The sequence below is a fragment of the Mustela lutreola genome, chromosome 5, assembly GCF_030435805.1.
Source record: "Mustela lutreola isolate mMusLut2 chromosome 5, mMusLut2.pri, whole genome shotgun sequence".
NCBI lineage: Eukaryota > Metazoa > Chordata > Mammalia > Carnivora > Mustelidae > Mustela > Mustela lutreola.
In genome coordinates, this window is record NC_081294.1 from 148,018,847 (window position 1) to 148,163,025 (window position 144,179).

Sequence of the window (144,179 nt, forward strand, 5' to 3'; positions counted from 1 at the left end):
TTGTTTTTCTTACTAGAATACAATGGGAGATGAAATCCTTTTGATTATTTCCTGAGGTAAAACTAGTAGCTGGCCCAGAAGTTTACCTAATTTTACCTAATTTTGGCACATCCTAATCAAGCCTGAACTTAATCTTCTCACAATTTTTCCCCCAAAACAAAGGGAAAAGAAAAAGGGTGGGGGGAGATCCTGCTAGGCACTATGTGGGGTATTGTTTATAGCTCCCTGAGAGATGGCACAGTAGGCATTTAAAACATATTTATCAAATGATCGAAGACCAGATCAAATTATAAATTCAGGTTGACCACCTGAATGTTCTGCTTTGCAGAACTTTCACCCATCTCTGAACTGATAGGAATCCTAAACAATCGCAGACTGAATATCGATGGCCTCAACAGAAACTCAGCATTAGATAAATATTATTTAGAAAAAATAAAGTGACTTCTTACATCCCAGAGCTCATGAAGTAAAATTCATACATGTCACAAATCTAAGGAAATGTGCCAAATAGAACACGTGGGGAGGACTAAAGCTGTAAAACAACAATAACAAAATACCACCTTGGTCTAACTGGAAGAGGAACTCCATTCATGGTTCAGAAGATAAGACCAAATAAGAAAATGTGGGACAATAATGGGAAATCAGAATAGGAGAGTGTTAAAACTTAAGAAAATGCTTTAGCTTCAATTTTGGGATAGAATAGTCAGGTGGAGCCCCATAGGGTTTTGTGTTCAAAAGTAACTAGGTATTTGCCAAAATTATTCTTCATCAACTCAGCAAGAAGGGACCAGATGAAAAATTTACACCTATCTGTATAAGTAGGTTTTGTGATTTCTCAATATGGATTTTAGAAAAAGATTTGTCATCTCCCACCTCACATCCGTACACAACGTATTACCCCATACATACCTCTTGACTTGTGAAATAACGGATTTTTAGAATAATTAGTGAGTTTTTGAATATTAAAAAAGTATGAATTAAATAAATCAACACCAACAGCTGTTTAACAGTGATAAAATATACTTTTATTTACTTTGTTGAGTTAGAGGGTTGTAAAAAATTATTGCTAAAGTAGATATCAGGCAAACAGAAAGGTGCTTTAGAAGTCCAGTTACCTTGGAGTTTATTTAAACTAAGAGGAAAAGGTCATAATGTTTTCATGCAATACATACTTGGTTCTTTAAATAACCATTGTGACAAATAACAGAAAGAATTATGGAATGATGCACTTGTGATCCATACAAAACACCAACATTTTGGATTGTACATAATTTAAAGAAACGTCTCAAACACTTTTTGAAATACTGTAGTAGCCGATACACAGAGGCATGCCGTAGGTGGGCACAGGAATGCAGTTTATAAAAGAAAGAGAAACATCACACTGGAACTACTCAATTTCTTCAAAATCACTGAGCAAGAAAAGCAACATTGAACTTCCATACCGATTTTACACAACTTTTATACAGTACCTTGACTTAAATCCAAGAGCAAAAGTTAAGACTCTCCTCCTCTATTTTTTGGTAAACAACTGCATGGTAAACTTAGATGACTTTTCCCCCTGGATTTTACCTGGGAGTGGCCTTTTTAATTTTTTATTTAAAAGAGGGCAGGTTTGGCACTTTTATACTGATGTCACCAATGTTAATATTTCTTGGGATCTCAGGAAGATTCATATTCTTTACAGCTGATACAGCACGGGCTGGAGCTCCCGCTAAGCCAGCCTGTATACAGAAGCAAATAAAAGAAAAAGAAAATGTACAACTCAGGTGTAGCTCATCAAAAAACACTAAAAATGGAGGACAATGATAAAAGATTCATATAACAAGCTTAGAGACCAGATGGTAGTTTGAATTGGTATGGGATGGTTACTTTGAAACTCTAATCTATAAAGAGAAAACAGTTGACACATTAAAAAATACAGTGAATACATGCAATGATAAGAACGTAAAAATTTCGATACAAATTAGCCTGCACTACTTAGACATCACATCCACTATTCAAATGACAAAAACCAGGTCTTCCCCTGCACCGTGCCTTACTGACTTATGATATAAGCATGAAGCATATTTTACATCAGTTTCCTTTTAAACATCTCTTGCAATAATCATGATAGATTTGGGGTTTGTTTTGTTTTGCTTTTAAAACAGCATTTATCATCAAAATGTGGTATAAAATAAAAACTTTAACAGATCATACTTGTCTAGTTTCTTTACTTAGGGCTAAACCCTTGAAGCATTTCAAAAGAACAAATTTTTTTAAAAAATTATTTTAATTGCGGAGGCTCTTCTCAATTTTTCTATGGAAGTTCTAGAACACTGAAGAAAAAAAAAATCAGGCTTTTAAAGTAAAGCCTCAGTCTAAAGAGAACAGTTCTGCCTAAAAATGAAACTGCAACAGGAGGACTTTTCCAACCTTTGATGAGTTAGAAAAAAATATAATGATTAAAAATACTTTGTCACATAAAGTAGATCCAACAACATGGGTTCAGTTTACAATATACAAATTTGGAGAAAGAACAGCATAAATGCAAAAGGTATTATTTATGTAAATAAATGAATTTTAAAACATCTAGTAGCATTAGTGTACAGTATTTCACTTTTACCTTAGGGAAATTTATAATTTGTGAAATAATTTTGAAAGAAAATATGCTTAGAAGAAAAATGCATATATATCATCTTTTTCAAATAGCTTCAACAGTCTTGATACTTTTATGGTTTAAGTTAGATTTAGATTTCATCAATTTTTATTCAGGTGACACAATCAAGGCAACATACATCTGAATTCAGTGGCATACATCATCTTGACAAAAGCAGACAATTAGGTAACAAAAACAAATCTTCCATATATGAGACAACGTCTGTGTAATTAGAATTACTAGTTTTAATGTCCCTTTTGAAATTTTAGGGTTTTTTTCTCTTATGTAATCCTACCTCTTTTGTTAATCAAAATAATAATAATAATAAAGCTGTTACCTGAGAAAAATCTTGACTGATACAAAATAGGCCAGTGTAAACTATTTGCTGAATAAAGGATACAAACATTGTTAAGCAATGAAATAAAAGCCACGGATTATCAACTCAGAATCGGAAATAATAGAAAAAATCAGTAAAATAGTATTAATAATAGCTATGGTCCACACAGGCAATGATATAAATGAAACACTCCATATCCAATTAAAGAATGAGTAGGGCTGGAGCATTCAATTTTTGTGATTTAATGGAAGTAAGTTGTTTTTGACTGACCCCTACATTTATACCTACCTGAAGCAACGCAGTTGTTTTTATACCCCCCAAAGATGTTGGAGATACGAATAAATATTGTTTAGAGTAACATGACTCATAATGAAAAGGGTCTTTAATCTGATTATTTCAAGTTCAATGTAGTCCAGCTACCAAAATTTGGAATGGTTTAGGATCAAAGAAGGATCCAGTTCAAAGAAGTTTACTATCTTGTCAAGGCTCTCTTCCTTTTACCCAAAAGTATGTTGTTGGCCAAAGAATAAATTATTTTACAAACTTATAGATATTCTGGAGCTAGTATCAGTTTTCCAGGTAAAAGGATTTTGTAATTTTTCTAATTAAAAAACCAATTTGCCACTATTTTTATTTGGGTGTGTCTCTATAGGGCACAAATGATGAGTAGACTATTTAAAAAAACTACTAATAAGACAAATATTTTAACAGGCATGAATGATCAGAGGATTTTTATTATTGAGATAGAGACAGAGAGAGAAGGTAGATAGGTGTGTATGTTTTACTGGATGCTATGATTTTACTTTTATAAACAGTAAAAATAATTTTTTAAGTATTAAATGTCATTGACAAGCTTTCTTTTCCATAAGACCCTGTACCATGAACAGCTAACTTAACTTGAGCAAAGAAAATGAAAACAAAAATGCATCCTGTAAAATTTCTTTAGATTAAGCCGTTTCTTTGTGACCAAAGATGGTGTCGACTGTTGGCTGCTAATGAGAATACATAAAGTCAATATAGCAATTGATTTAAATAGCATATATGTGCCAAGTTCTTATAATGTAAAACAAAAAGAAGTTTCTAAGTACAACAAACTACAATTCCTCTAAACATAAGCAGCAAGCCATACACATGCAAAGGATGGCAACTATTCAGAACACGCAAATGAATTAAGAGAATCAAATTATTTCTCAAGCATGTTCAATACTTTTGTATAATATGTCATGAATTTAAATGGTAGGGAATAAAAAAATTGTAATGTGCAACTTCAATTTTTAATTAAACTAACATTTTAAGAAATCAGATTTTGCAGACTATAAAATATAAAAAATATAAAAAGTAAGTAGATGCTAAACTGAGCTATCTATATATAAAAACTTATGGGTTAAAAATAAAAGATGTCTCAAGTAGTCAACACCAGAACTGCTATAAAACAAATTTCATTTTTAGACTTCCATGAAAATGAAGTCTGAAACATTTTTATGAAAGAATAAAATGTAAAAGAGGTAATTTGCCATTAGGAGGTCAGTGTGCCAAGAGAGAAGTATAAAGTAATTTTTGTCTTAGTTATGATTTTTTTCAGTAAGATATATTCAAAGCAACAAGATAACTTTTACTAATTCATTTTTTTGAACACTAAAATTTCCAGAAATTAAGCTTACCTGACTTGTTAGTCGTATGTACAATTTAAAATGTAAAATTAAGATATTTCTGACAGTACAACAAAGCTCTTAAAGATTTAAGATTACACAGTTGACACAAAGCAGAAATAAAAAGAATGAAACCCTACTGGAGAAATAACTTGTTTCCATCTATGTTATTATACTCGAGCACCACCAAACTGCAGCAACTCCACTAACAAAAATAAATATATGAATCCAAAGCAGTTAAGAGTATGAATTGGATGAAAGAATGAAGTACAGTATATAAAAGAATGGCCATGTTTTCTCTCCCATGAAATTAAATAAATTAACAGAATTAAGAGAAAGAAAACAAAATGAAGTCTGCAAGTATACCAAAATGAGGCCAAACAGATAGAAGACTTATACAGACATACTCTCGGAAATTTCAAGCACTTGAATCACAAAGATAGTAATGGATGGATATGATTTGTTTTTGATTTTGTTTTTAAATTGCCAGACCCAAAAATAAACAAAATATGTGCAAGCAAAAGTGAAAAAGCAGCACTACTAAAATATATTACGAAGAATCGGAAGGCTCCCTTTTCCTCATACAATAAGCAATTAACTTTCTTGAAGGAAAAAGGAAAGAATCTAGATATTTATTTCATCTAAGACATAAAATACCATCCTACCATCTTAAAATATTTTTTCAAGCTTGAAATACAGAGTAAGATGGTAGTGGGAATGGTCTGTACATACTAAAACCTCTACCCACCCCTCCTGCTGGAAGTTGCTATGCACATTCATAATCTTGACCTAACAGCAAAGTGAAAGAACATCAACATTAATAAACACAGTATTAAATGGTTTCAGACTCAAAATCATTAACAAAATAATGGCAGTTTCTGAATGCATGTTTTGAGCAAAACAGTAAATTCAATTATTTTAACTTCTGAATGCAAAGCAGAATAACTTTTAATCTCGGAATCTGTAATAGGCTTGCTCTTTAAGGGCAGTGCTTTAATACTCCAATTATAAACAAACGGGTTAGAAATGCTCATGACAACCCTCTAGGAAGAACTGTAACATTTTATATAAATTTTTATCAAAATTAGAATATTTAAAAATTTAAAAACCTTCCAAATTATACAATCCAGTTAATATAATCTTCAGTTATAGTTTTAATTTCCAGTACAGCACTTGCCTGTGCAAAATAAATATAGCAGACTAATAATGCCCAATTCATGGATTTAACGTAACTAATTCCAATCATTACACATGAATGCAGGGGTCCTCACCATAATTCTGGAGAAGAACAGAGTGAACTGAATGTCAAGGTAAAAAAGCTGAACCAATTCACAAGCTGACTGGCCAGCATCATTGTATTAGGGCCACTTTTCTTGTTCTCTAAGCTCTTTGAAAATAGATATTGATTAAAAAAAAAAAAGAAAGAAAGCTAATTACTAGTTCTAGTGATGGAAGTTAAAGACCCAAGTGGTTCTTTGCTAAAAAATGACAATTTAACATAAACTAAAGACCAGAACACAGAAATTGGCAGTGATTTGGGTCAGTGGAATAAAGGAGACAATTATGTATTTTCTATTCTGGGGATAAAGTTACAGAGATCTAAGGACCAAAAGTGGTATTCCCAGCTTCACGACAGTGCCTACCATCTTGGGATAAGAAATTAAAAAGCCACCTGTATGTTGCCACTTCTCAAACACATCCAGAAAGTAATACTTAAGTGGCTAAAAAAGCAATGCCAAATTCTCAGTGGCACTTTTCTAATTAGTAAAGTGGATAATCTAACTTGTTGAATTTACAGATTTTTTTTCCCCTCTTTGGGACTCAATATTTTCATTTTGAAATTTTTAAATGGAGGCCTATAAACTTTTTCATTTTTCATCTTTGTATGGCTTTCAACAACAACAACAAAAGCTGTTCGTTAGCATTTAGATTGAAATTAAAAAAAAAAAAACAATTTACACAGTTAACTTAGGGTGTGAAAAAAATGCATAGGAAATGCCAGAGAAAATTTAGTTTTATAAAGCTATGAGTCTATTAAAAACATTTTCAATATGAGGCAATACGCTTTGTAAAAATATCCAATAACAATATTAGTTACTGAGTCTTACTTATTACAGTGTTTAGATGTCAGAAGGTTGCTTCCCTGGAAATCCATTTTATTTTGGTCAAAATATTTAATTCCCATTTTTAGAACATTTAATTTTTAGAAGCTTTAATTCAATTTTGGAAGATTTGTTATCTTATACTTTTTCTTGGCCACTTTTAATACGGAACTGAAAACCATTATGTTAAGACTTTGGGTCTTATGTTTTGGTCATTATGTTAAGACTTTTCCCCATTATGTGGGGAAAAGTACTATTTAAAAGTCACTATTCTAAACCTTCATTGCTTTTCACTTTGTATGCAAAACTCTAAAGGTTCAGCTTTTGGTTTTCAAATTCACAGCTTCCAAACCCCAGCAGGCAATTTTATGTTAGAATCCTAATTTAGAAAGATTGGGGGGGGGGGATCCTCTCTGTGAGAGTTAAATTAATTCCACCATATTATTTTTGAAATACACTCTACATCTTTATATACAAAGTAAACTATCATTTCTACAAATGTAATATGTCAATTAAATGACAATGTTTTAAAAAAAAGAACAAAAAAACTTTCCTTTTACAATGCAGGCAGACAAAACAGAACAAATATGACATCAATGAAACACTAGTAAAATACAGTAAGTCCAATAAAAGATGAAGAAACTACAAGGAGAAACTAGAATGAAAAATAGGCTACAGGGACTACATGGGTTCATTAACACAAAGAATTTTTGAGTCTGGCCTAAATAATTAATTGCCTTTGACATCATTTTGCTTTCCCTTTGTTAAAGTACAGTTTTCTCAAAGTCAGCAATACCTTGTCTACCTGTCCTGTCTGGGAGATTGAAAGATAAAGGTCTGTAAGAGAGAAGAATGGAAAGAGCTAGAAAGATCAGGATGTTCGGAAAAAAAGAAGACTGACTTTAAAAAAGTAGTGACTATATTCAGACCCATTTATTCATAACATGAAATACATAAAACCTAACAAGTCTCCCCAACCCCACCCCTCTACCTCCACCCCCAGGGAGTCCTTTTATTCCTAGGAAGATTCCTGAGTGCCTCTTAAACTTCCCCCAAATCCCACCAACCCCCCAGCTTAAACCCTCCTTTTCCCAGACCCCAGTGTCATAGTAAACCATTTTTCTGTCAAATCAGGATAGATGAAAATACATTCAGAGCATATCTTAGTTTCTCCTCTCTTTAAAGATCTGGGAGATCTTTGCTTCTACCTGTCTAGGTTATTAGGAATTAAACTGGTCCACTTTCCACTGTCACCAGAAATATACTACCTTTAAACCAAAATAATAAAATCTTTAATTTCTGACAAAGTAAAGTCACCTAGGTATATCCATGTTGTATCTTTAAAGTTGTATCTTAATTATACTCAGGCTGATTTTTAAAAAATAAATGCTATTCTCAATACCATTTAAATTAATCTTAAAAGAATGATAACCAGGTCTTTTCATCAACCATGATATTCTAAATTTTAACTATTTCTTGACAAGTTTTTGCTTGCATAATAAAGTTTAACTAAAGTTTAAGGAAGACTCAGATTAATTAAAGCTTATAGTGTGTTCTCAAATAATTTTGGATTATTCTGCAGTTATATATTTGGTATATATATATCTAGTTTAAGTAAAAGGGAAATGGGATCCATACTGAAAACTCTTAACATTCCAATGTATCTGGAAAAAGGGTGGCAGTCTTCCAAACATATTACAAAAATTACTGAAGAATAGCACAAAGCCAACATTATTTTTGGCATAATTTTTTAAAATAGTGATCACGACTAAATGGCCTCACTTTGACTCAAAATTCTATTTTATAACTAAAATAGTAGCAGACATCACATATAGAGAAGCACCTGATTAAAAAAAAACATAATGTTGTGGTCTATTCCCAGACTTAAAATATATTTCCTAGTAGAGGAGAAAAATTAATTTGTAGTAGGTAACAGCTAACTATACAAATTAAAAGATCAGTGAATGAAAAATATCAGTACCTTTTCCACCAGTATTAAAACCATTTTAAACATAATTGTTTCTGTGAGGAGATTTTTTTAAGTTACAGTATTCTTAAAACTATTTCCATTGAAAATGTAAAATTTCGTATTTTACTGCTCTATTTTACAGATAAGGAAAAATTGTCTCATTTGCCAAGTGTTACTGGACAATCAGAAAGCAAATATCTATTATGCAATTATTATAGGTCCTTCATGACTTTTGTCAGTATGTTAATAGCAAACCAAGGACAAAAAAAATAAAAAAATAAAAAAGAGGACACCACCAATGAAAAGAAGTTAAAAACCTGGAATATGAACATTCCAGACAAAAGGTCAATATATTTTTTACAGATGATTACACAGAAGTCACAAATTCCCACATATCCATTCATTTCTGACTGATTATTAAAGGATTGTGTCACTGTCTGTCTCTTGGCATTTAGAATCTATATCCATAGGTTTTTGTAAAGCAAGTTTGCACAAATTACATAAAACTTCGAGTTATCACTTATGACTTTAATAGCTGAGAGGTTATAGTAAATCTTTTATTATACTAAATAAGATGCAACAAACCAACTATACTAAATAATATTGTGAGTTCTTTTCCTTGTCCTAAAACAAAACTTTCTGTATTAATCTCATTTGTTTTCCCTTTTCAAAACCCAGTATTTTAAAAATTGGCTGTAGGACACACCAAATATTAGTAGTTATTTAAGAGTCATCATTATAAGTGTCTCCTTTAGGCAACTCACAGGGATGGTAAATTGAGTTATAGAGAAATGCAGGACTATTTCACTTTAGAAGAGAACACTGGAAAATGTTTTTCTACAAAGCTTCAACTGTTTCTAACCCTTAGGTTTTGCATTTAGCCATCTTCCTGTGTTTCATTCAATTCCAATGAAGATAGCATTATGTTAAACTGATTCTTTAAAATGCCAACAAGATAAAAATTCTTTAGAACTCACCTGCTATAAATTAATACTAGCATATTTTTAATACCTTGCTGCTTTTATAGTAATAATCACTGTAAATCAACCAAGCACCTGAGCTGGTATTAATCATTATAAATAAAATTTATTTTTCTAGTCTTATTTATGACTATAACTATGAAAGGTAACAAGTATAGTGCTGAATGACATGTCAAAACCATTCATCTTTCTAAACTTCTGCTAGAGTAATAAGAACTACAGTGGCTCAATTACAATACTTGTTATTGATACTCAGCCTAATACTGAGGAAAGAGTCACGAAAATTCTAAAGTAGGGTTTTACACAATGCTCAGGTGCTGGTTGATCCTCACACACCTCATCTAACAGCACAAAGCTAAGCACGTGTAACTAACCAAATCTTCCTCCTATAAAATACAGAAAAAGCCATGAACACATGTATCATTGTATAAAATATGTGATACGTAGCCAGCTTGTCAGTGACCTCTGGAAGGATCCAGAATTAAAAGATTAAAGCAATGAATTTCTTTTTTCAGTGTTCACTCAGGCTTGCAAAGCACGAGGTAGAACACTACTTCCTCATGAGAATTCCATTTCCTCTCCTTTCCTTTTCCAGAAATAGTTCTGTGACACCAAAATTATATATCTTTAAAATATCAGGTCTAAGATTTCCTTGATGATTACTAAGGTTTTGTAGAGCAAATACTGATTTCATTATTCAAACACATAGTTTCTTTTTTAAGCTATTAAGAATCTGGAATTGTGTTTATTACCCAAGGCAGTTATAACCGTGGTTAAAAAAAGAGAACATGAAACTATCAGGTAGTTAGTAGTCACAGAACATTTAACATACTAAGATACATATATTCAATTTTTTAAAAAACTGAATAAGCCTATCAGCTGTATTTAAGGGTGATACTGAAGGACAAACAGTGAAAGCTACACATCATGCATAATTTATGATCATGCTTACTACCTCCATCAACTAGAGAGCTTTCCATTCTTACCTCAGATTTCTCCAGCTTATTTTGTGCATCAATTTGAGTAACAATCTCATTCATGTTGGTCTCCAGTACCATTCCCCCCATCACCATTTCTGCAAGAATATTGTGAACCTAAAGGGAAAAATAACATACTATAAAGAAAATTCAGTACAAAAATGTTTCATCATTCCAGCAGCTTTTGTTTCAAACACTGCTGTGACTACTTCATAAGTATGAAGTGTAAAATAAAAATAGTTTGGAGGGCTTACAATCCATGTTTGCTACTACTATGCAGCCTGAGACAGTTACAGAACCTCTTTAAGTCTTAGTTTAATGGGTTCTAAAACAGATATTAATAGTGTCTCCCTCCTAGACTGTTGAAAGGATTAAATGAGGTCATCCCTGGAAGTGCTAAAAACAAAGTAAATGAGTAATAAACACCAACTATTACTGTAACCAGTTTAACGTTAAAAAAGTATCTACAATGGCCTTTTATGCCAGATTCTTGGCCAATAATTATTAAGTTGTTCTATACTCAAGGCATTTAATGAAGCTATGTGACACTGTAACAAGCTCCTGATTGAAATAAAGCAAAATTTCTTATTATTGTGGGTATTTTAATAATGTTTTTGTCCCAAATACCTCCATATATGTAATACTTAGATTTTTTTATCATCAAATATACAATCTTACAGTGACTAAAAATAGCATCTTCCACTGGGGAGAAGAAATATAATCCAGGTGTTTTTTCACAGGTAGTTACTGAATCAAAAATCACCAACTCAAAGGTGAACTAGGGTATCACAGAATAGCATACTTTGTTTTAATTTTTAAAAAACAACGTGGTGGTATAAAGAATGGAGACTCTGAAATTAGGTATGAATACTGACTCTACCACGCGTTAGTTGTATGCCCTTCAGCACCCATACAACTGTTACCTTATCTGTGAAATAGAGATAAAAGTAGTATAGACACCTCATCCAGTCATCATAAGGATTAAAAAAATTGATGCAGGGACGCCTGGGTGGCTCAGTCGGTTAAGCAGCTGCCTTTGGCTCAGGTCATGATCCCAGCGTCCTGGGATCAAGTCCCATATCCGGCTCCTTGCTCGGCAGGGAGCCTGCTTCTCCCTCTGCCTCTGCCTGCCTCTCTGTCTGCCTGTGCTCGCTCACTCTCTCCCTCTATCTCTGACAAATAAATAAAATCTTAAAAAGAAAAATTGATGCAAAGTATGTAGCATTGAGCCTAAAAGAAACTATGAAGTAATTTTATTTTAAGATTTATTTGTTTTAGAGAGAGAGGGTGCGCACGAACATGGGGTTAGGAGCAGATGAGAGAAAGAATTCCAAGGAGACTCCTTCCTGAGGGCAGAGCCAGACACAGGGCTCCATCCCAGGACCCTGAGATCATGACCTGAGTCAAAATCAAGAGTGGGCTGCTTAACCTACTGAGCCACCCAGGCGCCCCCAGTAATTTTATTTTAAGCAAAAACTGTTTTTGGCTAAATAGGTAATTACCAAATTCGATTTCCATTCCTTTATAAGACTGCATGCAAATGTATACATGATTTTTAAATCCTAACATCATTTACTAATTTTCATTTTGGAAAGATGGGACACCTCACATACAACTCTTGAAGAAAGAATTATAGAAATTACTCTTCCTAGCAAACAAAACCAGAAACCACAATTGTTTTAAAAACTAGTGCTAGTCCACAATAGCCAAACTATGGAAAGAACCTAGATGTCCATCAACAAATGAATGGATAAAGAATACTATGCAGCCATCAAAAGAAATGAAATCTTGCCATTTGCGACGACGTGGTTGGAACTAGAGGATATTATGCTTAGTGAAATAAGTCAATCGGAGAAAGACAACTTTCATATGATCTCCCTGATATGAGGAAGTGGAGAGGCAATGTGGGGGGCTTGGAGAGTAGGAAAGAAAAAATGAAAGAAGATGGGATCGGGAGGGAGACAAACCATAAAAGACTCAATCTAAAAAAACAGACTGAGGGTTGCTGGGGGGAGGGGGGATGAGAGAGGATGGTGGGATATGGACATTGGGGAGGGTATGTGCTATGATGAGTGCTGTGAAATGTGTAAACATGGCGATTCACAGACCTGTACCCCTGGGGATAAAAACACATTATATGTTTATTAAAAAATTTAAAAATTAAATTTAAAAAATCTTAAAAAAAAAAACTAGTGCTAAAAAAAAAAAAAAACTAGTGCTGAATATCATCACTCCTAACTGATATCCCTTTTGTGACTAAATACCACTTTTATTTAATTCTCACATTAACCTTTGTAACAGTTAAGAAAATAAACCAGCTTACTCAAGACACAAACAAATATGTAGCAAACGAACAATTAAAACCTAAGTCTGAGTGACCCAAGTCTCATTCTTTGCTTTCTTCTGTTAAACTAATACATCAAATCGATACAGTAAATTAATTTTTAGTCATAATCTATGAAGATTCAATTAAAGGTCAAGAAAGTGATTGGATGATAAAATATAAATACCCTACAACAGCTAACAGGTTTCAACCATATGGAGGAAAAGTGTTCAGAAAGAAAGCCCACAGCCAGCGACATTAAGACTTCTGTTTTATCAGAACTTTCCCTCTTTTTCTTTTTTTAAGATTTTATTTATTTATCTGACAGAGATCACAAGTAGGCAGAGAAACAGGCAGAGAGAGGGGGGGAAGCAGGCTCCCCACTGAGCAGAGAGCCTGTTGTGGGGCTTGATCCAGGATGCTGGGATCATGACCTGAGCCAAAGGCAGAGGCTTAACCCATTGAGCCACCCAGGCGCCCCTACCCTCTTCTTTTTAAAACAAATTCTCACGAGAAAGCACAATTTGTAATGCTGATAAAAGTACAGCAACTCCAGTGAATCTTGGAGCACTGCATCAAAAACTAATGATGTATTTTAGGGTGACTAACATAACACAATAAAAATTAAAACAAACAAACAAAAAGTACAGCAACTCCACCAACCCCACCTTGTTCAGGCTTATACATTTACTACTGCCTTTCCAGAAATCTCAGAAACACATGTTTAGTGTTTTAGTGGAAGCCACAGATTTCAGTATTATAGAAATGTTTACAAAGGTTAAAGGTATTAAAATATGAGTAGCCTGCAAATGTGGGTCATACTCAAGAAATACTAAGAACATATGTCAACTTAATAAGGACTAAGATGTAATTTTTTCCTCAAAGTAAAAATAACTCCTATGAAAGCAAATTCAGAAATCTCAAGAAAATAAAAAATACAAATCTCATTTGTATTTAGCCTATGAGCTAAATCCTTAAGCATAACCTCATTTATTAGAAATATAATATATATTTATTAAAAATAAAATATATAATAAATGCCAAAAGGATATATTCTAGGTGACGAGGTAGAAATTCCAGAGATTAACAATATAGGAATGAGAATTATCAATTGGGAGATGAATCCAACATTATTAAGGTCATGGTATTCAAATAAGGTATGGAGGGATCATTTAGAAGCTATCTAGTGAAAGAAAACTTCATATTCTAATAACTGGGAGGAATTTTTAGCAGACTTAGTAAGAGAAAGAAGATGATAAAAGCTTTGCTTTTAGCTTAGCCCTAACACATAGGCTGACATATTCTAGCATTTTGTTTTATAAATTTTACCTAAAACAGATTTTTTTTTTCTTTTTTAAAGAGAGAGAGTGCAGGGGCACCTGGGTGGCTCAGTGGGTTAAGGCCTCTACCTTCAGCTCAGGTCATGATCCCAGCGTCCTGGGACCAAGCCCCGAGTCGGGCTCTCTGCTCAGCGGGGAGCATGCTTCCCTTCCTCTCTCTCTGCCTGCCTCTCTGCCTACTTGTGATCCCTGTCTGTCAGATAAATAAATAAAATCTTTAAAAAAAAAGAGAGAGAGAGAGAAAGAGTGCACAAGAGAGGGATGGGCAAAGGGAAAGGGAGAGAGAGAATCTCAAGCAGGCTCCACACCCAGCAAGGAGCCCGACGTGGGGCTGGATCTCACAACTCTGAGATCAGGACCTGAGCTGAAATCAGAAATCGGACGCTTAACCAACTGAGCCACTCAAGCATCTCTTACTTAAAGCAGATTTTAATGGAAATAAAAGGGTAACATTATGCTTAAAATATAATTCATCTAATAAATTGCTTTGATGTTCACCTAAGATAAAGGTTGAATGGGCTTTTTCTTGAATTTTCATAGGTATTTAATTTTTTTAAAAAAACTAGCAAATAGCACATTATTAATGTATTTTTGCTTTTTTGTTTGTTTTTAACTATATATGTCCGATCTACGCAACTCCATACTTCTTCTAGGTCTCTCTATTCAAAGATAATCACAGTTCATTCTATCTTGAACAGGTTTCCCCCACTTTCCCAAAGTTCCCCGTACACCCTTCACTTTTTAAAAAGGCCTACATTCATACCTGCTTTTGCTAACTGAAAGAAATCCAAAGAGAATTTTCCCTTCTGTGACCACTTTGGCTTACGAAATGTTTCAAAGGAACACTCTACGTTTTAGACAACAAGGGAAACCTGCATATCGTTCACAAAAACTTCTTAGGCATATACTTGTTATGTGTGTGTAAAGGTATGTCTAATTTATACAAATGAGATCATGTAACATACACATAAAGTCACAGTTCTGCAAGAGAATAAAGAATGGACTGAAAGAGGTAGTAGAAAATAAGGGTGTGAATTAAGAAAATAATAAAGGATACTGGTGCCTGGTCTATGTACAAGAATGATCAATGAAACTTTGTTGGTAAGAGTAAAGAAACAAAACCACAGAACTGTAAAATGGTGAATCCACACTATTTGTTTTATGTTTCTACTCAAATTCCAGTTAGTATATGGTATAATATTAGTTTCAGGTATACAGTATGGTGATTCAACATTTACTTAAAACAGCTGGTGCTCATCACAAGTGTACTCCTCAATCCCTATCACCTGTTTCACCTCTCCCTCCCACCCACCCCTGCTTTGGGGACCATCAGCTTGTTCTTCATAGTCAAGACTCTAGGGCACCTTGCTCAGCATTCAGCGGGGAGTCTGCTTCTCTCCCTCTCTCTCGCTCCCTCTGCCCCCACCCCAAATAAATAAATCTTTAAAAAAAGAAAAAGTGTGTTTCTTAGTATGTACACTCTTAATTACCACACACTTAAAAACGAGACATCTAGGGGCACCTGGGTGGCTTGGTGGGTTAAAGCCTCTGCCTTTGGCTCGGGTCATGATCCCAGGGTCCTGGGATCGAGCCCTGCATCGGGCTCTCTGCTCCTCGGGGAGCCTGCCTCCCCCACCACACCCGTCTACCTGTGATCTCTGTCAAATAAATAAATAAAATCTTTTTTAAAAAATGAGACATCTAGAGATTCCTCAGTCATATAGATTATTAGATGAAAAGTGAATGGGACAGAATAATATCTATAATATGGTCCCACTGAGGTTTACAAAAAAAAAAAAATACATATACGTACACACTCAGATATACCCAGAAAGTTCCTGGAAAGACAAATACTTTTTAGTCATTTACCTACTGAAGGACATCTTGTTTGTCTCCAAGTATGTCCAATTATGGAAAAGGCTGCTATAAACATCTGTGTGCAGGTTTTTTTGGTAGACTTATTTTCAACTCCTTTGGATAAACACCAAAGAGCATGATTGCTGGCTTATATCATAAGAACATGTTTAGTTTTGTCAGAAACCACCACAATGTCTTCCAAAGTGGCTGCGCCATTTTGCATTCCCACCAGCAACGAATCAGAGTTCCTTGCCAGCACTAGGTGTTGTCAAGTGTTCCAGATTTTGGCTATTCTAACTGGAGGACTGAGGGAGAACAAAGATGGGTCTTTCACTTTATCATTTTTATGTTTTGAAAACTTTTAGCATGTGTATATATTAAAAAAAAAAAAAAAACCCTTGGTAAAAATAAAAGAGTGACCATGCAGTAATTCAGAGGAATAGTTTAAAGGCTATAGTCATGCATATACTGAAGCTGTTTAAGAGGCAGCACAAAGGTGTTTAATATTTGTTAATGATAAGACAAGCATGCCATTTTTTCCATGCATTTTTTTTCCTAAAGATTTTATTTATTTGAGAGAGAGAGAGAGAGAGACCACATGTGCACAAGCAGGAGGGGCAGAAAGAGAGGGAGAAGGAGACTCCCTGCTGAGCAGGGAGCCCAACATGGGACTCCATGCCAGGACCCTGAGATCATGACCTGAGCTGAAGGGAGCTGAAGGCCGACGCTTAACTGACTGAGTCACCCAGGCTCCCTCCATACATTTATTTTTTTTGTTATTATTTTATTTAAATTTTTTTATTTAAAATATTTTAAAAATTTTTTAAATTAAAGTTTTTATTTAAATTCTAGTTAGTTAACATAAAGCGTAATACTTGTTTTGGGAGCAGAATTTTGTAATTCAACACTTAAATATAACACCCAATGCTTATCACAAGTGTCCCCCTTAATGCCAATCAGCCACCTAGCCCATCCCCCACCCACCTCCCATTCCAGCCACTGTCTGTTCTCTACAGTCAAGAGTCTCTTACGGTTTGCCTCCCTTTTTCCTTCCCCTATGTCCACCGGTTTGTTTCTTAAATTCTATATGTTAAGTGAAATCATATGGTATGTTTCTTTCTCTGACTTACTTCGATGAACATAATACTTCCTAGCTGTATCCACACTGTTGCAAGTGGCAAGCTTTCATTCTCTTTGATGGCTGAGCAGTATTCCATTATATCTACACCACATCTTCTTTATCCATTCATCAGTCGATGGACACGGACTCTTTACATAATTTGGCTATTGCTGATAATGAACAGTGGGGTGCATGTGCCCCTCTGAATCAGTATTTTTGTATCCTTTGGGTAAATACCTAGTGGTGCAATTGCTGTATCGTAAGGTAGTCCTTTTTTAATGTTTTGAGGAATATCCATACTGTATTCCAAAGTGCTGCACTTTCATGCATTTAAATAGTAAAAATTCTGGGATGCCTGGGTGGCTCAGTGGGTTAGGCGGCTGCCTTCGGCTCAGGTCATGATCCTAACATCCTGGGATTGAGTCCCACATCAGGCTCCTTGCTCAAGAGGAGCCTGCTTCTCCCTCTGCCTCTGCCTGCCACTCTGCCTGCCTGTGTTCTCTCTCTCTCTCTGACAAATAAATAAATAAAATCTTTAAGAAATAAAAATAAATAGTAAAAATTCTATCTCAAAGATGTGTCAGTGCAGAACTTGGAGACTTTTGCTTAATGCTACTCTAACTTATTTAAGATTAAATGGCCTATTATTATTATTTTTTAAAGATTTTATTTTTATTTAACAGACAGAAATCACAAGTAGGCAGAGAAGCAGGCAGAGAGAGAGGAGGAAGCAGGCTCCCCGCTGAGCAGAGAGCCCGATGCGGAGCTCGATCCCAAGACCGTGGGATCATGACCTGAGCCGGAGGCAGAGGCTTTAACCCACTGAGCCACCCAGGCACCTGGTCTCTATATTATTATTATTTATAAAATATATTGTACATTGTGGGTATCTAATAAATATTATATACAATTTTTTCTTCAAAATTATTTATCTCAATTATCTCAAAATTCAAAAGTTAAAGAACAAACCATATGGGTTTTTTTAAAGCAATTTTTAGTATTCCATTTGTAAAACATGTTTATTAAATTTTTTAAAAAGCTTTTATTTAAATTCCCATTAGTTAACATACAGTGTAGTATTAGTTTCAGGTGTGCAATATAGTGATTCAAACCTTCCAGACATTACCCAGTGCTCATCACACATGTTTGTTAAATACTTACTTAAAGGGCTTACTGGACAGCAGCAGCCTTGTTTGAGTAAAGCATACGTAACCATTGGAAAGTAAAATGAAGACTAAATCAAACACATTTCACTTTTTAACAATAACAAGCAGCTAGATAACAATAACTAGACTGAAGCAAATATAAAAAGGGACAAAGAAAGGAAAAAAGGTCAAATTATACAGATTCCTTTCTACCGTCACTTGTTTGCAGAGCATAAAAGTTAACTTTGCTATAACTTATGTTAGAAATGAAATCCTCTGCACCAAGTATTCTTACTTTCACTATCTTAATATCTGACTATGGGGTGGTCAAGTAATATGTGGCATATCATTCTGTTTAATTCTCCACCTAAGAATAAAGCTGATATGCATGTATTGATATGGTTCACCTAAAGACAGATGAAGTTAACAAAGCCAGGCATAGCACACTGTACAAAATAAAAACAAATAAAAAACTGGGGCACCCCGTGGTTCAATCATTAAGCATCTGCCTTCTGCTCAGGTCAGGATTCCTGGGTTCGAGCCCCGCATTGGGAGCCTGCTTCTCCCTGTCCCACTCCACCTGCTTGTGTTCCCTCTCTCATTCTCTCAAATAAATTTTAAAAAATCTTTAAAAACAAACAAAACTCTATCAATCACTAAACCAAGAGAACTATGTATATCTTTGAAAATATATAGGAAAATAGTCTAGAAGCCTACCTAGCCAAATTATTAAAAGAAATTACTTCAGGGAAACAGTATAGGATGGGGCTGAGTGTATATAAGGAGGGGGACAAGGTAAGAAGAACTTCAATGTTTAATCATATAGTCTTTAGTATTGTTTGACTTCTTTGTTTCTACAAAAAGATAAATATTATTATTGTAATTTAAAAATAATAAAATATTTTACTATGGATAACAGTACAATGTTCTTTAATGGTTGTATGTCTGTCAGAGACATAAACAGACAGTCAGATATCACATATCCTCCTAAAATAACTACAAACTACTTGAGAATTGGGATAAGGGCATATTCTTCATATAACCCTGCAGAGTGTTAAGCACTAAGTATTTTGTAAAATGTGTTTTGGAAGGAACACCTCCTTTACCTCTCCTTGCAGAAAGATACCATAAGACATGATTTTTTAAAAAGATTTATTTATCTATCTTAGGGATAGAGTGAGTGTGTGTGTGTGTGAGTACATGCAGGAACGGGAGAGGGGGAGGAAGAGAAATCCCAAGCAGACTCCGTGCTGACTGCAGGGCCCCAGGCAGGGCTTGATCCCACAACCCTGAGATCACTATCCCAGGAGAAACCAAGAGTGAGACGCTCAATTGACTGTACCACCCAAGCGCCCAAGATACCATTTTTAAATTATTAACAATAGCCATTTATAATGAAGTGATCAATTATTTTATTTTTTTCAACACAGGTTCTTGCTGGCTGTTTTTCTGTGTGCATGTTTTTTAGATTTATTTGAGAGAGAAAGCAAGTGAGCGAGAGTGAGGGGAGAGATAGAGGGAGATGGAGAGAATCTCAAGCAGATTCCCTGCTGAGCATGGCTCCCCATGTGGGGCTCCATCTCATGACCCTGAGATCATGAGCTCAGCTGAAATCAAGAGTTGGACACTTCAAGTGACTGAGCCATCCAGTTCCCCCAATGATCAACTATTTTAAATTATGTTAGAGAAGTTCAATTTATATACTTCTGTTGGTCGTGCTGTTGTTACTAATTTGATAATAAAATTTTAATATATATATATTTGCTAATAAAAATTTTAAACAATGTACCTCAAGTAATCTATTAATACCTGTAGTTATAATTCTAATTGCTGTAAAAAGAACTTTCTTCACATTTTGGTATTATACTCTTCAAGTCTAAGCTACAACTGATTATTTAAGAAACTATTATTTTGGGGCACCTGGGTGGCTCAGAGGGTTAAGCCTCTGCCTTCAGCTCAGGTCATGATCTCAGGGTCCTAGGATGGAGCCCTGCATCAGGCTCTCTGCTGAACAGGGAGCCTGCTTACCCCTCTCTCTCTGCCTGCCTCTCTGCCTACTTGTAATGTGTCTGTCTCTTTCTCTCTCTGTCAAATAAATAAAATCTTTAAATTTTAAAAAAAGAAACTATTATTTTACATACTACTAAAAAGGAAAAATACTGCCAATCAAATTATGACAAGCTATAGAATGTAACATGAATCCCAATTTCAAAAGTGTTATAATGTGAGAGAAAGCTGTAATCTTAAGAGTCTGTGACATACGGTATTTTCTCATCATTTTAAGCCCCACACAGGTTGCTAAATAAAATAAAAGCTATAATGAAGAAACTTAAGTAAAAAAATGACTGGGGGGTTTACTGGTGTCAGTCCTAACAACATTAAAGAGAAAAAAGCTTAGCTTCAGAAATAGATCCTCTCAAAAGATACAATTTCATTAAATCTAAAAATGTTTTTAAATTTTGTTATAATTATTCTCCAAAAGGATATCTGACATATTAAAGTGTCGCACAAATCAAAACTTTGAGTTGATAATATTATTCATCTTAAAGTGTTTGCTAAGAAAATAATCAGTTTTAGAGTCTTCTGGTTAATATTATCTTAAGACTGAGTCAGTTGAGCAGGTTCTGCTGCTAAAGAGTACTATCCCTCCCAAATTACTGGTTTCTTTCCTAGTATGTTATCAAAATCATGCCATTATAATATATCTATATATCAATAATATATATATATATCATGAAAGAAAATCCTAAAGTATAACAATTTTGAAAATAATTCTGAAAGGAATTGGGAGTATATTTTGTTAGTTTATCAAAATTTTGATATAATTTTTAAGACAAAAATAGAAAGGGAAAGTATATAACATATTAATAATAATGAAGACATTTGCTAATTGCTGACCAATGAAAAGCAACAGGGATAAAGTAATTCAAAGCATTAAGTAAGAGTATATCTATTTTGGCACACAATGCATTTTATAAGAGCACTGAATAAGAGTGTCTCAAAACCTGAAAATTCAAAATAGTCAAGTCTGATTTAAAAACTAGAAAGCTGTTCTACTTTCTATTCTATAATCTGGGCTGAGTATCAAGAAATTTTTTTTTAAAGCTGCTTATTATAAAAGTCAGAGTTGCTCATTAAAAGATCTGATTTTTCCGTTCCTGCTTTATGTGTTACTGGTGACCTGTATTTTAATGCTACAAATTCTTTTCATATTAATCCCACAGGTGCTTTAACAGTCAATGTTCTTTCATCCTTACCCACTAATTTACATCTTTCTTTGTTCTCCCTTCTTTAACTCATCACTTCTTATATCTCACATTTCCTTCTGTATAATGTACCTTCTTTTAGAATTTCCTTTAGTAAAGGCTTGCTGGTAGCAAATTCTCCCATTATTTTTCTCTGACAATTGTTGTAATGTACTTTTTTTGACTTGAGAATTACAGTTGGACAGTTATTTTCTTTCAAAACTAGGTCTTCTAATTTCTGTGGTTGCTGTTGAGAAATCATTTCCCAATTTTATCACTGCTCTTGCGAAGGTAATGTTTCTTTTATTTCTGCATCCAGAAATAAAACTGGCATATCAAAAATGGTATTTTGGGGTGCCTGGGTGGCTCAGTGGGTTAAGCCTCTGCCTTCGGCTCAGGTCATGGTCCCAGGGTCCTAGGATCGAGCTCCGCATCGGGCTCTCTGCTCAGCGGGGAGCCTGCTTCCCCCCTCTCTGCCTGCCTTTCTGCCTACTTGTGATCTCTGTCTGTTAAATAAATTTAAAAAAAAATTTTTTTAATGGTATTTTAAGAGCTCTTTCTCTGCTCTTCAATTGTACTATCATGAGTCTAAATGTAGATTTATTTTTATTTATTCTGCTTATGATTCTTGTATCTGTATATTAGTATCTTTCTTTAATTCTGGCAAATTCCCAGCTATTAGATACCCAGATATTATAAATAAGCCTTGTTCTTTCTCTCTTCTTCTGAAACTAAGAATAAATGTTTATTAGGCCTTTCTTGCTGTATCTTTCCTGACCTGTAAACCATCTTCCATATTTTCAATCTTGCTTGTCTTTTTTTTTTTAATTTTTAAAAGATTTTATTTATTTATTTGACAAACAGGGAGATCACAAGTAGGCAGAGAGGCAGGCAGAGGGAGCGGAGGGGAAGCAGGCTCTCCAATGAGCAGAGAGCCTGATGCGGGTCTCAAACCCAGGACCCTGATATCAGGACCTGAGCCGAAGGCAGAGGCTTAACCCACTGAGCCACCCAGGTGCCCCTTGCTTGTCTTTTTATGCTCCATTATGGACAACAGGTTCTATCTTTCCTTCTATTCAGATATGTGTAACCTATATTTTTATATATATTCATAAACTGGAATTTTCCATTTTGACATTTTTTTTGTCTTTGAGAAATCCTACTGAGTTGTTTTTCAAATCATCTGTAATGGTTTTTGTTTAATATTTTACTCATTGTAAATTTTGATCAGAATTGACTTTCTAACAACTTGCTCAGTAAATGGGGACAGGGTATGGTGTGTCTGGGGCCAAGCTTTTGGCTGGTGCTGGCATGTCTGGAATTAAGCTTTCCAGTGGCCCAACTAGGAGTCTGGTTAAAGAAAGGACGAACTGAGCAAATAAATAAATGCATCAGGAATAATAAAAACAAAAAGAGTGAGAATAATCAGAATAATCATTTACTGTCAGAGTAGCAAGTTGCAAATATAGAAAAGGAGAAGGCTAGAATACATTCTGTAGTGTTGCACTACACTCCAAGGTACTATGCAGAACTCAATGATTTTTGAAATATATACAAGATATAGAAAGAGATTAGGGGGTGCATGCGTGCACGCACACACACACACACACACACCCCTACATCTATTTCCCAGCTTGGCTCAGGGAACCAGGAATACTACTACCCTGGTAGCAATGAGTAAATATGGTAATGAGATTGTCATTTCTAAACATCATTGTCCACTAGAAAGAACCAGGGTTCCTTAAACAAATAGCTGACTCAGGGCACCTGGGTGGCTCAGTGGATTAAAGCCTCTGCCTTCGGCTCAGGTCATGATCCCAGGGTTCTGGGATCGAGCCCTGCATCGGGCTCTTTGCTCAGCAGGGAGCTTGCTTCTTCCTCTCTCTCTCTCTGCCTGCTTCTCTGCCTACCTGTGATCTCTGCCTGTGAAATTAAAAAAAAAAAAAAAAGAAGAAGAAAAAAGAAAAGAAAAGAAATACCTGTCTCAGGGCTGGAAAGGAAACATGGAAGATGTTCTGTCCATAGAAAACGCCTAGGAAAAAATGACCAGCCTCATAACTATGAGCACCTCCATACTATGGTTTCCATATACCATTTCCAACTAAAAGGAATCAGGGCTCCTAGAAGGAACAGCTGATAACATGCCTAGAGTAGGAAATGAAGACAGGGGTTCTGCAACATCTAGTTGTACCAGAACAGGAAAAGCTATCAAGTCCATGCAGGTGAGGGAATGGCAGAAGGACTCAGAAGACAATGTATAGGGGCTCTCCCTTGAATAAACACAGGAAAATGTGAACATCCAAAAGAATAATATCTTCAGTGGACTAAAATAAATCAAGTATGTTAAAATTCCTATGTCACAGGGAACTCAAACAAGACAAAATCAAAAAGAACAATAATCATTTTTGGTGGGTATTAGGGAACTGAATGATCTGTTAGGAAAACTGACAGTAAAGAGAAATAATCTAGAATTGATACTGTCTTTCCTATGTAAACTGTATCTTTTAAATCCATGATTTCTGTCTTAAATTAGATCGCTTCATTCAATTCATACTTAGGGCCCTGAATAATAACAGATATAACTGAAATTGGTACTTTCACTTTACCATGAGGTTGATCAAATTTTATTTATATATCCACCATCTTTTAAGTCAGATGTTTTACTCTTTATAATTTTATTAATGACTATGATCTCTTTCCTTGCTCTCTTAATCAAATAAATATGACTTTACTACTACTTATGAAACCTTGTTATGTGAGTGAGAAACCCTTCATGTCAGCTTTTCTCAGTGTATGTGCAGTCTCCACATCCAAACTCATTTTACACAGGGAGACTGTCCCACTACTTCAGGGTGACTTTTGGATTAATCAAGTCCTAAAGCAGGCTGAGGGTTGTTGGCAAAATTCTGCAGCAGACCCTAAGGAAAAATGAGCTGAGCCAGTAATGATTCCTGACTGTTGTAAGATCCAGAGCTGCTTAAGAGTTGAAAATAATCCTACTTTTCTAGAAGGGCTTAAAATAAGACTAGAGTTGTTCTGGACAGACCATGTAGGCATAGGAAAGGTCTATTTGACTGGTCTCTGACTCCTGCTATCCTAAAGCTTTTTGTCTCATTGCACTGGGGAAAAAAAAAAAAAAAACAAAAAACAAGTACTTTGCCCACAAAGAAGAGATATGGTTAGTTTTTGCAGGTTTTAAAACAGACACTATTGTGTGAAAGGAACATACTATACGTACTACATACTATATGGTCCCATTTCTCTTGAAGACTTGTTTCTGCACGTACTTGTACAAAAAAATCTAGAAATACACATACTCTAAAATGTTAACACTAGTGTTATTTAAACAATTAGACTGCGGTGGTTCTAACACCCCAGCACCCTAAGTAAGCAAACCAAAACATATGCCTATAAAGGACTCAAGGGTAGAAGTCAAAACCTAAAGACAACCAATCATAGTCAATTCAGTTCTCCCAAATAATATAACTGCTTGAGTTATAATCAATCAGATAATCCCTTTCTTTGCTTCTGCCTCTTTTCTATAAAAGCCTCTCCCCAGCTCCTGTTGGGAAGGATTCCTAACTGTCCATGGTTTTGCGTTGCCCAATATGAATCAATTTTTGTTCAAATAAACTTAGAAATTTTTAATATGCCTCAGTTTTTCCACTAACATTAGGCAATCTTACAATTGAGATTACTTTCATTTATTTTCCACTTATGTGCATTTTTTTATTTTTCTAAAATGAAGTTTTCTAAAAGGAAGTTTTAAAAACACTGTGTCATGTATGAAAGCTGTAGATGAGTGGAGCTTAATTTCTCTACTGAGGAAATCTTTTATTCTCTAGGAAAAATGTGAAAACTTCACTCTTACTACAACATTTACCAGTGATTCCTCAATCTTCTTAAGAAATTGCTTGATTGCATAAGCTAATGATCTCTAACGATCATTTCATTTCTCTTAAAGATTTTATTTATTTGAGAGAGAGAGAGCAAGTACAAGCTGGGGAGACAGAGGGGCAGAGGGAAAGCCAGGCTCCCTGCAAGGGACTTGATCCCAGGACCCCGAGATCATGACCTGACCCGAAAGCAGATGCTTAACTGACTGAGCCACCCGGGTACCCTGAACAGTCGTTTTATTTTTTTATTTATTTTGTTTTATCTTTAAGATTTTATTTATTTGAGAGAGAGTGCAAGCAATCACAAGCAGGGGAAGAGGCAGAGGGAGAACGGGAAGGGAGAAGCAGACTCCCCATTGAGCAGGGAGCTGGACGTGGGGCTCCATCCCAGGACCTAGAGATCATGACGTGGGCAGAAGACAGATGCTCAACTGACTGAGCCACCCAGGTGCCCATGAACAGTCATTCTAAAAAGACCTTTTTAAAGTATTTTAATCCTGTACCAAAACCTAACTTTGAATACTGCAAACCCTAATGCCTAAAAATAACAGTGTGAAAAAGTGTAAGACACGATAATGTGAGAAAAGCAGTAGAAAACTCAAAATCGATTCTTAAAAATATCAAATTTAAGTTCTCTGTCCAAAATGAGTTGACACAAAATCAAATCATTTAGTAAATGAGAACTATGATCGAGAGGATTGGCTAATAATAAAGATATTGTTTTGATGGTTCACAAATAATAAAATGCATTCCTTCCTTGCACTGCATCTTGACCGTGTTAGCAGTTACATCAACTCTATGCATCTGCCAAGACTTAGTTATAACGGTATGCTCACAACTGCTGAATTCTAACGTGTGTAAATTATACTTATGTATATTTACATATATAATTAACATGTGTAAATTAAAGCTGATTTTTAAAAATCACATTTTCTGCTAAAATTTTCAGCATATTATTTGACTACTTTATTCAATGGCTTAATCATTCCAAAACAATCCATTACATTACATAAACTTAATACACAAAAAAAATCTGCATATGTGGACCCTCTTCTTCCAAAATTTCTTTTCACCAGTACCCAGTAATACTGGCTAGAAAGTTCAGTCACCCTTCCCTCCTCTCACCTCCAGCTTTCAGTAGACCACTACATCCTGTCAAGTCACTTTTTTTTATCACTACTATAATGCTTTAGTTCACTTCTTTCTGGACTACTGCAAAAGACTTCTAATTGATACCCTTGTCTTTAATCTCCTACCTACCAATCCAATCTTCATAATGTAGGAAAAAAAAACCTATCTGGCAAAAAACAAAAACAAACAAACAAACAAACACCCCACCGATGTTCAACAAAGCAACAATAAATGCCAATAAAGACCTGATTTAAAATATTAAAGTGCTTCAGAACAAAGCCCCAAATTCATGGTGCTGGGTGCCTGGGTGACTTGGTTGGTTGAGGGTCTGACTCTTGTTTTCAGTTCAGGTGATGATCTCAGGGTCTTGAGATCGAGCCTTGCGTCAGGCTCCACACTCAGTGTGGAGTCTGCTTGTCCCTCTCCCTCCCCAAGACAGTGTGCATCTGCTCACTGCTCGCTCACACATGTGTTCTCTTTCCCCCTCTAAAATAAATAAATAAAATCTAAACAAAACAAAACAAAACATAACCTGTCCCACTAAAGGCACTTTAAAACTAAGCCACCTGATCAATACCAATTCCCCCTCTAAAACCTGTATTTTCTTTCATTGCCTCTAGAGTCATCCTCCATTTCTGACAGTGAAATAGCTACAATCCTTACAAATTCCAACCTCAATGTAATTTCCTCCATTCACACTCTCCCAGGCAAAGGCAGGTAGGTCAGCTCTGTTCCCAGGAACACTGAACACACTGCTCCTTATTAATGCCACTGTTTCATCCTCGAGATGTGGCTCTTCTGGGCAGGGTCTGAATCTTCACCAGGCACAGTGCCTGGCTCATAGCAAAAATAATTTATGACTTATACTAAATAAATAAAGGAATAAAAATAGCATTATTTGCTAAATCCATTTTTACCTTGAGAAATATAAATTACCATTTTTTTCTCAGATAAAAAGGTTAGAAGATTTGACAATATAGAAAGTACCTTGTCTACATGGAAAATTAAATCCAGTTCACAGACATTTTCAAAACACTTGTCTAATGTTTCCACAAATACCTGAAGAAAAAGAAAAGAAAAAAAAAGGTTAAATGCTCTTGAGAACTATATAAATTCATTCAAACCTATCATCTAGAAAGGAAACAATTCTTAACTGTGAACTAACACTTTTCTAATCTATTATCATATTTCTGTTTTTTTTATTTTTTCCACAATATTTTGATATTATGAAAACCATTCTTTTTTTTCCTATTTCTGTTTTAAATCAGATATTGTATTAAGTATAACAGGAGTAATTATTCTTCATGATAATTACATTTCGGTACATTAACACACAAAACAAAATAAACTTTGCTGAAAGTAACTAAGAACTAGAAATTCTTAGCACCATTACTTTAAAAAACACTGAAAAATACTCAAACAGGCTCCTTATCTTCATGTGAGGAGGAAAAAAAAGCTTATTGGAAATATTTATCAGTATAGATGCATGCAGTCCAAGTATCTACCACATCTAATGCTTTTAATTAGCAATTCAGCATAAAAGATCACTCAAAATTATTTACGGAAAGAGCAAAGATTTTGGAATCAGCCTTATCTGGGTTCAAACTCTGGCTTCAATACCATGCAGGGCCTTATGTGGGAACGGGTTAACTCAGCAGGCACAGGATGCTCAAAACCTACACCTTCCCCCTAGATGGCCTGTTCATAGATGAGCCCTGGGCTCGCTCCTGAGAACCAAGCTCCTGGGAATTGAGCTTGGAACCCTTGCAAAGTTCTGTATGATAAGAGTGTTTGGCATGCCTGAGTCCTTGGGCGGCACCAAATACTAGTCTGAGCAGAGAGTTTATGCTAACAGTGTGATTTAGGATGAACATCTCCTTTTCTCTGAGATTCTAAAGCTGAAGTAAGCAAGCAAGGTCAGTCACAATGGTGACATACACCACTGCCTATATGACTGACCACCAATAAAAATCCTGGGGACACAGGCTGGGGGAGGGTCCCTGATTGTGAGCACACTGTACACCTTACCACATGTCATTTCTGGGGGAATTAAACACATCTTGTGTGACTCCACTGGGCAGGGACACCTTGAAGCCTGCCTTTGGTTTTCTCCAGACAACCCCTCATGGGCTTTTGATTATCTTACCGTTTATTATCACTGTAATAAACCCAAACTATGAGCACAGCAACTTCTGAGCCCTGTGAATCCTAATGGCTCAGTGAGATCATCTTGAAGACCCCTGACATAAGCTTTCAAAACTTAATCTCTTAAATTCTACCTTGCATAGGTTGTCACTATCTCTTCTATGCCCACTGCCCTTCTCAAATTTAACTGTCACAGACAGAATGACCACACAATTTATCAGACAAACTGGGGCATGAAGAGTAAAAGGGAGCAGCTAAGATTGTGTAATTATCATAATAGTATGCAATGGTATCATAATTTCATAACAGCCTGGAACAAAAGATGCAAAGCAGGGCTTTTCCTAGCAAACTGAAGTGTATGCTTACTCTATTCACAGGTGACCCCAAAGGACCAAGAGTAAAATGGAAACAGCAGGCTTCTTGCTAAACTGGTCCTACCACAGGCCAATTTATACAGACCCCCCCAGACCAAGGTTCCTTCCACCAGTGCAGAAGTGTAAGACGGGTGAAACAACATCAACACTATATAGCCATTGTCTATAGCCATTGTCAGTATTGTCTTAGACCAGGGGTTGGCAAGTTTCCTCTGCAAAGGGTCAGATAGTAAATATGTTATTTTGAGGGCAACAAAAAGCAGATAGATACATAATAAACAAGGTGCATATCTCTGCTCCAATAAAACTTAACAAAAAGGTGTAGCAGGCTGGATTTGACCTGCTGTCATCTGCTCCCTGGCTTAGAGCAAAGTCACTAGGAGAAATAAAAGGTCTGTAAGTAACCAAAAATATACAGTTTTACTCAGTGATTTCATTCAAGAGAAGGCAATTCTTCAGATGACCAACTGTGGAGCACACACAAGTCAGCCTCAAGGGAGTTTCTAGTTTAGTTCAATTCTGAGGTAGGTGGAAAGTAAATAACAGCTATTCAAATTCCCAACTTTATCTATTTCTCCTCAAGGCCTTGATGACGTGTGCACACTGGAATGATTCCACTCAGTCTACTTGAAACTAATTCAGATCATTTCCTTCTTGTTAAAACAGACTCTTGTTATAAGCACTGAATGGGATAATACTGTTTGAGCACAGAGTTGAACAAGCTTAACAAATGTTAACTTCTGAGGGAAAGTAAGAATGTGAGAAGAAAAAACCTTTTGCACTGAAAACGAACAAAATACTTGTTTAAGTTGGACATGGTCTGATTTCCAATTTGTAACATCACAGTTAAATAACATATGGGAAGAAAAGCCATTTAAGTTCTGCCCCCCCTTCAGAAAATTTTTACTGAAGTATAACCTACATACAGAGAAGTACACAAATCACAACAAAGTATAATCTGATGAATTCACAAAGTAAGTACATCTGTGTAACCAACACCCAAATCAAGTGTCAGAATAGCACCAGCACACGAGAAGCCCCTCGTACTCCACCAGCCACCATCACCATCACAGGTAACCACTACCCTGCTCTCCAACACTATAAGCATGTTCTACCTATTTCTGAACTATATTAAATGAAATCACATAGAATATAATCTTTTGTGAGTTGCATCTTTTAGTCATCATTATTTTTGTGAGATTCATTTATTACAAAATATGAAAGCTGATTCATTCTCATTTACAGTATGCAATTGTTATGAATATACCACAATGTATTTACTTGTCGAGTTTGGGTTGTTTCCAGCACAAGGTCATTAGCACTGCTAAGCATACTTGCATCCATGTCTATTACTGAATGTATGCACACATACCTACCCAATGCATGCAGAGGAGAACTGTGGGGTGACAGAGGAGCAAATATTCAGCTTCAGCAGATAGCACCAAACAGATATTCTTTTCTTTTTTTTTAAAGATTTATTTATTTACCTTAGAGAGAGAGCAAGCAAGTTGGGAGAGGGGCAGAGGAAGAGAGTCCTCAAGCAGACTCCCCACTGAGCAGGGAGCTGGAGGACAGAGGGCTCGATCCCAGGATCCTACGACCCTGAGATCATGAGCTGAGCCAAAACCAAGAGTCAGACACCCAACCAACTGAGCCACCCAGGTGCCCTACCAACAGATTTTCAAAGTAATTATAAAACTTCATACTCCAGGGATGCTTGGGTGGCTCAGTCAGTTAAGCCGCTGCCTTCAGCTCAGGTCGAGATCCCAGAGTCCTGGGATTGAGTCCTGCATCCGGCTCCTTGCTCAGCAGGGAGCCTGCTTCTCTCTTAGCCTCTGCCTACGACTCTGCCAGCTTGCACGCACGCACTCCCTCGCGCGTTCTCTCCCTCTCTGACAAATAAATAATTAATTTAAAAAAAAAAGACTTCATACTCCAAACAGCAGTATATGAGAATTCCAAAAATTATGCATCTTTGTTAGCACTTTATGTTGTCAATCTTTTCATTTTAACCATTCTTATGTGTGTGTGGTAGTATGTCATTATAATATCAATCTGATTGTCCCTGATGGCTAATAAAACTGAGCACTGTTTCAAGTTTATCAGCTATTTGGATAGCTTTCTTCAGGATGTCCATTCAAGACTTCTGTTCATTTTTGGACCAGTCTGTCCCTTCCTTCTTGTATCTAGAACTTCTTTACATACTCTAGACATCTACATGTATTACACCTATCTTCTCCTGTTTTGTGGCGTACCTTTTTATTCTCCTGGCAATATTCTTGGAAGTTTTAATTTTCAGTATTTTCCAATTAACACCACTTTTCTTTAAGGTTAATATTTTTTTTAATGTTCAATTTAAGAAATCTTTGCCTACAGCAATGCTAGGAAGATATTCTCCTAGAAAAAAACAAAAGCTTTGTTTTATTTCTCATGTTTGAACTGAATCTAGTAGAAATATGGCGTGAGTTGGTCTTCTTTAATTTAAAATCATGATTAGGGGGGCGCCTGGGTGGCTCAGTGGGTAAAGCCGCTGCCTTCGGCTCAGGTCATGATCTCAGGGTCCTGGGATCGAGTCCCGCATCGGGCTCTCTGCTCAGCAGGGAGCCTGCTTCCTTCTCTCTCTCTCTGCCTGCCTCTCAGTGTACTTGTAATTTCTCTCTGTCAAATAAATAAATAAAATCTTAAAAAAAAAAAAATAAAATCATGATTAGGGGTGCTTGGCTGGCTCAGTTGGTATGGCATGTGACTCTTAACCTCAGGGTCATGAGTTCAAGCCCCACGTGGGCATGGAGCCTATTTAAAATAAAAAAAAAATAAATAATTAGACTTACTCATCAGAATAAAGTTTCTAGTATGCCTGTACTTTTCCACGGTTACTTCTTCCAAACCCACTGGTTTGATTATCCATGTATGATAGTTACACATTCTTTTTAACCATCAGAAGATGACTATCTTGGTGAAAATGCTGTCTAAATAATTTCCTGTCATTTATGAATAGTTATAAAAGATCAGTGGAATCCAGTGAATCAATGTGCACATGATGCTGGGCAAAGTGAAAAAGAAATTCCCTCCGTAGCTTTAAGCATACCACTGGTGAACCATGGAGTGGCAAAAAAAAAAAAAAAAAAAAAAAAAAGGACTGCCAAAGAGAAAGTATGGTCTAGTAGTGAGGAAACCAGAAAGACCTAGCTTCGAATTCCTACTCTGCTGCTACCTAGCTACATGAGCTTGAGCATCATTAACTCCTCTAGATCTCAGAACTATAAAATAGTGATAAAAATACGTACCTTTCTGGATTATCTTAGAGATTTAGTTTAATAATTTAGGGGTGCCTGAGTGGCATCAGTTAAGCATCTGCCTTCAGCTCAGGTCATGATCTCAGGGTTCTGGGATAGGCGCCAGGGATAAAGTCCTGGGATTGAACCCCAAGTTGAGTCCCTCAGCTCATTTGTGTGTGCACCTACATGCTTCTCTCTCTCAAAATTTAAAAAAAAAAAATTAGATAAAGCGCCCAAAACACATCTAATAAAAGGGAACCGTACTGTTCATTTGGCTGTTCAAAAACATGCAAGTATTGGGCACCTGAGTGGCTCAGTTGGTTAAGCATCTGCCTTTGGTTCAGGTCATGATCCCAGGGTCCTGGGATCAAGCCCTGTGTTGGGCTCCCTGCTCAGTGGGAAGCCTGCTTCTCCCTCTCCCTCTCCCACTCCCCCTGCCTGTGTTCCCTCTCTCGCTGTGTCTTCCTCTGTCAAATAAATAAATATTTTTTTTAATGCAAGGATTACAAAATTAAAATAGAAATAGAAAATTCTAATTCTTCTGATAAACACTGAAAAGCAAGGTAACCTGCCGAAGTTGCCGGGCCCTCATGATGTGCTCATTAATACAGAAAGGGGGGCACCTGGGTGGCTCAGTTGGTTAAGTGTCCAACTCCTGGTTTCAGCTCAGGGCATGATCTCATGGGTCCTGGGATGAAGCCCTGTAGGGCTTCATGCTCAGTAGGTAGTTTGATTCAAAGATTCTCTCCCTCTGCCCCTCACCTACTAACACACCCACATGGGCATACCCTCTCTTTAAAATAAAGAAATCTTCAAATAGAAATTAAATTCTAAAACGAATATATTAATCTAAATCTACATATAGGGGCACCTGGGTGGCTCAGTGGGTTAAAGCCTCTGCCTTTGACTCAGGTCATGATCTCAGGGTCCTGGGATCGAGCCCTGAATCGGGCTCTCTGCTCAGCGGGGAGCCTGCTTCCCCCTTTCTCTCTGCTTCCCTCTCTGCCTACTTGTGATCTCTGTCTGTCAAATAAATAAATAAAACCTTTAAAAAAATAATAAATCTACATATATATCTATATACCTATAGATATATAGATATAGATATATATGAATTCAAATGTTGCCTATATTTAAACCAGAACAATATCACCTTTGGAAAATGTAAATACTTAAAAAAGGGGGGGGGGAGTTCTGCAGCAAAATGTCATAATTACATGTTCTTAATTAAGGAAAAGAATTCCTAAGATTTTTTTTTTTAAAGCACAAGCAGGGGGAGTTGTAGGTAGAAAGAAAAGCAGGCTCCCCACCAAGCAAGGAGCCTGATACGGGACTTGATCCCAGAACTCTGGGATCATGACCTGAGCCGAAGGCAGATGCTTAACTGAGCCACCCAGGAATCCCTTCAATTGACATATTTTAAGACAGAAAAAATTATAAGCCCAAAAATAGAAGGCATAAATTTAAAAATGTTAGTAGTACACCAAGAGATCTTTTAAAAAAAAAAAAGTTGTTTTTAGTCAGCAGCAAGATGTCCTAGAGAGATGCTGGTTTAGCTCATGCCAAGACTCAAAAAATACCACTAAAAATGTACTAGAAGAGCTAGGGAAGGCAGACTAAACTTAAAATCAGATCAGCTACCTTTGAAGATGATCAGAGTATGACTGGGTTCCAAATTTCCACAAAACCTGACCTGGAAACTAATAACTCAATGGTAACAGTCTTGGGAAAAACAAACAGGTACATTACACACATTAAACTTTCAACTTCAGCATGAAGAAACTAAGAGTTGATGAAAGGACAATCTGTCTTCTACTACATGTCAAAATGATTCAGAAAGAGCTCACATCAATAATTATTTTTATGTGATTTCTTTCTTTCTTTTTTTTTTTTTTAAAGATTAATGATGGGGGCGCCTGGGTGGCTCAGTGGGTTAAGCTTCTGCCTTCAGCTCAGGTCATGATCTTAGGGTTCTGGGATCGAGCCCCACATCGGGCTCTCTGCTCATCAGAGAGCCTGCTTCCCCCCGCCCTCTGCCTGCCTCTCTGCCTACTTGTAATCTCTGTCTGTCAAATAAATAAAATCTTAGAATAAATAAATAGTTAATGATACCAGAATCTATTGAGTATATATTATTATAGCACTGCTATTGTTCCAAGTGCTTTAAATATATTATGTTATTTTATTTATTTATTTTTTAAAAAATTTTATTTATTTATTTGACAGAGATCACAAGGAGCGGAGAAGCAGACAGAGGAAGAGGAGGAAGCAGGCTCCCTGCCGAGCAGAGAGCCCAATGCAGGGCTCGATCCCAGGACCCTGGGATCGTAACCTGAGCCAAAGGCAGAGGCTTTAACCCACTGAGCCACCCAGGTGCCCCATTAAATATATTATTTTATTTAATCCTTCATGATAATCTCACAAGACAGGTACTTTTATTATCAACCACTTGCAGAAGGGTGATGAAAGGCAAAAAGTCAACTAACTACTAAAACAGTGAGGTAGGACAAAGTCTCTCTGCAGAACCCAAATTCTTATTCACTAGGCATACTGCCTCCAACAAAAGAATAGTGCTTGATTTTTAATGTAGTAAGAAGTGGGTATTTAGAAACTTGGGAAAATACAGAATAATATAAAGCAAAAATTTTAACTTTCCATACTTCTACCACCCACATGAAAATCGTAATTGTGCAAAGCAGAAACTACTTGTACTATAGGAAATTTAATTACTTTGGAGACAATCCACTAAACGGACTTAGTATTTTTTATATGTTGAATTTAGAAGTCTAAGGAAGAACCAGGATTTTGAATGTACAAGGCTGCTACATCAAATATGAATTTTGAAAATGAAAGTAGCCTCCAAATTATTTTTGTGCACAAAAGCTACATGTGAGATTTTTAAAAACTTGTATTGACACAAATTGTTAAAAATTATATTTCAAGTATCTTCTTCAATGTATATGGTACAATTAATATTTTGAGCACTGTTAAAACAAAAGAAAATTAAGTGCAAAACGTACAAAGATTTTCCTTACATAATTTCAGCCAATCAATACAGAGAGTGTAATGGAAAAATCACCATTTGGCAAACACCACAATAGTCATTCCTTCAGGCAAGAATCATCGAGAGATGCAAAAATTAATGACCAAAGCTATGACTAGAAAAAAACACACTTACATGGCCTCAAAATTATTCCCCATGAGATACTTTAAAGTAAAAACAGACCATGGAAGTTTAGAGTACAGAAACCTGGTAGGCACTGTCTTACACAAAGGATCAGAATAAACATCACAAGTAACAAGACAAAATGAGATCCCTGATATGATGCCCTGTGAAGGTCATAAAATCACTTCTGTGGTACACCCAAACAGAGAAAAGTTCTACAAAATAACCTGCTAGTACTCTTCAAAGTATCACAATTTGAAGGACATGGAAAGCATGAAAGACAAAGATGAACTATTAGAGAGTAAAGGAGACTCAGGAGACATGAAAACTAAATGCAATATGTAATCAGAATTAAACCCTAAACAAGAAAAATGACATCAATGGACCACTGGCAAATTTTGAGTAAGATCTGTAGATTAGATAATAATATTCTATCAATGCTGATTTCCTGATTTTAATCACGTGTACTGTGGCTACATAAGTTAAATTTAGGGAATGCGGGAGAAGGCATGAAATGCAAGAATCCTTTGTATTGTATTTGCTGCTCTTTTTTAAGTCTGAAATAATTTCCATATAAGTTTTAAACAATTTTAAGGAAAAAGAAAACCTGAAAAAACAAGCTAAAAGGCCCCTCTCCTCCTTTATACCCAATTCCTACCTAAAAACTTATCATTCCATTATGGGAAATAAGGAATTCACCTTAAATCAAAGAAAAACACCAATATAAGTTGAGTTTTTCCTCTCAAACCTGCTTTAGAAGAAGAAACAATAGAGGCACGTGGGTGGCTCAGGTGCATCTGTTTCTTGGTTTCAGCTCAGGTCATGATCTCAGGGTTGTGGGATGGGGATCCCCATTGGGCTCCACACTCAGCATGGAGTCTGCTTAAGATTTTCTTTCTCCCTCCGCCCATTCCCTCCAATTCTCACAAGCATGTGCACTGCATGCTCTAAAAATAAATAAATAAAATCTTTTTAAAAAGGGGGGGGAATAAATTTTAAGTTACTTCCCCCTCCAAAATTCTGACTTTAAGTATCTGAGTTCCAAAATACTTCCTTCACTTCACCTCTCTGAATTAAATACTATGTCTACTATATTCTAGGCCCTATGCTAACTATATACATTAGCTCTAATTCTTAAGACAACGTTGATAGAGTAGCTATGTGTATTGGTACCTACAGACAAGAGAATTGGGAATGGATATGAGTAAGTAATGTGCTCAAAGTAACTATCAGATGACAGAGCCAGTATTCAAACCCATGCCATCTGACTCCAAACACAAACTTGGCTCTGTGATGCCTCCCAAGAGGGCAGCTGAGATGTGAACAAACATGTAAATTAGAATAGGCTCATCGAATTCAATACCAGGATTTATCAAGAAGTAGAAATGTAATCAAGAGAAAAGTGAATACTACATTTTCACTTACTGGAAAAAAGACTTCTCAACAAAAATAAAACAGGAAAAGAGTTTCAGGAATGATGAATCACTCTTAAGTGTCTGACTCAAATTGTTTGTAGAAATATTTTTTGGTTTCCCACATATATATAAGAAGTGAATCTTTTTTTTTTTTGTTTAAGTGAATCTTACTAAAAAAAGAAAGTTTTAATACTCTGGTAACAGTATGGTATAGCAGGTAAAATCTTCCTAAAATGATGCTGAGCATTGCCTGGAAAATAAGCCAACTGGGCCAGGGCACCTTCTTTCTCCAGCAAGAGGAACTGCACCAGAACTCACCCTCCCCTGGGACTAGGGGTTTATTCCCCATGGTTCCCAAGTGCCAGTCTGTTGGTCTTCCCAGATAATTCTTAAAAATAACATCAATGAGGGACGCCTGGGTAGCTCAGTTGGGTAAGTGGCTGCCTTTGGCTCAGGTCATGATCCCAGCATCCTGGGATCAAGTCCCACATCTAGCTCCTTGCTCATCAGGGAGCCTGCTTCTCCCTCTGCCTCTGCCTGCCACTCTGTCTGCCTGTGCTCACTCTCTCTGACAAATAAATATATAAAATCTTAAAAAAAAAAAAATCAATAAGGGTGCCTGGGTGGCTCAGTGGATTAAGCCTCTGCCTTCGGCTCAGGTCATGATCTCAGGGTCCTGGGATCGAGTCATGCATCAGGATCTCTGCTTGGAGGGTAACCTGCTTCCTCCTCTCTCTCTCTCTGGCTGCCTCTCTGCCCACTTCTGATCTCTCTCTGTCAAATAAATAAAATCTTAAAAAAAATAACATCAATGAAACTAGAAGCTGGTTCTTTGAAAGAATTAATAAGATAAGATAAACCACTGGCCAAACTAATCCAAAAGAAAAGAGAAAGGACCCAAATCAATAAAATTATGAGTGAAAGGGGAGAGATCACAACCAACACCAAGGAAATAGAAACAATCATCAGAAATTATGATCAACAGATATATGCCAATAAGTTAAGCAACCTAGATGAAACGGATACATTCCTAGAAACCTATATACTTCCAAGACTGAAACAGGAAGAAATTGACAACTTGAATAGACCAATATCTAGTAATGAGATTGAAGCAGTGATCAAAAGCCTCCCTCCCCCCCGCAAAAAAACAAGAGCCCTGATGGATTTCCTGGGCAATTCTACCAAACATTCAAAGAAGAAATACTACCTATTCTCCTGAAGCTGTTTCAAAAAATAGAAACAGAAGGAAAACTTCCAGACTCTATGAATCCAGCACTAACCCTGATCCCCAAACCAGGCAAAGACCACATTAAAAAGAATTTCAGACCAGTATCCCTGATGAATATGGATGCCAAGATTCTCAACAAATTCCTAGCTAATAGGATCCAACGGTACATTAAAAGTATTATCCAGAGCGCCTGGGTGGCTCAGTGGGTTAAATCCTCTGGCTCAGGTCATGATCCGAGGGACCTGGAATTGAGTCCTGCATCAGGCTCTCTGCTCAGCAGGGAGGCTACGTCCCTTCCTCTCTCTAGGACTGCCTCTCTGCCTACTTGTGATCACTGTCTGTCAAATAAATAAATAAAACCTTAAAAAAAAAGTATTATCCACCACGATCAGGTGAGATTTATCCTTGGGATGCAAGGGTGGTTCAACATATACAAATCAACTTGACAGAACAAATCAGTAAGAGAAGAGAGAAGAACCACACAATCCTCTCAAATGATGCAGAAAAAGCATTTGACAAAACATAGCATTCATTCCTGATTTAAACTCTTCAAAGTATAGGGATAGAGGGAACATTCCTCAACTTCATAAAATCTATGAAAAGCCCACAGCAAATATCATTCTCAATGGGGAAAACTGACAGCCTTCCCTTTGAGATTGGGAACACAACAAGGATGTCCACTCTCACCACTATTGTTCAACATAGTACCAGAATTCCAAGCAACAACACTCAGACAACAAAAAGAAATAAAAGATATTCAAACTGGCAAAGAAGAAGTCAAACTCTCTCCCTTTGCAGATGACATGATACTTTATATGGAAAACCCAAAAGACTCCACCCCCAAACTACTAGAACTCCTACAGCAATTCAGTAATGTGGCAGGATACAAAGTCAATGCACAGAAATCAGTTGCTTTCTTATACACTAACAATGAAAATAGTGAAAGGTAAATTAGAGAATCAATTCCATTTACTATAGCACCAAGAACCGTAAGATACCTTGGAATAAACCTAACCAAAGAGGAAAAGGATCTGTACTCAAGAAACTACAGAACATTCATGAAAGAAATTGAAAAAGACACAAAAAGATGGAAAAGCATTCCATGCTCATGGATCAGAAAAATAAACATTGTTAAAATGTCTATACTGCCCAGAGCAATCTATACTTTCAATGCCATCCTGATAAAAATTCCCCTGGCATTTTTCAAAGAGCTGGAACGCTTAAACAACCCTAAATTTTGTATGGAACCAGAAAAGACTCCAAATTGCTGAGGAAATGTTGAAAAAGAAAAATAAAGCTGGGGGCATCACGTTGCCTGATTTCCAGCTTTACTACAAAGCTGTGATCACCAAGATAGCATGGTACTGGCACAAAAAAGACCCACAGACCAGTGGAACAGAGTAGAGAGCCCAGATATGGACCTGCGACTCGATGGTCAAATAATCTTCGACAAAATAGGAAAAAATATCCAGTGGAAAAAAGACAGTCTCTTCAATAAATGGTCCTGGAAAAATTGAACAGCTATGTGTAGAAGAGTGAAACTCAACCATTCTCTTACACCATACACAAAGATAAACTTGAAATGGATAAAAGACCTCAACGTGTGGCAGGAATCCATCAAAATCCTAGAGGAGAACATAGGCAGTAACCTCTTCAACATCGGCCACAGCAACTTCAATACATGTCTCCGAAGGCAAAGGAAACAAAAGCAAAAATGAACTTTTGGGACTTAAGATAAAAAGCTTCTGCACAGCAAAGGAAACAGACAACAAAACAAAGAGGCAACCCTTTGTTTGGGAGGGAATGGGAGAAGATATTCGCAAATGACACTACAGACAAAGGGCTGATATCCAAGACCTATAAAGAACTCCTCAAACTCAACAACCCAAAAAACCAGATAATCACAACAAAAAATGGGCAGAAGACATGAACAGACACTTCTTCAAAGAAGACATAAAAATGGCTAACATGCACAAGAAAAAAATGTTCATCATCATCAACCATCAGGGAAATTCAAATCAAAACCACATATACCAGTTAGAATGGCCAAAATTAACAACAAAAGAAAGAACAAGTGTTGGAGAGGATGTGGAGAAAAGGCAACCCTCTTACACTGTTGGTGGGAATGCAAGTTGGTGCAGCCACTTTGTAAAACAGTGGAGATTCCTTAAGAAATTAAAAATAGAGCTTCCCTATGACCCTGCAATTGCACTACTGGGTATTTACCCCAAAGATACAGATGTAGTGAAAAGAAGGGCCATATGTACCCCAGTGTTCATAGCAGCAATGGCCACAGTCGCCAAACTGTGGAAGGAGCCAAGGTGTCCTTCAATGGATGAATGGATAAAGATGTGATCCATATATACAATGTAATATTATGCCTCCATCAAAAAGGATGACTACCCAACTTCTGTATCAACCTGGACAGGAATGGAGGAGATTATGCTGACTGAAATAAACCAAGCAGAGAAAGTCAATTATCATATGGTTTCACTTACTTGTGGAGCATAAGAAATAACACGGAGGACACTGGGAGATAGGAAGAAGTGAGTTGGGGGAAATTGGAGGGGGAAACAAACCACGAGAGACTGTGAATTCTCTCAGGGGGTGGAAGGGAGGGGGTGGGGGGGTTGGGTGAGCATGGAAGGGAGGGGGTGGGGGGGTTGGGTGAGCATGGTGGTGGGTACTAAGGAGGGCACGGATTGCATAGAGCACTGGGTGTGGTGCACAATGAATCTTGGAACACTGAAAAAATAAAATAAAATTATAAATAAATAAATAAAACCTATATAGCCCAAAGTTTAAGCAGTGTACTACTTAACAAGGCACTTTCAAGCCTACCCTTATAACAAAAGAGAACAATGACATATGGTGGAAGGCAGTGAGGCCTTCACCAGCACACCATTCCCTGTCCAGTAGCACCCACCCAGCATCATTTCCTATGCAATAAACGGAATCACAGGATCTTTTGTCAGTTAAGAATTCTTGGCTTACAAGGTCCTCCAATCAGGTCAGCTTCTTAGCAGATAACTCTATCACCATATAAAATTCATCCCAAGCTATTACACAACACAGAGGATAAAAAGATTAACAAATTCTCATAAAAATGAAAAAAAAAAAAGATAAAAGGACTTCTTTATCCTATTCAATTTGCATACTAATGAAATAATACTTTATATGCCTTCCTTATAAATATATTATTTAGTGATAATGTTAACTAAAAACCACTGACTGACAACTACATGTCAGTCATTTAGCCATGAGCTCTATGTACAGTATGCTTGCACCTACTCTAGGAACTGGTATTATTACCGACACTCCCATTTTACAAGTGAGGAAAATGAGAGACAAAGACATAAAATAACTTGCCCAAAGTTACACAGCCAGTACGAAGCAGAGGCTGAATGGCTTTAACCACGACTAGCTTGCTTGATTCACTGATCTTTCGAACAACCCCATGAGGTTTTATAGGCAGCATATTAAAATAGGCATACTTTATTCAGGTGAAAAAAAAAGGTCTATTGAGATTAAATGAGATGCTCAATATCATACTAAATTGGCATTCACAACCATTAAGTAAAATAATTTCATAAAAACCAGTCTAAGGCTCAGGACTGTGGTAACAACAGATGCTATACATGGAGCTCTAGTTTAACTCCATATGGTAAGACCATGGTCAAACATCTTTTTAAACCTAAAGAGAAGTTCAGTTGTTAGTTCTCCATTTTGTTCCTGACCACAACTGAACAAGACTCATGCTGATGTAATTGTTACATGTGGTACAGAAAACTGTAACAGAATTTGGAATTACCTAGTGAACTTCTAAGCCTCTCTTTATTATTAGCTTGGCATAATAAATTAATTGAGGACAATATGACTCCTTATAAATAACTCAAACAACCAACGTTAATATTTAATGAACTTCTCATTCTCACTCTGTAAATATTTTAACACTTCCAATGAAGACATGCTACAACAGAAAGACTAAAAAAAGCCAGCCTCCAGCTCTGAAAATGCACTTACATGGTTGTTGATACCACACTAAAATAGTACATATCAGAAACAAAAAAGATCACCTTTTTTCCAACTTACTTACAAAGAACTAAAAAAAGAAACAAAAGAAAACAGAAGCTGATTACTCACTTTGGTGACAGAGGGGTATAAATTTCACATGGAATTTACTAATGATGCCTTCTCTCAGACTTCACACAAGAGATAAAGTCAAATCTGGGACAACATATGCATACCTCAGAAACACAAAACCTTTGCATATAAACACATAAACACATAAAATCATGTTTCCAATGATCATTTGAACGGCACCATTTCAACATTTAAAAAAAAGCAAAACTTCACATATGTTTATTATTTATATATTGATGTTTAAGTTTTCTTGATCCATTCTTGGAAGAAATGCAAGACCAAGAGGTTTTGATCTAAACTCTCTTGCTTTATAATTTTCTGTTTCTACTTTTTACATTATACTTGTCTTCCGCAAAGCTAAAAAGATGGACAAAGCAAGAAAATCAATTCTAAATTAGCTCTGATTAGCTATTTCATGAAACCAAAGCAGAAACAGTGAGCTAGTCCCTTCCATCTTTCTTCATTTGACCAATATTTTTAGAGTGACTGACTCACACATGCTCAGCACTCCCTTGTAATGATTTAATGATCCATGGTGATCACAGGGAAAGAGAGCAACTACAGAACTTCCAACCTGTTTGTGGTAGTGATAGAATTAGTCCCTGTAAGGTAAATTACATAACTTGTTTTAAAGACATCATCTATCAACATATGATAACTCAACTGCATCCTGTTATAAAAATAGTTCTGGCCTACATCAGTAATGGAAGATGACACAATTCTCCCAAAACCCTCTTTTCTGTGTCTTACCTAATATCAAGACTAATGATCAACATTTGAACAGCAACGGCTAAAATATTTTACAAAACACAAGACCTATTTTCCACTTTCCACAAACACATGATAAAATTTACTTCAGATACAATGTAGGATATTTGTTCTCTAACAACTACCCACACAATTCTCTTCTGAGATATAACAATCATGCTATTGCAACAATTAAGATGACCCACAGCATCAAAAAATAATAAAGGACGATGGCTTAAATCCCAGGATACAAGCATAAGATACAGCCAATTAGTCTCTAGGAAAATTCACATTTGTTTTAGTCTTTCTTCAATGAAATTTTTCTCTTAGATACAGATAGGGCATTTTAAACAGATTGTTTTTCTTTTTTTCCTCCTGTAACATTAGCAGCTAGCTCAGAAAAATTCAGTGTTTTGGAATGTAGTGTGAATGCCCACCACTCCCTTCAGCTGTGGATAACTGAGAGAGAAACTGAAAGCAGTTTCATATTAAAAATCATTTTCTAAAAAACACATAGCTTCTATGAAATAATACTGCAGTGAATTAACTACTTCTTTATAGGATAAACCAAGAAGTGTGTTAATGAACAAAGATAAATGGATACTATATAGGGTTCTGATAAACCCTATCACTAATCCATACTTAAAGGTTTGCTTTTCTTTTTTCATTAGAAAAGCCTTTGGGAAAACGAAGCACAACTTAGCAGTGGTTCTCAAGGAGGCCCCAGGAAGAGAGTATCTATCCAAGGGATCGTGAGGCATATTCATCTCAAACTTGAAATTTCTTTGATGTCTGCCTTTACAGGTTTAAACAGTATAAAAATTTCTCTTCTACCATATAATACACACATTTATCTTTTTACATATACACACACATACACATACATATATATTTATCTTAATGGTATTATTTTCTCACCACCAATTAAACAATGGAAAACAGTAAGAATGTCTGCTATGACTTTGTGGTTTCTTTTTTTTTTTTTTTTTTAATTTTTAAAAATTTATTCATGGGGTTCGTGTATGTAGATATCTAGTCATGTGACTCTCTTTTAGGACTGTTTTAATAATTAAGGACTCAGAAGTACCTGAATAAAGATCCAGCTTTTTGTAAAGAATTTCTCCCTTTTTTATTTTTTTTTCCATTTGTTCTTTAAATTTAAATTCATCAATTAATGAAGACTGTTATTACTAGTTTCAGAGGTAGAGGTCAGTGATTCATTGGTCTTATATAACACCCATTGCTCATTACATCACGTGCCCTCCTTAATGGGTATCACCCAGTGACCCTATCCCCCCACCTTCCTCTCCTCCAGCAACTCTGTTTCCTATGATTAAGAGTCTCTTATGGTTTGTCTCCCTCTCTGGTTTTGTCTTGTTTTATTTTTCCCTTCTTTTCCCTATGATACTCTGTTTTGTTTCTTAAATTCCACATGTCAGTGAGATCATATGATAATTGTCCTTCTCTGACTGACTTATTTCACTTAGCCTAATACCTTCTAGTTCCATCCACATCATTGCAAATGGCCAGATTTCATTTTTGATGGCTGAGTAAAATTCATGTGTGTCTGTGAGTGTGTGTGTGTATACTATATCTTCTTTATCTAGTTATACTCTGTGGTTTCAGGTAGCTCAGATACCTACCTCTTTCTCAAAACCTAGGTTAAGAATTATAGATTGAGAGTATTCTGGCATATTAATAGTTCCATTTATCACTTGTCATCTTTTTTCATTGTCTTTTTTTTTTTTTTTTTTTTTTTTTCATTTCTAGCCACTTTTACTATTTCTATGCTTTGGTACTCAGAATTACTACCAAAGTTTTGTGCTTTGGTTAATTCCTCATTTACTCCATCACACTACATCTCAAGGCATGCCCCCTTCTTGCTGATTTCAAAACCATGAAACTTGTTTGGCACAAAAAATTTCCTTTTTATGTGCAGCTTTCTCCAATCTGCTACAATGTGCCTACACCATATACCTGTTTTTGCCCTGTCTGGGGTCAAGAAAGAGAAAAAAAACAAGCACACAGCATTCCCTCATGATAATCTTAACCCAATACAATCACTTGTAGCAGTTACATTTGCTTATTGTGTCAGAATTAAATGTGTTAATTTCTTATGGAAATACCACAAACAGAAATCACAGAAATCTCAACTATATACAGAGCTTCCAGATTTTCACCAATGTAACTAGTGCTCAGATAAAAACACAAAACAAAATATTACTAGCATGTAGCAACTGTATTTTATTTTTCTAACTGACTCTCCTACTTCTACTCAGTCTTTGGGTTTTGTTGTCAGTTGTTTACATAGAACGCTAAATATCAGGCACTAAATACATTCATTCAACAACTGTATGTTGAGGACCTACTACGTGCCAGTTGCCATTCTATGCCCTGGGGATAAACCAGTGAACAAAATAAAAAAAAAACCTGGCCCTCACTGAGCTTACATTCTTGTTAAGGGAAAATGACAATGAACAAGACAAATTAAATCAAATATATAATATGTTAGATGGTGATATGTACTCAGGAAAAGTACTAAAGTACTAAAAAGCAAGAGAGGAGTTAGAAAATGTGAGAGAGGGAAAATTTTTAGAAAGGACCAAAGAAAACCATATTGAAAGGTGACATCTGGGTCAAAACCTGAAAGAACGATGGAGCTAGAGAACGATGGGAATAGCAAATCGAAGAACGATCTAGATACAAAGACCAACAAATACAATACATTCTTCTCTGAGGGAGAAGAATGCCTGGTGTATTTGAGAAACAGCAGGGGATTCAGAGCTTTGTGGGGCCTCATGGGTCATGTGTAAGGAAGCTGGCTTTTCCTTTGAGTGAGAGCAGAAGCCACTGATGAATTCAGAAAGTGAGCTATGACCTATTTCATCACTATCGCTGGCTTTTTTACTAGGCAGAGATGAGAGGGGAAAAAGGTAGTGGAAGGAGGGAGAACAGTCAGGAAACTGCTGTAATAATAGTCCAGGGGAAAGCTGGTGGTGGCTTGGACTAACATGGTTACGGCCATGCAGAGAGTAGTATGAGGTCAGATCCTCTGTCTCCTCTAGGCTGCTGAAGAAGAGATAAGAGAGACCATGACACTGGGCGCCTGGGTGGCTCAGTGGGTTAAGCCGCTGCCTTCGGCTCAGGTCGTGATCTCGGGGTCCTGGGATCGAGTCCCGCATCGGGCTCTCTGCTCAGTGGGGAGCCTGCTTCCTCCTCTCTCTCTCTCTCTGCCTGCCTCTCTGCCTACTTGTGATCTCTCTCTGTCAAATAAATAAATAAAATCTTAAAAAAAAAAAAAAAAAAAAAAAAAAGAGAGACCATGACACTGAAATTAAGCAACTGAAGAGGTCCACAAAAACCTGGCAAGTACGACATCCTAGAAGCCAGAAGAAAAAAGTATTTTCATGAAGAGATGAATAAAAAGTCTTAAAAAAAAAAGACTGATGAGAATCTTTGGATTCAGCAACAACAGAGCAGAAAACCTCAATCGAGTGTGTTTAAGAGCAAAGGGGAGAAGAAATATTTGAGACAAGTGTGCACAGACAACTTTTTTAAGGCATTTTAACATAAAAGATGGGAAAGAAATGAGCCACAGGCTGGAGAGGGAAGTAAGGACAGGACTTCTCCTTTTAATGGGAGAACATAGAGCAGCTAGAGGAATGACGGGAAAAAGGATATAGAAGAAAGAGGGAGAAGTGTCAGAGCCATGAGGAAAAGACTAGCATATAAATGGGTGATGTTCTCTTCTGCCGGCTTCTATTCTCCCATCGAAGAAGGAAGCAAGATGCTAGAAGCACCAGAGGTTTGAGAAAGGAGAACATATCTCAGCTGTTGTCTAGGAGTCTGGGACGGAGATGGACCAGGGAAATAGGATTACTGGGTAGCACTAAGGACTCACCAAGTTTAGAGATCATAAATACAAGGTGAGACCTATAGCATGGTTACTTTTTTTATTCTTTAACTACATTTAGAAGTATGGGTACAAGGAAAGTGCTGAATATATACAAGACTATGATTACCATGACTGATGATGGGATTTAGACTGGGTAAGGAAAGTAAGACATCAGGAGGACAAGGGAGAGTGGAAAAATGCTTTATTTAGAAGACTGAAGGTCCCAACAGGCCCAGGAAATTAGCGGAGTAACAGAAATTGTGATACAAAAAGATAAGAGGTGGTAGACAGAAAGGAAACTGCAACTGAGACAATGGAGGGATGGCACTTTGGATAAAAACAAGGTCTGGAAATGAGTAGCAAGGTGGGGCAGAGGGCAAAAATTCAATGAAGAGGAATTCCGGGTCTGAAGACACCAAAGTACTGGAAGAATTATCCCCAGGAAAATTGAATAGTCAAATCACCACGAATTAGAACCCAAGCAGTACTGGAGTGAATGCCAGTGAACTAAGACCACAATCTGACAGGAGACAATTCTTCATCACTCTGACATTTCTGCACATAAGTGAGCACAGGTACAATGACTGCCATCATTGCAGACTTTCTCTGCAAGCAAGCTTATATAAATAAGCAAACAGCCCTGAAAAATAGAGAGTATCTCTCTTCAAAGCAAATGGCAGGTTTATCTACACCCATGGAAGATACACTCCTCCTCTAGGACATGAGCAGACATGATTTGTGTCCAATATAAAAGACTGTAGTTCTTCTCCTATAACTCAATTCACTGTGGGTACAGGTATCTCCTGGTCCTCTTCAAGTCACACCCTTTGGTGACTGTGGGAATTGGGACCTGGGGAACCAGTGAAGTAAGCAAATGCTGTTACCGTGTCTGCTGCTTGTGCTATTCAGAATAAGTCCTTTGATTCCGACCCAGAAGTCTCCTGTCTTCTGCCAGCATCCATGACATAACACTGTGGTAGTTAATGTACAAGTAACTTGCAAGAAAGGTAAATCTCAGACCTTTGAAAGTTTTTGATAAAATCCCCAATGAATATGAGGTGGGGATGAAAGATTACTGAAACAGGGTGGGTAGAAGGTGTATAAGTTTAAACACAAGAAATAAAGTTTGGAGGCATTTTTGAAGAGAGAATGGTCTGGAAAAAGCAACAAGAAGTGAAGAAAACACCTCATGGGCTCAGCACTACAAAGAAAGCAGGATAACCGCTACTACTTGAGACAGTTACAGATAGTGTCAGTAGGGAAGCCCAATTCAATTTAAAGCAAAAAAGTGAAGGCAAAATAAATAAAGAGGCTGAATATTAAGAGGAATTTGATTATGACTGACCCTGAGTTCCAGGGACATAATGGTAGATTTTCAGGAGGCAGGGAGGGGTGGGTTTGGGGATCAGATCTGGACACACATGGTAAGAGATCCATCAATCTGAGACTTCTTGCGTGACTTACATGAACAGGAAGAAAGGGCATGATGAAATTTGCTGTGATTAGTCTTAATCAGATTAAAATTGCCAATGTGTTTCAGCATCCCTAGACCTTGTTTTACTCATCCAATCTCTACTACGGAACAAATTCTTTCTTACCAAACAGAACATCGTTTTAGAAAGTTAAGAACATACAAGTTTTAAAATATATAAATGCCACAACTGTTATTAAGAGAGTGTTAACTTACTTGAATTAGATCTAAAATGCCAAGTTCACTTTCTGAAGAATCCACACAGAAGACAAAATATAATGTTGCATAATGTCTATAAATCAGTTTGTTATCAGATCCTCCAATTAACCTAAACGACAAAACAAAAATTGGAATGTTATAGGAATAAAATAAAACACATTTTCATTAGCTCAAACTGGCAATTTGTTTAAAACCTTTTATAAGATGCCTGAACATAGCATGTAAAGCTGTAACATTCAAGTGAACTTAGAGACTTAAGTGAATTAACATGGCTGTTTTCTTCAGAGATAACAAAAGAAGCTGGTGCTTAATATTAGTTCATCCGTTCATTAAACCATCCACTGAGTACCTACCATCTGCCAGCTACTGACAGTGGATAAAGGAACAGTAACAAATAAATAAGAAAAAATGGTCAGAGTAGAAGGCACTACATGGTGATTCCAAACAGGATGATTCTGTACTGTCGGATCTGCCACCTAAGATGAAATCTTAGGAGTGACATTTAGACTGAGAGCTAATGATAAGGGATTAGCCATTAAAAAAATTTAGAGAAAAGCATTTCAGGCAAAGGTGATAGCTAATAAAAAGGCCAGGTCATCAAGAAAAAAATATATATGTTCAAGGAAGAGAAAGAGGGTGCACGGAAAAGAAAAGATTAGTAAACAAACAGAAGTAGGCAGGAACCAGGTCACAGGGCATTTTAAAATGCTTATTAGATTTAACTCTGTAAGTCACAGTAAGTTATACAGCTTACAGCTGACTATTAACTGGGGAGGAAAAAAAATAATATTACTTAAGTTTTAGAGAAATTTACCTTCAAAATCTCCTCCAAAAATACATTTTATTTTGAAATATAAATGCAAAAAACTTAGGTAAGAAATATTCAATTCTTTCATCAAACATTTTTATTTACACTGACTGGAATGTCAGCATTTTAAAAATAGTAATTTAGGACTCATTCCAAACACCTTATGTTTTTCTAGTTTAGCTATTTCATAGTTACATTTACAGTAATTAGTTTACCTTCTCAAAAGACCTTTAAACCTAATATAAAATAAAATGAAGGCCAAATGTAATCAAAGCTAAGGGAAGACTTAAACAAGACACAGGAAAATAGCACCTATTTCTTAACTCTGTAAAACTAACACTGAAGGGGCACTTGGGTGGCTCAGGTCATGATCCCAGGGTCCTGAGATTGAGACCCACATCGGGCTCTCTCCTTGGAGGGGAGCCTCCTTTCTCCTCTCTCTCTCTACCTGCCTCTCTGCCTACTTGTGGTCTCCCTCTGTCGAATAAATAAATAAAATCTTAAAAAAAAAAAAATAACTAACACTGAATTCACAAGGCCAAAGAAACAACTTCTATAAGTACCCACTTCTTTCATGGCTTCTTATAGCAAAAGTGGAAGTGATTTTTGACAAGAATTAAGAATGACTACTATGCTAGACAAATTTCTAGAAAAGATATTCGATTAAAAATATGTATGTGCAATTTAAAGAATCTCTGAGATGATTTTTATAGACTATGATGGCAACTGTTCCTGAGAAGACACAAAAAGAACACTCACAGGATTATAGTTCGTCCTGAATCAGCAATTTAGTGATTATCTTAAACTTTTGTTCAGCTCTACCATAAAAGAAGAGCAAACTATTGAGAACTGTAAGTTTCAAAATGACAACCCATGCCATTAAAAGAAAGCAAAGACTTAATACATAGCACAAGTACATACTTTACCTTTTAAAATGTTATTTTATCTTCAAACTAGAGTGCAACACTGATAAATACTGATTCAAATTCTTGTATGGAAGGCAACATACCATATAAAACCACAGAATTTTAAAACCTGCCCTTACTTTAAATATCTCATATTACGGGGGGGAACCGAGGTACAAGAAGTGACCTGATCAAGAAAACCAGATTTGTTAGTCACAAAACTAGGCCTGAATCAGCTGTATAGCCTCATCTCTGATGTAATGTTTGCCTCCGACATTTTGTAAGCCTGGAAAAGAAGGATCACAGACTTGAGCCCTGATTTCTAGATCGCACAGTGCCCTGCCTGGGAAGAGCCAGGTTCTTTCATGCCCATCACCTTCGGTGCCCTGTGCTGGGTGACAAGTCCCTGCAAGAGAATAAAATGCTGAGATGAAGAAAAGTGGTAATGGCAGAGACCACTCAACTCCTGCAGAAGTGTGGCAGACATAAAGCACAATTAAAATACAAAAAACACAAAGCAGGTACACCTGTCTCAACGATTAAACTGGGAGGTCTGGAGGCAATAGCAAAATTTATAAATTTTAAGTGTGTATGTGTAGATTGAACCACAGCACGATCTAACCCTTTAAGAAATGCAAGTAAACTTTCTAAGTGATAAACAGTGATGTATGGTCAAGTAAGAATGGATTTTCTATTATCCAACCTACTTTTCAAAATAAATATCATACACATTAAAATATAGAAAAGTATAGGTCTCTCTAATATATAATTTTTCATAATGGGGCTCAGCTAAAGTTTAGTTCTTGACTTGTCAATGAAGAAATATCTTATTAAGAAATTGATTATAGGAGCACCTGAGTGGCTCAGTGGGTTAAAGCCTCTGCCTTCGGCTCAGGTCATGATCCCGGAGTGCTGGGATGGAGCACTGCATCAGGATCTCTGCTCGGCAGGGAGCCTGCTTCTTCCTCTCTCTCTGCCTGCCTCTCTGCCTACTTGTGAGCTCTGTCTGTCAAATAAATAAATAAAATCTTTAAAAAAAAAAAAGAAATTAATTATATTAACATGAGCAGGAACATTTATAAAACTGCTTTCATGGAACCCACTAATTTAAAAGTATTTATTTATAATAGCTGGCAAGCTAATTATAACTGATTTTTATTTATTCATTTTAAAAATAGTAAACTCTTTAGCTGAATTCTACCTATATGCAGATATACCTATATATATATACATGCACACAGGTATTTATTTGAAAAGCAGATTTCAGTCTGCTTATAATAAAAGAATTTGTAAGTTGTTATGAACAGGTCTATTCACTCCAAGGAATACCCTCTAGTCATTAAAAAGAATGACGTAGCTTTAAATGTGTTTATATGCAAAACTTCTAAAAATATTAAGTGAAAATGAGCAACATGCAAAGCAGCATACTTAGTGTGATCCTGTAAATAAAATTTTTTTAAGGTTGTATCTTTATATGTTGGTCAATGAAAAATTAATTTTCTAGAAGGATACACAAGAAAGTGAGAAAGATTAAAGTTAGGAAAGGGAGACTTGGTTTATGATTAATTTTACATGTCTCTGTAACGATTGAATTTTTGCCACATGAATATAGTACATTTAACATTTACTGTAACATGTACTGTAACATTTTTAAGGAAAAAAAAGGACTACATATCTTTAAAAAATTCTTTAAGTTAGACTTATAGCTAACAAGGTGATAATTAATCTCTTTATCCAATTAATCAAAATTAGGAAATTTTTACCGTAACCAATAACTAAACAGTATATATTTTAATCATATAGTCAAAGATTAGAAATGTCCATGAAATGCTTTACTTACAATCCTCCTTCTAGGAAATTACAAACATTTTCATCTCTCTTAGATACCAAATGGAATGTCTCCCTGATGATTTGCTGTTGTGTATCTTCACTCTGAGAAAGAATAATTTATATATGTTAGGATTAAATTTCTAGGTTTAACAGCATTTTAAGAATTTTAAAAGTAGAAGGCAGTATTAACTATCAGGGAAATTAATCTATGAGGGAGGTCCTTGGAGAGCTAACATACTACATCTCACAGAAACAAAACCCAACACTTTTCAATATAAAAAAAAAAAGCAAAAACAAAACAAAACCAACATTTTAGTTTGCTACTAAAATAAAACTAACACTTCCCAATTTCAAAATCCAGGAAGAAAAATATTAGATGAATTAAAGACTACTAGTAAAAGGGACACTAGATAGTAACAACTCAAAGGTGACTGTTTTATAAATGAGTAACCTGAAACAGAGAGGTAAAGTTATAAATAATTCATGTAGCTAATCTGTATTTTATTAGAAGGAATATATAGAAGTTTAGAGCTTCCAATTAAGTTTAAATGCAAACTGAGATAAGTCCATCCATATTAGTCATATAAGCATAGCGTAAAACCAAAAGTTTGCTCAGTAAGTATTAAATTCCCCAAGCAATTCACATGCTAGTAAAAAAGAGTCAGCTTCTCAAACACTTCAATAGGAAACTGGGCAAAATCACAAATAGGAATTTCACAGGAAAGGAAATATGATGGTCCATAAACAAATGAAAAGACATGGAAGGCCTGGGGTGGCTCAGTTAGTTAAGCCTCTGAGTCGGTTTTGGCTCAGGTTATGATCTCAGGGTCATGAGATAGAGCCCCACTTCAGGGTCCATACTGAGCCTGGAGCCTGCTTAAGATTCTTTCACTTCTGCTGTTCCTCCCAGCTTTTAAAAAAAAAAAAAAATATGTTATCCCTCACTGGCAATGAAATGAAATACAAATTAAAGTCACAATGAAATAACACCACATGCATCACATTAGCAAAGTGTAAGTCTTACAATACCACATTGTAGACAAAGATGTGGAGCCCAACTCATCCCACCAAGTGGGAGAGCAAATGGTATCATCACCTGAGAAAACACCTAAATATCTTCCAAAGTCCCAATACCAAATGCCATCAAACTGGGGGTTAGGGTTTCAACATATGAATGGGGGGGGATAGGAAGACACTGCAGTCTATAGCAGGGGGAAAAAAGCAAGTCAACAAAATGACATGTAATCATTCAACAATATAAATTTCAAAAATATGTAAAAGTAATAAATATTTTTAAAAATATGTAAAAGTAAGTAGTATTTGATACACATATATGTAATAAAAATAAAACTGTGAAGAATATCAGGGGAATGATTAGCAAATTTCAAAGTACTGATTTCATAAGACTATATTCTCTAGTCACATTGCAAATTCCAAAACATATATATTAAATCAGAAGACAAGAATGACAAGACACTCTCGAGGTAAAAGAATCAATAATTAAAAGGACAGGTTTTTTAAAATTTCAAACAGGCATTCAAATTGTTAAGAAGTAAAACTATCTGGGGGCACCTGAGTGGCTCAGTGGGTTAAAGCCTCTGTCTTCGGCTCAGGTCATGGTCCCAGGGTGCTCGGATCGAACCCCGCATCGGGCTCTCTGTTTGGTGGGGAGCCTGCTTCCCTTCCTCTCTCTCTGCCTGCCTCTGCCTGCTTGTGATCTCTGTCTGTCAAATAAATAAAATCTTTAAAAAACAAAAACAAAAACAAAACCTTTAAAAAAAGAAGTAAAACTATCTGTATTCACAGATGGCATCTATGACACATTGATCATATATCCAAAAAAAGTCTAAAGAACCCAGAAAAAAACTGTTAAAGTTTATAAACAAACCAAAGTTCAAGATACAAAATCAACACTCAAAAATCTGCTGTACACTACCAATGAACAATCCAAAGGGTAACCTAGTCACAGATGTTGCAGAGATTTAATAGATAACAGGTTAATATGATGAACATATTAAGCATAATAAGTAATAATAATAAGTAAGTTTAAAAATCCAAGATGAAGTGGGGTGCCTCAGTGGCTCAGGGGATTAAAGCTTCTGCCTTTGGCTCAGGTCATGATCCCAGGGTCCCGGGATCAAGCCCCGCAGCAGGCTCTCTGCGTAGCAGGGAGCCCGCTTCCTCCTCCTCTCTCTCTCTTTGCCTGCCTCTCTGCCTACTTGTGATCTCTGTCTGTCAAATAAATAAATAAAATCGTTAAAATCCAAGATGAAGTGGCAAATTCCTTAAAAAAATAATAATAATAAAATGGTCCCAAGGAGAAAAGGAAAAACTTTAAAAATCCTATTATCATAAAGAGGATAAATAATAATTTTAAATCTCTCTATCAAAAATAAATCAAGCCCTGATGGCTTTAATACCAGGCATGACCAATGATTTAAGAAACAGATCATTCTAATCTTACACAACTCTTCCAAAGCACAGATAAAGAATTAACATCCTCAATTCATTTTATGAAGCTAACATTGACACAAAATCAAACAAGGAATGTATGAGAAATGAACACTGCAGACCAGTCTCACCAAAAAGCATACATACAAAAATTAATATTTAAAAAAATCAATACATCATGACCCAAATGGGTTTATTCTAGTAATATCTGGTTGATTTATTATTTATAAACAGATTAATGTAATTCTCTACATTAACAGATTGAGGGAGAAAACATAGGTCACTTCAACAGATGTGGAAAAGGCATCTGATAAAACTGAACATCAATTCTTGAATTTTAAAAAAAGCTCTTGGCAAATTTAAAAAAAGAGAACTTCCTCTAATTAAGAGTATCCAAAAAATACCTTTTGCAAACATAAGCACAAACAAAATGTTTAAGCACTATCTTCCTTTAAGATCAGAAACAAGACAGGTTAACTGATAATGGTTTTCCTATTCAGTGCCGTATCAGCCATCATCAGTATAAGAAAAACAAGAAAAAGAAATAAAAGATAAAAGAATTGAAAGAAATAAAACGGTCATTCACAGACCACAAGATTTTTCACATGGAAAATCTAATATAATTTACACAAAAGTGTTAAAATTAAAAGCTATAACAAGACAGAGCCAGCACACAAAACTGTTGCAATTCCAAACTTCTCCAACTGTCAGATGGAAGATATAATTTTAAAAAGATACCGAATATAATACCATCAAAAAACATGCAGTGCCTAGGAATAAGTCAAACAAAAACATGCAAGACTTCTGTGGAGAAAATACAAAATTTTACTGAAAAAATTATAGAAGAGCTCAGTAAATGGAAAAATGTAGTGATTATAGCCTGAACGACTCAACAGTATGAAGATTCTCAGTCTTCCTAAAATGCTCCAAAGGATCAAGGTAATTCTAACCAAAATCCCAACAGAGAGAGAAAAACTTAATAACCTGAATCTGATTCCAAAACATATATATTAAATCAGAAGACAAGAATGACAAGACACTCTTGAGTAGACTGTAAGCCTGTTTGAGCAGGTAAGAATTATGATAAAGCCACAGTAATTAAGATAACATGATACTGGTGTAGAAACAGGGAAACTGACTAATAGAACTGAACCATAAACATATCCACACAAATATAAGTTAATTAAATTTAAAACACTGAATAGGCATTATAGAACAATAGAGAAAGAAAGGACATTTCCATGAATGGTGCCGGAATAAAAATTGTTGTTTTCATTTTACTACAATGAACTTAGACCTCTGACATTATACTAAAAAATCACTCCCAGGTTAGTTAAAAATGAATGTCAATGCTCAAATTATAAAGCTTTAAAAGTATAATAAAAATCTTTATGACCTTGTAATAGTGCTAGACTCTTAAGACACAAAATAAAGCTAACCATAAAGAAAATGACAGGCAAATTTGATCATATCAAAAGCAAGCATTCCTAATGCTCAAAAGACTCCAGAAAAAGGAAGGGGAGCCACAATCACAAAGAATATAGTTGCGGTACATAAAAACCGGCAAAGGAATAATACCCAGCATATAAAAAAAACTCAGAAGACATCAGTAAGAAAAAGATAAAATCTCAAAATAGAAAGGACTTGGCAAAAGAGACCATAAGAAATCATCAAGAAAAGGAAATTGGAATGGTAAATAAACTATAAAAGATTTCAACTTCATACAGGAGAAAAAGAAAAATAAAAAAAGGAAAAAACCCTACTAGTTAAAAACTACAATAACAACATTAAGTACCCATACTATCAATGAAGATATATAAATATGTCTAACAATATCAAGTATTGGCAAGAATACAGAGCAACAAAGCACCCATACTATAAGAACTGAAATTGGTACAACCACTTCTGGAAACAGACCAGCATCACCTAGTAACATGAATATACCCAAGGACAAAGGCATTCATTCAACTCCTAGTTACACACTAAAGAAATGCAAAAAAATGTTTACAAGATTGCTTATAGCAGCACTAAAGTTCGTAACAACAACAAAAAATTACAATGTAAAATGTCCATCAATGCAAAATGTATAAATAAACTGTTATATTCTTGCATGGAATATCACACAGCAATGAAAAGAATGACTATAACTATATAATACACCAGTAACAATCTAAGAAATGTTGAATTTTTCTTAAATCAAGTCACAGAAGAATATAAATACTATGACTTTACTTTTTAAAAGTTCAAAAATATGTAAAATTAAACAGTGAACTGCTTGAAGACAAAAACGTAGTAAAACAAAAATGAAAATGGTTTTTAAAAATTCAACATGATGGTTATCTCTTAAATACACAGAGGAAAGGATACAAGATGAGAGATGCAGAAAGACTTCAAGGGTACTGTTAATTTTTGTTTGAAAAGGGATAGTGAACATGCAGCAATTAAAGTATTAGTTCCCCTATCTTGCAAATATTCAATATATACACTTATTTTTCATCTATTCAATATTTCATAAAAATATGCAAAAGAGCGAGGGAAGAAGAAAAAAGCACTGTATAATAAAGAAAGAAAGAGCACTGTATAAGAAGGCTGCCCTCTTCCTTTCTTAGGTTTACTTGATCATCTATCTCTACCACCTCCTTCCAGTCTTCATTTAGAGCTAAACAATGTCCCTTGGATGACCTTACTTCCTCTTGTGGCTTCCACCATGCTATCTTCCTAATCTTTCATTCTCCTATATCCCTAGTACTTAACAGAATTCTATCTTCTTTTCTGAACTGGTGACAGATATTTTCAGCTTACAGATATCTCCAGTTATAATCCATAAAGTCATATAAAAACTTACATGTGAAAGACTAAAAACATCACATTTCTTCTCAAACCTGTTTTTCTAAAAAAAAAAAAATAAAAAAATAAAAACTATTTCAAAAGTAAAACCTGTTTTTCTTTCTTTTTTAAATTCAAGTACAATTGACATATGTTACATTAGTTTGAGGGGTACAAAAAGTGATATGGCAATTCTATACATTGCTCAACACTCAACACAGTAATTATAGTCACCATCTGTCACCTTCAACATCACTACAATGTCACTGACCACATTCTGCAGGCTGTACTTTCATCTCTGTGACATATTTACTCTAACTAGAAGTTCGTACCTCTTAACAAAACCCATTTTTATTACTGTGTTTCTAATCTCATTTAACAGCATTACCATTCATCCTATCTCTTAAGCCAAAAATCTTGATGATTTCTTTCCTTTCACTTTCCATGTCTATTGGGTCACCAAGTCCTGTTAATTCAACTGCAGAAACAACAGTAAACCTGGATTCAGATACTATCTCAACTCAGATTCTTATTATTACCCAGAATACTGTAAGAACCACCTAACATTAACTCTGCCACCTGTCTCTCCACTCCAAACCATCTCACCCATGGGACCAGAATTCCTTCCTAAGTAACAGTATTTGTTACTTCCTTTCTTAGTTCCCTGGATTCCATCTGACCTAACATCCAAACTCCCTCCAGGCCATAAACAAAACCTTCCAAAGCCGATTCCTGACCTACATATGAGTTTTCATCATCTATCTCTTCTCTTCTACATAATCCACTTCAACTGCACTGAACTTCTCACCATGCGCTTCCTTCCTATTCTCCTACTCTCTTACCCCATTCTCTAGCAACAGCCTTTTAAGCCTCAGATCAAACATGATGGTTTGTCAAGTGTTTTTGTACTTTCCCAGGAAAAAATTATTTCCTTCTTCCTCAGTGCTTCCATGATACTGTTTTTAATCCTAACATATACTTTTAACAGTGTGCTCAAATTTCCTTTGTAGATATCTGAGTTCTATCAGACTCCAACCCCCTCTAAATCTTTAAATGTGAAATGCTCAACACAGTGGCTGGCATAGAGTCATCAATGTAAGTACACTGAATAAATGAACTTCAAATGTAGAAGAAGGGATCCACATTCATTCATATTTTCAAACATCAGGATTACATGACACACACCAAAAAAGGGAGGCAGTAAAGTAAAGACAGTATGGTGTAGTAGTTAAAGGTATGAGCTCTGTTCTAATTAAGACAATAGGTTAAATGTACAAAAATATCTATTTTTGTGGCCTTCTCAAACCCAGCTAAAACAGTATCAACCCCTCCCCCTTTTTTTAAGGGCATAAACCATAAGGATGAGGAAAATGAGAAAGAAGACAGGGTAACAAAATTTAGTAAGTGGCTAGAATGAGTGGTCAAGTATCAAGTGAATCTCAGAAAACCTCAAAATCGGTGACAGGGAAACCCAAGAACTAACCCAATCTGCATCACAAAATGGCCAAATGCTCAAGAATTGGTACTTGTAGGTACTTCTGGAAAAGAGGAATGTAAAATAAGGAGGACTGTTTCTGAGGTAGAATTTAGCCACTAAATTCCCTCTGCCATCCCCAAGAAAAGTCTCTAAACTTATTTCAAGGAGTAGATAAAATTTGGGGTCTTTTGGAGGGCAAGGGGTACTGGCTCACCAAAAATGACATCCTAATCCCTGGAACCTATGAATATATCCCCTTACATGACAAAGAGGACTCTACAGGGGTGATTAAAGTAATGACCTCGAGTTCGAAAGATTATCCCAGATTATCTCATAGACCCTAATTAATCATGTGGCTCCTTAAAATCAGGCAGTCTTTCCTGGGCCGTGGTCAGAGGAAGATGTGACCAGAGAATAATCAAAAGAGATGCCATTCAGTTGGTTAGATGATGGAGGAAGAGGGCCAAGAGCCAAAGAATGCAGGCAGCCTCTGGGAGCTGGAAAAGGCACGGAAATGGATTCTCTCCTAGAGCCTTCAGAAAGGGATGCAGCTTTAATAATATGTATATTTGAGCCCAGTAAATCCCTTATCAGACTTGTAACTCACAGAGCTGTATGATAACAAGTTTGTACTGTTTTAAGCCACTGAGCTTTTGGTCATTTGTCAGAGCAGCAATAAAAAGCAAATACAGACAGTATACTAAAAACAGAGTATCTAGGAAAAAGTACCCATACCTGTTGCTAGTCCTTTTTTCAATCAGTTCCCAGAATGCCTAAACCAGGTCTTCTTCACCCTCTAGGCAGGAACCTGGCACAAACTTCTCCAGGAACTCTACTTAGATCTAAAGATAATGACGTTGGGAGTTCCCACAATGGCAGAATCTGTTATCTGTTCACCAGAATGTAGTTCCTTTACTTCCCAGACACACAATTCAACAATATTTTTCATTTTTTCCTTGAATTAATGCAGACCAACACAAACAGGCTCTGGCCAATGGAATGTGGTTAGTAGTTGCAACGGAATGCTTCAGCTGACACAACTGGAAGACAACTGGGCTTATCTCTTCCCAATTCTGCATTCTGTGACATCATGGTGAGAGCCTGACAACTGGCCTTCATGGGAGTACTGACACCACATAGCAAAGGCTACAAATTATAGCTTTTTCCTCCCAGATGAGCTGGTTAAAAATATAAAAATGCTGCCTGATCTCCCATGTTAACTAGATGCAGAAGTGCCTTTGACCTCACCCTCAAGAAAAAACAAATGCACACAAAGAAGTTTCTAGCTCATCAGAATCACCAATATTGGACTTCATGTGAAAAATAAACTTTAATTGTGTCACGCCACTAAGATTTGGGGGATTGTTAACAGCAATTGCCATTTTCACACCAGCTAAACTGCCTAGTCTGATAATCTCAAGTACAGCTCACATGGGCAATCCCCGATCATGGATTCAGAGCTTCTAATTAGCTTTAAGAATCCTAACCTTAGACAGAAGCAGTCAATCAAGGATTACTGGACATCTGAAGACAGCTCTCACATAAAGACAAAATATGGATGAAAATAACTTAGAGAAAACAAACCAAGTATGGCACAGAAAATTTTTTTAATATTTATCATTAGTATCAGAGAAGTAATAAAGAAATTGCAACTATAAAATAAGAACAGCATACTATAAGATAACAATATCCAGATATTTTAAAGGGAGCTCATGGAAATTAAAAATTTAAACAGAATTTTTTTTTAACTCAGGGAAACACTGGAAAATAAAGTTGAGAAGTCAACCACAAAATAGTCAAAGGGCAAAATGACAGAAAACAGAAGAGGAGGAATAAGAAAAATAGAACAGTCAAGAGGAATGCTGAATAAAAAGAGATTCAAAAGGAGAACAGAGGAAATGGAGGAATTTTTAAAGCAGAGAGAAAAAGAATGTCCAGAAAAAAAGAGCTCATCAAGTACTCAGAACTGATAAAACAGCCTCAGAGCAAAGGGTCTATGAAACTTTAGAAATCTCGGAAAAACAAGAGTCTACATACTTTCTTGACAGTAAAAACAGACCATACACAAAGAAAAAATAATCAAAATTGCCTCAAGCTTTTTTGATAGCAATACTGGAAACTAAAAGACAATAGAGCAATGCCATCAAAATTCTGAGGGTAAATTATTTCCAACCTAGAATTCTATAGACAAGACAATGTGAAGTTACAATAAGACTCTTCACAGACAAGCAAGGTCTCAAATAATTTATCTCCTTACGGCCTTTCTTAAGAAGTTACTGGAGAAGTGTTCTCCAGGGTAAGGTAACAAACCACACAATCAAGCAATAGGAGGTCCAACATAAAAATAGGCTAAAGATATTCCAAAGATAACAGAGATATTTGCCATCCAACAGGTCTAGACTGGGCCTAGTCAAAAGATTCCAGAAGAGATTTCTTCAGGAACATGACACTGAGAAAGAAGCATATGATTGTGAATGACAAAGATGTCAGTTAGTGGTAAGTAAATAAAAAACTAGATCAAAGAAAAAGGCGATTGTTTATTTCCAAGGAAAATGAACTGTCAGGAGAGAAAAAAACTAAGCACAATTTATAACATGGTTCAGGTGAGAAAAGCATTTACACAGGAAATTAATGAAAACACCAGATACTGCTCTAACCAGTATTATGAAATAACAGTGAGAAGACTGGGAAGGATGCAGATGTTGGGTGGGACACAGTAAGGAGCTAAAGAAGCATTGTCAATAGCAGAAGTAAACAAATCATGCCTGCAACTGAAAAAATAAGGCAGCAAAACAAACACATTTAGAGACATGTGAATACTGAATAATCAGCTAAAAGTATCTACCTGTGGGAAGGGAGAAATGAAAGAATGTTATTTTTCATAATAAGCCTTACAGAAGAACTATTAGATCCTTTAACCTATGTGTCTGTAAAACTTTGTTAAACAAAGTAAAAATAAAGAAGGAAGGGAGGAGAGTATAAAATCTGCAACCAGACTATATGGGTCTATTCCTGGACATGCTCTTTATTAACTGTGTGACTTTGAACAAGTTTACTTAACCTCTCTGTGACTGAATATCGGAACATTTATAGTATGAATAATATAACAATATTTACCTCGCACAGTTGTTGCAAGGATTAAGTTAAAATTCATAAATCTCTGGGGCGCATGGGTGGCTCAGTGGGTTAAGCCTCTGCCTTCAGCTCAGGTCATGATCTCAGGGTCCTGGGATAAAGCCCCACAAGGCGCTCTCTGCTCAGTGGGGAGCCTGCTTCCCTCTCTCTCTCTGCCTACTTCTGATATCTCTCTCTGTCAAATAAATAAATAAAATCTAAAAAAAAAAATACATAAAGCTCTTAAAAACAATACCTGGCACATAATAAACACGGATTAACAATGACTTACTTAAAACATCTGTCTCTGAGACGGTCTATAAAAGAAGCTCTAAAATTCTAATGACAGGTGTAAAATCTTGTAAGGAGTTTTCTTTTAAGAAAAATTATCCTTTTTGCACTGTTATTGTTTATAAACAAATTACAGATTATATAAGCTAAACCATAACTATGTTTTATTATTTTATCAGTGAAAATAATTTCTCATATAAACTTCTAAGACTGCCTCTCATAAGCACCCACCTTTCTTAAAATGTCAGCAATACTCATCTAAGAAAATCAGTATCAGGAAGAATGCCTTAAGATTTTAATCAAACATCCAAAGTTTCAGATTAAACAAATCAAATCTCTGCTGACATATGACAATTTCCCTTTCTTTATTAATCAATTTAATTTAATAGCTTTCGTAAAGAAGCCTAGAGCTTGCTTCAGGCAGATCAGATTTCCTAATACTATAGCTTCATCACAGAAGTCAACAGATAAATTTCAGCTGGTCACAACTCCTAGATTACATCAGTCTAAAGACAATTAGAGTTATATAAAGGCAACAACATTTGTTGTTTTAGTTACTTCTCTTAAAAATAAATAAACACTTCTTTTAATGCATTAGTGAAAATTCATTTTAAAGACTCAGCAACCCACTAACAAAACTTTTCTCTCTTCCTATGCTCATTTCCTGTTCTTATACATATGTCATAAAGGCAACTTTAAAACCAAAACATCCTCTAGTCAAATAGTAAATACGTCATAATCCTCATCCCTCCTCCCATACACACTCAGAGAATTTTTTTCTTAAAATGCATTCAGACTCTGCTAGCTGCTAGAATATCAAGGATTACCAAGATGAAAGAAAAAGAGATCTTTTTCTCTGAGAGTTTAAAACAAAAAATAAAATGAATATAACCATTTCAAACTTTTATTCAGTGTTCTGTGTCTTGCCTTTTTTAATATTCCCAAAGAGAAATAGATGTCGTTGTAATAAAAGTTAGAAAGCAATTCCTGACGTAAGCATGATACAAATAGCATACTACAAGAGGTGAAGCGGAAAAATGATTTTCAGCAGCAAGAACATCATCTTCGAAGAAGAGACAGATGTCTAGAAAGAGACTTATAGGATAAGTAGAATTTAGAAATTCAATGAAGAGAGAATATGAAGTTGCATGGCATTCAAAGCTGAAAAAAAACCAAAACAGGCAAAACCATGGGATCAGGAGAGCAAGGTGTATATATGAGAAACAAAGTTCACTTTTCATTAAAAGCAAGAGAGGTATGAAGGTTAAGCCTCAGAAAAACCTAACATTTCAAAATAATGAAAAAGAAAAGGAAAGGAAAGAAAATTCAGTGAGTGTGGGTTTTTTGCCAGCAGGAAGTCTACACAAAGCCTTGGTGCTATGTAAGTAGGCCTCACTTAAGCACGAGTGCATAATGGACAAGCAATGAGAATGCAGCTACCTTAAATCCCAAACATGGAGGGAAAAGTATTAGTACTTGCCCAGATCCTTCATTAAATTTCTTTAGAGAAAAACCCTCTGGTATCTTCCCTTACAATGTACAAAAATGTATTAAAGCTGCTTAGCCCAATAAAGTGCTCAATAAATGATAGCTATTATTAACACTCTACAACTACCATTCACTATACTATCTCCCAGTTTTAGTAGCAAAGACCCCTTTTTTTTTTTGAACACATAGCTGAGGTGACAGACTGAGTTTGAAATATTTAAAGAGATAATTTAATCACAGTGACAGCTGAAAGGTTTGAGAATTCAAGAACAAGGTAAAATTGGAAGGTGGGGGGATAGTTAGAGGAAGAGACCAAGACAATTTAATGAATAAAGAACAGCCGTCTTTTGAGGAACCTGGGTGGCTCAGGTCATCAGGCTTCCTGCTCAGCAGGGAGTCTGCTTGTCCCTTTCCCTTCCCCTTGCTTATGTTCTCTCTCTCTCTCTCTCTAATAAATAGGTAAAATCTTTAAGACAAAACAAAACAAACAAACAAACAAACAAAAAAAAAACAGTCGTCTTTTCAACAAATGGTGCAGGGAAAACTAGACAGCCACACGCAAAAGGACCAAGTTAGATCCCCCACCTCAGGTCATATATAAAACTAACTCAAAGTGGCTCATAGACCTGAATGTAAGAACTAAAATTACAAAATTCTTGGAAGGAAACACAGGTTTCCTTAATCTTCATGACCTTGGATTAGACAAACCCTTCTTAGATATAAGACCAAAAGCACAAACAAGAAAAACAGATAAAGTGGACACCAAAATTAAAAATCTTTTTAATTATAATAAGATTAATAAGTTAATAAGTGCTACAAATGATATCAGCAGGAAAATGGCAACAACCAACAACCAGAATAGAAAGAAATATAAGCAAATCATATACCTGATAAGGCACTTGCATCCAGAATGCATAAAGGACTCTTACAACTTAGTAATAAAAATACAACCCAACTTATAAATGGACAAAGGATTTGAAAAGACTTTTTTTCAAGGAAGATATGCAAATAGTCAATAATAACATGAAAAGATGCTCAACATCATTTGTCATTAAGAAAATACAAATCAGGGGCACCTGGGTGGCTCAGTGGGTTGAGCCTCTGCCTTCGGCTCAGGTCATGATCCCAGGGTCCTGGGATCGAGCCCCGCATCGGGCTCTCTGCTTGGCCAGGAGCCTGCTTCCCCCCTCTCTGCCTGCCTCTCTGCCTACTTGTGATCTCAATATCTCTCTCTCTCTCTCTCCATTCTCTCAAAAGAAAAAAAAATACAAATCAAAATCACAACAGATAGATGCCACTTGACATCCACCAGGATGGTCAGAATCAAAAAAGAACAATAACAAGATAAGAGTTAATTAATGAGGATATAGGGAAACTGGGACTGTCATATGCTTCTGATGAGAATGTGAAATAGTACAATTTGGAAAACACTCCGGCAGTTCTTCAAACAACTAAAGATAGAGTTATCATAACAATTCCACACCTAGATATATGCCCAAGAGAAATGAAAACAAACGTTTACACAAATATTTGTATATGAATGTAATGTTCATAGCATTATTCATAGTAGTCAAAGATGGAAACAACCCAAACATCCATCACATAACAAAGAAATAAAAGGTGGTCCTCTTCGATATCAGTCACAGCAACTTCTTTCAAGATGTGTCTCCAAAGGCAAAGGAAACAAAAGCGAAAATGAACTTTTGAGACTTCATCAAGATCAAAAGCTTCTGCACAGCAAAGGAAACAGTCAACAAAACAAAGAGGCAACCCACGGAATGGGAAAAGATATTTGCAAATGACAGTATAGACAAAAGGTTGATATCCAGGATCTATAAAGAACTTCTCAAACTCAACACACACAAAACAGATAACCATGGCAAAAAATGGGCAGAAGACATGAACAGATACTTCTCCAATGAAGACATATAAATGGCTATCAGACACATGAAAAAATGTTCATCATCACTAGCCCTCAGGGAGATTCAAATTAAAACCACATTGAGATACCACCTTACACCAGTTAGAATGGCCAAAATTAGCAAGACAGGAAACAACGTGTGTTGGAGAGGATGTGGAGAAAGGGGAACCCTCTTACACTGTTGGTGGGAATGCAAGTTGGTGCAGCCACTTTGGAGAACAGTGTGGAGATTCCTTAAGAAATTAAAAATAGAGCTTCCCTATGACCCTGCAATTGCACTACTGGGTATTTACCCCAAAGATACAGATGTCGTGAAAAGAAGGGCCATCTGTACCCCATTGTTTATAGCAGCAATGGCCGCGGTTGCCAAACTGGGGAAAGAACCAAGATGCCTTCAACGGACGAATGGATAAGGACGATGTGGTCCATATACACTACGGGGTACTATGCCTCCATCAGAAAGGATGAATACCCAACTTTTGTAGCAACATGGACGGGACTGGAAGAGATTATGCTGAGTGAAATAAGTCAAGTAGAGAGAGTCAATTATCATATGGTTTCACTTATTTGTGGAGCATAACAAATAACACGGAGGACATAGGGAGATGGAGAGAAGAAGGGAGTGGAGGGAAATTGGAAGGGGAGATGAACCATGAGAGACTATGGACTGGGGGTGGGAGGTTGGGGGAGCCAGGTGGTGTGTATTAAGGAGGGCATGTATTGCATGGAGCACTGGGTGTGGTGCAAAAACAATGAATTCTGTTATGCTGAAAAGAAAAAAAAAAGGTGGTCTATCTATACAAAGGGATATTATTTGGCCATTAAAAGGAATGCCATACTGATACATAACATATATATACCGATATATAACACAGTGAATCTTAAAAGCACCACTGTAAGTGAAAAAACCAAGTTACAAAAGACTACATATTTTATGATTTCATTTATATGAGGCATCTAGAATAGAAAAACCTCTAGACACAGAAAATGGATTAGTGGTTGCCAAGGAAAAGGGGCAGTGGGATCTGGGGAGTGACTGTTAATAGGAACTAGGTTTCAACTGTTTTGATGAAAATGTTTTAAATTTAGATTACAGTGATGGTCATAAGCACAACTGTGAATACAATCAACTGTACTAAACTGTATATACTTTCAATGGGTGAATTTTATAACATATGAATTGTAACTTTTAAAGACTAGGTCATTCTTTTAAAAAAAAAAAGCCAGGGCAAGTATTATAACTAACTTTCTCCTAAAAAGTCTCTTTATGAAACTGCTCCTCTGGGAGAATTTTGGATGATTTAGTATTCTGTATTAAGAAAGAAGTTCATTCCTTGGGGCACCTGGGTGGCTCAGTGGGTTAAAGCCTCTGCCTTCACAGCAACCTCTTCGACCTCAGCCGCAGCAACATCTTCCTAGGAACAACACCAAAGGCAAGGGAAGCAAGGGCAAAAATGGGATTTCATCAAGATCAAAAGCTTTTGCACAGCAAAGGAAACAGTTAACAAAATCAAAAGACAACTGACAGAATGGGAGAAGATATTTGCAAACAACATATTAGATAAAGGACTAGTGTCCAGAATCTATAAAGAACTTAGCAAACTCAACACCCAAAGAACAAATAATCCAATCAAGAAATGGGCAGAGGACATGAACAGACATTTCTGCAAAGAAGACATCCAGATGGCCAACAGACACCTGAAAAAGTGCTCCATATCACTCGGCATCAGGGAAATACAAATCAAAACCACAATGAGATATCACCTCACACCAGTCAGAATGGCTAAAATCAACAAGTCAGGAAATGACAGATGCTGGCGAGGATGCGGAGAAAGGGGAACCCTCCTACACTGTTGGTGGGAATGCAAGCTGGTGCAGCCACTCTGGAAAACAGCATGGAGGTTCCTCAAAATGTTGAAAATAGAGAACTGCCCTATGACCCAGCAATTGCACTATTGGGTTTTTACCCTAAAGATACAAACGTAGTGATCCAAAGGGGCACATGCACCCGAATGTTTATAGCAGCAATGTCCACAATAGCCAAACTATGGAAAGAACCTAGATGTCCATCAACAGATGAGTGGATAAAGAAGATGTGGTATATATACACAATGGAATACTATGCAGCCATCAAAAGAAATGAGATCTTGCCATTTGCGACAACATGGATGGAACTAGAGCATATCATGCTTAGTGAAATAAGTCAAGCGGAGAAAGACAACTATCATATGATCTCCCTGATATGAGGAAGTGGTGATGCAACATGGGGGCTTAAGTGGGTAGGAGAAGAATAAATGAAACAAGACGGGATTGGGAGGGAGACAAACCATAAGTGACTCTTAATCTCACAAAACAAACTGAGGGTTGCTGGGGGGAGGGGGTTTGGGAGAAGGGGGTGGGATTATGGACATTGGGGAGGGTATGTGCTTTGGTGAGTGCTGTGAAGTGTGTAAACCTGGTGATTCACAGACCTGTACTCCTGGGGATAAAAATATATGTTTATAAAAAATTAAAAATTAAAAATAAAAAAACTCCATTCTTACCAATGCTTTTGAGAAACCATTGATAATCATGTCTTTTTTTTTTTTTTTTTTCTGATTACCCATTAATTACTTTCTTTTCTGAGAACATTTTTTTTTTCCTCTCTGGCTACTCCTCTACTGCATTTTTTTTTAAAATCAGTCTTTCAAATACTGTATCATTCATGAACACCTGCTGTTGTATGTAAGTGATGGATCACTAAATTCTACTTCTAAAAAACTAATATTACATGGTATGTTAACTAACTGGAATTTAAATAAAAACTTGAAACAAAAAGAAAAAAAAAAAAAGCCTCTGCCTTCAGCTCAGGTCATGTTCCCAGGGTCCTGGGTTCAAGCCCTGCCTCGGGCTCTCTGCTTGGCAGGGAGTCTGCTTCCCTTCCTCTCTTTCTGGCAGCCTCTCTGCCTGCTTGTGATCTTTGTCTGTCAAATAAATAATTAAAATCTTTTATTAAAAAAAAAAAGAAAGAAAGAAGTTCATTCCAAAACAAAGCCTACAAAGAGATAATTTATACTGCAGAAATGCAAAAAATATCTGCGATCTCAATTCTACAGTTCCTTAGCTACATAATCTTCCAACCAACAGTAGGAAGTAGCAAGTAGTAGTAATAATAAAGGTAACTGTTATTATTAATTTTGTTATTAGTCTGTATTATCTGTAAGTATTTTCTTATTTAGACTTCATAAAAAAAATTGCTTATTCAAAATAAAACTCCACAGTGGTAGGTTAGCTAGATAAATTATGATACATTATACAATGAACTATTATGCAATCACTATAAATTATTTTCCAGATATGACACCAAAAGCACAGGAAACCAAAAAAAAAGATAAGCTGGGCCTTACCAAAATGAAAAGCTTTTATGCATCAACGGACATTATCTTTTGAAAAAAGAAGCCATTGCTTAGGTGAAAAGACAGCCCATGGATTGGGAGAAAATATTTGCAGATCATGTATCTGATAAGGGAATGATATCTAGACTACATAAAGAACTTCCACAACTCAACAACAACAATAAAACAAGCAGGTTAAAAAATGAAAAAAGGATTTAATATATACTTCCTCAAAGATATATAATCAGTAAGCACATGACAAGAGGCTAACATCCCTGTCATTACACAAATGTAAAACAAAATCACAATGAGCTACTACTTCATAGCCGTTTTGACAGCAATAATAAAAAAACTGAAAATAACAAGTATCAGCAAGGATGTAGGAAAATTAGAACCCTTGTGCATTGCTGGTGGGAATGGAAAATGGTACAGCAAATTCTCAAAAAAATTAAACATAGAATTACCACATGATCCAGCAACTCCACTCTGGGTAGAAAAAGAAGTGAAAGCAGGGACTCAAACAGGTATTTGTACACACATGTTCCCATGTATACCTGATGACCCATGTTCGTAGCAGGATTATTCACAATAGCCATAAAGTTGAAGCAATCCACGTAAACCATGTAGCATACGCGTAACATATAATGGATCATCCAGTCTTAAAAAGGATATTTTGATACATGCTACAACATCAGTGAATCTTGAAGACATTCTACTAAGTGAAATAAGCCAGTCACAATAGGACAAATACTATATGATTCCTCTTCTATGAGGTTCCTAAAGTAGTCGAATTGAGACAAAAAATAGAATGGTGGTTGCCAGTGTCTGGTAGAAGGCGAGAATAAGAGTCAGTGTTTAATGTGTACAAAGTTTCAATTCGTAAAGATGAAGAACTTCCAGATATGAATAGTGGTGTCAGTTGTACAACAACGTGAACATACATAGTGCCACAGAACTGTATGCTTAAAACAGTCAATTTTATGTGTATTTCTCCACCTTAAAAAGCTCAGAACTGTCACGCTAAGATATATTCATGACAGGAAATAGCAGAATATATCTGTGGTGGGATGAACTGGCAATGTTACGCACTTAATTATATAGCACAAAGAAATCAAAACAATTCAAAAGGTCTGGCACATTGAAAAAGAGCCCTTTCCTCCTGGATGACAAAGAGAACAATGACTGACAGCCGGTGATTCTTGAATTACACCAGGCTTCAAAAACAAGGCAGGAAAGATGTAAACGCTTCTCAGCACAGCAATAGAGGTGGTCTACCGGGCTTCACATAAACAGTGCTCACCTATAATTAAGGTTCTGAGATGTCTGAGAAAAATAAGTGCTTTTCTCCATGACTTCACAGGTGATTTAGGAAATGGAACCAGCTTGATCACAGGTCTCATTAGTACTAAGCTGCACAGAATTGGAGCAGTCACTTTGACCTTCATTTGTTGGGCTAGCACTCCCACCTCTCTCGAGCCTAAGGATGACTGGGGTGGAGCCGAAAATGACTGAGCAGAAGAAAGCATTACTGCCTAGCCTGTAAAGGCCAGAGGCACTGTCCAATTGCGCAAACTACAAGTAGGATTCAGGGCAAAATACCTTTCTTGTGAAGAGCATGTTGGGGATGATGTCATCAGACTGAGAGAGATGAAAACGGGGCTGTCCCGGTCCTTCTCTCCAGCCTCATCTCTTGCCACACTTCCCTGCGATCACTCAGCTTGCCTTCTTGATATTCCTCAACAGCTACTTTGGTCCCTTTTGAGGGATCCTGCACCATTTTCTGCCTGAAATATTCTTTCCTCAGTTGTTCTCAAACACATCCCTTACCTCATTTGGTTCTTTTCTTAAATGTCCTGAAAGAGGATCTCCTTGAGGATCTCATCGAATAGTCCCTCCCCCACCACTTTTTATCCCCTTCCACCATTTCATTTTTCTTCAAGCTAAACACAATTTTACATGCCTTGTTTATTGTCTATAACCTATCACCAGAATGTAAAACGCACAGTGCAGGGGTGATACTTGTCTTGGTCATCAAATTACCTGTGCTTTGAACAGGGACACACAAACAACAAATATTTGTGGAAGAAATAAGGGCAGGGCACAAGGGAAAGGAGAGGACAATGGACAGCTCCGGGAGTATCCAAAAAGACCACTCCTCCTCTCAAAGCCGTCTAGAAGTGCCTCCCTTTGAAGTCTGCAGAACTTACCACCCATTAGCTAGAATGCTGGCCTTTACTCCTCCCATACTGCAATATCCTTCTGAGCATTGCATGATCTCTCTGTAAAAAAATTTGTTTATCTATACTTCAGTTCAAAGGATTTGGGAAGGGGAAGGCTGATAAAGCAGAATGGGCAAGGAAAGAACAAGTGTAATTTGTCCCAATATGAGAGTTTTATGTGACAAGAAGCTGGAAGAAGACTGGCTCCTCTAGGGGGACAACTCAGAATCACCTTGGTTTAGCATGAACAGTGAAGAAATCCACAATTCCCAGTGAATCTTGGAACACTGAAAAAATAAAATTAAATTAAAAAAAAAAGAAGAAGAAGAAGAAATCCACAATTCACAAGTACAAAGACAAGTCCAAGTGCTAAAGACAAGAAAGAATTCTTTGACTTTCCAAAGAAAATTAGCAAAGATTTCCCTTCGGGATGAGAAAATGGAAGGGCCCTCATACACTCAGGTCACATATGTAAGTCCAATTTCGTAAAGAGACAGACATACACAGAGAAAACAATAAATGCAAATGACTAAACGCTATTTACATTAATGTATTTTAAAACATTTTAACAATAGAATTGCCAGACATTAACATATTTCCTTAACTGAAAGCCACAAATATTCTATAAATCCACCAACATTTTCAATGCATTCATTTTATGTTATTAGTGTCTAAAAGGTGTATATTCTTCACTGGGACCTTATGGAAGGAATTAAAGTAAATATTAATAGTTAACTATGAATACTGAAATCAAGATGACCTTAGTGATCTTAACACTTTAATATTTTCCACATAATCACAAAAAAGGAAATGTATTTAAAAATTAAGTAATTTAACAGTTAACAACTTTACTAAAGAAACATAATACAGCCACCCTATACAAGACCTTCTACTTCTTTGAAAGGCAGAGGAATGACCTCTAATACTGTCTTATTTACAACCTTTCCATTAAAATAAAAAATCACTATAATTCTGAACATTTTATTTCCTTCTTTACAATTGTCAGCAGCTTTAATATCAATTTTTTAAAAACAAGACTTCAAGGATACATAATTTTTCTTACAAGGAAAATAATGATATTAGAATTTGAATTTTTCAATGATGCTTTAAGGAATACCTTTAATCGATGATTAGCCCCGTAACATGGCAACAATAAACTTCAGTTTTTTAATATTTGTGGTACATGTTCAGAACCACGTATTATCAATATGTTTTTCCTGGTATTAACCACCTCAGAATCAATGCAGAATTATGAGAGAAGAAATAATAGTATCTATTCAAAAGAAATGTGCATGACTCAAGAGGGAATAGTGACATCTGTTTACCACCCAACATCCACTCCTCTCTTACACGTTTCCAACAGAATAGTAAATTCATTCATGAGTCCACCCTCAGTTCCAAGGGTGGATACTGATTACTGTAAGCTGTTATTTATCTTAGGCAGAGCTAACCAGACTGAAGGGGAAGACATAACCTAGCAGGAACAGATCACACTCTGCTTAAAGACTGAATTGGTGGGCGCCTGGGTGGCTCAGTGGGTTAAGCCGCTGCCTTCAGCTCAGGTCATGATCTCAGGGTCTTGGGATGGAGTCCCGCATCGGGCTCTCTGCTCAGCAGGGAGCCTGCTTCCCTCTCTCTCTGTCTCTGCCTGCCTCTCCATCTACTTGTGATTTCTCTCTGTCAAATAAATAAATAAAATCTTTGAAAAAAAAAAAAAAAAAGACTGAATTGGTTACCACTGATTTCAATGAGGAAGCCAGCCTCTGAATATCAACTTCGTGAAAAGCAAGGAAGAAAAAGAGAAAGAAACTGAAGCTGTGATGAAGTCATTAATTTGCTGAATGAAATAATTTTGGAATCTACTATTCTGCACTTCCTATGTATCCTAATACAGTTCTTTTCAAGCAAATTTAAGTCAGGCTAAATAAAACCCTATTTATGTAGTCAACAGCATCCTAATTAATATGGAAAGAAATCAAATCATTTGGAATTCTCTTCTTAACAAGACAGCTCAAATAGTATATGTTACCATGTGTTAGCACCTTAATCCTTAGAACTGTTGATAATGATATTTTGGTCATGAAAAGAAATTTAACTATCCCATCTGCCACACTGTCTGTCTTAAGAGTCACTAAGAAAAGATATTGGTAAACATGGATGTATCTTTCTCAGAAATTTAAAAAGAAAAAAAAAATACATATTTATAAATTTTTGCTTTTTATGTCAGCAAATTCAAAAAAGGAAAGAACAATCCTAGGTCCGTTCTAGGGCATGCATTTAATTGACAATAATAATCAGATTTAGTTTATAAGAAAACTGAGACAACTCATATTTGTAACAGTTTGTAATTCATGTATGAACAGTGCATTTTATATGTGCACAGTCTTTTGTATCTGTGCAAACAACTACTATAATTCATATAAAAGAAAAACATGCTCACTTTATTTATAGTGATACGTCATGCTTAATTAATAACATAGGAATCAAAACCCAAGGGTTTTGTTTGATGGCTATGTAAAAATAAATCTGGCTTATTAACTACATGTCTCATTAGTTCTTCATGGCAATACACAAATATTGCCAAGCAAATACTAAAAGACTAAAGTTAATTGTTGCCAAGTTGCTGGGGCTAACCATCAATTAAAGAAACAATTAAACCAAGGAAAATATTCAAACTTCTGTAGTCATAGCTCAAGGAAATAGAGGGCAAAAACAAGAGGTGACAATATTCTGAGTCCACCCTTGAATTCTTAGTATCTGACTCTAGCGGAATGAACCAAAAATTTCAGTTTAGCAAAAGAGATGTGTGACTTCGTATATATCAAACCTCACAGCAGCTGGCAGGCACAATTAAACCTTAAAAATCTATTACAGCAGGAAACGGAAATCTGCACTACCAAAGGGTAAAGATGAACATATAAATTGTTGTGTCAAAAGGAAGAATAAGGGCGTCTGGCTGGCTCAGTTGGAAGATCATGTGATTTTTTTATCTCCAGGTCATGAGTCGTGAGTTGGGTATAGAGATTACTAAAAAATAAATAAACTTTTTTTTTTAAAAGAGGAAGGATAAATGAGGAATGGAAATCCAATGCAATAAGGGAAACGGCTGGCAAATGGTTCAACAATTTTCAAACTGCTCATAAACCATTATTGTTGGAATCAAATCTCTGGCATCTTACAAGGACCACACTCCTGGGGGCTGCTTAATAAATTACACTCAAAACTGTCAGTCTTGAGAATACAAACTTCTTAGAAACTTCTACTTAAAACAGAAACAGCTACGAAGTAACAACTATTCCACCATTGCTTTTATCCTGAAGGCATGAATTCTTAAAACATCCAGTTAATGAAGGATAAAATTTTAAAAGGTGGAAGGAGCCTTAGAAGTCACTTCTAATCCAAACTCCGTATTAGGCTAGGAGAATCGAATAAATACATTAAGCAAAGACTTTTGAGAGCTTCTATATTCAAAATTCAATGTTGGTTGCTAGGGGTGACACAAATACATCTAAAACCTGATACCGTCTCTCAAGGAATCTATAGGATGCCCCAAGGAATTATAGGCTGTGCAACCGAATACTGTACCATAAATAACGATAAAAATAATATCCTAAGAACCAAGATCCAGCAAGATAAAAAGCTTCAGGAAGTGCTTAAGTGATGTTTGAGTTAAATGTGGAACAAGAGGTCAAATCTGGACATTTGGCAATACAAGGGAAGGACATTCCAGGCAGTGAGAAGAGAATAACTCTGAAGCCCTATACAAACAGACCTCTTTTCCAAATACTCTTTCCTTACATAGTTTGCTCTGGCCATGCTATTTCTTGGTGTTGTTCAAAAAGGACAGAATCTTCAAATAGCCATTCCATCCTCAGGGCCTTTGCATCTATTGCTCCCTCTGCCTGGAATGACCTACCCTCAGATACCTGCAAGTCTGGCTTTCTTACCTACTTCAAGACTTTGTTCGAATGTCACCTTCTCGGTGAGGACTTACTTGACTATCCTATTTTAAACTGGCATCCCCCTACTCCACTTTATTTTTTTCACAGCACTTACTACTATCTGACGTAGTATACGTATTCTACTTCTTATTAGCTTTGATCATCCCCCCACCCCCGCCAAAAGAGCATTAGTTATGTTTGTTCATTTCCAGATTTTAAAACCCTGCCTGGACATTTGATTCCTATGTTATTAATATATGCTGACAAACTGGCTAGATGGCGTAAAGGAGTGGAAAAGATTTCTCCCCTCAAATCAGTTATGTTACATTATTCTTGACCAAGAAAAACAAATATATAGTTGGCTAATCCCAATTTAGGAAAAACTAATAATTAATAGAAACAGTTCCTGGCATTCCCACTTCTACATGTCCAGTGAACACTAGGTTCTTCTTTTTACACTTCTTAGCTCACTGTCACTAATGCAACGGCCAAAAATGACACCAGATTTGCCACTGATGCCAGGACTGCCTCCTTCCACAGTCACCTTCACTGCTACCCCCAAGTAAAGGTAAAAGGCACTTCTCCCATTTTTCGGACAGGAGAAAGATGTATTCCTGGATTCCCAAATTAAATACATCTTTCTGTTGATGCTTAAATTCCGAACTACATGAGTGGGTTACACTGATACCATGAAGTAGCCAGGAAACTTAATATTTTGAGTACTGATATTAAGTGTAGCTATGAAAAAACACATCTTTGATTTGTTTCAGTAACACAAAACACCTTTCCTACCCTGCAAATGGGGAATAGAGCTAAGAAAAAAGATTTCTTCAGTAAACACCAATACTGCATTTTAGGAAAATGGGTAACAGCGTACAGTTAAGGGCATTTTTCCCCCACTCAGCAGGATCAACTACGATTTTATTCTGGGTTAAAAAAAAAAATCTTATCGAGGGGCGCCTCATTATGATAAAAAAAAAAAAAAATCATATCGAGGTGGCTTAGTTGTTAAGCGTCTGCCTTCGGCTCAGGTCATGATCCCAGCATCCTGGGATCTAGCCCCGCTTCCAGCTCCCTGATCAGCGAGGACCTGCTTCTCCCCCTCCCACTCCTCCTGCTTGCGTTACCTCTCTCACTGTCTCTCTCTGTCAAATAAATAAATAAAATCTTCAAAAAAAAAAAATCATACCGAACTCAGAAACAACAGCGTTAGTATTTGAATTACAGCATACCAAAACCAAATGGGGACAGAGGAAAATATTCCTTATCACCCACAGAAGCAAAACTACTTAAGGAAATGAGGAATAAGCTCAAGATTTCTCACTTGGGCTAACACCTCCACAGACTGCATTATCATTTTAAGCCAAGTGACATTTTCACATTTCATTTTCAACGGCAGGCATCATTTCCATCTGGGGTTTATCTGCACAGAAGTGCTAGCCTTGGCACCATTTCAGTATTTAATTGAAAGTTCATTTCTGACTCTAAGCAGAATGCCCCCACACGACCCAATAGTTAATATCTCCTCAGGAATCCTCACACCGACAGCTCCATTTTACGTTTTACCCAGCGGTGAATTTTGCCCTCAAACAGGCACCTACGTCTGTAACCCTCATCACCCACCCCACCCCCCTTAAAACCTCCTGCATTTTCTGCAACACCATTTACACTGCACGGAGAGTTTTAACGAATATGACCATTCTTCCTAAGTAGAAGAAAAGCTACAGACGAGACCCCATCCCCTTAGGGAGTGAAATGCCAAACCAGCAGCTGCAATGGGAACTTTCAGGTTACGGACCGTCACAGCTGTGACGGGTCAAACGTCGCCGGCTACTGCAGGACCTCCTTCACGGCCACTAGGGGAAAAGCTCCATTTAAAAAAAAAAAAAAAAAATGTTCGGTCCTCACTTTTTTTTCTCTAATAAGGAGGCACCTGAAAGTCACACCGGGCGGCCGAGAGCTGGACCGAGCACCCAGGGGAGACGGTCCAGAGCGAGCGCTCAGGCGAACGCAGGAAGCCCCACGTTCCTGCGCGACGAGGGGATTACCGGGAAAAACAGGAGCCCATCTGTCCATGCGAGGGGAGAGAGAAGTCGGCCGGGAGAGGCTGCGAGTCAGGGAGGTGGGGCCGCGAGCTCCAGCCCCTCAGCGCGCCCCGAGCTCGGGCGGCGGACAGGCCGGAGCGCCGGGTGGGTTCGCGGGTGCAGGTGGGCTGCGGCCGCCCGGCCGCCGACAGCCCCCGGCCCCGGGAAGTCCCCAGGGCCTCGCCCGCGCCTCGGGGAAGCCGCCCAGCCCACAGACCGGCGGAGGAGCCGCCCGGGTAGAGCCACGTCGGAGGACAGGAGCGCGGCGGGAGGTGGGCACCTCGCTCGCCCCGGGCGGGAGGCTGACAGCCCGGGAGCGCGAGGCGGCCGAGGGCGCGCGAAGGGCCGCGGCGCGCCTCAGGGGGTCGCCCTGAGGGCGCTGCCAGCCGCCAACGACTCCCCCTCGCGCGGATCGGCGGCGGCGGGATACTCACGTAGGGCTGGTAGAACTTGGAGAGCCGCGGCTTCCCGTGGTTGTTGAAGATGAGGATCGCCTTGATCATGGCTGAGCCGGGCGGACCGGGTGGGCGCTGGGGGCCAGGGCGGGGGCGGGCGCGCGAGCCTCGCCTCAGGATCTCACCGGCGATCCTTCCCCACCCGCCCCCTCCCGCACGCGCGCGCGCGCGCTCCCGAGCCGCGGGGCGGGGCCTGGGCGGGGCCTGGGCGGGGCCGACGCTAAGGGAAGCGGAAACATCTCCGGTCCCGAGCCCGCTAATCAGAGAGGAGCCTGCGCACTACGAGGTGCGCGGGTACGTGGTTCGCAGACTCCTTCCGGAGGATTGTTGCCGTGCAAAAGCGTAATTGCGGGATTAGTAGTCAGGGCTCTGTGGCATGTTCCACGTAGAGGACCAACTGACAACTCCAACTTTCACCGTTGGGTTGAGTTCCCCCGGCCACCACACCGGAGCCTCTTCAGTGACGCCCCCTGCCGTAAACTCCGCCCCCTGAATACGCTGAGCCACCACTTCCGCCCTCGCCTTCTACTGAGCAAGATGGCTGAGGAATCGGAGTCGGCGCTGCAGCTTCCTCCCTCAACCGCTGCTGAAGGCGAAGGACCTACAGAGGTCTCCCCAGAGACAGCCACTCCGGATCCCCCTTCTTCCGCTGCGGTCTCCCCGGGGACAGAGGAACCTGCCGGCGACACCAAGAAAAAAAGTAATTTTGAGAGCAGTTTCTCTCCAGGCAGAGGCGGGAGGTTTAGATTGAGTCCGACGGGGTTCCTGGCGGCCAATAAAGGAGCAAACTGTCGAGGAGGCTGGGCCCAGTGGTGGCTTTTGACCAGTGAGGAGAGAGGAAGTGTGGTTTTCGGCTTTCGGGACCTTTGCGTTGGGTAGCTCCGGGGAGGGCGGGCTCCGGACGCGCCCTCGCGGTGTGGTGTGGGGTCCTTGACCGCCACAGTACTTCCTGTACTGCGTTCCACTCCTCCTTGAATTGGCCAGACTGCGGGCCGGTTGGAGGTGGGGGCTGAGTGGGATCTCGGGTAGCTCCAGGTGCTTAACAGGGGACGTAATGACTTGATGATGAATGGCTTAAGGTTAAGTTAGGGATGGTCGGTGGCAAGTCTGGATTAGAAGAAACGCCTTATATCAAGTGCCTGTGAATTCACTCTTTGTACCAAAAACAAATTTTATCAAGTTTGAAGAGTGTCAAGAGAAAAACCAAAGGCATAGGATCTCCTCCTCCTCCGCCCCACCCCAAACCACCCCCAAAGGTTTGGAACCTTTATAAGCGAGTCATTTCATTGCTTAAATTAGTCCTCAAACCCTTCATTGCTTGGGAATTAGTTCGCCGTTGATGGAAAATCCTAAGGAAGTCACTTGGCCTTGAGCATCCTCTGTAGAGTTGCCTCTGAAAAAAATCCTCGCATCAGCGATTACAGTTCGGATTGGTTGACCCTAGGCCTCAGTTTTTATCAGTCCCGAGTTTTAAAATCTAGGTATGGCATGTCTTCTAGTCCGTGATCTCACAGCCTTTGGATAGAACATCAGTTTCTGCTGCTTTTGGAGAATGGTCTCCTGGTACCCGCTCCGTTTGAAGTCAGACCGGCTCTACATTTGGGGGAGAAACACACTCTGTTATTTCCACACGATGCTCTAGTAGAGTAACAGAAACCTGTGATGATTTCTGTAAAGAAGCAGTAGAGTCTTTCAGAAGAATTCCATGATTCTTTTTTTTTTCTCATTTTACTATAAGCAGAAACAAACTTCAAAGTTTTTTTTTATTGTTGAGGGTTTTTTTGTTTATTTGTTGGGTGGGGGGACGACCTAGAGTGGGCTTTGACAGCCTCAGTCAAAAGCTTACTACTTGACCCTGAAGATACCTGAGGAAAACAGAGGGGAAAAAATTAGTGGCCCATAACCCAGATACGGCCTCAGGTTATATGGGCGTGTTTTCTTCAGTCTGCATAGTTTTTCTTTAAACCACCATTGAGAAATGGTATTTTCATTTTCTGGCTCTTGGGAGCATTTGAGTTCGCCTCTGTGATGAGGAGTTTCTAGCTGTTGAATATATACCCTGAAGTTGTCCTTTTTTGAGGATCTCTTCTGATGGAAGAAGCTTCAGTATTTCATATGCTCCACCTTTAGTTTAAGCTACAGAAGAATACAGATTCTTGAAGCTGACCAAGGTTGTTGGTCCTTAGGTACTAATTAGGATTACTTGGGAGAGCTTTTGAACTTACCAGTGCACTACTTCCAGAAGATTCTAAATTAATTGTTGTGGATTCCTGTATTCTTGTAAATCTTGATTCTAATATATAGCTATGGTTGAGAACTCCAAGCAAATCACCTTTAGAATTTAAAAAAAGAAAAAAGTTACAGCTATAACTACTGTAAGTAACTTACCTAGCTTCTTGCCTTCCCACTCTTCTTCCTTCAGTAGTATATATAACTCACAATATTTTCTGCCTCACTTTACTGAAATACCCAGTTATAGTTGAGTTATCGGTAGGTCCCAAGGGTTAAGGGAGGTAGGTGGAAGCTGAGTCAACCAAAATCTTCTCTGTTATCTCCCAATTCATTTATATTTAACTAACTAAAGTTACAATTATTAAATGGAGAAAGGAAAATAAACTTTAGCTGGAAGATAAATTGTATGTGTCCTGTGTTCTGGGTTCATTCATTCTAGGGGCAAACCTTGAATAAACTGCAGAGACCTGGTGGGAATCTTCAAATGTTGAAGACCAAGGAATGAGACAAGGAGGATGTAGTAGGATAGAATTGACTGTAGGGGGCAGCAGTACACTATTTTGCTTTCAGTGTTAACTCTTAATTGTAGATATCTGGATTTTTTTTTTTTTTTTAAGATTTTATTTATTTGTCAGAGAGAGCGTGTGCACAAGCAGGGAAGCAGCAGGCAGAGGGAGAAGCAGCCTCCCCACAGAGCGGGGAGCCCAATGGGGGACTCTATTCCAGGACTCTGGAATCATGACCTGAGCCAAAGACAGACCCCATAACCACCTGAGCCACCAAGGCATCCCTGTCTAGATATTGAAACTTGATTTCTCTATCTGAAGTCTTTTGGCTCCTAGTTGTATTTCCTTTTTAATACTTTTTATTAGTTTATTAAGTTTATTGTAGAAAACTTGGTGGTTACAAAAAGCACAAATAAAATCAAGTGATCGTCTCTAATGTCACTACTGAGAAGTAGCATTTTGGTCCATAGTCCTCATTTCTGTGAATATGTGTTTGTGGTGGTTTTAATGAAATTGATATCCTGTCTTACATACTGTTTTGTATTTAGTACATTTTGATAACTTTGTCACATTGTTAAGTATGTTTTTATAATGTTTCTCTAGTGGCAGCTTAATAATCAAAGGGTTCAGTAAGTATGAGTTATGAGCTGATACTGTTCTAAGTACTTTTCGTGTATTAACTAATTTAATCCTCATAACCTTGTGAGGTAGATGATATCCTCATTTTACAAATGGAGAAACTGGTACAGGGTGATTAAAAGTTTGTCCTGATATATAACCTAGTAAGTGACAGAAGCAGGATTTTGATCCCAGGGAATTTAGAATTTTGTGCTCTACTGTGTTACATAAATTCTGTCATAGAATATAATATCCTTTATTTAACCAATCTTCTAAATATCCTTGCTGGGTATTTAGGTTTACCAAGGTTGTTTTTTTGTTTTTTGTTTTTTTCTGTAAAAATAAAGTCTTCAACAAAGGTGAAATCCTTTTAAGTGACTCTTTTCACATCTCATATTTTTCTTAGACTAGATTCCTAGAAGTGTTACTGAGTCAAAGTATATCTTGAAGTATTTGGATATCTATTACCATAATATTCCCCAGAAAGGGTGTACAATTTTACTTTCCCAACAGTAATACTGTCTACATTGTTGTTATTATAACTTTACTAGTTTGGCTGTTGAAAAAGGACATAACATTATCTTATATATTTTTTCTTATTTTCTTTTGTACTATCTTTTCCTCTTCTATCTTCATATCTTCTCTTTGGAATTGCCTGTTACATGCAAATGCATTTTAAAGGTCAGTTTCATGGGGAGGTCTTTATGGGACTGTAGGGTCAAGGGGAAAAAATCCACAAAAGCATGATGAGAAAGAATATTACCTAACATTTGTACATCTTAGACATGCCTCCAGTATCATAAATACATAAACTGTATGTCAATTAAAGGTTTAAGTTTCTGAAATCTTTTATATCACATTTACTTTGGATGGCTCAGTGTAATTCCCAGTGTTTTTTTTTTTTTTCTTTGACAGTTGATGTCCTGTTGAAAGCTGTGGGAGACACCCCTATAATGAAAACAAAGAAGTGGGCTGTAGAGCGAACCCGAACCATTCAAGGACTCATTGATTTCATCAAAAAGTTCCTTAAGCTTGTGGCTTCTGAACAGTTGGTATGAAAGTAACAGTGGTCATTTCCCTACATAAATTCACAGTAGTTCCTAGGCAACTGTGAATAACTGTTGTACACAGAAATGAATATGGAGCCACATATGTTCCTTTAGTAATGTCTGTATTTCTTTTGTTGATGGAATTTCTGTACTTCATCGAATTCTCTGGGGAACTCAGAAATGAAACAATTTTTGATTTGCTTTTACAGTGCAGACTGCTTTTTAACCTACTGTGTTGGGTTTTTTTTTTTTCCTCAGTCACTGAAAGCTCATGCAGAAAGAGCTCTCTTAGAATATTAGTACAGAAAAGTTCTGGGTTTTTTAAAATTTGTTTTTTACTATCAGTGTTCCTTCCCAATCTTCTTGAGGTAAGCAGTATATTTTTTGCGATGTCATGGAAGAACTAAGGAAGATAACCTATTTCATAATACAGTACATGGTAAACACTTTGTGGTGGCAGTTGTGAGGATAATATTTTAAATGCCACTGGTTTTTGACTTGGTATCTCACTACAGAATTTTATTTTTTTTTTATTTTTTTTAAAGATTTTATTTATTTATTTGACAGAGAGAGATCACAGCAGGCAGAGAGGCAGGCAGAGAGAGGGGAAGGGAAGGAAGCAGGCAGGCCCCTGCTGAACAGAGAGCCCGATGCGGGACTCGATCCCAGGACCCTGAGATCATGACCTGAGCTGAAGGCAGCGGCTTAACCCACTGAGCCACCCAGGCGCCCTCTCACTACAGAATTTTAAATGGCTACATATATTTGTTGTTGTTTTTTGTCACATTATAAGTAACATATCAGACACCTTTATCTGCAGATCACAATTGTGGTCTATACTAACGCAGGTAGTTTAAGAAGTAGTTGGTAAATGAAGAATCAGTAAGTGTTTTTAAAATACGAATTAAGATTTGTATGCATTAGTGTTAGTGTTATAGTTGTTTATGAACTTAAGGATACATAAAATGAGTGAATTAATTTATTAAAGTGGTATGTGTTGGAATTTTTTTCTTTTTGTTATTGACGGGGAAGAAACTGACCTAAGAGTTTGGCTGTAAGTGACTCTCGTGAAGGTTATAGGTACAAAAGTAAGTGCAGGGTAGGTCAATAAATAGAAGGTGTTTGAGGCAGGAATAGCATAGAGCCAAAGAATCTTCCAGAGGAAGTTACTTTTGTGATCATTTAGAGTGAGAAAAGCGTGTTTTACAAGATGGCCGTATAGAATTTAAAGAAATGCCAAGGATACGTGGCAGGTTATAATGTCATCGACATGCTTATGGTAGCTAAAATCACAGGAGCAGAGGACTTTACTAGCATCCAAGACTAAATGGAAACATTAGGGGACTGAGGACACAGACTTGGGAGAAATGAGCAGAAGCTGTCTGTACAAAGGATACAGCCCAAAGAGTTGGTGAAATAGAAAACTGGAAATAATAGAAAACTGCCAAATAATTAAAGCATTACTATCAGAAATTTCTGAGTAGAAGGTGAAATGATGCCGTGTCCTATGTTAGAGTCTTGACTCTTTGTGTTGCCTGTAATCCGTAATCTGAAAACACTTGCTTGATACCAATGTGTATTAGCTTGAACCATGTAAAACTGCCATCAGTCAACCATTATAACAGGTAAAAATAGCAGTTTCATATGGTTCAACTTCAAACCTTTGTAGTGAGTCTGATGAGTTCTTTCCATGGAAGCAGTAGGAAACAAACAAAAGTAGAATCATTTTGTCACTTCCCTTGACTGAAGTAGAACTCATATCTGACTTTCATTTAGCTGTACTCCACAGTATTTTAAGCAAAATGGATGTTAAGGAAAATACAATGCTAGGGATTCAATGAAGATAGTGGTGTCAGAGATTGGATCTTCACATTACCACAAAAAATGCTGTTGATTAGATAGCAAAACCAAAGAACAGTTGGTGAGTATTTATAACAAACTTAGTTGAGGGAGTATCCTCATGAACCCTAAAATGCATGGCATCACCAAATGTGCTGAAAGAAGCGACAGGTTCGGCAGCTGGCAGCACTGAGAGAAGGAGAGCCTAAAAATAGCCAGCGTGTATTCACTGGGAAGTAGAGCAGGCGGTAAGTATGGTAGCCGAAATTGAGAGGATTTGTTCCTCTGCAGTAGCAGGTGATTACAGTGCTTCTGCCCCAAGGAGGGCTGAAGGGGCTGGGGCAGTTTAGCCCCAGAAAGCTCTCCAAACAGACTCAGTAGGGCTCCATCACAGGACAAGTCCCCACACTGAGGAGGAACTTCTAGAAGTGAAACAAAATTGAGCACGTTAGTAACATGAAAGAAGAAGGAAATAGAAATGCCAGGTCAAAGTGGAGAGAAAGTAGAAAGCTAAAGTTGAAGAAACTACATATAAAAATAAGCAATGAGGGGCACCAGGGTGGCGCAGTTGGTTAAGTAGCTGACTCTTGGTTTCTGCTTGGGTCCCAGTCTCAGAGCCCTGTGATAGAGCCGTATGTCAGGCTCTGCCCTTGGCACAGAGTCTGCTTGAGATTCTTCCTATCCCTCACACCCTCCCACTCTTGCTCTCTCTCTCAAGAGAGTAAATAAGTAAATCTTTAAAAAAAAAAAAACAAGGTTGGGGGGCAACGGAGAAGTATCAAGGTTAAATCCCATACAATGTTATAAGAAAGAAAAATAACATTCCTGAAGACAATGAAAGCATGCCAAAAAGATGTGCCTGTGATATAGGTCAATAACTAACTTAATATTCCAGAACAAGCTAAAAGACATTAAGAAAAATAAAAAAAGATGTGAAAGAACATCAGAAATCAACATTAGGAAAACTCAATTGAAGTGACACAGCTCAGGAAAAGAATTATAAATTTTAAAAATTATTCTGGAAATGAAGATTTAAGTAGGAGAAACATAAGACCAAATAACCAATAATGCCTTGGAAAAAATAGGAGGCAAAAAACCTGTTTTGTGGTGGTGTTGTTTTTTTTTTTTTTTTCTAGGAGAGGGGCAAAAGGGAAAGGGAGAGAGAATCTTAAGTAGTCTTCGGGCCTAGTGCAGAGCCTGACTCAGGGCTTGAACTCATGTCACTGAGACGAAATGAAGAGTTAGATGCTTAATTGACTGAGCCACCCAGGAGTCCAATAAAGGCCAGTTTTTTTAATCAGAAAGAAAGGTAGGGGTGCCTGAGTGGCTGAGTGGGTTAAAGCCTCTGCCTTCGATTTGGGTTGTGATTCCAGGGTCCTAGGATCAAGCCCCGCATTGGGCTCTCTGCTTAGGAGGGAACCTGCTTCTTCCTTCTCTCTCTCTCTTTGCCTGCTTCTCCCCCTATCTGAGATCTGTGTCTGTCAAATAAATAAATAAAATCTTTAAAAAAAAAAAAGGAAAGAAAAAGTAAAAAATATTTCAGAAAAGGAGGCAAGTAATTGAGTGTGGATAAAGGACAGTGAACATATGGATAACAGGAGTCCCTGAAAAGGCAAAAGAACAAAATGAATATTTAAAAGTATTAAGGGAAATTTCTTAATAAGAATTGGAACTACATAGTGAAAAATTACCTGACCATATCAACAAAAAATAACAAGCACCAAGAAGTATTCTGGTGAGATTAACTAGGGTTGAAATTTAAAAAAAAAAAAACAAACAAAACTCCTTTAGACACATAGGGAAAAAAAGAGAACATGACTTTGAAAGAAAATTATCATCAAATGTTGATAGCAAAGTTATAAAGAAAGAAATTGAGATAAGAATTTTCTATGCAACAAAGCTGGCTTTATTTATTTGTTTTTTTTTTTTTTTTTGTCAGTGGTGGGGCACGCATGACCGAGTGCATGCAAGCTGGGGAGAAGCCCAAGGGGATGGAGAAGGAGAGAATTTCAAGGTGACTCCATGTTGGAGCACAGAGCCTGACTCAGCTGATAGCAAGATCCTGAGATCATGACCTGAGCCAAAACCAAGAGTTGGATGCTTTACTGACAGAGCCACGCAGGCACCCCCAAAACTGACTTTCAATAGACATAAACTGTTAGCAATGTGCAAGAACTTGGAATTGTTCCCATGAACCCTTCCTGAGGAAGCTACTACAGACAGTTTCATAATGATGAGAGCGAAGTCTAGCAATTTAAAAGTAAAATTATTTTTGAAAATAATTTTATCTTCCCACGTTGTAGTATTTAGCAAAAGAGTACATCATGAACATTTTACTTTCATGGAATTTTAAATTAGGTGTACTGCTTTTCTTTATTAATTGCTTTCAATTGCTAACTCCTGTTATACAAACCATGTTGAGTTCCTGTATTTCTCTACTACATCTACTCTACTGTCCCCTCAACCCTCACAGTCCTTACTTTTGCCCATTTGCCTCCAAAGCCCTTATTCTCTTCACCTAGTAAATCCTGTTTATTTCTCGAGTATCTCCTTCAGGAAACTTCTCTGACCTTTCTGCTAGGCTGAACTGATGCCACATTTCTGTGTACTGTATACCTTGTCACAGGCACTTTCCCCATCTGTATTCTTTTATATTTGTGTATCTGCCTCTCCATTAGATCAACAACTCATTGAGGGAGATCATAATAATCTTCATAGTTCCACACTTTGTGCAGTTTCCAGCACATAGGAAACACTCAGTGACTATTTGCTAAAATAAACAGTCATCGAGAGCCATTCTTCTAATTTAAAATGTACCAAGACTAAAATCTCTGTCCAGTCAAAACTGCCAGGAACTAAACACAAATTATTATGTATGTATTATAGGAAATTAACATTAAAATGCACACTGATTTGTGTTAAGTTCTTGAGTTTTTATGTTAGAACATTAGTCTTTTTTTTTTTTTTTTTTTTTAATATTTTATTTATTTATTTGACAGAGAGAAATCACAAGTAGATGGAGAGGCAGGCAGAGAGAGAGAGAGAGGGAAGCGGGCTCTCTGCTCAGCAGGGAGCCCGATGCGGGACTCGATCCCAGGACCCTGAGATCATGACCTGAGCCGAAGGCAGCGGCTTAACCCACTGAGCCACCCAGGCGCCCCTGTTAGAACATTAGTCTTAACCATGAGTTGATAATGACACGTGGACTATTTTGAAATAATTTAATCATCATAACTAGTGTCTATTGAGTACATACACCAGGCACTGATCCATCATGTGTCCTATCTCATTTTATCTTTCCTAGCAGCCCCATGAAGCACAGGTATTGTTATTTTCCACATCTACAAATAAGGAAATAGGGTGAGAAATGTTATTTGTATTTGGAGCCAAAATTCAAACCTAGATCTATCTCTTAGAGAGTTTCTCTTCTCAATTACACTGTATTGCCTTGGGGAGACATGGAAGCTATATTTATTCTTGTTACGGCTGGTAACCCACGTAGTATCTCTCAAGCAACTATTCCAGTGCTGTTGTTTTTTTTTTCTTTAAAGATTATTTTAAGGGGCGCCTGGGTGGCTCAGTGGGTTAAAGCCCTGAGTTCAGCTCAGCTCAGGTCATGATCTCAGGGTCCTGGGATCCAGCCCCGCATCCCGTTCTCCGCTCAGTAGGAGGCCTGCTTCTCCCACTCTCTGTGCCTGCCTCTCTGTCTACTTGTAATCTCTGTCGAATAAATAAATTTAAAAAAAAAAAAAAAAGACTATGTTAAGCCCAGGAAGTTTTAGCCTTAGAATTTGATTACAAAGGAAAATTGAGTATGTTAACCTGCAAATAATGTGTTTTGTATTCTAAAAAAGAAAATTATCAAAAGCCACTTTGACACTGTGGCCTTTCATTTTAGGGTCTTCAAAAATTTTTTTTGTTTTGTTACTGGTTTTTTTTTTTTAAAGATTTTACTTATTTATTTGAGAGCGAGAAACAGACTTCCGGCTGAGCAGGGAGCCTGATGCACGGCTGGATCCCAAACCTGAGCTGAAGGCAGACACATAACAGACTGAGGCACCCAGGTGCTCCCAGAAATGTTTTAAGTACTAGAAATGTTTTCGTGAAAATAGATCAAACTAAATCATTGAAGAGTGAATCCTTTAAAGAACAAGGCTATGTTACTTTTTTACTTCAATTATGTTACTTTTTTTTATCCTCACATGGCTGAAACTGACTTAATAGTAGTGGTACTCCATCTGAAGTGCTGTACCTTTGAGAGTTTTCCCAGGTGATAACAAGGTATATATCTCCAACCATGTTTGTCATCTCCCTCCCCCCCACCACAGCAAAGTACACATATAGCTCAAATATTAGATTTCTTGATTTGGGGCTATGTATAGCATTTTATCAGAAGAAATTCTGTCTTTAATTATAAGTGGGAAAATGAGTTTTTCTAGTACTTTCTTGAATGAACCTTCAAATGCTATTTGTAAAGACAATATTTAAAAGTTTCTTACTTATAAAAAGTTGGGAACCACTATTCTAGGACCAGAAATTCTGTTACTTTTAGTCCTCCAGAGAAAAGAGGTGATTGATCTTTGAGAGATCTCATTAGTTAAGTTAAGTTACTGGAATTAGAAGGAGTCTAGGGAAGTTTTTTACAATTCTGAAAACAATTCTGAAATAGCTGACTGAACCCAGAAAAGTGCAAATTAATCAGAATACCATTAAAAATGAATCCTCTTTTTCTTTCTTGCAGTTTATTTATGTCAATCAGTCCTTTGCCCCCTCCCCAGACCAGGAAGTTGGAACCCTCTATGAGGTAATAAACATCAGTGCTTTGATTCCTAATGAAGTATGCACATCTGTGTGTATTATGTGATCGTGAACTGACAACATTTTAAGAGATGATATGCCATTCTTAGCGGTCATGAAAGGAGAGATTACTTTGTTACATCTAACACTTAGAACATAGGTGGATCTCAGACTATAGTGATGGAAGAATTAAGAAATAAGTAATACCAACAGACCATGATTTTGAAGTACAGTAATCCAGATCTGCCTCCGAAGACATTGAAAAGGAAAGCTACATAATAAGAATGACTGTACTCAACATTCTCAGAGTTTAATGGCCGTATAATGGCTGTAATGTACACACTAAGCACCACTACTAGAAAACAGTACATACCTTATCTTCAGAGATGTAGGAAAGGAAGCCCACCCATGCCTAAAATGCTAGGTTTTATTAAACATTTATGATTACTGATCTGAATCGGAGAGTAATCTGGATCTGTTAAATAGTCTTATAGGTAACTTACATGGTGGAGGATATTTTATGATATATGTGACATTCTTTTCCTTAGTCTCATCTAGGAATAATAATTAAATGGAGTTTAATTTATTGCCTTTTTTTTTTTTTCTTTTTGTAGTGTTTTGGCAGTGATGGTAAACTGGTCCTGCATTACTGCAAATCTCAGGCCTGGGGATGAAGTACAGAGAAAAAGTTCTTCCTACCCAAATGAATCTTTGCAAAGCGAACAGCTCTGGAAAAAGTTGATACTTGTGACAAGAGACTTGTGTATGTGCTTTACACAGCATGTATCTACTATGAATCGTGTTTATGCATAAAGAAATCCATAGAGTAGATGGACTCACAAAAATATGATTTGTATTAATACACAAATCATAAAAGTTTGGCTTTATAATATACCCACGAACTACAACTGTTCCAGGTTGGCCACCAACTAGTTGAAAAAGGAGACTAAGACTTCTTAGAAAGGCTTCTTTTCTACCAGTTCTCAGTGACTGAAATTGTTTACTTGTAGAAAGAACACTCTGCTGCTTTTTTTCCCCACTGTGAAAGTCAGTTTTCTGAAGGATTCTTTCTGTGTGTATTCAGGGAAGTTCAGTTTGAGGCATGGGTATGCCTTTTCTCATGTACAGTTAGGAAATAGTTCCATCGTCCTGCTGGGTTTATGTCTTACACAGTCCAGTAGGGGGTAGCCTAGCTGGCAGATCGAGTTAAGGAGTTTGGTTTTATATCTTTGCCAGATGATAGTGGAGGAAAAAAGCGATTCCTGCTAATTTTTAGCAAACAACTAGCCAAGAGAGCACGCATGTTGATACACTGGAAAGCTGCTTTAGATAATATGCGTGCTTTAGAATATTTTATTGGGAAACAAGGAATTTTACAAATTCTGGACAATTAAGTCATACAACTCTTTTCAGTCCTTTTGTTTAAATGATTGTGAGTCCTAATGGTTGTAACTGGTGTTATTTTATGTCTTATTTTTACACTGTCAGAAGCACTCAGTAAACCTAGCAACATCTTTTGAGTTTTTTACAATGTTTTTTAAGTTGAAAACACTTGAATAATTGGAGAGCCTTAGATTCTATATATATTTCATGCTATGACTAAAAGTCCCATTTTTTCTGATGCTGTTAGACTGGTAATTGAAGTGCGAGTCTGTATTATACCATTCTGTATTGTAATGGTAATACGGTATTTCAAAAAGCATTCCAATAAATTAAATGAAATGTCCAAGCAGGATCTAAGATGTATACAAGAATTCTGAGTGTTTATTTTCAAAGATAATAGGAATACATGATTTTGTCAAAAACCTTTGAACTACACTTTTGTCCCTTTAATCCCACAATGTACTTTATGGTTAATGATCTGCCCTGTATTAGCCTTAGGGTATGCTAGGGAACAATTCAGTTTACAGTGAAGAAATCTCAGGTTAGCTAAATATACATACCTTTTTGTTTGTGTTGAAGATTTTATTTGAGAGAGATTGAGAGCATGAACAGAGGGAGTAGCAAAGGCAGAGGGAGAAGCAGACTCCGCACTGAGTAGGGAGCCTGATGCAGGGCTCGACCCCAGGGCCCTGGGATCATGACCTGAGCTGAAGGCAGACGCTTAACCAACTGAGCCAGGAGCCGCCATACTTTACCTGTTTTTGTCTCTGATAACCTTGAAGAATAGATAGGACTTTACATTTTTTTTTAAACATTATTTACACTATTATCTCTTAAATCCTTACCCAAAGGATTTTATCATTCCATGCTGACTTTGCAACTTTTACTTTTAAGCCTGGATCTCACAAGTTATTAAGTGACTAGAACTAAAATACACTTCACAAATATTTTTGCAGCTATCTGGTTTAACCTGTCTTAATTGTAATTGAACCTGGACGTTGGAGGGCACTGAACCTTCCAGTTATATTTTAAGTTTTCCGTGTTTATGAAAAAATCGATGTCTGCTATGTTGTTCTTTATCCTACTGTGCAACAGTGACCCAGAGCCACGGAACATAGATAATAATAGAGTACAGTGCTTCCACCTCTGACTATCCATGCCAAGGATCTCATCAGGATTTCCCCATACTTAGGGTATAAGGTAAGCTAAAAATGTTTATTAGTGACCCAAATAAGATTTGATACTGTGTGGCATCTATGATTTCCTAGACGTTTTACCCTCAAGGGACCTTAAATACATAATCTACTCAGATTAGAGAACTGAAAGTGCTGACCATGCCTAAGATTATATGGCTTTAGTCAACCTGATTCATCTGTGCGTAACCCAAAATGGGCTGGTCTGTGGTGTGCAAGGGGTATGAAAATGAAAATCTCCCTTCCTGCAGCTTCTGCTTCATTTTCCAAGGTTTATACTATCCTGGGCAAGCTTCTGGCACTGGTGAAGGCAGCTACAGGCCACATAATGGAAGGAAAGGATTCAAAACAATTCAGCAGGTGTAGTCTTACTCTTTCTCTACAACATGAGCCAGCCCATGCCAGATAATGCACTGTTCCGTGAATGTGCCTTTTCCTGACACCTGCTCATGCAGCTGACTTCTGGAAGTGTACCTAGAACTCCCCCCGCTTCACATCTTACCTCTCTGCCTAATTCTGATTTTAACTTTCCTTAAAGCCTGTATAAATCATTCAGGATACTCTCTGCTTCATAAGAACACTCACAGTGAACTTCCACTATCACAGCCCTACTGCATTGTAGATAAGTGTGCGTATCACAGCCCTACTGCATAGTTTATCATAAACGTTCCTGAGCCTAGGTGGCTCAGTTGGTTAAGTGACTGCCTTCAGCTCAGGTCATGATCCTGGAGTCCTGGAATAGAGTCCGCATCATGGTCCCTGCTCAGCAGGGAGTCTGCTTCTCCCTCTGACCCTCCCTCTTCTCATGCTCTCTCTCTCTTCCCCTCATTCCCTCTCTCAAATAAAACCTTTAAAATAAAATAAACGTGCATATAATAACCTTCCATGATTGTAATGTGCCTGAAAATAGGATCCTTTTGGTTTTTTATTTGCTACCCACACATAATATTTAGTACATTTTCTTAATACATTCGTAGTAATTCATTATACATTAAATGAACTTTTTTAATGCAACCTGCAAAATATTTAACGTGGCAAAGCAACATTAAAGAAAATAAATCTTGGGACGCCTGGGTGGCTCAGTTGGTTAAGCAGCTGCCTTCGGCTCAGGTCATGATCCCAGCGTCCTGGGATCGAGTCCCGAATCAGGCTCCTTGCTCGGCAGGGAGCCTGCTTCTCCCTCTGCCTGTCCTGCCATTCTATCTGCCTGTGCTTGCTCTCTCCCTCTCTCTCTCTCTGATAAATAAATAAAATCTTTAAAAAAAAAAAGAAAAGAAATCTTAAATTTTTATATGGCTTAAGATAAAGCAAAATATTTGCAACATATGTATGCTCTTAACTTCTAGTGTGTATGAAGAACTCATACCAGTTGGAGATGAAAAAAAACAGAAAAATGAGCAAAAAATATTAAAACGCAGTTCATAGAAGAAAAAGTGTGGGGGTGATGGGGATTAAGGAAAGCCCTTGTGATGAGCACCAGGTGATGCATGGAATTGTTCAATCACTATATCATACACCAGAAACTATCATACCACTGTTAGCTCTACAGAAATTAAAATTTTTAAAAAATTTATAATGCAGATGCCTACTAAAACACAAAAAATGCAGAATCCCCTTACTTACCCAAATAACTGAGATGCTAATTGTCACCACATTAGCAGTTGTAGAAAGCATGATGACTGTCAGTATTGGCAAAGTTGTGGGGAGGGAAGTCTCGTCATATTGTTGGTGCATGAAATATGAATGGGCACCACATTTTCAAGGGGCAGTTAAGCAAGATCTATCGAAAGTCTTGGGCGCCTGGGTGGCTCAGTGGGTTAAGCTGCTGCCTTCGGCTCAGGTCATGATCTCAGGGTCCTGGGATCGAGTCCCGCATTGGGCTCTCTGCTTAGCAGGGAGCCTGCTTCCCTCTCTCTCTCTCTCTCTCTGCCTACCTCTCTGTCTACTTGTGATCTCTCTCTGTCAAATAAATAAATAAAAATCTTAAAAAAAAAAAAAAAAGTCTTGAAACAACTCTTATTTGCACCTTCCATTTATTCACTCACTAAGTGCCTATATGCCCTCAGCTTTGGTATATAAGACAAGATCCCTATTCTCAGCACTTTGGTTCTCATTAGGCAGGTTTTTAGATTTAAACTGAAATCTTGAGTGGTTTTTTTTTTTTTTTTTAAGATTTACTTATTTATTTGACAGACATCACAAGTAGGCAGAGAGGCAGGCAGGGAGGGAGGGAAGCAGGCTCCCACTGAGCAGAGAGCCCCATGCGGGGCTCTATCCCAGGACCCTGAGATCATGACCTGAGCTGAAGGCAGAGGTTTAGCCCACTGAGCCACCCCTGAAATCTTGGGTGTTTTTAACTTGAGTTTTTAGAAATAATAGAAAGGAAAAAGGTTTGGTACCAGATACTAGATGTACCTGTTTTCTTACACAATGTTAATGAAAAATAAACTATGTATGTTTGAGTAGGTTACAAGAGTCCTTACAAATCTGCAGTTCTGTCTGTGTCCTCACAGCGGATACATGGCCAGTGTATGTTGACTGCTCAGAGCAGTCACCATAAAGAAGGCCCTACCGTTTTGAGACGGCTCTGTTCCTTACAAAGCTGCCTTCTCTTCCTCCTGCCTCTTCCAACTATTTGCAGTTTGTTCTACTACATAGACCTTTAAAGCTTATCTTTTTCCTCATTCCCACCCCAGTCACCCTAAATCTTCTTAGTCAGTAACAAATCTGTTACAGTCATTGTGACTCTTTTTTTTTTTTTAAGGATTTTATTTATTTGAGAGAGAAGAGAGTGAGCAAGAGAGAGAACGGGGGGGGGGGGGGGGGGCAAGGGAGAGGGAGAAGCGGACTTCCCGATGAGCAGTGAGCCCAACACAGTGGCTCAGCTCCGGGCTCCATCCTGGAACTCCAGGATCAAGACCTGGAGACACTTAACCTACTGAGCTCCCCCCTTCCCCAGGCACCCCGCTGTGGCTCATTCTTGATCCCTCTCTAACAACCCACTTCCAAATCTGCAAATCCTAACAGCTTTACCTTCAAAACCTGTTACAAAAGCAGCCATTTGTCCTCTCTTCTGCCAGTACTCTGGCCAAAGCCACTGTTATCTCTCACTCAGATGGTTGTTAATAGCCAAATAATTGGCTTCCCTTGATCTGCTTGCTCTCCGGCCAAACTCCCTCAGTGATTTACATTGTTCTGTGAGGGCCTATTTGATTTGTAATCCCTACTTCCACTCACTGCTGCCCCTATCTGTGTTCATCAAACACTTAATATTTCCTCCCTGGGCTTTTGCATTTAACTGTTTACCTGTAAACTTCCCCCAGACGGCTACAAATCTCACTAACTTCCCTTCAGTCCCTGCTGAAATACCACTTCATCAGGGAAGTGTTCCCCTGAACACCTGTAAAATGACAGATCTCACCACCCTCTCTATCCCGCTTCTCCTGCTGTTTTTGTCTCTATTACACATTTGTGTACATTATGTGTCCATTTCTCCGCACATACTGTCATATTCGCTGGCGTGTCTATCTTCCTCTACCCCACTCCAGCCCTATAAGGGCAGAGCCTTCATTTTGTGAAGAGTGCCTAGCATATAGCACGTGCTTCTTTAAAACGTGTTGAATGGGGCACCTGGGTGGCTCAGTGGGTTAAGCCTCTGCCTTCGGCTCAGGTGGTGATCTCGGGGCCCTGGGATTGAGCCCCATATCGGGCTCTGCTCATCGGGGAGCCTGCTTCCCTCTCTCTCTCTCTCTGCCTACCTCTCTGCCTACTTGTGATCTCTCTCTCTGTCAAATAAATAAATAAAATCTTTAAAAAAAATAAAAATGTGTTGAATGGATGGAGAGACCATTATTTCCAGATCTTTAGTAACTCTTATTTCCTTCTGTGGATATCTACCCTACGTCAGTGTCTGAAAATGTGATAATCATTGCCCTGGGCAATGCTGAGTACAGTGGAAATACTACTTCCTTGGGTCTAGGTATTCTACTTTTTGTTAATAGAGCCTATGATGCCAATCATTTTCCTCTTATTCTAATTTCTTCCTCTTCCTCCCACGCCTCCTCCTCCTTTTCAGCAGTGTAACTGTTCCGGGAAGAATTCAGGTGTCCTTTGCACAGAAACCAAAAAAAATTGAGAGAAGTCTGCTGGATTTGAATTCACTACCCCAGGATCCCTAAAGAACACCAAGCAATCGAATTACTCTAGACAATTACTTCTGTTTTTCCCAACTTTGCCCTTTAAGCATACACAGGGCACTGTGTGCTTGGCACTGAAGGGGATATAAAAATAGAATGTAAGCAGACACTGTCCTAAAGGTTCTGTGTTTCACATTATGACTCCCATTAGCAACTATTACATGCTCTGATGTAGTTAGTGCCCTAAGAAGGATACTGGTTATCACCCCAGTTCAGGGGGAAATATAGTTCACTCGAGAGAAAAGCATTTGAGCTAAGACCTTCTAGAATCTAGTCAGGAGAAGAAGCTTAAAGGAATGGATTGAGTAAACACAAGATAGTTGCTACTTCCATTTTGCTGAAAGATCTACTTGTTAAAAAAAAAAAAAAAGTAAATAATGGCAAAAGGTGGAGAACTTTGAATGCCAGACTGACAAACTTGTGTATTAGAAATAAGAGTTACTTGGGTGCCTGGGTGGCTCAGTGGGTTAAGCCGCTGCCTTCGGCTCAGGTCATGATCTCAGGGTCCTGGGATCGAGTTCCGCATCGGGCTCTCTGCTCAGCAGGGAGCCTGCTTTCTCCTATCTCTCTCTCTGCCTGCCTCTCTGCCTACTTGTGATCTCTCTCTGTCAAATAAATAAATAAAATCTTTAAAAAAATAAAAATAAATAAAAAAGAAATAAGAGTTACTGAAAATATGGGGCTGGGAAATGACATCATGAGCTGTTGCCTTAGGATAAGAATCTAAGTGGCTGTGAATAAAGAATTTACCCCAACGGCAGAGGGAGAGGAGAGGAGTTTGCTGGAACCAAGGAATGCTGTTTAGGAGATCTGCAACAATCTAGCCAACATAGACGCTGAAGCATGTATAGTAACAATAGGAATAGAAAGGCAGGAAATCATAAAAGATACGGAGGTATAAAATGTGACATTTGGTAGAAGGGTTTGAGAATGAAGCAAGGAAAGGGGCTGACCATGATGGATGTGGTTTTTGAGCCTAGGTAGCCTCACTGCAGAAGAAATAGAATCTCCAGGAGTTAAAAAGCATGGCTGGCTTGAACGGAGTTTCAAATATGTTGCATTTCAGGTGCCAAACGATGTTAAATAGAACTGGTCTCGGTATATAAAATTAGGGAGAACTTGGTGACATCCACATAGAAACCACCAATGAAATTGTGTTTGTGGGAAGATGTGGAGAAGAGAGGCAATGAATATGAATGCGTGAATACGGCTATATTAGGTAAGATTCTTGAATTCTTTGAGGGTCAAGAAGAAGAGCCAGTGAAAGAAAGCAGATTAGGATAGCTAAAACGAAGTAATTAAGAGACAACAGAAAACCCACCAAAAAAAATTAGAGTAAACAATAAAAAGCATGTACAAAGTAGTCTGCCCCAGATCAATTAACCACCTCTCAGCAACCTGTATCACAAAGAAATAGGCTTCTGAGGTGCTTTCCACTTCTTTCTGAACAATGGCGATCCAATCGTCCGTCATTTTTACCCCCTAACAATATTGTTAATATTTACAGTGTAATCAGTTTAAACACTGATGTTTAAAATATAACTTTAGGGCACTTAATACATGGCACAAGTAAATTTAAGTATAGAAACACACGTACAGTGAAGCAAAATGGGGGTGGGGTGGGGGCAGGGAAAGACCAGTCTTGTAGAAATTTAGGCCTTAAATCCGAATTATTCCCTGGGTCCGTTTATAATAAGGAATGAATCTGTCCCTCACATTTATTTTCATTCACACTCAAGTCGTGTCGTTCGGAATGCGTGCTGAGCGCCCTGCACAGCACAGAAACACGTTTCCCGAAACAGTAGGCTCGTTCAAGTGCACGCTTCGATTTGATCTTAGTAGTCCAGTTAGAACCCTTTAAATTAACTGCTTTAGGCGCCATCAGTGATCCATCCGGTCTTTGCACCGAAGAGATTTTAAAGGAATTGTTTGATTTTAAAATCGAAGAGGGGTCCCTGGCCTTCCGTCGTCTCCCTAGACTTGCTCAAGACCCAAGTGTCCTTTGTGAACAAGCATTTTCAGTACAATACATTTAGGTTTGGAGTCCCCCCCACCCCCAAGAAAGACTTCCAGTTCTTTCTGTTTTGCTTTTCCACCCAGCCTGGAGCATGTTATGGAGACTTTTCAGTCGACGACACAGGAGCTCTTCAGCCAGGGAGTGGACTCTGTCGTCAACCTTCGCAAGCAATTCACAATTCCTCAGCCCTGTTTGGAAGGGTGGGTCCCCTTCCCAGCTCGTCAGCGTCCCCCCAGCCCCGCAGCCTTCCCCCGACCCCCTTCGGTCTACGCCCTCGCGTCGCGCAGCCCGGCGGCGGGGGGCGGGGGGCGCGGGCGGAGGGGCCGGGATGGGCGGACACAACGCGCCGCGCCGAAGCGGGCGGAGGACGGCGCGCAGCCCACCGAGCAGGCGGGGACGCGGAGTCAGGGGCCCCCGGGAGCGCCGCGGTGCCGCGGGCGGGGGGTTCGGGGCGACGCGCGTGGACCTTGTCCGCACGCTCCCGCCGCCCCCGCCACGGTCCCCGGGTCGCTCCCCGCCTCTCCCCACCCTCCGAGGGCCGTTGGTACAGTCCCGCCGACTCCGAGAGCTTAAAAAGGGCCCGGGCCGCCGAACCCAGCAGACTGGGTCCTGGTTCGGGTCCGCGGCGCGTTCCTTCGGGATCCCGGATCCTCTTCCCTGCTGCGGGGTCGGGGAGCTCCTTAGTCTCGGACGCTCGCGTTTGGGGGTTGTGTGTGTGTGCGGGCAGCTGTCCAGCCCGCCGCTAAGCTCCTTCGCCCCCAGCTCCCCTGCGCTCAGCTCCCGCTCCGCACGCAGCCCGCTGAGAGCCGCGCGCGCCGCCAGCTCCGCGAGGGATGCAGCGGACCGAGGTGCTCAAGCCGCGGAGCCTGGAGGATCTGATCCGCCTCCTGCACCAGCTCTTCGCCGGCGAGGAGGTCAACGTGGAGGAGGTGCAGGCCGTCATGGAAGCCTACGAGAGCGACCCCGCCGAGTGGGCAGCGTACGCCAAGTTCGACCAGTACAGGTGCGCGCGCCCTAACCTTGACCGCGGGAGCTGGGGCGCGGGTCTCCGAAGCCCGGCGGCGCGGGCTGCGAGTCGGAGCAGGAGCGGGCAGTGGGGGAGGAGGGGGCTGCCCTGCGCCCGCCCCCAACGCGCCTCGCCAGCACCCCAGTGCTGCGCCTTCTCGCCCTCCAGCCGCGGGGCTGCCCGGATGCGGAGGCCACCGCACGGCTGCAGACTGTTTTGTTCTCTTCTCGCCGGTCCACCTGGACGCTTCCGAACCTCTGCTCGGGAGCTGTGCTCTTCCTTCCCGCTGGGGCGTCTGCCCCAGGCGCAGCGGTGCAGGGAAACCCCGGTGGCCCCCAGCGCTCAGGCTGTACGCTGCCCGCCGCCCCTGGGGGACAGATGGAGCGTACTCCCCGGAGAGAATTCCATCAGCCGTCCCGAGAAAGGGGGTGAGGGTGGAGGACACATTCCCCCGAGCCAGTTCTCCATCAGTTGGCCGCCCGGAGCCGGGCACCTGCCAGCAGGCGTTCTTGCCACTATAAAAGAGCGTCGTGGGGTTGTGTGCTGCTGCTTTTCAGCTTCTGCTGCACCTCCCAAACCCATTTAACTTGCCGGACTGCGGGGTTATTTTCAACCCACTAGCAGGGTTATGAATGCAAGGACTGCTTCCCTTTGAGCCCCCAAGCAATACGCCCTCTCCTGTTCTTAGTTCTGAGGCTCTGGAGTGTAAATTGTAAAGACCCCTGCTTCCCACTTGTGCTAGAGTGAGATGGTTCTTTGCAGCTCTGGCTTGGTGATATAAATAAAAATGAACCTCTACTAATCCTCCAGAGCCAGAAATAAAACCTGATCCCACCCCCCACCTCCCCACCCCTACCCCCCCGCCCTGAATGGTGAGGGTTTCTTTCCCAAGGGCTGCTAGCGATTCAGCCTTTGTGGTTGGGCTGAGGCTGGGCAGAGGAAAATACCTGAAAAATAAGAATCAACCGAGATTGTTTTCCTTGGGAGCAGTTCCTTTTAGTTACCTTACCTAAACATAGGTAGTATGTTTGTAGGCAGCGGCTGTTTTTTCTGCATTTTAGGATTTGAAATAAAGCGAAGCTTGCTTAAGATCCCATTTTGCACTTGGAAGTGGCTCCAGGAAATTCCTTTGGTTCCTATCTTTCTGTGGCTGCCAATAAGGCTGCAAGAGTCCACTTTCTAATTTTGCTGTGAACTCTAAATGAGGTCTTACTCTGGCACAGGTCCCTTTCCCGTCACTTTCCTGGTGTATTAACTCATTTATCTCATGATAGCTCTGTGAGATAGGTAAAATCCCTGTTTTACAGATGAGGAAGGTAGGCAATAAAAAGGTTGGAGCACCTGCACTGGGTCAGACTTAATCAGGTAGCTCCGAGATTCAAATTTGCATCATTATTCCAAGCCCTCACTCTAAAGGACCACTAACCTTTCCGCAGATCCCTGGTGTCATGGTAGTTTGCTCTAAGTCTAGATACTGACCAAGTGAAATTAACCAAACGGCAGTAGGCTTGGGCTCTTAATCTTTAGGACAAGGGCATTTCCAGGGGCTTTGAATTCCTCTTGACTAACAGGCTCAGGATCAGCTGAAATGCAGACATTCGTGTTGATCTGTTGCACAGGTATCCAGAGGTGCAACTAAGGAAGATGATGGAGTCCTGGGTGGGCACTTGGGGCAGCGTGGAGGGAGAGATGTAGGAGAGCGCAAATCGCTTTGGTAGAATTTTTTTTTTTCCACACAGAATAGATGTCCCAGCACTGCGAAGGATTCTGATCTCTGACCTTGGGAAAACCAGTGCAGAAAAGGCAAGACGGGGGACACCTGGGTGGCTCAGTTGGTTAAGCAGCTGTCTTTGGCTCGAGTTGTGATCCCAGGGTCCTGGGATCGAGTCCTACATTGGGTTCCTTGCTCAGTGGGGAGCCTGCTTCTGTCTCTGCCTATGCCTGCCTCTCTGTCTGCTTGTGCGAAGGAGCTCGGGCGCGCGCTCTCTCTCTCTCTTTCTCTCTGACAAGTAAATAAATAAATATAAAGTCTTGGAAGAAGGAAAAACCAAAATGGAATATGTTCTAGTGTGAGGCAGATGGCAAATTCTCTGGAAATAGCCCCAGAGAGGCAATGATGGAGGTGATCCCAAGACTGGTAGAGGGAGAATGAGTATCCTGACACCAGAGCGGAGTTTATTGGGAATTAAAGGCTGTGTGCACAGCCCCTTGCTAGGTCATCAAGGGCTACCCAATAAGGATGACTGACATCTAAAAAGCATTTTACTAATCCACTCTCCCTTGCTGACCCTGCCTGGCCAGCACCTGGCCTCCTGCTTGGGGAGGAAAGGGGAGGAATGGGCATTCAGGACGTATATGAACAGATGATCCTGTGATCAAACACTCCCCCAACTATGGGATAAAGATTCCTTGTCTTAAAAAAATCTAAGTGAATGTCATAATTATCAGACTTGGCTAATTAGTTGGTGTGGATGGTATACCTCTTTAACCAAGAGAAACTTTAGAAGTGGTTTGTTTGTTTTGTTTTTCTGATGGTGTGCTTGTGGTCATTTATATCAGGGATTTTTTTTGTGGCCAGTTACTAATTTCCCCTGGAAAAGGTTTTAGAGTGTTACTTACTTCTTTATGGAATTTCATTTGTTGTGTACTTAAGTCAGTCCCCACCCTATTTGTGGAGGAATTTTCATTATGAGTCCTTTTGAATGTGGTTTGTGTCTAGGCTAGGACAGAAAGTAAGGAGAATGCCAGAAACAGCTATTTAATGAAACCTTGTTTCTAACGTTATGGTTTAGCTACAGGGAGGGGGAAAAAAAAAGATAATAGCAGCATTCTTGCCTAGTAAATGCACCTTGTAAATACTTCTTTAAGAAACTTACTGTTTTGGGACGCCTGGGTGGCTCAGTTGGTTAAGCAGCTGCCTTCGGCTCAGGTCATGATCCCAGCGTCCTGGGATCGAGTCCCACATCGGGCTCCTTGCTCAGCAGGGAGCCTGCTTCTCCCTCTGCCTCTGCCTGCCATTCTGTCTGCCTGTGCTCACTCTCTCCCCCTCTCTCTCTCTGATAAATAAATAAAATCTTTAAAAAAAAAAAAAAAAAAAGAAACTTACTGTTTTTATTGGTTTGAGACTGTCAGGAGGAAAATTAAGGAATTTGCTTTATTTTTTTTCCTTTTATCTTTTTGGTGCAATGAATTAAAACAGAGCAGTTACAAACATGGTAATACAAACTACAGAAATGTTCAAAGTGAACTGTGGAAAAATGACTTGTTTTCATTTGTCCTGTATTTTTCTTTTTTCTTTTTTTCTTTTTTTAAGATTTATTTATTTGTCAGAGAGAGAGCGAGCGAGAGCAAGCACAGGCAGACACAGTGGAAGGCAGAGTCAGAGGGAGAAGCAGGCTCCCTGCGGAGCAAGGAGCCCGATGTGGGACTCGATCCCAGGACGCTGGGATCATGACCTGAGCCGAAGGCAGCTGCTTAACCAACTGAGCCACCCAGGCGTCCCTGTCCTGTATTTTTCTAATGTAGAACCACATTTATAAGACGTGTAGAGGTAGAAATGTTAACCTGTCAGTGAGCCATACTTTGTGACGTACTTCTTTTTCCCAATGCACATTTTATCGACCAGATTCAAATTTCTGAATACCTTCCTTTCAGGTATACTCGAAATCTTGTGGATGAAGGAAATGGAAAATTCAATCTAATGATTCTATGCTGGGGTGAAGGACATGGCAGGTAATACAGCTAGTCATTTGCAAATCCTTTGTAGATCTGTTCGAGCCCAAGAAAAGGACAGTGCCAGAATGGCCACAAGTTTGGGAGCATTAAGAAATCTCACCTTACAGTTGTTTGTTCAAAATGTCCCAACAAAAATTCTCCTGGGAATTAACAGAAGGGGTTTAGGCATAAACCACGTATATCAAAACCAGCCCCCCAAATGAGTAGTAAATCAAAGGAGGTAAGTAACCAGTTTAACTTAATATCTCTCTCTGTGTCTTCTGTGGAGTTAAATGTATATGGAATTTTGCTAAAACTTGACCTTGGTGGTGCTTTGAAGTCCGTAAACAATTTCGGGACCAAAGACCCAGTGTCCACATTTGGACCTAGAAAAGCAATTCACAAATTCAGAGAATCTCTTGTTACTTCAAGTTAATTGTTTACTGTCTTTAACCTTTTTCATTCTTTTTAGCTTTTTTATGTAGAGGGCTAGGCGGCTTAAACTAACACCAATTCTTTGAAACTTGGTTTCTTAATTTGTCCTTAGTGTATACACTTGTGAGTATTGTTAACTCCGTAAACAGATCCTTCTTGGGCCTTTGAGAATGGTAAAAACAATACTTGCAGACCCGTTTTTGATGGAAGAGAGGAGACCTGCATTGATGAGATTTAGGGGGAGTTGGGTCTATAGAGGACTTTTCTCATAGGGAATGGCCTTGTTTGCATTCATTCTCTCCATATTTTTTGAAAGCAGATTATTTCAAGAGTAGGACTAGGCTTGGGCACCTGGGTGGCTCAGTTGGTTAAGCGACTTGCTTCTGCTCAGGTTATGATCCCGGACTCTTCATAGTCCCGCACTAGGCTTCTAGCTCCATGGGGAGTCTGCTTCTCCCTCTGACCTTCTCCCCTCTCGTGCTTTCTCCCACTCTCTCAAATAAATAAATAAAATCTTAAAAAAAAAAAAAAAAGGACTAGCCTTTATGGATTTAGGAGATGAGTTCTTATGGTTTTATGCATTCAACATAGAAGATAACGGCTAATAACATACAGGTTCATCCTTTTATTACTCTTAGGTTTCCATGAATAAATGCTTTCTGCAGATGCAGGATACTTTCTTTCTCCCTCTATTGTTGGGAACTAATCACAGCTGGCTCTGAATCTACAAAATATTGGCATGATTGCAGTGAAATCTCTGGGTGTTAATACCCATACACATACCTTTGTCCCCCAAAGGGAGAAGATAACAGAAAAGTCCTGGGGTGGAGTGGGGGGGGGGGCAAAAAAACACTATGTTAAGTGATCTTACCAGTCTGATGCAATTTTTTTTTAAAGATTTTATTTATTTATTTGACAGACAGAGATCACAAGTGGGCAGAGAGGCAGGCAGAGAGAGAGGAAGGGAAGCAGGCTCCCTGCTGAGCAGAGAGCCCGATGCGGGGTTCCATCCCAGGACCCTGGGATCATGACCTGAGCCGAAGGCAGAGGCTTTAACCCACTGAGCCACCCAGTTGCCCCGATCTGATGCAATTATGAGAGATCATTATCTTTATCCTTTCTCCAATTTCTCCGAAGTTTCATAATTGAGTTGTGGCTCAGCTTAATTGAGTTCTTGAAAGCTGTGTCTTGCAGAAGAGAAAAGGTGGCTGGTTTTGTGTTTCTGTTATCAAAGTAGTATTACAAACCCGCTTTTTAAAAACAGAGTGTTCTGTACTTCGGTTATACATCCAAATTGCCCTGCATGTATGCACTAATATGGAAGACCTAGTATGTTATATGTTGCCCTGAATGCTGTTAATTACAAATTGATGATATTTGCAAAGCCAGCTGAAATGGTTTGTGACCTGTGCTCTTGACAGTATGCTGCAGCGGTAAGCTCTGGGCAGAGTGTTAGGTGGCCCGAGGTGCTGGACTGTCCACTGAGTTCCATTGTTTTCTTGTCTATGTGTAGCAGTATCCATGATCACACTGACTCCCACTGCTTTCTGAAGATGCTGCAGGGAAACCTGAAGGAGACCTTATTTGCCTGGCCTGACAAAAAATCCAACGAGATGATCAAGAAGTCTGAAAGAATCTTGAGAGAAAACCAGTGTGCCTACATCAATGGTAACAACCGATTACCTTTTTCAAGGAGGAAGGGGGAAAAGCCTTCAACTCCCTTCTGAAACACTACAGAATTGGGTTCATGGAGTCATGGTTCCAGATACTTAGAAAATGATCTAAAAGCAGTAGGTTGTTGTTTTTTTTTTTTTTAAGATTTTATTTATTTATTTGACAGAGATCACAAACAGGCAGAGAGACAGAGAAGGGGGTGGGAAGCAGGCTCCCCACTGAGCAGAAAGCCCAATGGGGGCTCGATCCCAGAACCCTGGGATCATGATCATGACCTGAGCTGAAGGCAGAGGCTTTAACACACTGAGCCACCCAGGTGCCCCAGCAGTAGTTTTGTTGGTTTGTTTGTTTTTTAAAGCTTTGCATCTGAATTAGGATCACTTACTCAAAAGTACAAGTCGGAGCCTATAGATTGGTACCCACTGACAAGTTATTTCCTGCCAAGTCCAAGGACAGTTAGCATTGAATATGAATGTACAAAAGTAGATTCTTCTTCTTCTTCTTCTTCTTTTTTTTTTTTTTTAAAGATTTTATGGGGCTTGAACCCCACAACGCTGAGGTCGAGTCTCATGCTCTACCAACTAAGCCAGCCAGGCACCCAAAAAGGTGATTCTTAGGGAGTGAAGCCAGGTTGGAAATACTAGTCTTTGTGTTAGAAAATGTTCCAGAAATGATTAGGAATGCTGGCTTGTCCCTGTTTTTGTTTTTGTTTTGTTTTGTTTTGTTTTTTTGGTTTTTTTGGTCCCTGTTTTTGTAATATGCATTCAGCATACCCTAAAAACATGTTCTCAAGGGAATCTTTACAAAGCGCATTATTTAGTAATGATTTATAGATCTCCTACCAAGAATTCGTTCTTCCTCCTAAATGCCATCTGGGAGAGCCATATGCTTTTCAGAAGAATCTGTGATTAACATCTGTATTTCTAAAGGGGATAGTAACTTTCCACAAAGCCTGCTAAAAATGACGGGAGATCATTTTCGATTCCCATTTATGGATGAGATTGTCAACATATAGGAACAATAAATAACTCGTCTGAGATCTGTCAGCTTTTATGTGCCGGGCAGCATTTGAACTCAAGCCATTTGATTCCCAAGTTCATACTCTTAATTGGAATGCCATCCCACTGATGTAAAATAAAATACCATAGAGACTTTTTCCTGGCTATGCAACTTTCCTCTTGTATCTTAAAGTCCCATATTAGTTGTGATATTTGGTCTCAGTTTATTCATTAGTTTAAGAATGTAAGCCACTGGGGCGCCTGCATGGCTCAGTCAGTTTTGTGTCTGCCTTCAGCTCAGGTCATGATCTCAGGGTCCGGAGATTGAGCCCCACATCAGGATCTCTGCTCAGTGGGGAGCCTGCCTTTCCATCTCCCTCCCTGCTTCCCCTGCTTGTGCATGCACACTCTCTCTTTTCTCTGCCAAACGAATAAATCTTAAGAAAAGAAAAGAATGTAAGCCAATTACAAAGGTCAGATAGTATGGGAAGTTCCTCCCCCATTCACAAAGCACAGAGGTGTTCATTTCTTCTGTGGCAGGAAGCTAAATTTTATTTGAGGGTTGCTGTATATATAAGGCACACCAAATTTCCTAGAAAAACTTTGTTGCCCAATAAGGCCAGAAAGGATTTCAGCTAGAGTCCTAGAGTCTTTATGAAACTAGATTTGGTCTTAAAGAGGAGGTAAGCTTTATTCAGGGGTTTTCAGTGCAAAACCTCCAGGAGCCAAGCAGGTGCAATACAGGCCAGGAGTAAGGCTGTGGGGTACTGGTGTATGCAGGCCACACTGTCCAAGGGGGTTAGTGACGGCCACTCAGTTCCAGCCACATAGTTCGAATTCTTTCCACCAAAGTGGGAAATTCTGATTTCTATGGGAAATTTTGCCAGTTGGTAAAATATGGGGGGAGGGGATAAACTAAATATTTTTGTAGCCCATAAGATTAAAAGCCTCAAGGATCAGCCTTTGATTTTTACAGATACAGGAGGAGTACAGATAGGTACTGATGCTGGGAATGATGTTTCAATAAAGGGAAGAGCGTGCAGGAAGGGAAGGCACAATCTTTGCAAAGAATGAAAAGTTCTAGATGGGTCTCACTAGACAGAAGAAGGGAGAATGGGCTTGGATAGGAGTGGTAGGAGAGTAGAGTGAGATCAAGGCCTGGGCCTCCCAAACCAGCTGAAAGTAAGAGCTGGCTTAAGTCCATAGAATTTTATTGGGAGTATCTTGATGGATTCCATAGTGGTGTGCAACATAGGGTGGAGGAAAAGGGAAATTGGGGCAAGGAGATCAAATTAAATAATGTAAAGGCAAATGGTAGACATGCCTGGACCAAACCGGCATCTATAAGTATCTCCAAGAAAGGTCCAAGGTTTTTGTGACAGATGGTACACCATAGGCATAAAGGAAAGGAGGCAAAGATGGATGGATGTGTGACTGGATGGAAGGATGGATGGATGGAAGGATGGATGGATGGGTGGACGGATGGATGGAGAGAAGGTAGGATGTAGGAATGGATGGATGGATGGATGCTGGGATTATTAACACTAGGTATCAGGCACGAGTTTCAGGGGCTTCTCTAAAGGATGGTGGCTATGTGGGGTCTATGCCTGCAGGATTGTGCAGCTTGCAATTGGAGAAACAACCAGTTTATATAAGGGCGGCCATCTCTTCAGAATGTGGAACCTGGGTTCGGAATTGTGCCTAAACCAGTCTGTTATGAGCAGTAAGCTATAGAACCAAAGAGTCTGCCTTTGAGAATTACGTCCCATTTCAGGAAATGAGGAAAATGTCTAAAGATCCCAGAAGCTGTGAGTGGTTGGAAGGTGGTCTGACTATAGCTGGGATAGAACTACAGTTTTCGCCTTCTAGGCTTTGCCATTGTCTTGTGTGAGCTCACGGAGCCAGATCATGAAACGTAAATCAGAATTTGGTGCCTCCCTTGACTACATTAATTAACACAATTCCTTCCTTGATTATTCCTCAAACTCTCTCCTAACTAGAAATTTTTTCTCAACATGTTTTTGAGTATTTGGTCTTCCCTCCTTCCCCTCCCCGCCCCTTCCTTCCTCTCCTCCAGAGGCCTTAGCTTGAGTGTGAATTGGTCAGTCACTCACCTAGGGCTCACCCGCCATTCCTGAGGTCCTCTCCCACCATTCAGGCTTTCCCTTTGCTCCCTCCCGTTGCTGGTCCCCTTTTTTTCCTGATCTCTTGTCTGCTTCATTCTTGGCTCATGCTCTTATTTTGGTGAAGGATATCTTCATTAGCTCTATGAGAAAGGGTTCATGGAAAGTATGTTTTGAGACCTCATGTATCTAAAAATGTCTATTCCATCCTCTTAACATGGTTGACAAGTTAGCTGGATGTAGAATTAGGACCTAGGATCTTCTCTCCGAGCTATGAAGGTAATCCCTTGACTTATCATTTCCAGTCTTCTTTTTGAAAGCCTGGTGCCATTCTGTTTCTTGATTCTTTCTGTGAAATTTTGTTTTCTTTCTAGAAACTTTGGAATGTCAGTTAACCTTTTGGTACCTTTTCCTATCCCCAGTATTACAGTCCTCTCTCTTGATTCATGACTTTCATTCATTGTGTTGGGTAGTCTGTGGGTCCTTTCATTCTGGAAATCTGCATCCTTCTATTCAAGAAAATATTCTCAAGTTATTTCTTTGGGGTTTTGTGGGGGTTTGGTGTTTTGGTTCTGTTTCTGAACCTCTCATTGCTCAGATATGAAACCTTCTGAACAAGTCGTCTGATTTTTTTTTTCTTTCCCGTTTTCTGTTTTGTCCTCCTTTGTTCTCAGAGTCTTTTCCAGCTTGCTCAGTTTTTCTTTAAGCCTTTCTATTCAGGTTTTTATTTCTCAGATATTCCTTTCTATTTTCTGAGAGCTCCTTTAACAAGGAGCCTGTTTTCTCATCTCTTCTCTGAGGATATTAATCATAAAGTTGCTTTTTTTTAAAGTCTTCTCCTGAGCAGTGTCTGATTCAGGGGTCTATATTTTGAGGGGGCGTGGTGCTACTACTAGCCTTGCTCAGTTGTCTGGTGGCCTTGACTGTATGCTAATATTTGAAAACTGAGGACAAAAAAAAAGTTAACATGGGTGGTGTGTGTCAACTAGACTCCCTCTAGAGTAATCTGGCAGACCTTTCTCCTTGAGGAACAACTGATGGAGACATCTTAAAAAGCTTTGTTCTGGAGCCGATCAGATTCCCTGAGAAGGTGCTTCCCATCTCCTGTCTGGTAGGGGACAAGGAGGAATCTCGTCTGGCAGCATTCTGGCAGCTAAGTGGGGAAGAAAGCAGGGATCTTACCATTCAGTAGGTAAATGATCACCTGTTAAAGTCACTTGTTTTTTACCTGGTATCTGCCAGTTCTGAGTTCATGTATTGAGCTCTTTATCTAGAGTATAGATCTCAGACTTATACTCAAGGGAAATGAGGGAAAGAAGTAAAAGGGATTTGAGCTTTTTTTTTTTTTTTAAAGATTTTATTTATTTATTTGACAGAGAGATCACAAGTAGGCAGAGAGGCAGGCAGAGAGAGAGAGAGGAGGAAGCAGGCTCCCTGCTGAGCAGAGAGCCTGATGCGGATGCAGAACTCGATCCCAGGACCCTGAGATCATGACCTGAGCCAAAGGCAGCGGCCCAACCCACTGAGCCACCCAGGCGCCCGGGATTTGAGCTTTTAACCAGTTCCTGAATAGGCCTTGAACCAGTTCCTGGATTTTTCACCCCATCTTCATCCCCGTTTCCAGAGCACCTGTGTTGCCAGTCCCTGAGCTGTTGGTGTACACAGATAAAGATGTGATATCAAGATAGCGGTCAGGTTAATTTTTGGCTTTTCCCACGGATAGCTCAGGATTAGCTTTCTGTCCTTGGCCAAGTGGTTCATCTACTTTCAGGCTCTTAAACTTTTATTGATGTTGGCTCTTTCCCCATTGGTGGTGGTGGTGTTTTGGTCTTGGTGGACTGATGCCCTTTTAAAATTGTTCTAATACAATTGTAGGGGGGTTTCTTTCAGGAGAGAGTAGAGGGCATAGCACTTATGGTCTTTAACTGGAAAGTCCCTTTGAAGTAACTGCTCTCTATAGCAGATTGATTTATGCTCTCAGGTGGTTAATAAAACTTTTATCGGCACCTGTCAGTCGTCTAAGCTCCTTCATCCACTTCTCCTTCTGGGGTCTTATGTAGATTCCATTGGCTTACATCGAGTCGAGAACATTAGCCACACGGAACCTGCTGTGAGCCTTCACTTGTACAGTCCACCGTTCGATACGTGCCATGCCTTTGATCAAAGAACAGGACATAAAAACAAAGTCACCATGACATTCCACAGCAAATTTGGAATCAGGACTCCATTTGTAAGTAGAAGTTCTCTCTCCTAGGATTAAGTGCTTTGTGGGTCAGTGACATGACACTGTACACATAGCTTTTTTTTTTGGTTCCAGATACTATCCAAATGTCTTGTGGTTAAGTATGGTTGAAATGAAGAGTGGGACGGACCTTAACGTGGGGGAGAGGGTCCTCGTATCCTAATTCTTTTTCTTTTAACTTGGGAGAGGATATTTTCCATTTATATATTCTTTATTTTTTTCCATTTATATATGCTTTAACAACATAAATTCTATGCAAAGAGTTACGCATGGAGGAACTTAAAAATGTATGCTCATTCCTGAAGAAAATGTTTCCTCATTTCTTAGAGAAATAAGAATAAAAACTATTATTTGATGTTAACTGCTCCTGCTGTGACTTAATGATCACAGGCCTGCCTGTGAACTAGGACAACACAAATCACTCCCATAGTTAACTTTCCCAAAGTCAAGGCCCTACCTATTCTGATGATGCAAACACATATCCGTTTTGATTGCCAAGTTGCTTTTTCTTGGAGTAGTGATACTCTGTAGACCACAAATCAGTGAGAGGAGACTCTGGTAACTTGTTCCCCACGTTTCCTCCTAAAAATAATCAGGCCGCCAACAGTGGTCTGGTATAGCCAGTCTTCAACCTGCTGCCGAAATACTTTGGCCATTCTGCGAAACAGTTTCAAATTCATAAGAGACTGTCCAGAAATAGACAATGCTTGAAAACCGATACTGATCCTAAACAAATCTTGAAAAATGATCCTAAACAAATCTTAAAGTACTGCCTCAAAGGGAAGCGAGAGCAGAATTTTCTCAGGTGATTGCCCAGCCTCATTGTCTGCATTCCGATACCCAAGAGATAGTCTTATTACAGGAACAAAACACCAGGGCTTCCCTGCCAAAGCCAGGTTTTCATATACCTCTAAAAAAGCAAGGACTCCTTAGAAACGGGCTGAAAGTTCTCATGTAAAGATTCTGACACAACTTTCTTTGTCTCTTGCAGACAGCTTCGGGATCCCTGGAGAACAACTAAGGAGTACCACATCCTCTAAGGTTTTAAGCTTAAGGTCTGCTAAAAGTTTTACCCTGGACAGGGATGCCTCCAGCAGCTGCTGTCCAGTAATACACCTTACGAAGCCAATACTTAGATCTCCTGCAAGGCAGATGCTAATTGTCAAGCATTCAGCAAGCAGATAGTGCCCCAAGCTACTGCAGAAGAAAAACCCCATTAAAGACCAAACAGGCTCGTAATTTTAAAGGCCAATGCAAGTGCTCTCCTGGTTTTAATCCTCTGAATTCAGTGGAACCATATTGGGGAGGGATGTCAATGACTATCATCAATTCAATGAAGGTTTTTACAGCTTTTGGAAACCCTTTGGTCTCTGAATTGTAATTAGCAATAAATAAAAACCAGAAACCACAGACATCAGATGCTTGCCTTGTTCCTTAGAGGACTAAATGTAGGCGTCTTTTGTATTCTTTGTATGTTCTTAATATTTGCAGAGAATTTTTTGAATCTATGGATTTTATTTTTTCATTCTTACTTGACAAATTCCTGTCCATGAAGTAGCAGGATATGGTAGACAGAGAAACTCAAGGCACTTTGCCGTTTGTTAATGAAAGGGAGGCCAGAAGATTTTAGGAAAGTCCCTGTGCCCCTAAATCAGGCCAAAGCAAAAACACAAATTCATGTCTAATGTGTCCAGGATCCTAGTCAAAGACTTTGTACTGCCACTAACATTGCCAAATAATTATAATAAAACTGGATTTGAATACAATTCCAAGTTGTCTTTCTGTTTAACATGATCAGAATTTCATTTAATTCATTCTTTCTTAGACTTTGGTGGGGTACCAATACTGCAAAAGATACTTTTTATGAGGTGAGGTGGTGAGAGAGCCAAAAAAAAAAAAAAGATTCAATGCAGCTTACCTTTTCATGCTTCACATACGTTCACTAAATGCCCAAGGGGTATGAAGCCGAGGGGCTCTTGCCCCCGTGTGATTGACCAATGTGAGTAGTTTGGCCTGAAAATTAGGCGTGGGTCTGTCCATGTTTCAATGGGAATTGTTTCCCAACATTTAAAAAGAAATTTCATAGAACAACGTGTAGATTTCTAGCTTCTTGAAAATTTGAAGTCACCGCATTGCATTTTCATTGGTGTCAGTGAGCTGGGCTCAGACCTGCCCCTTCCAGTGGGGCCACCTCCCATTTGGCCCAGCTTGCTGGTTTGCCCTATTGATGTTACCTGTGAAGACCGCTTACGTATTTGAGTTTGCTGCTCCTACTGCAGGCAGTCATTTTAGGAATACCTGTCATAGTCTTGGAATTGATGATCTCCAGAAATTTAAGCAGAAAGTCAAGTCCTTTGAAGATGGTTCCGTGTAGGTCATTGCTTTGTTGTTGACGCCATCTTGTAGAATTATTCATATCTTTATTACATCTTTAAGGAGGATGTTAACCATTTATTGAGTGCTTACTCCATTGTTCTAAGTTGTTTGGAGGTACTAACTTCTGGAAAATTACCTCATGAATTAGGCCATGTGTTGGTTTTCTACTGCTGCTTTAATGCCATTTTCCCACAGACTTAGTGGCTTAAAGCAACACAGATTTATTTTTCTAGAGCTCCATGGGTCAGAAGTCTGTTTCAACAGCTTTAAAATCAAGATGTTGGCAGGCCTGTGTTTCCTTTCTGTGAGTTCTCTGTCCTGTTTTATTGGGCATTCTTTCCTAGCTTCTGGAGACTGCTTGCATTCCTCTCTCAGGACCCCCTTGTCCATCTTCAAGCCAGCAATGGTGGGCTGAGTCCTGATGTCTGCACTCCAACTTGCTCTTTGCTTTGCTTTGCTTCTTGGAAGGATTCAAGCAACTAGAAATCATCTCTGTCTTTATGCTATACCCTTCCATCTGTAAAGTCTCTTGGCATGAGATCCTACATCCATAGGTTCTGGGAGCCAAGATGCGGATGTCTGTGGGGGTCATTCTACCAGTCTGCCCTCTTGCTCCCAGAAAGCCAGGTCCATTCTGTGTGTAAAGTAGATTGACCACATCCCAGGGTCAACTGAAAGTTCAATATTTTGCCCAAATCTTATCCTTTAGGTATGGATAAGACTCTGTTATAATCCATCTGGAACACCAGTTGGTCCCCATATTTAGAACTGTTAAGCATGGTTTAGAAACTTACCAAATTTGGGGCACCTGGGTGGCTCAGTGGGTCAAAGCCTCTGCCTTCGACTCAGGTCATGATCTCAGGGTTCTGGGATCAAGCCCCACGTCAGGCTCTCTGCTTGGAGGGGAGCCTGCTTCCCCCTTTCTCTGCCTACTTGTGATCTCTGTCTGTCAAATAAATATTTATTTTTTAGACGGGGGGGGGGGTGCTTAGACTGGGGGCGGGGGCAGGCTCCCTGCTGAGCAGAGAGCCTGATGTGGGGCTCAATCCCAGGACCCTGGGATCATGACCTGAGCTGAAGGCAGAGGCTTTAACCCACTGAGCCACCCAGGCACCCCAAGGATCCTGTTGTTATAAAAGCCAGAGTCTTCTTTGACTGGGCCCACTTCAGTGGCTATCTTTTGGTGTAGCTTCATCAATCATGTCCTTAGACAAACCAGCTGATGGAGGAATAGCTTTTAGGTGTGTTTCATGGGAGGGGACAGCATTAGTGATTCCATTTAGCAATGGGGCTTCAGCCCTTTTTTTTTCTTACTGACTTCATAGAGCACTTGGGAGTGCTCAAGTTCAGGGCCAGCACATCACAAATTGGCATACAGTTTCAGAAAAGGTTCCTAGACCTCCACCTCATCAAGGTCCCTGGAGGTCCCAGTTAAAAAACCTCGTTTAAGTGAGCCTAAGAGCGTGGGCAGTAGTGGCCATTTCAGTTCATTTTGGAGGCGGGGAGGGCGTTTACCTTTTAAAAGTTACAAAGTGGGCGCCTGGGTGGCTCAGTGGGTTGGGCCGCTGCCTTCGGCTCAGGTCATGATCTCAGGGTCCTGGGATCGAGTCCCGCATCGGGCTCTCTGCTCAGCAGGGAGCCTGCTTCCTCCTCTCTCTCTCTCTGCCTGCCTCTCTGCCTGCTTGTGATCTCTCTCTGTCAAATAAATAAATAAAAAATCTAAAAAAAAAAAAATAAATAAAAATAAAAAAAAAAAAATAAAAATAAAAGTTACAAAGTGGTTTCCAGGAAACATCGGAAACCCGTGCTGCCTTGTCCCAGGCATGTCCACCTATTTCACAAGGTCTGTTCTCTGTGTTCCTAACAACATGAAGGACACTTCAGACTTTCACAGTTTTAAGGATCCAGTTCGTAGATGTGTCCTTTAAAAAGTGTATAGGAGAAAATAATACATAAGTAAAAATTTTTTAAAAAATTAAAGGGGGATATGGAATAGTGAGAGAAGCCAGCTACAGAAACACAAATACTGTATGATTCCACTGTTACATAAGGTACCTAGACTAGGCCAATTCTTAGACTGGAGACTGGAGGGGAAGTTAGTGTTTCGTGTGTCTAGAATTGGGAGTCCTGAAAGTGATTTGGGTGTAGATCGTGGTGATGGGTATACAACATTGTGAAGGGTGTACCTGGTGTCATTGAATTGTACATTTGGGATGGTTAAAATGATATTATGTACATTTTTCCATAATTCCAATTACTTCTACTGGTGAAACTTACAAAATGCCCCATCATGAAAGAGGGGAAGGGGAATAAGAGCATCCTTATCATGAAACAGAAGAGATGAACATTGGGGAAGGGAGAAAAACAGAAAAAGAGAGGGAGGCAAACCAAAAGAGACTCTTGACTGTAGAGAACAAACTGAGGGTTGATATAGGGAGGTGGGTAAGGGATGGGCTAGATGAGAAATGGACATTAAGGAGGGCACTGAAGATGAGCACTGGGTCTTGGATGAAAGTGATGAATTCTCCTGAAACCAGTATGTCAACTAACTAGAATTTAAGTAAAAACTTAAAACAAGCAAAAGAGAGTATACTTATGGCAGACAGTGGAGAGATTATTTCTGGGGAAAGGACAATGAAGGAGTGGGTTTTCTTTTTTTTTTAAGATTTTATTTATTTGGCAGACAGAGATCACTAGCAGGCAGAGAGGCAAGTGGGGCTGAGGATGACGCAGGCTCCCCGCTGAGCAGAGAACCCAATGCGGGGCTCAATCCCAGGACCCTGAGACCATGACTTTAACCCACTGAGCCACCCAGACACCCCAAGGAGTGGGTTTTTAAAAAAAGTTACACTCATCATGATGAGCCCTGAGCAATGTATAGAATTGTTGAATCATTGTATTGTACACCAGAAACCATGTTTATTAGTTATATTTGAGCTATATATAGTGAACTGTTAATTACACTGATTTTTTAAAATTTTTACATTATTTTTATTAGTATTTATTTTTATACTTGAATTTTTAAAAAGATTTTATTTTTAAATAATCTCTAGACTTAACAAACTGGGGCTAAAACTCACAACTCCAAGGTCAAGAGTCAGATATTCTACTGACTAAGCCAGCCAGGTGCCCCTTTTCTTGAATTAAAAAAAAAAAAAAATCACTTTAAAGACAGAAGTTTACAGATAGACTCATGGGTGTTCCCAAGGAAAGGTACAATACATTTTTTTTCTTTTGTTCAAGATTTAATTTAAATTCAATCTAGTTCACATATAGTGGAATATTAGTTTCAGGAGTATAGTGATTTCGTCTGTTGCCTATAACACCCAGCACTCATTACATCACATGCCCTCCTTAACGCCCATCACCCAATTACAGAATCCCCGCTGGGATTTAGCGAGCCGGGATTAATTTGTACAAGTCCGCAATAAGAAGCGGGGCGGCCTTAGAGCCGAAATTTAGCGGTGAGTCTTTAACGTCCGCGTCTGTTGTCTGTGTGTTCATAATGGGATCTGAAGTATCTAAAGTGCGGTTGGAAGGGTCTTTAGAAGACCTGCTGAAAGCCAATGGAACTCCACTAAAAGCAAAAACTGCTCGGGCCTTTTTGAATACAGTGGAAAAGGCGGCTCCATGGTTCCTAGATGAAGGCTTGCTAAACATACCTCAATGGGACCACTTAGGGGAGGATTTGAAGAAACAGGATGCTTTAACTCTTCGCCTCAAATTTAACATAATAAAAGCACAGGCACAGGACATAGTAGTCTCCTGTAGAAATTGCGTGATCTTACTACCTGCACCGACCTTGGGGGTTAATCCTAAGGGTTTGTTACCTAATCATATATGGCATATGGATGTCACACATGTTTCAGAATTTGGAAAGTTAAAATATGTTCATGACTCTGTAGATACCTGCTCTGGAATAATTTTCGCCTCAGTGCATGGGGGGGGGGGGATCCAGAGATGTTATCGCCCATTGCCTACAGGCTTTCGCGGCATGGGGAAAGCCACGCCAATTAAAGACAGATAATGGTCCAGGCTACATCTCACAACCCTTTAAAGCCTTCCTACAACAACTTGACATTCACTTGATACATGGAATACCCTATAACCCACAAGGACAGGGTGTTGTGGAGCACACGCATCTTACAATAAAAAATGCGCTTTATAAACAAAAAGGGGGAAGAGGGGACACCTTCAGGTCCCCTAAAGATAGGCTCAACACCATTCTCTTTATTTTGAATTTTTTAACGTTGGACAAAACGGGTAAATCAGCTGCAGACAGACATGCAAGTGATGCTGCTGCTTCCCCTAAGCCTTTAGTACTTTGGAAGGACATCCTCACAGAAAAGTGAAATGGACCAGATCCAATGTTAGTATGGAGTAGGGGGTCTGTATGTGTTTTTCCACAGGAAAAGGAGGCTCCAATCTGGATCCCAGAGCAACTGGTGCGTGCAGCCTTGCCTCCAAACACCAGTTATGATGCTGAAGATGCTGATGATAACTCTGGGGATGCTAAACCTCCTGCGGCAGACTCAAGCCAGAGAGCTGTGAGCAGTGGTTAAAGCATGGCTATATCCTTTACCAGTGACTAACTCTTCTCTCATATTCCCTCCTCTCCCTTTGATGCATGGCAGGTCTGTAACTTGCTAGGAACATGTACTGATATCTCAGCAGTGTCCATGTTAAATGGTGGCAAATTCCTCAACTGTTCTTATAAGCAAAATGACTCTAGTATCTTTGAGACAACAGTTAATGTGTCTTGTCCCAATAATATTACTTATCAGCCCACTCCCATATGCGTCTGGCCACCGTTCCCTTTCCTCGTAACAAATGCTAGCGAGCTGAATGATACGTTGAATTGCACTAAGAATTGCTATCTTTCCCAGTGCTGGAATGTCACGGCCTTCAAGCTGGCTGTGATTTTGCGTATCCCTACCCATGTTCCTATCCCAGTTTCCATTCCAGAGGACAAGTTACTGGTGGTGCTATCCAGAAAGAAGAGAGATTTTGGTATCACAGCCGCCATTGTGACAGCATTGGCTATATCTACAGCAGCTGCCACGGCAGCAGCAGTCTCACTTGCTGCAACTATACCCACTGAAGAAGCTGTGAACACCCTTGCAGAAGGAACGGCAGCTGCCCTTCAAACACAGACTCAGATCAATGCACATCTGCAAGCAGGAATCCTGATAGTCAACCAGAGAGTGGATTTGGTTCAAAAACAAGTGGACATATGGGGGGCCCTACTGGGACTGGGATGTATAGTACCCTTCCCGGCAATTTGTGTAACTCCTATAGCCTATACTAATATGAGTGACTAACAGAATGTGTCCCGACAGCTCTCCCAATACTTGCGAGGGAATTAGTCTGCAGAATTCCAAAACTATACTCAGCACCTGCTACTAGGCATAACAAGGATAAATAACACCAGAGTTGAGCTTGCAACCCTCCCAGAGATAATCAAAACATTGCAAGATGTGTTAACCTTTACGAAACAATGGGCTAGCATAATTGGTCTGATGATAATCCTCGTAGTGGGCTTGATTCTGCTAGTAAGGAAACTGCAAATTTGGAGGCGACAGCAACCTAGGCAACAGCAAGCCATGGTGCAGGCCTTGTTAGCCATCGAGGCTGGAACATCCCCCCAAGTGTGGCTAAGTATGCTGGATCGGTAGTCAACGACGGGTAAGATTGGTGGGGGAAATATACCAACCTAAGACAGGACGCAGATCATTGATATCTGCCGTCTGATGACGGGTAAGGATATTCCCTGCCACTGACAACCTAAGACAGGCACGATCCCTGCCATAAAAAGAAAAAAGGGGGAGATGTCCGAGGCAGGCCCCTGGCCAGTGCGGCCTCCGCCATTAAAAGATGGCGCCTGGCTAGTTGCCAGGTTAGGATTGCCTCGTGAGACTAAGCGGAACGCCCAAGGAGGAAGTAAACAGCATTGGTTGCTAGCGAAGTTGTTCATTTAGGTGCACAGCCTCATTCACTCCCTCCTGTACCCTGCTCGCTGATTGGTCATGTAAGCATATATAAGTGTGTAGACTTGCGGAAATAAAGAGAGAGAGAAGATGCATCCGAACTGGGGCGTCTTGTCGTCCTTGCGGGGCGAGGGCGATAAATGACACCCACCTCCCCTCCAGTACCCTTCAGTTTGTTCCCGAGAGTTAAGAATCTCTCCTGCTTTGTTTGCCTCCCTCTCTGCTTTATCTTATCTTTCCTTCCCTTCCCCTGGGTTCTTTGTTTTGTTTTGTTTTGTTGGTTTTTATTAAGATTTTTACGTATTTATTTGTCAGATAGAGAGAGAGAGCACAAGCAGGCAGAGTGGCAGGCAGAGGCAGAGAAAGAAGCAGGCTCCCCACCGAGCAAGGAACCAGATGTGGGACTCCAGCCCAGGAACCTGGGATTATGACCTGAGCCGAAGCCAGCGGCTTAACCAACTGAGCCACCCAGGTGTCCCATCTGTTTTGTTTTTTAAATCCCACATATGAGTGAAATCATAGGGTATTTTTCTTTCTCTGAAAGCTCCAATATCTTAAAAAAAAAAAAATAGAAGTGTGCGGGGAGGATGGGAATGTGTGTGTGTGAGTGTGTGCGTGTTGCAATGGGTGACACATACAGTCTTAGAAAACACAACATAAAAAGCATATGGTAGAGAGCATCCTTCCCATTCTTGGACTCTCTTTCCCTCTCTAGAAGTAACCTCTATTACCACTCTCTGTGTTTGCCTATTTATTTTTATTATTTAGATGCGGGGTAATGTTCTGAAGTCCAGGCTGTGCACTTACGAGGAAAGCTTTCCATATCAGAATGCCAACACTTCCTTCTTTCTTTTCTACTGGTGGGGTCATGGTTTCCCACTGTATGAATGTACCATAGTGTAGCTCATCGTTGGTGGACTTTGACATGATTTGCAGACCTGTACAATTACAAACAACTCCGATGAATAACCGTGTGCAGAATGTCATTTCACAAACATCAGTTGACACATTCTGTTTTTACAAAACCAACAAGCTAGCTCAGCACCCCCACTCCGGGAAATGACATAACAGCACAAGGTCAGTACCCCTCCCTGGTGGGACTGGGTCCCCTGATGTCATCCCTTTTCATTTTAGTGTTTCCGCCCTGTTCATTGGTCAGATGCGTTCACGGGAAGCCTCTGGCACTTCCAGAAGCTTGAAGCTCGCAGAGATTACTTATCATAAGTGAGAGAGCCTGGGGAAAGCCCACGGGTTCTTGAGAAAATGAATGATCTAATCATGGTCAATTTAGAATTCTGCTGTTCCACAGGAAAGTCAATGCTTTCCTGATGTCGTTTTCATCACCAAGGTTTTTTGGGTAGTGAAGATGGGAGACGATGTGATAGCTTCGAAAACATGCCTCACAGTTGCTTCATGGGGGGCATTTTGTTTGTTTTTCAAGGAACTCACAAAAAGTCATAAAGGAAGTGCAGAGACTTAGATCTACTGAATGTGGTTCTGAACACTGATTTAATCCTAAATTAGTGGTCTGAGGGACATCCTTATACAAACTCAGGAACTGATAGTTTAAAATCGTTGTATTTCAGGTGCCTGGATGGCTCAGTCAGTTAAGCCTCTCCCTTCAGCTCAGGTCATGACCTCAGGGTCCTGGGATCGAGCCCCACCTCAGGCTCCCTGCTCAGAGGGGAGTCTGCTTCTCCCTCTCCCTCTTCCTGCTTCTTCTTCTCCCTCTGCCTGCTGCTCCCCCTGCTTCTACTCTGCCAAATGAATAAAATCTCAAAAAGCAATGTTTTAAAGTAAATAAACAAAATATTTATATTTATATATCCATACACTATAGTGATATGTATACTGTTTACCCAAAAGTGCAACCAGAAAAATTCCTTGCACAAGAGTGGTCAAAATATTATAGAATTAGAAATTAATGCAGTTGAGGATTGATGAGCTTTCAATGTCAAGGGCCCTCGTAAGCATGCCGTAGCTAAGATAAAAAGTGTCATTATAATTGTAGATCACCACAATGCAACTTCCTTTTTTTATTTTTTTTTAAGATTTTATTTGTTTATCTGACAGACAGAGATCACAAGTAGGCAGAGAGACAGGCAGAGAGAGGAAGGGAAGCAGGCTCCCCGCTGAGCAGAGAGCCCGATGTGGGGCTTAATCCCAGGACCCTGAGATCATGACAGGAGCCGAAGGCAGAGGCTCAACCAACTGAGCCACCCAGGTGCCCCTCACAATGCACCTTTCAGGAAAAGCCATACCATTGTAAATTTTTGCAAGATTTATCTAATGGATAAATATAAAATAATGAGATCATACCATCATGAAGATGAAATGTACTTCGGTGAGCATTTATCCAAACAGGTCTTAGTATAAATGAAACCGAGTCAGATGAGACTAAGCTTGACCAGTATTCCTGAACAATGTCATGCCCGTACAGGTCCACACATGGGAGCTGAGACTCTGGAATTTTGCAAGCTAATTGGTGGATGAAAACTGACAAAAGTGGGAGTGTTCACACCGTGGGCAGCTGTCAATGCTGTAAATCAGGGTAGTAGTCTTCCCTGAGAGACCCTGTTAAACATTTGCTGACGGACCAAAGTGTGTAAGGTCGTTCAACCAATTCAAAATAAAAACAAGTTTTGCCTGGACTATGTGAGTATACATTTTCACCTTTTTGTTTTTATTACGCTTTACAATTTTTAAATCATGTTTGCAGATACAGACATATAATTTTTACTTCAGAGAAATCTTTGAAGTTAAGGCAGGAATATTGTGTCTCACCACCCCATTTCAGAGTTGAGGATATTTAGGCAAAACAGAGATGAAATATTTTGTCCAAGGACACACTGGTAGGTAATGGAAAAACCAAAACAGATGGTTCTGCTCAGGACACCTTGGCCCTCTGGCAAAAGAGAAAAACTATTGAGTAAGGACAGAAAATCAACAAGGTGCAATGGTGACCCTATGACTTTCCTGTCTGAAATCCGTCAACTTGTTGTGACGTTATAGTTTAAAAAAAAAAAAAAAAACCAAACAATAGAAAAACACTGTTGAGGACCTCAGTTTGGATGGGCCAGGGAACCAGTCTTCTTTTTCCCAAGTGGATACAATGAGTTATCATGTCACAGTAAAGGCTGGGACCGGGCTGTGCTTTATTCTTATTTAGGGTTATAATTTTTAGGGCTGTGTTTATAGTGAGACCCTATGGCACCAGATCAGGATTCTAGGTTGTTTCCATTAAGATTCGTTCAAACACACAAAAATAGAAAAACTAATAATAAATGAATAAATATATAAATAAATCATACTTCTTCAAATGCAACTGCCTAAATGTAACCCACACTGGCTTGAACAAAACAAGGTCATGGAACTGTGAGGTCCAGGAGTTCAGGCAAGGGTGTATCAAGGGATCCAAACTGATTTTTAGGACTCTGTCTTGCTCTCTCTATTTTTTTTTTTTTAATTCTCGAGTTCTCTCTTGTGGTGTTAATGTCTCCAGGCTTATGACTTCAGTTTCAATTTTGGAAGGATAAAGGGTTATTTCTTCATAGTCTCTCTGTAGCTGTTAAGAGACCCAGGTACATGGACTTTGATTGCATCATATGACCATCCCTGACCCATTTGCTAGGGTATGATCTCTGCCCTGGCCTGAGTCATGTGTTTGCCTCTGGAGTCAAGGATGGAACAAGTTCCACCAAATCAAACGTATTGGTGTGGGGGTTGAGGTCACCAAAGAAAATTAGAATTCTGTTGAGAAGAAAGAAGGAAGAGGAGACTACATGCTAGGCAGAAAATCAACAGATTTCCACTACACAGGAGCTCAAGAGATGTGTTGAATTTATGAATGTAGGAATGACGGAAAGATCACAGCAACTAAAATCATCATCACCTTTCTACCCCTGATAATACCATTTTAATCAGTGCAAAACTAGTGATTTTTCTTTCTCTTCTTTTCCTGATGAAACTTGGAAAACACTCCATCGCTTCAAAGACAGAGGACTTTACAAATAGACTCATGGGTGTTTTCCAAAGAAAGCGCCAAGATCTAAATATCTTCCATCAAGCCCATGGCAAAATTCTTCCACCAGAATTACAGCCTTGTAATTCTTGTAATAGGAGGCAAGTGGGTCTTTATCCATCCTTCCAGAATCTAACTGAGTCTTAAGGCTGAGAACAAAAGATATCAAGAGCCCTCGTATTCTAAAGAGGACAGACAAGAGCCACTAAGAGGTTGGTGTCAGGCATCTCTGTTCAGAGCTCATCAGGTGTTGGCAGATACTGCTGTCCTAGCAGCAGCCCTATCCCATCTATACCCCAGTCTAGAGAAAATAAGGCAGAGGAGTTGGGAGTCTTTACACTGCCATCGTGGATTGGTCAATGCGCTCTTGGAAATGTTCATTGGGAATGTTCAATGTTCCTTGGGAATATTCTTTCCGAAACCAGGTCTGAAGTTAAGTCTGTTAGAAACACGTCTGCCTTCGGCTCAGGTCACAATCTCGGGGTCCTGGGATCGAGACCCATGTTGGGCTCCCTGCTCAGTGGGGAGTCTGCTTCTCCCTCTTCCCCTTTGCTTGTATGCATTCTCTCTCTCTGTTGAATAAATAAAATCTTTAAAAGGAAGGAAGGAAGGAAGAAAAGGAAGGAAACACATCCCAGCTCCTGTTGTGATCACAATGGCCCCTCACCCACCCAAGGAGTCTTCTATTCAGATCTTGGGCCTCCCTGAGCTTTGGCCAAATCACACTTTCCTACCTCACTGGCTTTGTTCTTCTGTCTCTGGCCTGAAATGCACCGTGCCCCAGGACCCTGCCTTCTGGAAGAAATAGCAGCTCCTCTCCAAGGTGATACTCCTCTGGTCAAGGATCATGTCTTCCAGAAGGTGTCCGGGGGAGGGAATCTCTCCATCTCTGGGATTCCATCATGTTTCATTTTCACTTTCTGGCAGCTCTTGCCAGGTCAGCTCTGCCACAGGAATTTGTGTTTGATCTACTAGCAGATAAAAGACTCCTGAGGGCTGCCCGGCCCCTAAGGCAGAGCCTTATTCAGTGGGCCCCAGCTTACTCTTGTACTGAGTTGTAGCAAGACAATTTTTTTTTTAAAGAATATTAATTTGTGTCTTGCTTATGCTACTTTAGAGAAATCAGAAAGAATGCCAGGAATTGGGTTTTTGTTTGTTTGTTTCTGATTATATTTTCCCTCCCTTATTCCAAGAAAGTAGCTGCCTTTGAAACTCTTGCCTCAGGGGCTAAAGAAGTGGCTTCCAGATAACCTCTCCTCCTGGCCTTTTTCTTCCGCTAAAGCCTAAATTGATGGAAGAGATGATGGTGGGTGTTCAGGGGTTGGGGAGGCTGGAGAGGCAGGCTCTTTAGAAGTTCTTTGTGGCTGGTAGCTGAGTGGGAAGGACACGATTCTTCTTCGTGGATGTTCCTCAAAAGGCTGAAAATAGAGCTACCCTATGACCCAGCAATTGCTCTCCTGGCTGTTTACCCCAAAGATACAAACGTAGTGATCCAAAAGGACACCTGCACCCCAATGTTTACAGCAGCAATGTCCACAATAACCAAACTATGGAAAGAGCCCCGATGTCCATCAACAGATGAATGGATAAAGGAGATGTGATACATATATACACACAATGGAATAATGCAGACATCAAAAAATGAAATCTTGCCATTTGCAATGATGTGGGTGAACTAGAGAGTTTATTATGCTAAGCGAAATAAGTGAATCAGAGAAAGACTTTTATCATATGATCTCACTGATATATGGAATTTGAGAAAGAAGGCAGAGGATCATAGGGGAAGAAAGGGGAAAATGAAACAAGATGAAACCACAGAGCGAGACAAACCATAAGAGACTCTTAATCTCAGGAGACAAACTGAGGGTTGTTGTGGGGGGGGACAGGGTGGTGGGGTGACGGGCATTAGGGAGGGTATATGCTACGGTGAGGGCTGTGAATTCTGTATGACTGATGAATCACAGACCTGTACCCCTGAAACAAATAATATATTATATGTTAATAATAAGTGAACAAAAAATTAAATAAAGATATGCATTTGCAAATATCTTCCCATCCAAAAAAAAAAAAAAAAAGGATGTGGTTTCTTTTAGTAGGACCTGTGCTCATTCCCTACTAGTATTTCAAAAAAGAGTAGGTCTATAGTGCACCTAAAAAGGCCAGACTCGAGGAACTAGTGTCTTGAGCCTTGGCACAAAGCAGGATCTTTCCCCAGACTATACAGACTATATAGATTCAGTGACAAGCAAGATGAACAGAAGCCTGGAGATACTTGGTCCATCCGTATTTACCTTTTTCAGTTCTTCTACCGTCCTGAGATGGGAAGGAGCTCCCTCCAATAAAAACTAAAAGTCTGGTAGGATGTTGACCAAGAGTTGAAATTCACTTGCTCTATTAAAAAAATAAATAAATAAAGTAACACAGCTTTCAATGTTGGGTAAGATCTTGGCTGTTGAGCCGAATGCTGAATCGAAAGGGATTTTCTCCAAGCTGGGATCAGATTCATTGACTTGCACTGCCCTGGACCCCAGCCCGCTTCCTCCTCTCTCTCTCTCTGCCTGCCTCTCTGCCTACTTGTTATCTCTCTCTCTCTCTCTGTCAAGTAAATAAATAAAATCTTAAAAAAAAAAAAAAAAAAAAAAAGGAATAGAGGACGGTATCATTTAGGGATCAGGGGAGCTCCCGCAAGCTGTGGGGCTGAGAGATGCACTTTCGCTTCCTTCTGGAAAGGGGCATTTTGCAATATGGAAGCTCATAAAATAGCCAGTCTTGGTCCTTGGCAGGCAGGCAACAGGCACTTGTCGGAGGTTCCAAATGCGTATCATCATCATTCACAAACACAACGGTGGTTAAGTACTTTCCTATAAATACGTGTGACACATAGAACTTCCAATTTTTCTCAGGTAGAAGAGGAATAAATGTTATGGGATGCCCTGGGGCTTTTTTAGAACTTTGATGACAAAAAACTGGGGGAAAAGGATGGTTTAAAGTTGTAAGCACTTGGGCAGCAGAGTAGCTCAGTCAGCTAAGTACCTGCTTTCGGCTTAGATCATGATCTGAGGGTCCTGGGATCGAGTCCCACATGGGGCTCCCTGCTCAGCGGGGAGTCTGCTTCCCCCTCTCCCTCTCCCTGCTGTTCCCCCTGCTTGTGATCTCTCGCTCTCTCTCTGTCAAATAAAGAAATAAAATTTTTTAAAAACAATAAAAATCAAAATAAAATAAAACGGAGTCTCCTGATTCTCCCTCTAATGCCAACATTGTGGGATGATTCAGAATGACTCTTTATTATTCTGGATTCTGAACCTTTGTGTGTCTATGTGCCAACTGCTGCTGTTCAATGAGCCTTTGAGGCAGCAGTTTGCTGCCTTCCATGTGTTCTCCTCGCCCTTGGTGACAACAGCTGCTGTGTGCCATTTTTTTTGTAAGCACTTGGGCAGCAGAGTAGCTCAGTCAGCTAAGTACCTGCTTTCGGCTTAGATCATGATCTGAGGGTCCTGGGATCGAGTCCCACATGGGGCTCCCTGCTCAGCGGGGAGTCTGCTTCCCCCTCTCCCTCTCCCTGCTGTTCCCCCTGCTTGTGATCTCTCGCTCTCTCTCTGTCAAATAAAGAAATAAAATTTTTTAAAAACAATAAAAATCAAAATAAAATAAAACGGAGTCTCCTGATTCTCCCTCTAATGCCAACATTGTGGGATGATTCAGAATGACTCTTTATTATTCTGGATTCTGAACCTTTGTGTGTCTATGTGCCAACTGCTGCTGTTCAATGAGCCTTTGAGGCAGCAGTTTGCTGCCTTCCATGTGTTCTCCTCGCCCTTGGTGACAACAGCTGCTGTGCCATTTTTTTTTTCCCTCTCCCCTTCCTCTTCATCTTGCTCCCAGAGCCTATGGGAGGCCAGATGCCAGAGAAGGATGTTGGCCTGGAGTGCAGTTGCAGAACCGTAACAGGGTGATGGTTAGAATGTTCTTCATTGTTAGGAGTGGTCTCTTAGGGTTGTTTCCATTTGAGATGTAAATATCGATTTGATGGAAAAGATAATCTCCTTTCATCCTGACAGCCCATGCTGGAATGTTCTTGTCCCTTGGTTTCCTGACTCACTCACTGCACAAAGAGGGGAAGCTCTAGAAGCCAGCCAGGCCACAGACATGGAAAACAGGAGCGTGAGAGCTGCAGAATGCCCTCTTGTATCAACTGACTCTCTTTGCCAAGAAGGAGCCACTGAGCTGAAGGTGAGGCCAGTGTTTCTCACCATTTATTAGCAACTGTTCTGAAGTTCACCCTGTGCCTCTTTGACTTTCCTTCCCAACTTATGCCAAACGTAGATCTGTTCTGGAAGGAACGGAAAGAACACTCAGGAGCTGGGTTCGGGCTTCGCTCTGCTAGCAGTTGGTTCTGGGTTATTAGACTTCTAAGTTCTTCCGGCCTTGGTTTCCCCCTCTTTCAATTAAAGGAATTTTTTTTTTTCATCCTGAGCTGATTTTCCCCTAGACTTAATTAATTTATTTTTAAAGATTTGATTTAAAGATTGATGGATGGTTGGATTGAGTGTATGAGTGGGGGGAGGGGCAGAGAGAGAGAGAGAACCCCAAGTAGACGCAATGCAGAGTGAGGAGCCCAATGTGGGGCTTGATCTCATGACCCTGAGATCATGACCTAAGCTGAAATCAAGAGTTGGATGCTCAACCGACTAAGGCCCTCCCCAGACTTAATTTAATGATAAACAAAGATTTAATGAGGGGCGAAGGATAGGCTGGTGGTCTGGGATTAAGCACATCTTTCCTTCCCCCTGTACCTAACACACACACACACACACCCCACCCAACTCTGGGGTGCCTGGGTGGCTCTGTTGGTCAAGTATCTGCCTACTGCTCAGGTCATGATCCTAGGGTGCTGGGATTGAGTCCTAAGTCAGTCTCCCTGCTCAGTGGGGAGTCTGTTTCACCCTCTCCCCCCTGCCCTTCCCCCTCATGCACTCATGTGCACTCTCTCTCTTTCTCTCTCAAATAAATAAATAAATAAAATCTTTCAAAACAAAATAACACCAAATTCCTCTGACAACCCAACCAGCTTGGCTTTGAAATTTTACTTTATATCTTGGAATTCTACTAGTGGTTTTGTTTGATCTGGGGAGAGAACTCACTGCTGATTTTTGGTTCTGTCTTGTTTTAATCCGCAGGACTTTAAAAAAGGTCTTTAAAGAATCCCTTTGCTCTCTGGTGTCTATGCTTCCAGAAACCCTAAATGGAATCCATGGCACTTGTTTGTGGGAGTCTTTTTTTTTTTTTTTTGGCCCATGCCATATCCAATTTTATTAAGCTGGAGAGAAAGGACTCAATTCTGGGAAGCATGTTGTATTAAGAGCCAAAGGCATGAGTGGGTGACATGGGCGTTGTAACAATGTCCACTAGGAAGTCAGCTCAGGAGTCCCTTACGCCTACTCATCAGAGGACAAGTGTCTATTCAATTCTGCTCAGTCTCCAGCAGAGTTAGTGCTGCCCTTCCGCGTTACCCCCATCACAGTCATGTCCCTGATGACCCCCTTCAAGCAGTGGTGTGGACAAAGGCAACAGACAGTGAGCCGTTGACTGCCTGGGCATTTAAAAGCTACAGTTCCACTCCGAGAGGCATCGTATCATCTCAAAACAAGATAAGACAATCCCTCTGAGTTCTTTCTCTCTGTCCTAGGACACAGTGCTATTGCCCCAGCAACGAGGGCAGCAAACAAGGGAGACCTCCTCCCAGGCTGGGCAGCAGTGACCCCATCCACCGATGGCAACGTATTAACCAGTGAGGGTGAGGCACCGGCGAGGTGGAAAGAGTTCTTTCTTTGGCCAGAGGGACTGGAGGACTGAAGGGACGAGTGAGTTCCATGAATGGAAGAATCCGTAGGTATCCATCCCGTTCGTGTGTAGAAATGAGGACAGTGCAGTGTAAAGAAACACCTGCTATTTCTGGACATGATGGAAGGACACCGGTGGCACCTGCCCTGGGTTGTCAACGGTGTCATCTTTTGGGAAGGGCTCTGTCCTCCCCATCAAACACCTTCTCTGCAGAACACAGCCTGACAGCCACAAGCACCAACCTGATCCTAGGCTGATCCTGGGCTAACGGGTACACACACCATTCTGATCATCTCCTGGCCAAGAGGACATCAGTATCATAGGCAGCCCCCGAGTTGGCAGTTTGGATTGCCACCAATAGAAAAAAAAAAAAAATAGATCGCTCCCACCAACCTATTAAAAAACCTTGCTTACCTATAATTAAAAGCTTTATGATGCAATAAACTTTGCCCAAATATCAGGGAACTCTATTAAGAAACTAAACGTGATTACATAAATGGCAGAAGGAACATCTGCTTTGGCAAAACCCAACTCAACCAACGAATTCATGGGTTCACTTATTCAATGGACATCTCTTGGCCCCTCTTGGGTGCCAGATGTTGTGTGAGAAGTTGCAGGAAATCTTGACAGAACACAGCTCCCATCCTGATACATTTACACACTCACAAAAAAATATCAAACTGATAAGGATGATGTCATGACAGATACAAACCAAGCATGTGGAGACTGAGAAGGGGGAGGTCTTCTGTGCCAAGGATGGGTAGGAATTTTACAGGTAGACACAGAAGGTAATCTATTAGGGAGAAGAGAAGTCTCACAGTAGCCAAGGCTCACAGCCTTCTGAGTTGCATACATTTATATATATGCATACAGATATATATGCATACATATATATCTATGTGAGTCATGTGAAATGACCTCTTCTCAAGTCATTCTACCATTTAGGAGAATCCTGGACTCAACTGGACTACAGGGCAGGGTGGGAGTGGAGGAGCTGAAGTAAAGGCTGAGGACTTGGGGCTTCATTCTCAAAGCAATGGAGAAGTGACCTGAAAAGAATAGTTATGTGATCAGAGATGGGTAGTAGGATGTTTGACTGGGTTCTTGGTGTGGTGAGTTGGGGGAAGGAAAGAAGCGAAGAAGACAGGAAGGCCATTTTAGAGGGACCCTGCAGGAGCTCTGGCCAGGGAGGTCTGGATCAGGAGTTGGCCCTGGAAATAGACAGGAGGCTAGGGACAGAGGAGCCATTGCTCAGGCTGAATCCTCAGGACTTGGTCCTGGACTGGCTTGAGGAAGCCAAGTAATGAGAGGTGACAGAAACTCTCTACCAGGCTCCGAGGAGGAGGGACCTGATGTATTTAACACAGAGAAGTCAGGAAGAAACATATCTTGGGGAGATAAACTTGTTTGGTTTGGGGGAGTTGCTTAGGGGAAGAGAATGAGTGCAACTGCCCTGCCTTCTATTAATTCTCTTATCAAACTGAATTGCATTGCTGTTATCAGTAGAATAGAGCCTGAAGGGAAATGTGATTGAGCTTAGGGTGAGGGAAAATCCGTGCGCCCGCTGAAGGAATGAAAAATGCTTTATGGGGACAGCCTATTCTGGGTGATTGACCCAGATAAGAAAGTACAGATTCACTTAATTTGCTTTTTCGATTTTATTGATAACTATTTTTTTTTAATTTTACTTAGATATAATTGATGAATACCACTGTAATATATTTAAAGTGTACATACGGGGGTGCCTAGGGGGCTTGGTCCCTTGGGCGCCTGACTCTCGATTTCGGCTCAGGTCATGGTCTCTGGGTCATGCGATCCAGCTCCGTGCTGTGCTCTGCATATGCTGGGGAGTCTGCTTGAGATGATCTCTTCTTCACCCCCTCCCCATCCCCCACCCTCTCCCTTTCTCTCTCTCTCTCTAAAATAAATAACTTAAATTTTTAAAAAAGATTTTACTTATTTATTTGTCAGAGAGAGAGAGAGAGAACACAAGCAGGCAGAGGCAGAGAGAGAAGCAGGCTCCCCGCTGAGCGAGGAGCCTGATATGGAACTTGATCAGAGGACCCTGGGATCAGAACCTGAGCCGAAGGCAGTGGCTTAACCAACTGAGCCACTCAGGGGTCCCTAAATAAATTAAAATATATATATATATATATATATATATATATGTGAGTCATTAAAGTTGGTTTTAATGCTGCATGAAAATCTAGTTCTATTTATTTTGCTATGCCTCTTCTTCAAGATAGAAACTTGTCTGCATATTTTATTCGGCCATTATTTGCAAGACCCTCCACTTTTTTTTTCTTTTCTTTTCCATTTACGATAGTTTAAGATCAATGCAGTTAAACCACTTTGGATTCTGGTGTGCTCTTTCTTGACCCATCCCAAACACTGGCAGGAATTTGCCGTGATCTCAACAGGGAGAAAATAATTTGCCCTTAATTTACAGGTTTCGCTGTTAGTCTGGGAAGATCGAACCCAACTTCATGTTTTTCAACTTCAAAGGCCAAAAATGGCTGGAAACAGAGCTCTTTTATTTTATAGAGTAATTTCCACATGGTTTTTCAAGAAGAACCACAAAATAAGCTTTTTTACTCTCTTTACCTTCACTCTACAAAAGGCAAATACACTGATGAAGAAATTCATCTAAAGATACATTTTTTTAAGATTTTATTTATTTGACAGAGATCACAAGCAGGCAGAGAGGCAGGCAGAGAGGCAGGCAGAGAGACAGGAGGAAGCAGGCTCCCCGCCAAGCAGAGAGCCCTTTGAGAGGCTGGATCCCAGGACCCTGAGATCATGACCTGAGCTGAAGGCAGAGGCTTAACCCACTGAACCACTCTGGCGCCCTCTAAAGTTATTTCAAAGAGGGGCAAGTGAGTGGTTCAGGCAGTTAAGCATCTGCCCTCTGCTCAGATCCTGATCCCAGGGTCCTGGGATGGAGTCCCACATAATGCTCTCTGCTCAATGGAGAGCTTGCTTTTCCCTCTGCTGCTCCTCCTGCTTGTGCTCTCTCTCTCCCCCTTTCTCTCAATTAAATAAATAAAATCTTAAAAAAAAAAGATACTTTAGAGATTCAATCAAACAGAGATCCAGAAAGTCCAGTCTACCTCCAAGGCAGGAGTTGAAAGCCTTGGGTCTCAGCATGAGAGGGTGGTTTGGGGTTACTGAGCAAAATCATACACAGAAGCCAGCTAACACAGGGCTTGTGGTCCTGGAACCAAAGCCCCTGGCTAAGCAGCGGCAGGGGTGGGGGGGTGGCGCCCTGGACCCCCAGACTCCAGAGCATCTGTAGGCTGGGGTAATCCCAGGAAATAATAAAACCAAAAATAAAAGTCAGTATCACTACTTCTTGGGGCACTGGGATTCACAGTGGCGTTCCTCCCGTCCACAGCAGCCCTGGGAGGATGAGGGTGGTGTTTCTCAATCACATTTCACAGATAAGGACATCAAAGGCTCCCAGCAAGCTGCAAAGTGGCAGATTTATGATCCCGACCGTTTTGTCTGACTCCAAATGGTGCGCCTGCCCCTCCGGCCAGTTTTTCTCATACACTTGAGCGGGAAGCCCGCTAAGAATCTGGGCTTTCCTGGGCTGGTTTAGAAGCTCCAGGTCAGCAAACCCAGCCCTTGGGCGTAGAACGGAGACTCTTCCCACATTCTTCCAGGGAAGGGTTCTTCGCTTTAGTTCTCACTTTTCCATTCATCTGGAGGTTTTTTCTACTTCCTCCTGCTCATAGCAAAATATTTTTCTTGGGTTCTATGAGAACAAGCCGCGGGATTCTGCAGTCCTTTGACTAATCCTCCCAATGGTTTTGCTGGCAGGCGAGGAGCTTTCAAATGCTACTCCTTTCCTGTGTCCCACTATCTCCCGATTGCTGCTGATTGAGATCGTCTGGCCATGTGTGTCTTCATTCTGAGACTCTTTGACACTTGGATTGCACGTTCCCAAGCTCTCCCCAGCAGCAAATTTAGCTCCGACAATGTGTGCTTTGGGGCACTTGGGTGGCTCAGTTCACTAAGCGTCCGCCTTTGGCTGGGGTCATCAATCCAAGATCCTGGGATCAAGCCCCACGTGGGGCTCTTTGCTCAGCACAGGTTGTGGGGCGGGGAGTCTGCTTCTCCTTCTCCTTCTGCCCCTCCCCCTGCTCATGCTCTCTCTCAAATAAATAAAATCTTAAAAAAAAAAAAAATTTAACAACGTGTGCTTTAAAGTGCAATGTTTATCACTCATGTATCTTCTCTTGAGCTTCCCTTAGCTTGAAATGCTCTTTGTCTGTTCCTCAGCTAGGACATGTGTGGCATATATCATCTAAACCAACACATATTTATCAGTATTTTTCTTGTCATTCTGGGAGGCAAAGGACATCTCAGCTAAGAGCAGACTATTTATTTATTTTTAAAGATTTTATTTATTTCAGAGAGAGAGAGAATGAGCACAAGCCTGGGGGAGAGGGAGAAGCAAAGCAGGCTCCCCATTGAGAAGGGAGCCCCATGTGAGCCTCGATCCCAGGACCCCGAGATCATGAGCTGAGCTGAAGGCAGACACTTAACGGACTGAGCCACCCAGGCGCCCCTGTTCCTTTCTTTTTTTTTTTTTTTTTTTTTAAAGATTTTATTTATTTATTTGTCAGAGAGAGAGCGAGCGAGAGCGAGCACAGGCAGACAGAGTGGAAGGCAGAGTCAGAGGGAGAAACAGGCTCCCTGCGGAGCAAGGAGCCTGATATGGGACTCGATCCCAGGACGCTAGGATCATGACCTGAGCTGAAGGCAGCGGCTTAACCAACTGAGCCACCCAGGCGTCCCTGTTCCTTTCTTTTGAAAGGGTCTGTAGACAAAAGGACGAGACTGATACAAAGCGAAGGTCAAGCAAAGCTTTATTTCGCGCCAAGCATCGAGAATCAAACTGACCGGCCAGGGCGAGGCGACCCCTCCCAGCCTCACAGACTAACTTTTATAGAGTGAAGGCCATGTGGTTGAGCCTGGCCACACACAGGTGTCCAATTGAATTACAATTCACCCCATGATAGTCATTTTATTCAGCCTATGACCTTGGCTGGAATGGGCGCCTTTGTCTGGCGCCTGATAGGCGGGGCTCACACTCCTTGGCAGGTAATACGTGCACTTTCACTGATTGGACGTTTCCACCTGGCGGGACACGTCCTTGTATGTGGGCTCCGTTATCAGGGGCTGGTCAGTCATATTTCACCAGTTCTGTTTCTAAGCGCTTTTCTCTTGGGGGGAAGGGGCAGGTTCAATCCAAGTTTACTGCATAAACAACAAAATGGCTTGCTCTGGCTAAATAGGCCCTTACACTTTCTTTCTTTCTTTCTTTTTTTTTTTTTAAAGATTTTATTTATTTATTTGAGAGAGAGAGAGACAGTGAGAGAGAGCATGAGCGAGGAGAAGGTCAGAGGGAGAAGCAGACTCCCCATGGAGCTGGGAACCCGATGTGGGATTCGATCCTGGGACTCTGGGATCATGACCTGAGCCGAAGGCAGTGGTCCAACCAACTGAGCCACCCAGGCATCCCGCCCTTACACTTTCAATGCTCAATATTATTCCATGGTCTCCTGCCTTCTGTTGTTGCCATGGAATCCTAGTCTAGGGCTGATCGGATACTCTGTCTTTTGTCCGGAAGCATGTAAAATTTCTTTATCCTTACAACTCAGAAAACTAACCCAAAGATATCTAGGAATAGACATACTATTTCTCTAACCGTGCTTGGAACATGCTGAACCTTTTTTTTAAAAACATTTTATTTATTTATTTGAGAGAGAGGAGAGAATGAGAGAAAGTAACCACGAGAAGCAGAAGGTCAGAGGGAGAAGTGGAACCCTGCTAAGCAGGAAGCCGGGTGTGGGACTTGATCATGGGACTCCAGAATCGTGACCTGAGAAGAAGGCAGTCGCTCAACTGACTGAGCCACACAGGTGCCCTTGCTAAATCTTTTCAAGGTGATGACTTGAGTTCACGTAAACCAGAACGTTTGTTCTTCATTTTGAGATATTTCTTCTGCTTGGCCACCACACCATTAATTAGATTCTCAATTTCACGTTTTCTCCCTTTTTATGTTTTCACTGAATAACTTAGCTTCAAAATCATGCTTGTTCGACCCAGAGAATGATCAAGTGAGTGCTTATTTATTATTATTATTAGGTTTTTTTTTTTTTAAAGATTTTATTTATTTATTCGACAGACAGAGATCACAAGTAGGCAGAGAGAGAGGAGGAAGCAGGCTCCCTGCTGAGCAGAGAGCCCGATGTGGGACTCGATCCCAGGACCCTGAGATCATGACTGAGCCGAAGGCAGCGGCTTAACCCACTGAGCCACCCAGGTGCCCCTTGTTTTGTTTTTGATTAAAGCTAACTTCTGTCTCCTCTGGAAATCAGTGTAGCAGAAGCTAATCTGATTCTGGGTGTTTCTGTGGCTCTTTATTTTTTGGCTGCTGGATTGACTAGGACATTTCATTCTTTCCTTTTTAAATTCAAGTATAATGGACATACAGAGTTATATTGGTATATACAATGTATAATATAGTGTTTCGACAATTCTGTACATTTCTCAGTGCTCATCAAGATTCTAAGAGCAGGGCACCTGGGTGGCTCAGTTGGTTAAGCAGCTGCCTTCGGATCAGGTCACAATCCCAGGGTCATGGCATCGAGTCCCACATCCGGCTCCTTGCTCATCAGGAGGCTCCTTGCTCCTCCCCCCTCAAATAAATAGAAAAATCTTAAAAAAAAAAAAAAAGATTCTACGACCATTTCTTTGTTTGCTCTTGGGTCTGTCTGCCCCTGAGGATATGTGTTAAGCAGAGGGAAAGCTGTTTGATACTGCAGAAGCAGGGGTAGACCTGTGATGAACAAGCAGGCAAACCGTTGTTAACAGGATTTTTTTCTCTGACGGTGCCCACGGTTCTTGGTCATGCTGCTTCCAAGAATGAAGAGGTGATTGAGCCACTGAGCCACCCAGGCATCCCTCTTCTTAATATTTCCTTGCTTTGCCAAATTTGTTTATAAAATTCCTGTGGTTAGGGACACCAGGGTGGCTCAGTGGGTTAAGTGTCTGCCTTCAGCTCAGGTCATGATCCCAGGGTCTTGGGATGGAGTTCCATGTCTGGCTCCCTGCTTTGTGGGTAGCCTGCTACTCCCACTCCCTCTGCCCCTCCCCCTCATTTTTGTGTTCCCTCTCTCTCTCTCTTTCAGATAAATAAATAAATAATACCTTAAAACAAAAACAAAATTCCTGTGGTTACAATCTATATTCCATTTACATCGTAACATACCATATACAGTGGTGGTCATATTCAGCTTTATTCTTTTGTCATACGCAATATTAGCATTATAAGCCAGTATGCTAAATATATACCAGCATAAAGCTAAAATTCTGATAATTGCTCTTCAGCTTTCATTTGTTGAAGCACATGCCATCTTTCATGGAATAATTTGCTTTTATTTATATTTATATTCATTTATTTTTTTCTAGTAAGCTCTGCATTGGATTTGGGTCTTGAACTCATGCTCCACTGACTAAACTGCCAGGTGCCCCCATAATTTTTTTTATATTAAGATTATGCTGCATCTCTTGATTAGTAACTATTTGTTTTTAAAGATTTTATTTATTTGACAGAGAGAGAAGTTGCAAAGAAGCAGGCAGAGTGCAACAGGCAGAGGGAGAGGGAGAAGCAGGCTTTCTCCTGCTGAGCAGGGAGCCAGATGACCCCAGCCCAAGGCAGACACTTAACCCACTGAACCACTCAGGCGCCCCTTGATCAATAACTTTTTAAAACACTGTCCCTTGATGTAAAAGAGGATTGTTGTCCATTTTTATTTCCTTCTTCTTTGACAATACACATGATTCCGCATATTCCCATGCTGGGGAGAAAGAACATTTCCTAATACCCAGTAAAAGAATCAAATTCTTCAAAGGATAATACCGACTTCAAAACCAAGTTAGAACAAGGGCCCTCATAATTTTCTACTTCAAGGTGGAATTCCTCTTCCTGTTCAGAAGTCATGTTGCCCTTTTCAGGAACAGCCTTGGTAATGAAAGGGATACATTTGTCATCGATTCTTTCCTAAGACACCCAGCAAGTTCCTTTCAACAATGGACTACGCTGAAAACACTGTTGCTCTTTCACTTGGCATAATCGTCTAATTAAGGTGATTGAGGGCTATAAACAAGAAATTGGTAGCTTTCACTGGAGAAATGATGCTAGTTCCCCCGCCCCTGATCCGGGATTTGGCTTTCCACAGTTTTACTTCTGGGCAGTCAACCCCCACCGGAAGCAGAAGGTCCTCCTGGCGGGAGGTCAGAAGGTCACCAGGAGCCTAACGCCGCGTCCCTGACGTCACAGCATCTGCGTCATTCCCCTCACGTCATCTTACCCCGCGGACGTTATATCATCTCGCATCCTCACAGGAAGGGTGAGTACAGTTCAATAAGATGTTTTGAGAGACGGAGACCGCATTCCTGTAACTTTTGTTATAGTGTATTGCTATCATTGTTCTATTTTATTACTAGTTATCGTTAATCTCTTCCCGTGCCTCGCTTATAAATTAAACTTCATCGTACCTATGGAGGTATAGGGAAAACATAGGATCGGGTACTATTTGCGCTTTCAGACTGGAGTTCTTGCCGTGTGACCCCTGGGGATGGGGGGCGGGGGTGAACCTACTGTATTAAAACTCAACCACAATTGACGGGTCCCCGTCTTCATAATTAAGGTATGATGTTATGCTCTACATGATAAACGGAGAATTCCTTCAAATGCGTGTGTTAGAGAGCCAGGAGCTGTTTTGAGAGATTTAAATAATGCCAACAAAGTTATGTCTTTAATTGCTCAGTACCAAGAGTATAATGCTGTTAAGAGCATTAGTATAAATGCTGGGGTCAGAAAACATTTTCCCAGTAGTGCTGTGATAGTGTCATTAGAAAGAACATCGCGTGCTGTGAGAGCAGCATTATTCAGAATACGGGCAGGACAGCCAATGCTTTCTATGGAATTGGTCTATGCTTTGCTTCAACTCTGAATAAACTTTTTCTGCACCTTTGCCCAGACAACTGCGGGGTCTACATCAAAAGCAATACAATGTATCTCATTAACTCCCGGCTTATAAGGGAGTCCCTGTTAAAATTTTCTAATGTTTCTAAGTCTTCTCTAGAAGGGGCTTTATTCACAAAGGCCTTATAAGCAAGCCTCTTGCTCAAGGGAAATACTGTGCAAGCGAAAGGAAAACGTTTTCTGATCTTGGTTATTTGCATTCCTGACTGTGCTGCAAAAAGTTGAGGCATTTAGATCTTTGGTAACCTATAGTAATGAATGTGATCGTTAGACTTTTTAGTATTGCTATAGACTTTGTCCTGGCAGTTGAATATTTGCTCACCGTTTTGAAATCAGAAAATACTTCTGATAGCAGTACATTTAAAGACGCATTCAAGCTGAATGTCTGAGGATATAGACTGTGGAAGGTCATTACAACCTCTGTCATGACTGATTATTTTATCCTCACCTAAATTCCACTAAGTAAAAAAAAAAAAAAAAAAAATCATCTTCTCATTTTCTTTGGTACAAATTGAGGAAATCATTCATGTCTTATATTCAGTATATGCTGCTTTATATCTGACAGTTTTTATATTGAATGAACAGTTGAATATTATATAAAAAGCTTCAAAGGACTTTTACTTTCCCATTTAATAAGCATCTGTTGTTCAGAAACTCATCATAAAAAGTTTGTGTTTTGGCATTTGGAGTTTCAAATATATGAAAATGACACATCACCAATTTGCTATTACAAACCGCTGCAAAATTTGATGGTTGAATTTGTTGAACCTATAGCTGTATCAATGCCATCGGTTACTCAAAAGTCTGAACTCTTATGACCTGTAAACAGAGCTGAAGGGTTGCAAGCTTGCCAACTAACAATAAATTGAACTTACTGACCTCTAATGAAGAAAAGGTAAACTTGCTGTTTGCCTACAAGGGAGATCTATACGGTTAACCTTTGAACAACATGAGTTGGAACTGTATGTGTCCATTTACACGCAAATTTTTAAAGATCAATAATGTAGTGTACTATAAGTGTATTATCTCTTCCTTGTGGTTTTCTTTCTTTGTTTTTAAGATTTTATTTTTAAGTAATCTCTACACCCAACCTGGAGCTTGAACTCACAACCCCAAGATCAAGAGCCTCACCTTCTTCCGACTGAAATAGCCACATGCTGGCTTTAGTTGTCTTAATAGTTTTAGTTGTCTTAATAGTTTTAGTTGTCTTAATAGTTGTCTATTTTAATATAAAATAATTTTTAATAGTTTTCTTAACTATAAAACTTTATAGTTTTCTTATTTTTTCTCTAACTTATTTTATTGTAAGATTATAGCATATAGTATGTATAACAAAAATATATGCTAATCAACTAATGCCTTTTAATTTAAATTCAGGTAACATATAATGTACTATTGGTTTCAGAGGTAGAGGTCAGTGATTCTTATAATATCCAGTGCTCATTGCATCATGTGCCCTCCTTACTGCCCGTCACCCAGCTAGCTACCCCATCCCCCTACCCCCTCTGTTTATGTTAACAGTAAAGCTTCTTGTCAACAGTGGACTATTAGCCATTAGATTTTTTAGGGAGTCAAAAGTTATATACAGATTTTTAACTGCAGGGTCAGTGCCCCTAACCCCTAGATTGTTCAAATGTCAGCTGTGCTTGTGAAGATACTGTTTGCTTGAGAAAGCCCAAGTTGATCTTGCATAAGGTTTTGAGAAGCTTGGCTTTCAGGGATTGGTGGGCTTTCAGAAGCAGGAGTGTGTAGAGATGGAAGGATGTTCACTTGCATTAGTGTGGTCATTGGAGGAAGGCTGTTGTTGACCAGCTAACCATGACCTTCAGGAGCATGTCTCCTGGAGTGAGGTCCTTTCTGAATGGCTCTAGTTGGGAAACTTGGGCTATTACAGATGGTGGACTTTTGGAATGAAGGAAGGGGGTGGAGGGGAATGGTGGATGGAGGGCGCAGTTATCACTGAATGGCTTTCAGGAGCTTGGGGCTGCTCTTGATTTGCTATTTTAGACTCTTGGAATCAGGTTGTTGTTAACTGGCTGCTTTCCAGAAGCAGGGCCAAAGGAGGGAGGCTCTGGCTGTTTTGCTGGTTTTCTGAGCATGTGTATTGATACAAAGTTAACTTGAATTAACAGTGCTTACTTGTTCACAGTTTGGGAAGTCTTTCCTTGAGTATGAAAAATAAATACTTTTAATTCCGGGGTTCCCTGGTTGGTCTCCCTGAAGCCAAAGCTGCAGGAGAGACAGTAAGAAATTGTTCACATGTTTGCAAATGTATGGTTTTTTCAGCTGGTCTTGCCATGGGAGTGATGGAAGCACCAATCACTGTGGCAGAAAAATAGCTCTAACTGCTGAATTTTGTAATTTCTTAAGTAAAGCTGAATACAGGGCACTTGAGGTATCATGACAAATATAGGACACAGGACAACATAATTAAGTATGGGGCATGTCCTATGTATATAGGATAACCAGCAACCCCACCTAAAAATAATATTCTAGCTCTAACAAACACAAAGCAGTTTACATAACAATAAAAAGATTTGCTCTCCAAAATTTAAGAAATTTAAAAAAATATATCATCTGAATGGTCTGGGTGTCTTTAAAAACATTAATTATATTGTGTATATATATACATATATGTACATATACATATATTTCTGTATTCCTCTTACACATACATATATGTATGTGTATATATACACATACATACATATACATACATATACATATATACACACATATACATATATGTATTTCATATATAATATACGTACACATATATACATATACATATATACATACACACATATACACATATATGTATATATACATATATGTATTTCATATATAATAAGATATGCAATTATGAATACAAACCATTCTTAGAAGTCAAGAACATAATCATAGAAAACTTGAAAACTCAGTCAATAAGTTCTATAGAAGAATTGATAGAAGTGAAGATTAAATGTTCATAAGAAGATCTAGATGAAGAAGTTATATAAGTTATATATAACTTATATATATATAAGTTATAAGTTTGCTTATAACTAAGTTTAGCACAGCCCAGAAGTCCTGATGTCTACCTCAGGGGAGGGAAGATGGGAGAGAAGGAAAAGAGTGGCTTGCCAGAGGGAGGAAGGCTCTAAAAAATAAAGTCTTTGAAGAAAGATTTAAGTAAAGAATTGATTAAAATAGTTAAATAAGAAGTCTTTAGTAGATATTAACAAGTATTACTGCATTTTATATATTTATTCAAAGACCTCCTTGGAACACAACCTGTTACCCCTTCTCAGATAAATATAGTCAGATGACCAGACTTCTGCAGGAGTAGCATGTAAATTGAAGCATTTGGGGAGGTATGAGAAGATTCTGTCAAATTGTGCCTCTGTAACTTGTTGAGAGACATTGAAGTCTAAATTCATGCGGGGAATGAAGGCTTTCTTTGAATGGGAAAAATGCACTGGTCACATGAGGTGAGGGATATGTGTTGTGCGAGAACAGATTCCAGGCCCTTGAGTGCTTACAGATGAAAGTTATTTCCTCAGCTTTGCCTTTTTGAGTTGATGATCTCATTCTATACTTCTGTTTAATGAGTTCTAGCATATTCTTTTCCTTTCCTTCTTTTTTGAAGAGGAATTTTTTTAATTTAAAGATGTATTTAGGGGCGCCTGGGTGGCTCAGTGGGTTAAGCTGCTGCCTTTGGCTCAGGTCATGATCTCAGGGTCCTGGGATCGAGCCCCGCATCGGGCTCTCCGCTCAACAGGGAGCCTGCTTCCTTCTCTCTCTCTGCCTGCCTCTCTGCCTGCTTGTGATCTCTGTCTGTCAAATAAATAAATAAAATCTTTAAAAAAAAAAAAGATGTATTTATTTATTTTAGAGAGAGAGAGAGCACAGAGAGAGGGACAATGGGAGAGGGAAAACGAACTCCAAGCAGGTTGCATGCTTAGCCTGGAGCTTCACGGAGGACTTGATCTCATGACCCTGAGATCATGACCTCAGCCGAAATCAACATTTGGACGCTTCATTGACTGAGCCATGCAGACACCCAGGAAAATACATTTTTTATACACATTTTAATATCTTGAATTTAGTTCATTGTAGGTGATAGGGGTTTAAATTATGTGCTTCAGAAATTCAAAGCTTAATTTACAAAAGATGAAGAAAATAGATTATCAGAAATACTGTAATCCTTATACATATTTTAACTCCCCACCTCTCAGGGACAATATTTGTAAGTTAACAGGCATAGTCTTCATATTATTGGTGATACATTCACATTTATTGGGTAAAGTGGTCAGGTAAAACCAGACCTGGCTGTTTCTTGGGGGAAAACAGCTAAAGCTTTGTTTTGTTTTTGTGTTTTAATAAGTAAGCAAATGAGAAAAGAAAGAAAAATAATTGAAGAAGAACCCGATTTTGAAAAATCTGATAAAGAGAAAAGGAAAAAGCATAGAAATAAAGTATGGGACTTTGCTATATAGATGAAGGATACTTTCCATATTATGAGGATATTGCATAATTTTAATGACATTATAATTTTAAATCTGTGTCTTTACAGAAAACAACAGGTATGGTAGAAAAAAATAGAAAATCGAAATAGACCAGTATATATGGGGAAAATAGGAAAAAAATTTCTAGAGCCAAACATTTATCCACGAAAGTATCACCAAGCCACATTATTCTGTGGACAAATTATCCCAAACATTCAAGAATAGATCATTCAGGTTCTAGAAAGTGACCCAGACATGGATGAGAAGTTCCCTACTTCATTCTGTTGGGCTGACCAAACAAAACCAAACAAAACTATAAGCCAAACAAAACCAAACAAAACTATAAGCCAACTTTAATCGGATACCCAGCTGTAAAAAGCACAAATGAAGTATTAGCAAATGAAATGCACTAGTGTATTAGCAAGTAGAGTTTATCTCAGGAGTGTAAGGATGGTTCCATATTAGAAGATATATTAATGTTATTTACAAAAATAAGAGATCAGAGAGAATAAATTTTATGATCTTGAGGTGAGAAAGACATCACTAGATGTCTTTCCTTTCCACACAAAACTAGGTGTCTTTCCTTTCCACACAAAACTCAAGAAAGACCGCTTTGGCAAATGCCTTTATGTCTAAAGGATAAGAGATATCCTTTTATCCTTTAGAACAGAGTTGATTTTTTTTTTTTTCTTCTTTGGAGGGGGAGCAATTTGGCTGAATCTATTAACACATTAAATGTGCATACTTCCCGAGTCACTAACTGTACTTATAGGATTCTATCCTATAGAAGTTCTAATTGCACAGGTTCTCAAAGATGTATAGTTCAGTGAGGTAACAGTTTGGAAACTGGGACTTTTTTTTTAAAGATTTTATTTATTTATTTGACAGAGAGAGAGATCACAAGTAGGCAGAGAAGCAGGCAGAGAGAGGAGGAAGCAGGCTCCCTGATGAGCAGAAAGCCCGATGCAGGACTCGATTCCAGGACCCTGAGATCATGACCTGAGCCAAAGGCAGCAGCTTAACCCACTGAGCCACCCAAGGCACCCTGGAAACTTGGACATTTTGATTCAGTTTTTGCAATATCCGTTCCATCTCTCTACTATGGAAAGCTACAGAGAAATTTGAGGAAGTGACTCTGGGTCAATTAGGGTGACTGAATGGTCTAAGAGTAATTCCCACTCCCTTGCCCTTGATTGGCTTAGAAATGGGCGGGTGACCCACACTTAGCCAATCAGATGTGAGGTATCTTTAGAGCCGATTTCTGGGAAAGTTCTTTTTCATTCTTAAGAATTAAGGGCAGCTAATCTCTTAACTCCATTTGGCTGTGCAAATAAGGAAGTATGTAATTCTGTCAGTCATTTTATGTGCAGAGGTGAGCCAGATTTGGGATGAAATCGATGCCGAGAATGGCAGGGTAGAGAGATGGAAAGCACCGGCTCCACGATGGCTTTGTTGAGCCAATGCATCAGCAAGAAAGCCTGCTTTGTGTCTCAGATTCTGGTTCTGTGAGCTAAGAACTTCTTTACTGTTATAAAGCGGTTTGAGTCAGAGTTTCTATTACCTTCAGCCAAATGTATCCTAACTGATGGAGTGTACAATGTAGAATAAGGAGACAGCCAAACAACCTAAATGCTTCTAAGCAGGAGAGTAGTTAAATAAATTATAGAATATTACTCATCGTGGGATATTAGGCAGTCACTAAAATAAGGGAGATCTGTGTGTATGGATTTGCAGAAGTCTTCAAGATATTAATAAGTGACTAAAGCAAATCTTGAAACAATACCTGTACATGATCCCATTGATATTTTGAAATCTATATACATGTAAACATTTGTTTTCAAATGTATACAAATAGAACTGAAAGGACGCATAACTCTGGAGAAGAAAGTGGAAGTATAGGGGTGGAAATGAAAGATCCAAGTTTTATGTTGTATTTTTCATCTTTATGTATTTTTTAATATTTTACAGTGTGAGAGAAGCCATACATTTATCTTGTGTTTAAGGAAAATGCTCTATTTATGGGCACCCAGGTGGCTCAGTTGGTTAAGCATCTGACTCTTGATTTTCGTTCAGGCCATGATCTCAGGGTCATGAGATGAGAACAAGCCCTGTGTCAGGTTCCATGATGGATGTGGATTCTCTCTCTTCCTCTCCCTCTGCCCTTCCCACCTCTCAAAAAAAAAAAAAAAAAAAAAAAAGAAAGAAAGAAAGAAAAGGAAAATGCATAGTTCATTGTATTACACAAAGCTGCATGATCCTTTTAATTCTACTTCTTTCATAACTTGCATTAAGATCACGTAAGTCTAAAAATGTTTATTTTTCCTTTTCTTTCGATAAGTGGTGACAGAGAACACATCAGTGGTATTTGCTGTATTTGACAATCACTAACACTTGTCTCCAGGAAAGGTTTCAT

At 39.3% G+C, this 144,179-nt stretch overlaps 3 protein-coding genes across 7 annotated transcripts; 2 read left to right on the forward strand and 1 right to left on the reverse strand.

Moving 5' to 3' along the window:
• Window positions 1-1,002: 1,002 nt before the first annotated feature.
• Window positions 1,003-78,168, reverse strand: AP3S1 (adaptor related protein complex 3 subunit sigma 1). 4 transcript variants are annotated; one of them, XM_059175818.1, is made up of 7 exons: window positions 77,951-78,160; window positions 52,341-52,432; window positions 48,785-48,896; window positions 27,694-27,765; window positions 10,659-10,766; window positions 7,520-7,560; window positions 1,610-1,721 (listed from the first exon to the last, which is right to left on the reverse strand). In XM_059175818.1, exons 1-6 carry the CDS (start codon window positions 78,017-78,019, stop codon window positions 7,525-7,527), a joined length of 489 nt encoding a protein of 162 aa, XP_059031801.1. In that variant the 5' UTR covers window positions 78,020-78,160; the 3' UTR covers window positions 1,610-1,721; window positions 7,520-7,524. The 4 variants fall into 4 exon arrangements, with proteins under 4 accessions (XP_059031799.1, XP_059031800.1, XP_059031801.1 ...); XM_059175816.1 differs by lacking the exon at window positions 7,520-7,560 and having other exon boundaries at window positions 1,003-1,721; window positions 77,951-78,157; XM_059175819.1 differs by lacking the exon at window positions 27,694-27,765 and having other exon boundaries at window positions 77,951-78,168.
• Window positions 78,169-78,226: 58 nt separating this feature from the next.
• Window positions 78,227-90,741, forward strand: ATG12 (autophagy related 12). Its single transcript, XM_059175820.1, has 4 exons — window positions 78,227-78,671; window positions 82,243-82,379; window positions 88,957-89,019; window positions 89,627-90,741. Exons 1-4 carry the CDS (start codon window positions 78,509-78,511, stop codon window positions 89,684-89,686), a joined length of 423 nt encoding a protein of 140 aa, XP_059031803.1. The 5' UTR covers window positions 78,227-78,508; the 3' UTR covers window positions 89,687-90,741.
• Window positions 90,742-98,403: 7,662 nt separating this feature from the next.
• CDO1 (cysteine dioxygenase type 1) lies at window positions 98,404-111,759 on the forward strand. 2 transcript variants are annotated; one of them, XM_059175821.1, is made up of 5 exons: window positions 98,408-98,804; window positions 102,462-102,539; window positions 104,470-104,624; window positions 109,812-109,981; window positions 110,985-111,759. In XM_059175821.1, the coding sequence occupies exons 1-5, from the start codon at window positions 98,635-98,637 to the stop codon at window positions 111,012-111,014; spliced, it is 603 nt and encodes a 200-aa protein (XP_059031804.1). In that variant the 5' UTR covers window positions 98,408-98,634; the 3' UTR covers window positions 111,015-111,759. The 2 variants fall into 2 exon arrangements, with proteins under 2 accessions (XP_059031805.1, XP_059031804.1); XM_059175822.1 differs by lacking the exon at window positions 102,462-102,539 and having other exon boundaries at window positions 98,404-98,804.
• Window positions 111,760-144,179: the final 32,420 nt, after the last annotated feature.

Bases quoted from the DNA above. Each gene is read 5' to 3' on its own strand.
- AP3S1 (XM_059175816.1), bottom strand. From the start codon at position 78,019: ATGATCAAGGCGATCCTCATCTTCAACAACCACGGGAAGCCGCGGCTC. The intron at 52,433-77,950 runs GTGAGTATCCCG...ATTCTTTCTCAG, and splicing joins CCAAGTTCTACCAGCCCTAC to AGTGAAGATACACAACAGCA. The intron at 10,767-27,693 runs GTACTTTCTATA...TTTTCCCTTTAG, and splicing joins TAATTTTCCATGTAGACAAG to GTTCACAATATTCTTGCAGA.
- ATG12 (XM_059175820.1), top strand. From the start codon at position 78,509: ATGGCTGAGGAATCGGAGTCGGCGCTGCAGCTTCCTCCCTCAACCGCT. The intron at 78,672-82,242 runs GTAATTTTGAGA...TTTCTTTGACAG, and splicing joins CGGCGACACCAAGAAAAAAA to TTGATGTCCTGTTGAAAGCT. The intron at 82,380-88,956 runs GTATGAAAGTAA...TCTTTCTTGCAG, and splicing joins TTGTGGCTTCTGAACAGTTG to TTTATTTATGTCAATCAGTC.
- CDO1 (XM_059175821.1), top strand. From the start codon at position 98,635: ATGCAGCGGACCGAGGTGCTCAAGCCGCGGAGCCTGGAGGATCTGATC. The intron at 98,805-102,461 runs GTGCGCGCGCCC...CCTTCCTTTCAG, and splicing joins GCCAAGTTCGACCAGTACAG to GTATACTCGAAATCTTGTGG. The intron at 109,982-110,984 runs GTAAGTAGAAGT...TGTCTCTTGCAG, and splicing joins TTGGAATCAGGACTCCATTT to ACAGCTTCGGGATCCCTGGA.